Consider the following 121,247-nt stretch of genomic DNA (forward strand, 5'->3'; position numbering starts at 1 on the left):
CAACTTACCTCCCCATTGTCCGCCCCTCACCCGCTCAGATTCCCATGGCGGGCGGGACGGTACAATTCTGGCGACAAAGTGGGGAGGGGAGCACAGAATTCCATGAGCTGCTTCAGACTTCTGCTGCTAAAAAACAATGAGTTTTAACAACACCAGGTTTAGCTTTCGGAGCGCTGCTCCTTAATTTTTTGTTTGTTAAGTTTGTTAAGGAGCAGCGCTCCGAAAGTTAATGGTGTTTGCTACCAAATAAACCTGTTGGACTTTAACCTGGTGTTGTTAAAACTCTTACTCTGTTCACCCCAGTCCAACACCGGCATCTCCACATCATGACTAAAAAACAATACCAGACAGTACATTGCTTACAAAAGAATCTATCTTCGGAACACCCTAGGACTCTGATGTTGCCAGCTGACTTCTGTGCACTGTTGTAGCGATTGGCATTCATCAACACAATGGTGATGCATATAGAAAAATATTAAACAGATTTGCATATTTGAAACATAACCACAAACAAACTAAACACAATCACATAGTATTTAAGAGTTCCTTGCACAGAAGTTCAGGAAACTTTCCTGTTTGAACAGAATTGCTGACATTCAGTGAATAATTGTGCCATTATTATTCCAAACTGCCTTCAGCCTCCTTTGGATTAATCTGGTCCTATCTCTGTGTTACTTTTGATTTCAGCTGGATGGCAGCATTTCTCTCTATGCTGCAGAGTTTAGTAAATATAAATTACTTTGAATTAACTGAAAGGCAAGAAATGAGACCTGGCAAAACGGGTGAGCGTAACAAATGTCGTAACAATGTACACTTTAACAGATGTTTCAACTAGTCCTTGGATGAGCTTGCGGATTTCAGCCAGTATAGTGGTTGCGGCCTTCCCGTAACTGAGGAATTAGTATTGCTCCATTTTGAACACAAGTAAGGGCGGAAACTGCACTCTGGGTGGGATCTTCAATGCCGATCACCAAGCACAGTTCAATAACACCACTGCTGGCTGAGTTAGCTGAGAATTGAGGGATTTAACTACCAGACCAGGGGATACAGGAGGTGGTGAAAGAAACTAAGAAAGCAAAAACCTACTTGATCTCATCCATGCCAACTTACCTTCACAGAAGCATCTGTCCAGGCCAATATTGGTAGGAGTGACCAATGGCTCTTGTGGAGACAATCTTGTCTTCCATACTAAGGATACCTTCTGTTGTGTGGCACTACAACAAGAGTTAAATGGCATAGATTCAAAACATCTTGCAAGTCAAGGACATTCTGGAGGCACTGTGAACTTTTAGCAGCAGCAGAATTGTATTCTACCTGTAATCTTATCACCTGCCATGTTCCATACTCTACCATTACCATCAACCCATGGTTCAATGACAGGTGTAGAAGAACATATCAGGTGCAGCATGAGGGATGTCTAAAAATGAAATGACATCCTTGTGAAGCTACAAAATAAAACTACATTCATTCTAAAGATTGGAATCAACACGCTATTGATAAAGCTAAATGATCCCACTGAAATGGATTAGATGAAATTTGCAATCCTGATACATCCAGTCATAAATGGTGGTGGAAAATTAAACAACTAACAAGGAGAAGACACCATGAACGTCATCATTGAAAATGATGGGAGAGCCCAGTGCATAACTATAAAGTACAAGGCTGAAATGTTTGCAACCAGCTTCAACCAGAAGTATCTAGTGGATGATCTATCTCAAACTCTTCCTGAGATTCCCAGAATCATAGATGTGTGTCACTAGTCAATTTAATTCGCTTTGCTTGATATAAAAAAAAAGCTGAAAAAACTCAAGATGACAAAGGCTGCAAACCCTGACAAAATCCCTTCTCAATACCTTCTTCAGTACTGAAGATTTATGCTCCAAAGGTATTTACACTTTTAGGCATTATCCCAGCTGAGACAGGATCTTACCTCTCTGCCACCGCCCCCGCCCCCCCCCCCCCCCCCCCCAATACTACTCTGCAGCACTTATCATTTCTTTAATTTTAAAAAATGGATAATATTTACCCTGACCTAACCATGACTCAATTTCTAACCTTCAGCCAAACCATCAGAAACTCATTTGCCAGAATTCTACTGCCCCACCTGCCACGGAATCGGAGCGGACGAGATCTTGGGTGGGGTTTTTCGGTCTCAGGTCGAGTGAAATCCTGCCCATGATGTCCAAACAAAAAGGTGCTAATGCTGCTACCTGGAACTGCATAAAACATCTTTACATTTTTAAAAAAGAATTCTGGCCTAGACTCGTTGTGTCTCCAAGAACTAAAGGAATCCTGTCTCCTATTAAACACCTCAAGATTCCAGCCCTGGGAAAATACATCCTTTGTCCAGTCTTTAGGGGAGACTATTGGAGGTGTGCACTTTTGGGCACCACACTATAGAAAGGATGTGAACGCATTGGAGGGTGTGCAGAAGAGGTTTACATGAATGGATCCATGAATGAGAAACTTGAGTTATGAGGATAGATTGGAGAAGTTCAGAATGTTCTCCTTGGAGAGAGGAAGGCTGAGAGGAGTTTTGATAAAGATGTTCAAAATCACGAGGGGGCTGGACTGAGTGGAGAGGGAGAAGCTGTTCTCCCTCATAAAAGGAACAAGGATGAGAGGGCATAGGTTTCAGGTGATTTGCAAAAGAAGCAAATGTAATGTGAGAAAAAACTTCATGCAACAAGTGGTTTGGGTCTGGGATGCACTGCCTGGAAGTATGGTGGAGGCAGGTTCAATTGAGGTATTCAAGAGACAATCAGAAGGTTACTTGAATAGAAATGATAAATGGGGGAAAGGCAGGGGAATTCCTTTAAGCCATAATGCTCAGTTGGAGAGCTGGTGCAAACACGATGGGCCAAATGGCTCCTTCTGCGCCATAACAAATCTGTGTTTCTGTACGTCACATGACCTCCCCAAGCTGCCAGAACTTGTAATGTTGCCCTGTGGTCTTGAATCCAGGCAGTTACTGTTTGACCTCCAAAGAGAACAGGACTCCAGGCAGCAGCCTGTGACTGTCTACCATTTTTACTCTTGAACAGGTAAGTGCTCTGACGACGTATAATTAATTGCCTGGCCCTCATCTATACTGTGAACTCTGCAACATTGGAACAGACTCAAGTCGAATTCAATGCTTTGTGCCTTCTCCCCTTGTAGAAATCTCACTTCTCGAAAGATGGATCACCCTGCAACAGTCAACTGATCTACACGTGGAAGAAACCCTCCACAGACTTTTGATTCTGGATTCTACACCCACGTAAAACCATAACTTGTATTATTGTGTCTGGCCCTGTACAGCTTTCTTTCCCTTATCCCTTTTTTACTGTCAGAGTACAAAAAGTCGCAGACATTGCAAGTGAAATAAACCAACCCTTTTGTTTTAATTTATCTTGCGTTTGCTGTGTGAATTAGAAGATTTGAAACATTCCAAATCTAACGGTTGGGGAAAATACACCGCCAGTTATAAAGAGGGAAAGCAAAAATCAAAAAATACCTTTCTGTTTATGTGAGAGGAGAAATCAAGACTGTTTAAATTAATTCCCTACCTGTCCATAACACCATGTTGCTCTACTACAGCTACAACTCTGGCGTCCAACCAACAAAGTGGAAAATTGTCCAGGTATGAAAAAATCAGGATAAATCCATTCCGCCAATTAACTGCCCTATCAGTCTAATCTTAAACTTTGACAAAATTATGGGAGAGGTCTTCGATAGTGCTATCAAGTGCCAATAACTCAGCAATAACCTACTTGCTGATGCCTGGACTACTCGGTTTCACACCTTATTATAGCTCTGGTTTAAATGTAGACAGAAGAGCTAAACTCCATACATGGAGTGAGAGGGATGGTACTTGACATCAGCGCAGCATTTAACAAAGCGTGGCATCAAGGAATCCTTGTAAAATTGAAGTCGATGGGAATCAGGGGAAAAGCTGTCCACTAGCTGAAATCATACTACACATAAAAGGAAGATGGTTGTGGTTGTTGGAGGCTCCAGACTTGGCTGCAATAGTTCATCAGGGCAGTAGCCTAACTCCAGTTAGGTTTCTAGTCATGGTGATTCCCTTTGATGTTGACAGTGGAGGATTCAATTTTGATAATGCACTTGAATGTCAAGAGGAGGTGGTTAGACTCTCTTGTCAGAATTGGTCATTGCTTGGGACTTGTGTGGCTTGTGTGTTTCTTGTCATTTATCAGCCCATGCATGAAAGTGTTTCAAATCTGTCTGCATGTGAGCATGTACTGCTTCATTACTGAGTATCTTCAGTTGTTTCATCAATGACCTTCCATCCATCAAATGGTCAGAAATGAGGATGTTTGCTTTTGATTACACTGTGTTCAGATACATTCACAATTTCTCAGGTAATGAAGCAATCTGTGCTCACAAGCAGCTAGAACTGGAGAACATTCAGGCTTGGCTGATAAGTGGCAAGGAACATTCACACCACACCAGTGCCAAACAATGGCCATTTCTAACAAGTGAGAGTATGACAATCTCACCTTGACATTCAATGGCATTACCATTATCTATTTCTCTGCCTTTAACATCCTGAGTTACCATTGACCAGTGACATATCCCTCTATACCCATCTTACCCATGTAATTAGAGCGTAGTCATAGAATTGTCCAAACACTTTTTAAAAAACAAAACTGTACCCGTCTCTACAATCTCTGGGAGCTTGTTCCAGACACACACCTCCCTCTGTGTGAAACAATTGCCCCTCTGGACCCTTTTGTATCTCTCCCCTCTCACCTTAAACCTATGCCCTCTAGTTTTAGACTTCCTTACCTTTGGGAAAATATATTGCCTATCTAGCTGATCTATGCCCCTCATTATTTTATAGACCTCTATAAGACCACCCCTAAGCTTCCTACGCCCCAGAGAAAAAAGTTCCAGTCTATCCAGCCTCTAAGCCTTTTCACCATAGCAGTCAAAAATGTGATGGAATATTTTCTATTTTCCTTGTTGAACACTGTCCAGGATAAAGCTTGATTTACACCCCATCTTTCTCCTTAAACAGTCATTCCCTCCACCACTAGTCGTCATGGTTGCAGTGTGTACCATCTACAAGATGCATTGCAACAAGGCTTCTATTAAAGCAGCCACCCCCAAAACCACAACTTCTACTGACAAGGACAGCAGGCACATGGGAACACTGCCACCTTCAGTTTCTTCCAAGATATGTTGCATCCTGACTTGCTGTTCCTTCTTTTCACAGGGTTAAGATCCTCGAACCCCCCTAACTAACAATACTGTGGGACTACCTTCATCCCACAGGCTGCAGAAGTTAAAGAAGGTTGTTCAAGATTACCTTCTCAAGGACAATTAGAAATTTTTCATTAATTGCTGGCCTTTCCAACAATGCTCGTTTCCCATTAATGGAGAAGAACAAATGACAGTTGGCCTTATCACTCCTGTGGTGAAGAGGACAAAATCAACCCAGTCCCACTCCTGATCACTCTCCAGTGACTTCTGGAATATATCCAGATGTTGATTAAAGTTGTGAAAAGCTTAGTTGTGTTGCTGTCTTTTGTTAAATTTGAAATTTAGACTCACTACACGTGTCTATGTAGCGGGAAAGCTGACTGAAGTGGAGCGCTGGCATTTATGAAATTATAATCCTGTTTTTTGAGTAAGTAGTGAGTGGAGGGAGATTATGGGGAGGGAATGACGTTTGACAGTTTTGATGAGCAACAAATATTTGACCCTTCTACAATATAAACAGACATTTAAATGTAAGTCATTTACTGGGTTCAGTAGCTATAATATTGCATCTTAGCTGCTAAAGATCCTGCTTCATGTACCCATGTGTCTTGTATGATATTAATATTCTGTAGTGATGACATCACAGTAACCTTTTGGAACCTTCAAACATTTTTATTCTGACTGTTTTAACTATCATTAGCATTGTTTTTCTTTTACTTTTGCATATGTAACAACATGTTACATTTGGTAAAATTAATGTACAGTTAGTATTGAGCAATAAGGCTATATAGAGTTAGTGACATCTATCGGGCATTTCAGCTTTGGTGTTGTGGTTTATGGTACCATATGAATCTCTGATGAAATTATACCCTATTTTATTCCAACGTCTGCAATTCTGCATATCTGCTCACACTAAGGAATGGAGAACAAACAAAGGGTTAAAAAATGTGAAAAGTCCAGAATTAATATCTGCAAATTCAATCTAGAATCAATAAACTTTTTAAACTTATTTGTAGATTGGAGACACACATGGACAATTCACTATATCTTACTTGCTTGCTTCAAGATCATTTTATGCAAGAAAATTATAACCTACTGGATTCTCGCTGTTATACAATGGAACCAAGAAGTTGATGTGACTTATTTTGCATATACATATGATGTTCTTTCCATTGATCAGAACACTATAATTCACATCTACAAAAGAAATAAATAAATTAGAAATATACATGCTCTTTGACATTGTTCTGTCCGAGAGGCACTTTTTGCTGAGAACACTTTCACAGGTGTCTGTAACCCTTCAATACTATAAGGAGAGAGTTCATGGATTGGCTACCAGTTCAGAACAGTGTTTGTTATGTCTAAACTGGGTGGGTACAATATTTGCTAATTACATCAAAACTTGTCAGTTCTAGTGACACTGCTGAGTTGGGTAGAACAATTTGAATTGAATAGAGCTGTTAATCTCAGCAGGCAAGTAATCACAGCGAGACAAGAAGTCTTTATATGGCTAAGCCAAAGGAAGACAACTTGGGAATGCGCTAACCAACCAATAGTCATACATAGTCATACGGTTCATACTTATGCGACTCAGCCAATGTTGTCTACCTCATACGCTGCAGGAGAGGATGTCCCAAGGCGTGGTACATTGGCGAGACCACGCAGACACTACGACAATGGATGAACAGACACTGCGCGACAATCGCCAGACAGGAGTCTTCCCTTCCAGATGGGGAACACTTCAGTGGTCAAGGGCATTCAGCCTCCGATCTTCAGGTAAGTGTTCTCCAAGGTGACCTTCAAGACACACGACAATGCAGAATCGGCGAGCAGAAACTGATAGCCAAGTTCTGCACACATGAGGACAGCCTCAACCGGGATTTTGGGTTCATGTCACACTACATGTGAACCCCACCATTTGGCTTGGGCTTGCAAAATCCTTCTAACTGTCCTGGCTTGAGACAATTCATACCTCTTTAACCTGTGATTATCCCTCTCTCCACTCCCATTGTCTGTACCTGTAAAGACTTGATTACCTGAAAAGACTCGCATTCCAACCATTATCTTGCAATTGTGTCTTTATCTATATATGCCATGTTTGTGAAACCTACCTCTCCATTCACCTGATGAAGGAGCAGCACTCCAAAAGCTTGTGATTCCAAATAAACCTGTTGGACTTTAACCTGGTGTTGTGAGACTTCTTACTGTGTCCACCCCAGTCCAATGCCAACATCTCCACATAATTGTCAACCATGCAGCCAACTAATCAATTTGCATGCAGAAGAGGATTGTGTATGTGTTATTTCAAAAACTGTTCTGTATGTAAACCCTTGAAAAAAGCCTCAAGAGAAATGACAGAAGATATGTATTTATGGGGAGAGCATGAAGAAAGAAGACAGAAGATCATAGAAATCATAGAAATCCTACAGTGCAGAAGGAGGCCATTTGACCCATCGAGTCTGCACCGACCACAATCCCACCCAGGCCCTACCCCCACATATTTACCCGCTAATTCCTCTAACCTACGCATCTCAGGACTCTAAGGGGCAATTTTTAAACCTGGCCAATCAACCTAACCCACACATCTTTGAATAAATATCAATGGAAGAGTACTGGTGAACCAAGTAGGAAAATCTCAGTCAGAGATCACTCCAAGTGACCTACAGTAATCTCAGATTGACCACCTGAAGGGTAACTGTATGGTTTTATAGGGGGCAGCTTTGTGGCACAGTGGTTAGCATTGCTGCCTCACAGTGCCAGGGACCCAGGTTCAATGCCAGCCTCGGGTCACTGCCTGTGCGGAGTTTGCACATTCTCCCTGTGTCTGCGTGGGTTTCCTCCGGGTGCGCTGGTTTCCTCCCACAATCCAAAAGATGGTTCGGGTTAGGTTGATTGGCCATGCTAAATTAACCCTAGTGTCTGGGGGGATTAGCAGGGTAAATATGTGGGGTTATGAGAATAGGGCCTGGGTAGGATTGTGGCTGGTACAGACTCAATGGGCTGAATGACCTCCTTCTGTACTGTGGGATTCTATGATAATTGAAACTTTTTGGTTCAAAATTCTCAAAAGATGTTGGATTTAGTGCAAGATTATATCAATTGTAATTCCTAATCTCTGAATCTAAGAAATAGGTAAAATCACCGCCAATATTTATTCCAATTAAAGTTTTAAAGTGTATTAATTTATTAGTGTCACAAGTAGGCTTACATTAACACTGCAATGAAGTTACCATGAAAATCCCCTAGTCGTCACACTCCGGCACCGTTCGGGTACACTGAGGGAGAATTTAGCATGGCCAATGCACCTAACCAGCACGACTTTCAGACTTGGGAGGAAACCGGAGCACCCGGAGGAAACCCACACAGACACAGGGAGAACTGGCAGACTCTGCACAGACAGTGACTCAAGTTGGGAATCAAACCTAGGTCCCTGGTGCAGTGAGGCAGCAGTGCTAACCACTGAGTCACCGTGCCACCAATTGGCCATTCTGTGAAACAAAACCCATACAAGAGCACTCAAGAAAGAAAGCAGAAAATATGTATTGATGGGGAGCGCTCTGAAGAAAGAAAACTGAAGATATGGATTGATGGGAAGAGTCCTGGTGAACAAAGTAGGAAGATCTTTGTCAAAGATCCTTCCGAAGCAAATATTGGAAGACTATTGTTCTTTGGGAGTCAACCCTAGTTCTGTCTTAACATGCACACTGACAAATCGAAGTAAACATGTAATTAGTAGGAACCCTGATTGTTTACCCTCTAACCACCCAGAAAGATGGGTCCCAAATATAACATCCAGTTCTATGGGCCAGGTGCTGGAAAATGGGATTAATGTAGTCAATCTTTGTTGACCAATGTGGACACAATGAGCCGAATGTCCTCCTTTTGTGCTGTAAATGTCTATAAATTGATGAATCTAAGATTCCTGAATGTAAAGTCTAGTATCAGTCAACTCAACACAGACTTTGAAAGGAACTTGAGTCGACTGAAAAAGTTTCACACAATTAACAATTATTTCTACATTGGACTACTACAGTCTGTCTGGTGATGGTGCTTTCACAATGGTGTTAAGTAGAGAATTCAATTCTTTTGCAACCAGCAATGATGAAGGAACAACAATATATGTCCATTCAGAACGTTGTGTCATTTGGAAATGATGGTGTTCCTGTGATATTGCTAATTTTATCCTCAAGGTTATGGAGACCACCTGGTGAGCAGCAAATGCGAATCATAATTTCATCTGGAAGTAGTGTTTGGGATCGCATTTCATGTGTTTGCGTGGGAAAGTGCAAGGGAAGTGGAAGAGGATATTAGAAGTTATTGAGGAGTGGACTGAGGTGTTGACAATGAAACAGTGTCTTTGGAATACTGAAAAGGAAGAACAGAGGAAGGTGTGATTGATGGTGGCTTCATGCTGGAGATGCGAAATAGCAGAGGGTTCCTCTACGTTTGGGTGGCCAAATGCAGATTGAGCTTCTGGTTTGTCCACTGGATCCATTAAATTTGCAAGAGTGACTCTGAGCTTCCAGTTAACTGACATTGTCATTCTCTGCTCTACTCTGCTCTACTCTCTTTGTGACCTCCCTGTCCTCAGCTGTCTACATTGTAACAATGAAGCTCAATATTAGCTCAAGCAACATTGTCTCATATTTTAGTTAGGCACTTTCTGGATTTAACATTGAGCTCAACAATATCAGATCATCATTCCGGCTCTCATTTTTTTCAGATGGTGATGGCTGTGTTATTCCCATTTAGAGCTAATCTAGGTATGTCTTGTGTTTATTTTCTGGTCCCTTTTGCCTTGCATCATCATCCCTTTTGTAATTTAATCTCTCCTGTGTTCCGCCCTAACACAGATCCTTTATTACCCTTTGTTCTCCTCATTTCTTTCCCTGGCTCTGTAAATGCTTAAAACCTGTTACATTTCCATCTCTAATGAAAGGTCATCAACCTGAAACGTTAACTCTGTTCCTCTCTCCATGGAAACTGCCTGGTCTGCTGAGTATTTCCAACAGTTTCTGTCTTTGATTCAGATTTCCACACCACAGTATTTTGCCTTTGTATTTGTCCAATTGTTGATTGTACTTGCTGTAAAGAATCTTCTGATATGAGTCCCAAATTTGTTTTTTATTCATTTGAATCTGTAGTTTTAAATCCTAATCTGGTGGTTTAATTTCAAATAATTGCTTAAATTTGTCTAATCTATCCTGGTTACTGCCTTGCATAGCTCTATAGCAGAACCGCCATTTAGACATCTCCTTTGAAGATTGAAAAATCAAAGTCTCTGCGAAGTTTCTTCTTAATCCAGACTTTTAATATTAGGGGTCAGCCTCATGACTCTTATCTGCCTCCAATGTTTGAACCCTGTGTCACGGTGACCAGAATTGGATACAGTATTCAAGGAGAGGTCTGACCACAGTACAGTTAGATTGTGACCGATAGTTCATCCACATACCAGAAAACTTATTTTGCTTTTCACTTTTACTCTACTTCATAGTAAAGTTAGATTGAGGCTGGCACCATTTTTAGAACAGTCAAGTTTTTAAAAAAATGTGAGTTGTTAAATGTTATCTCTTGTCAAGAGTCTTGTAGTCAAGAAATGAACCATTAAAAATGAGTTGTTATTGATCAGTCAGGTTTTTTTTTCTGTTTTGAAAACTTTAGTAGTCCAGATTTTGCTTTATGAGAACAACTAATGGCACCAGGTGTTTGTTAGACTTGCTCGTCCACCTTCAGGTTTTTACATTTGAAAAACATGAGCTGATACGGTCAGTGAGGAAAACAGGGCATCTGGGATCTGAATGCTCAGGGCAAACAACTGTCTATCTTCTTAACTAATCGGATTGAATGATTGTAAAATAAACAGAGGATGGAGAAGGAAATGTAAATTCAAGAGGTGAATTAAATGTCAAATCAGGTACAGAAAGAAATAAAGACAATACAAAAGATTGGATTAACAGAACGAAAATGAATAGAAAGAAAAAGTAATTTAAAATGTAAAATTTATTTATTAGTCACAAGTAAGGCTTACATTAACACTGTAATGAAGTTACTGAGAAATTCCCCTGGTGGCCACAGTCCGGCACCTGTTCGGGTCAATGCACCCAACCAGCACGTCTTTCAGAATCTGTGAGGAAACCCACGCAAACATGGGGAGAATGTGCAAACTCCACACAGACAGTGACCCCAAGCTGGGAATCCAACCCTGGTCCCTGATGCTGTGAGGCAGCAGTACTAACCACAGTGCCACTGTGCCACCCATAAGTGACTTTCTTTAATCGTCAACATTAATATTAGACTGCACAATTTTAATAGTTAATTTCAGTGCTGAGAGATGATTGGCAACAATTTACAATATCGTGTTATTTAACAAGATACTTGAGTTTATAATGACAGGACCCAGCTTTTTGTGCTGAGTTTATTAAAATCTTCATGCCATTCAATGTATTTCAATAGTCGTGGAGACAGTTCAGCCCAATAGTGTAACCAGGGCAGTAACTTTTGGGTATTAGGTTTTCACCATCTGGTCCTCGCCGAAACTTGTTGTACCATTTAGATTTAGTAGAGAGTGCCACTAGCTCCATCATTATTTTGACAACAAAACCAGGGCCAATATTAAACTTTAATGCAGTTCAATAAATTGCCTAAAACGTTTCACAGTTCTGTAACTGATGTAAACGGAAGCAGCAAAAGCCAAAGCTTAGTAGCGCGCTACTGAGTCGCTTGAATGGCTTCATCCTCAGTGAAGCAGAATAGTGTTGTACCACCACTTCTCTGAGGGTTACATTGAGGTTAGTGACAAAGGAGCTGTGCTTGGATGCACAAATAGAGCCCTGTCCCTGGATGGTTAATTTTTAATATTGGGAGCCTACAGGCGACTTACAGCCTTTACTTGGGCTAGGACAAATTTATAAAGTTCCCAGCAGATTCACTATTGTCCAGGGACTTTTAGAATATGAATTCTTACCAGGCTAGAGTCAGGCTGCCTTCTTCCTGTGATCTTCGATTGCTTCAGAAGCTCATGCACATTGCAGTCTCTCGGGTAGGGGAATAGGAATATAGATTTCACCAATGATTTTTTTCCTCTAATTTAAATAATTTGCCACCAATGAGAACCAGATTTTTGTGCCTCTATAATCCCAGTTTTTGACACAATCTAGCTCGGAATAAAAACGTTTAGGCCCGAGTTTTAAGAAAATATCCTGCTTCTCAGAGCAGAGCAGCGAATGGATGGATTGTAGACACCGGCGCAACAGGGCTGCAAGACGTTCTGCACTCCGTACAACCACCCCGCAAATAATCCGAAATACTCAAAGGAGAATTACAATTTAGAGTCTAATTTAAATCTAACTTCAAGAATTTGTGGCGAGGTGGCGTTCCTTTTGTCCTCCTGGGTTTCCATGGAAGACCCGTCAGTGCATTGGATTATTATATTTCCTAGTGAGGTATGTCATTTGGGAGGTGGCAGTGGCCTGATGTGGATAAAAGCGTTTTAAATTGCATTATGCTATAGGCGTGAACCTAAAGTTTCAAGCAGCTGGGAAACGGCTGCGGTATGTGTGCCACTGGGTGTCGCTGTGATACCGATGCACGGTGCTGCTAAGGCGGAGCATGTTAAATGGAACCTGCTTTGTATCCAGCACACACTCACTAATGGACCGCAAAGGGGAACTGTGAACTTCATACAGCAAAGAGGCTCGACCCATGGAAAATAAACATGCACGCCAGTGTGTTTTTTTTAAGTAATGTTAACTGCTGCAAAGCGAACCTGTCAGATCTTGGTAGCTCGGATGAGCCTTATAAATGAATGCCTCAATTGGAATCTCATTTTAGAATTTTTAGTTTGCAAAGAGTCAAACCGTGCTTGGGATAACTCATCAATCAGTTGCTTTTTGAAAAAAAACAAGTAGATTTATCCTTTGCCATTTGCATCATATGCATGTGCAACGGTGTGTCCTCGCATATTGGGGATGGAGCGATTATTTAGTTCACCGAGATGCGCCGTTCTGGAAAATAATTCGTTTTTTCCGACGGGAAAATTTAAAATCTGTCTCTCGCCAGGCAGACTTGAGATTTCTTCATAAAAAATCGACCAGATGGGAAAGTAAATGCATTAGTAGATGTTTTGGCAGGAAAACATGGGATTTGTAAAAAACCAGAACCATCTAATAGTGGGTTTAATCAACGGTGAGGTTAAACTGTTTAAAGAATGACTTAAGGTCGCTCCAAAGACGTTAAGGATTTACCTCGCCCGTTTCTCTCTCCTTCTGCCCAACAACAAAAAGCCGGGAATTGCTGCAGGCGGCAGGGGGAAGAATTCAATTGATTTTCATGTGAGATCTTCAATCTATGAATGTCCCTCAAAGCTAACACCCGAAAACCAGGGCTAAATTTCCCAACAACACGCGAAGTGCACAAAGACACGGCAGAGAAAATCAAATCACACGCACACTTACAACAGAAAGCACAGCAGCAATCGCTGATGTAGATTACATTAAGAAAACAGTCTGCCATCATAAACAGTTAAAGGGTGGCAATAAAATGTATTGAATAACACGCGAGATCACAGCTCGTTTAGAGAGTAATTAATGCCATTAACTTGATAATTCAACATCGAGCCGCAAAAAAAAGACCAAAGTAAAATAGTTTACAAATAAGCACCGTTTACAAAACTTACATTATTTGCACAAGGTGGGGATATTTAAAATCTACGAGAAATTGGTTTTCGATATGATGTAATCGAAAGAAACGGAAAAGTCAGTTGTGGGGATGTACCCGTTTCAGAGCTGCTGAAGCATTTCTGCACTGAAATATATGCCATATAGTTATTAGCGGATTTTAAAAATACTGAGAGCCAAGCGCCACTGCTTCTCCCAAATGATTTCGGCATTATCATTTCCTGGCGTTCACCGCTAGGAAATCGCGCAGATGTTGTACGTCGAGTGACTTGTGTAGTTTTGAAAACTGGAAGAGGCACCTTCGCCGGATTAATAATCTGGGAAGAGGCACATCTCTCCAGTTTGAGTTGATGAATTGTGTTGACGCCAATAAGGCACAGCCGGGTCCCCCCCCCCCCCCCCTTCTGTTTAAAATATCTTATCAATAGCTGGTGTCTTCATTCAAACAAAAAAAAACATTTAAAAGTTAATTAATTTCTTCTTTTGCACTGCACAAATAACCAATGCACTCCTCTCCCCGACCCCCCGAAAGCACTAAACCTGACGGGGAGAAAACAAATCGTGTTTATTTTTCCAGTATCGGAGTTTCTCGAGGTCTGACTAAAGCCCCTGTTTTCCTTCTCCTTCATGAATAACTTTTTCAGACTACGACACATTATCGAGGACAAAACATTCTTATTCCCTGCTCAGTAATTATAAAACCCGCTAATCTATTTCTCTCCTCACAAGGAACGCCGACTTTATCTCTACTGCCAAAAAAGTATGAAACTTATTTGGAAGGAACATGATAAACTGATCGAATCCTTGATGAGACCTCAGTGAAGCTGTAAACCATCCTTCCCAAATACATATTCACATGTATGCATATTTGCATATATGTATGGACATGGATATAAACTTTTTATTGGTTGACTATCCTGAGATCCGTTTCAGGTAAATGTCCTCGCAGATATCCCGGGATTGTGTGTGTCCTTGAAAAAAGAGGGAAGGATGTCCCAGAATATATTCTTTGAAAACCTAGTTTTTGACCATCCAGTAAAACGTTCTCAAAATAATGGGAAGGAAAATGAGTGTTTCCCCCCCTTTAGTTTCAGCTATTAGTCCATAACAAATTAATCAGGAAATAAGTCCTGCGCTGAACGTCATTCAAATGATATATTTGTTTAGCTGTGTGAGAAATTAAATGGTAATGCACCGAGCAACAACATTCAGAGAGTGTGCAAAATGCGCTCAGAACCCGTTCTTCCAGTTATGTGGGTTTCCCGACTTGCTGCAGCCTGACAAATTATAAATGCTTTGGAATATTTTGAACGTTCTAGATGAAATGTATAACTATTAGCGATCCTGAGCTGCATCGGGAAATCCATTGAGCCAGAGATCAAAAACTTTTGATTTTTCAAGGTGCAATGCCTGACACAAAGTTACTCGGGACGAGGCAGTGCAATTGGATTGAACGGAAGAAAGCTCCTGTGTGTGTGGAGATTGTGCACTAGTATTACCGCCAGTGAGACACTCCGTATCAGCACAGCTACACATTCGGAGCCACCTAGACCCTTTCTCACACACACACACGCAATGTTTCTTCCAGACACAGTTTTTTTGTGTAAAAAAAATGAACACACAAATCTTTCTCTCTCACACACCCAAATACACTTACTTTATTCAATCTCTATTCCCACAACAGAATTGTATTCACTCAATAATCTGTTACTAATGACCGGAACATATATTGCTTCTGGTGGAAGTGGAGGGAGCTCTCGGCTTTTGCGAAAGATTGAAATGCCATTCGGTTAAAATTGACGACATCTCGCGCGCGGACTCACTTACAAAAAAACCATATTTTCTTGTAGTTATACATAGGGTCTGAATCATATCCTCACTGCAACAAGGATCATTCAAAATTATTTGTGTATTTTGACCCATTAATATTTATTGTGGACAGTTCTGAACTTCCAGGTAATTTGGAAGTTTGCTTAATATCGTTTTATTTCTTGAACATTTCCCTGCATGGAAATTGAATTGTTAATGTTCGGTTTAAATGTATTCTGCAACCACATTACATATAACCGACACATTGGGGATTTAAAATGTAAATCAGCCCCATCCCCCGTGGCAGTGCCGCCACGAAAATGGTCATTACAACTGACCCACACTTTATTGTATTATTAACATTGCGGATATTCATACGTTGGAGTGCGGACTGGGATATTTCTCAACTCAGCCTGCCTTACAGGTAACGATAACGTTTAATTATTGTTCTGAGATTTAAATATCGTATTGATCCCCCTTCACGTTGATTAAATTGGAGACCCTTCCACCTTCCCACCCCGCTCCACGCAGCCCCTTTTCGGCTGTACAATGTTCAGTCTCTATGTGTATGTTAGCGGCCATTTATACACTTTCCCATTCATAAATTCTAACTGAAAAAATAACTGGGACAAAAATGCACAGCCGATACCACAAACCAAGGGTTCTACAGCCGAATGAACGAGGAAATAAAAGCATAAACACAGTTCCAGTGTTAATTACTGAGTCCAGTAATTAATTCATTGGTTACACCTGTTAATCATTTGTTTCAATATCAATTCTTTGGAAATGTAAGAAAGATTTTGTCTGCGCACTTTTAACATTACAACGTGAATGCTGCCCATCTACCCCAAAGCAGTCGCAGTCTGAAACTTTTTTGCAGAACGCAATCCTTTGGACTTGGCTTGGAGAAAGAGTCTCTTGTCACCGCATGAGTTAAGCGAAAATGAATAGTCTGGGAGGGTAGGAAAGGTAGAAAGAAAACAGCGAGTACCAGAAAGGAAGCTGACAAAAACTGTGCAAATACTTCAAATTAGTACATGGCTAGACCGTGTGGGCCTTGATGTTTACTCTTGAAAGTAATTTGTTAAGTGTCTTTATTATATTAAAAATAGAAAGATTTCACCATTAAGTCTAAAATTTTGGCATGTCGACCGACAGAAGCCCCCAGTTACCTGTACCAGCGCACACTGTGCAGAGGGGAGTTTATGAATATTTCATAACTGCGCTCTGAATAATGTTTAATTTCATTTAATTTCCACATATGCATCGAGCATCACAAGAGAACACCGAACAAAGATTGACTGCAACATTTTGTTCTCTTTTTTTTTTGGGGGGGGGGGGGGAGGCGACGCTGGGGACGGAGCTGGGAATTCGGAAGCCGGGCAGCTCTTTAAGACTGAAGCAGCGAAGCCGCCGCAAGCGACGCCAACTGCTCCCTGCATTCAAATTTAAAACAGGCCCTCGGGCAACTTCCCTGGACGGTAGAAAAGGTAGAAAAAGCCTATCGCCGCGGCGACTGCCGCCTTCCATCTTCGCTCAAACTTTTAGCAAGTTGTCTCCACGAAAGGTTGGAGCTGGAGTCCCGGACAGCAGTTGGTGCCGTTCCGTGTCTTTCTTTTTAAATACAAAAAGGCAGCCTTTTATGTTGTTTAAAAGTGTTTGTTTTGTATAAAATATCAGCGATCTATTTGCTTTTCCAGTGGGCTGCTTCTCTCTTGCCCCGCTGTCCTTGGACTCTGGACGATTTGCTCCCCCCAACCCCCTCCCCCCGTCTCCAGTCACTTTGTGCCCGGCATGTGAGAGGCTAGGAGAGTACTGATGGGCAGAACGGACGTACAGACAAGATTTAATTAAAACAAAATGTTGCAAAACCTATTATATCGTCTCTGGCTTTTCTTTGTAAATGTCTCGTTTTGGTCCCTTCGCTATTTCTCTCCCCCCCCCCCCCCCCGCCTGCCTCCCTCACAGATCAGGAGTTGTTCAATTTGACACAGGAAGTGCGCGTCCCCGGAGCCGAGCGTCGGGGACGCGCGGCGCTCGTTCACGCTCGGCTGATTAAAGATTTGCTGATATTTAATAGCAGAGAAAACCCGGGACTCAGTGAGAGAGACACACAGGGGGAGAGAGAGAGAGAGAGACTCGGAGCCGTTCCGAGCCGTCAAACTCCTTTAGTTCGACTTCCTCATCCAAACACACGGATCTTTATGGATTTTGGGCTCGTTTCCTCCTAAGTCCTTGGAATTTGTCCGATCGCAGCAAAAAATAGAAACAAGAAACTGGGATTGTTTGGGATCTGCTGCCCTCAGATCGCACAGATGTTGGTACACACATATGCAGCAATGGTGAGTACGGCAGAGAGGGGGGGAAAGGGGGGCCGTGTACATGGAACTGAAAGTACATGAATGCAATCGTGTGGGAAAGGCGATGATTTTCTGACCAAATACATAATCTAGGCAGATGCATCACCTGGCTCGCGTTGGGGATATTTTTCAACCGTAGCTTTCGTTATTTTGGCCAACTTTTCGCATTTCACCATGGAGCTATGAACTGAAACTCCTACAACTTTAATATATTGGCACCCCAGGAAAATCCAAAGGGGGAACTGTGTGTGTGTGTAGGGTGTTGGGGGGGGGGGGTTATTTTCTCCTCTGGGCTGTGGGGTGGGGGTGGGTTGATTTTATTTCCAGATATGTAGTTGATATATTCGCTCGCAGCAACTTATGGGGGTTGGGTGGGGGACACAGTTTTAGACTGAGGCAGAACAAATACAATTAAAACAATGGCACACACGACTAGAAACGAAAGTAAGAAGCAACAAGGAATAAAACGAAATTTTTTAAAAGGATGGATTATACAAATAAAAAGTGGAGTCGGATAATAAAATGGGCAGCGAATGGTTGTGCTGTTTGGCCTCACTCCGTGGATTATTAGTGAGTTTCCGCTCCTATAAAAGCCTCTCTTGATTGTCTTTTCCAGGATCGGATCGATGGAATGAACGGGAGTCACAGCGCCCGCCTCGCCCAACTGGGCTCCATGAGCCAGGCGCCCTACTCCACGGCTCCGCCGCTCTCGCATACCCCTTCCTCGGATTTCCAGCCGCCTTACTTCCCGCCGCCCTACCAGCCTCTGCCCTACCCCCAGAGCCAGGAGCCGTACGCTCACGTCAACGACCCTTACTCCCTGGCCAGCCCCCTGCACCAGCCCCAGCAGCACCCGTGGCAGCAGAGGCAGCGCCAGGATGTGGCGGCTGAGCAAGGCATCCTGCACCAACCGCGGGGTCTGTCCCAGTTGTCAAGCCTCGACCACCGCCGGGATTACCATGGGATCCGGCGGCCTGATGTGCTGCTCCACTCCGGCCACGGCCTCGACTCTAACCATGGACTGGTGGACACACTGGCTCTCCATGCCCTCAGCCATCACGGACTGGACGATGTGCAGGTACGGAGTTGACACTCGACAATAATTACACACACCAAGAAAGGAAACAATTATTTCAGGAGAATTTAGTGGCGTTCAAAAAAAAACCGGCCCTAAGACATTGTGGAACATTAAACTTTAAAGTTAGCCCTGACACTGTGTTACACACGACAATTTGTACAAATGAAAACAAACAAATAAATAAATCATAGCACACATTCTTGCTAAGTTTACAATGAATTGACTGGCTGTGTGCTCGCCCACGTTATCCCTGCCTTGTCCTTACACGGGAGAAGTATTGTTTGCAAACGCTGGCAATTTACCGTCACTCAGAAAAGATGACCTGTTTTAACACAGTCGATTCCCCTCAATTTCTACCATATAAACATATTGAGGGGAAAAGAACCACATTTCGCTTAATTTTTTTAAATTAGGGCGCCCTGCTCGAATCGGAACATGTTAGGAGTTTTAGTTTCATTTCGCAAATGTATATTCCAATTGATTTCCAAATACCCGATTTGGCTAAAGGTAAATTGACACACATACTAATTTCATTGTTAAACGATAAATATTTTCCGATTTAAGTCTGCACAATTGAAGAATAATAGCAGGAGCATGGAACATATGATGACGGGTCCTCGACCCAAGAATCATTCTGACCTACATGCAGCTCTCCTGACAACAACAGTCGGGTTTTTGGAAAGAAAAGCGAAGTAAAGAGGCATCTTGAACCAAGGGAAAGTGCCAATTTATTGATAATACAGAGGGTTCATTATTGTCATTTGGATTGTGAGTTTAGTCCGGCTGCTTTATTTCCCTCTCGGTCAGTGTGAAGGATTTGTAGGTCCACTGGTTTGTGTTTAAACTATGGCTGGGTGATCATAACACAATCTGACAGGTTTCACTGAACAGAGCTGGATTTGGAAGCGGCATCAGGGTGAATCCCCCCCCCCCCCCCCAACAGAATAAACACTGACCACTGGCTATTCATCTGGACGGGGCAAATGTGAGAACCTCGTGCTGCAGAGTTTGAGATCTCTGCGTTGTTTATTATTGTGATCCCTCTTTCCTGATAGATCGAGGGGTGCCGAGATATTCAATATGCAAGTGACAACCGCTTGACGCGTTGTATCTTTTTTTTGTATTGAAACATAAAGAACGTGAATGGTTCCTGATAATTGCAGTGTGGTGGGGATATTTTGCAACCTCGCTGATAAAAAGCCGTCATTCCCACAAATAAAAAAAATAAAGCCGAGTGCCACGTTCATTTCCAACATTCGGTTTCGGTCTCTGCTCAAGTTAATCGTAGTCACAAAAACAATAGAAGTTCATTATTTTACATAAAAAAACTGGGTCGTTTCAGCTCTTCGTTCGAATCCATTCTCGAGTGGTGAGATGCCCCGAATCAAATAAAGCACGATTGGAGTTGAGCATATCACTGGGTGTTGTACGGTCGCTCCCTGTACTCCAAGCAGTGGCGGGATTTGTTAATCCTGGTCCCGGTGGATTACTCCACTGAAAGCTTTTTCTAATTATAGGCTTTGTAAACACTGCTCGCCTTATTAACTCTGCGCTTTAGCGCTGCACCTAGCGTTTGGCAGCAAAAAAAAATGATTTCAAATTTACAGTGGCAGAACAAAATAAAACGGGAGAATTCGTCGGCGATCGGTAAACTCGATCTCGTCCTGAAATGATAAGAGAGTCAGTCTCAAAGTGACCGCTTTGCCGGGATTGTGACTCTAAAGGAAACACTATCCACTGGCAGCGAGGGCCCTTCCCCGGCTGTAGATGCAATAATTCTCTGTAATAATTTTATAACCAGGTGCAAAGTGATATATGATAGGATTTTCCCTGGTGGATCCGATCAGCTTTTCCATCCCATTGTAAACCGTGCGCGGAGGTGATAGATTTTCCCACTGTTAATTGCAGGGTTTTGATTCTCTGTTCTTTGATTTTTCCGTCCCGCGCGCCAGAGTTTGGCTTTTGTAACTCTGGTAGATAATCAAAGCGATGCCGAGGAAAAGAAAAGAGACTTTTAAAAGTTTCAGAATCGGCGAACGTTGTGAATACCAAACGCTGCACCCCCCCCCCCAAAAAAAAGAAATAAACCGTGCATTTATTTTTAATTGCGTTTAGTGTTTTCTCAAAGACTACTTTAAACCTCACCCCGCCCCTGTCGCTCAATCCACCGCTCCCAGCAAAATCCTGGTGTACTTAACTAAATTATATTGCTTTTCCCACAACATGGACCAGGTAGCAAGCCTGTGGAATTCTAATTAATAGGAGGTGGGGTAGAATTAATAATCTACAGATATACAATGTGAATACATTCGTCCGTTTTGTGCGATTGAACACGTTTATTTCAGAATATCAGTTTAACATGCATTGGTTTTTTTTTAAACGAATCTAAATTTTGGTTGGATTCAAATAAACACTTGCTTGTTTAATTTAAAATCGCCTTTCAGTTAGCTGGAAGGTTGGCCGATGAATTTATGTCCTAAAAAGTGATGTTTTCTATTGAGAAAGATTCTGTCCTCACTATAACCCGATAGTTATCTGGCAATAGGACTTTTATAGTTTTAATCACTGTACCAGTTAGCCTAGATTAAAGATGTTTGCCACCAGAAGTATTATATCCGCAGGGTGAATTAGTATGCAATTCACATTGCGTGAGTTTCGATGTAAGTTATAAACCAGGTGCACGATTTAAAGTGATTTAACACGGTTCCCCCAATCCAAGAGTCAACTTAATGAGAATCGAGCTGTCTCCTGCGCACAGTACATGACCCTGGTAAATAATTGTTAAAAAATAACTCTTACTGTTGTCATTGCTTTCACCTCTTTAAAACTGAAATTCCCGCAGAATGTGGACAAATTTAGAGCTTATTTCCATTGTACAATTACCATTTCTCATCTGACCATCACCCTGATCCCAGCATAACATGTAATGACGGGTTAATGATGCTTTAATCAGGATTTGGATGTAGTGTAACACGCGGTGCGGGTTATAGTCCAAATATTTGTGTAATAACTCCATTAAAGTAAGTTCCTAAATATTCTCCAATTTCCGAGGTGAAAATCGACTGAAAGTTTCCACTTCTGGCGACCGAAATATAGCCACGTAGAATGGGAGTGAAAACACTCTGTAAACTCGTCAGATACAATGTATTTTGGGTAATAAAGGAAGTTTGATGACTTCCTGCTTTATGAACATTAGCCCTTAAAGAACTCGGGAACCCCGGGACGTCTTGTAAATTATCAGAACAGATACAGCACAAACCACAAGCACCTGGAAAGTAAAGTTAATTGCAAAGAATCCGCGGAATGTTCGAACTTGCTTGGCTTTTACTAGTTAGCTACACGAAGGTGCTGCCTGTACAAGCTGAGAGACATGTTTGCAAACGGCATGGGGCAACATTTTCATCTTGTTGAACTTCGATTCAATGCCACTGTCTCCCCCCCCCCCCCCCCACCACAATGCTACACTTTTCCCAAATTCCTCCTTATGTCACCACTCCCCCAATCTCACATTACCTCCAAAGTCACATTCCTTCAACATCACTTCCCCCTAATGTCACATCCTCCCCAGTATCACATTGTCCCTAATGTCACAGCTCCCTGTTGTCACGCATCCCCCCTTATTACCATATCCCCAGAATGTGACATATGCCCCCGATGTCACATCTCCCCCATGTCATCTTCTCTCTACTATCATATCCCCTAAAGTTCCCCTAAAATGTTTCACCGTCCCCAATATTACCCGATAGTATCGCACCCCCCATCACATTCTCTCAATACCACATTGCTCCAATATCACATTCCCATTAATGCCACAACTTCCCTGATGCCACGTTCCCCGAATGTCACAATCGCCCTAGTGCCACATTTTCCCTAATACCGCTTCTACTAAGTAAAGTTCACGGGCAATAAACTGGGGAAATAGCGGAGAGGAGAACTTTGCCTTTGTCCTCGAAAGACGATGGATGGAAATCAATATTTAAAGTTTGTTGCTGCATTATTTTCAATCATAGGAATGATTGAGACCTTGCTCGCTTATGTTAGACAGTGCAGAAGGGGGGTGGGGGGTGAGGGGGGGGGGGGGGGTGGAATGGAGTGCATAATCCAGGCAGTTAAATCAGATAGAGACCGAAGGAACAGCGGAAAGAAAATCTTGTCCATCAATGGATGCACCGATGTAGCAGCTTATTTAACGGGAATATGTACCAAACCAACCAGGCCTACATAGGCGCATTATGTTCTTGTTTGTTTGGAATTATTATGATATGCAAAATCAGTGAAGCAGATTTAATGTGCGGGGCTGGTATAACCGGATCGTCCGTCACTCTTAGGACAGCAAGCTCGCCTTCAGTAAAAGTTCCGTCTGACACTCTTATCCTTATGGTAACGCGCGAATTATTTTGATCTGAAACGGTGATTAAATCATAGAGGAGTTCTTTTCGACTCTTTTTATTCATTTTTGGGCACTAGAAAACTGACACAATTCTTCGAGGACCTCAGTAACCTCCAGCTTAGTGTGAATCGTAACTCTCCCGAATTTATTGAGTAGTTAAAGACATAGTTCGCGCAGTGTAATTTATTCTTGTTAGCTTCTGTAATTATACTTGAAGATTAATTCAAATGCGTTACGTTCTCTAAAGACAGAAGGCAATCTAATTTATTTTACACCTCCGGGATAAAAGTTAATTTTACAAGTTGTATTTTTTTAAAAGTTGAAGTTCAGTTTGATTTTTAATTATCTTATTATATTGGCACGAAGCAAGATAATGGCCCATGTATAATAAATGCAAATTGTAGTTTTTTAAAAGATACAAATTGGTAGATTAACTTTTATCTGAGAAATATATTTTGTCTCCTGTCTGTTGAGGACCTAACACATATGGATTCGTTCTGAGCCTTGTATTCCGTACACTAAAAGAATTGCAAAGAGGAAAATATATTTGATATAGGCCAGATGCAGATATCATTTGGAGCGTCCCCTCTATTAATGGCCTATATATTAACTTGGTCCAAGTCCATATTTTGTCTTGTATCAAGAGATCCACGCATGAAATGCCTGTTTTTATAATGCGGTGCAAATAGCAAAGGAGAACTAGCCCGAATGTTAGGGGCTCAACTCCATCTTGTGTAGCATGTAAACTAAGGATGAAATTACTTGGGATTTGCACACGTAAGCACCAATGTAGAAGATGGAGCCTTTGGAATAGACGAAAACGCCAAGGGAAGTACATTGACAGAACAGCTCGGGTTCCCCTTATTTCCAAGACAGATCGGTACCGAACACGAAACGCCAATTTTCACTCCAATTTGTTCATGCCTATAGCTATCAAAACTCATGAGATTTGTAGTTCCTATATTGCATATTCTCCTTCTGTGGTGTGGTGGCGCTCCCAAACAAAATAATTGATATTAGTACTGAAGAATGATCCAAATTGCATGCAAGACAATCAGAATGGTGAGCATTTCCCACGGTAAGTATTAAAGTGATGTGTTTGTATACACCAGGCTCACCCCTTCTCCTGTAAAAGAGAGCCTAATAGACCCAGTGTCTGTCTAGCTATTTCATCAGAGGCCAACGCAGCAAACTGCAGTCGGATCTCTTCTGTCAACGTGTTTAGATGTAAATAGGATTTCCTGTTGATGATTATTGTCGTATCACAGATGCTGTAGTTTAAATCCCAAAGTGACCGTAAACAAACAGGACATATGGAGCTGATTCTGCCGCCTTATAACCCGAATCTGTCTGCATGTCTTTAATGTGGGCACTGTGTGCGACAACTGCTTTAACCCTCTAAGATTCCCACTGCCCTTTGTAGCTTTTAAACAATATCCAGCAGAAGGTCTGAAAAGTGAACCGCGACTTACTGCGGCGGGACTGGGCATTATTTACATTTAAGAGCACGGGTTTGAGATTTGCACTTAGAAAATGAAATTTGGTTTAAACCCACACCTGAACAAGCGCTCAATCCGAACAAGTGATGAATTAGAACGCACACTGTTGGATCGAACTTTTATATGTAATGAAGTAAAAGGGACCCAAACCCTGACTCTGAACAAGTCTAACATTCCGATATTTTAAAATATCGACGGATTCCATACAGCAATAAAATGCAAGAGTTTGGGAAGGAAAGTGTTGTATATGTTTTATTCAGTACAGCTTGGACAGGGCGTTTTGGTTTGACCTAAAAAGAGGGCTTGGACAGGGCGTTGCAGTCATTGACCTATCAAACAAGCGAGTTCAGCCTGGTTCTTTACAAGTCGATTCAGACATGTAGCGGGATGAAATATCAAACAGTACAAAAAGCAGCGGGATTTAAATTCTGTTCACTTTCCCCTTTATAAGTTGCGCTTTCCAACTTCCGTCGCTCGCCTTTTCTTCTGAGGCAACGAGTCGGTCAGATTTTCCATATTGGTAGCTGAGGGGGGTAAACAGATTAAAAACGTTGTTTATGATGAGCGTGTACAGTTTAATTTTGATGAATTAATCATTAAATTACATTTGACTCTTGGACCAGCCTGCTACGTAATTAGAGTAAATGGATGGACACATGGGAATGTTAGACTTGTTCAGAGTCAGGGTTTGGGTCCCTTTTACTTCATTACATATAAAAGTTCGATCCAACAGTGTGCGTTCTAATTCATCACTTGTTAGGATTGAGCGCTTGTTCAGGTGTGAGTTTAAACCAAATTTCATTTTCTAAGTGTAAATCTCAAACCCGTGCTCTTAAATGTAAATAATGCCCAGTCCTGCCGTAGTAAGTCGCGGCTCACTTTTCAGACCTTCTGCTGGATATTGTTTAAAAGTACAGATCACTTGTTTAAATCCATGGGATTCATTTCGTTCTTAATACTTTCTTTTCAGTTTTGTTGAAACCATGCCTATGGTAATTAATTTGAACCCGATCCGGCCCTCGAATCATTTCTCTCTTGCATTTACAATCATAAACTTTGCTGAATTTAAGAAGCCAAGAAAGAACCCAGTGGAAGCTAGAAACAAAGTCCAGGCGAATTAGAGATTCGCGAGTTGTAACATTTCGGACCATGACTGACTGCATCAGTCATTGACTTGATCTATGAAAAAATCTATGGCAGGACACACGGAAATCAGTCAAATTCCCTTCTCAGTAACACCAGCTTTAACATTGCTTTAACGTTGCCTATCCGGAGTACCTTGTCCTCTCATTATTTTGATTTTCTATCTATATGCAGATAAATGCACTCATACACGCACCTCCACCTTTCAACAATTACATTAATTTAAGTGTGAAATGGTGACACTTCCATTAGCGCTATACTGGCAAAACCGGACTATCCATTTATTTTACAGTCAGTTTTCACTATGAACCCTAGTGTTGGGTAAGTGATACTATTTTTTTCGCCGGCTCCATATATTAGGAAAAATAAATAAACAATTTGTTAAGTTGAGTAGTGTTATTGAAGGGAATGGGTCTGTCAAAATATTTTAATTATTTTCTCCAAACCCATGAAGGAAGTTCACCATCGGGATTGGATAGCTGAAAGACAAGAGTCCCAATGAGGAGAAATATCTGGGGCGCTTTTATCAGACTTGTTAAAAGTTCCGTTCCAGAATGTGTCCCTTGTTTTCTTTGTATATATTGAAGAATTGCAGAATAATACTTTTATTTAATCCTTGCGTTTAAAATAACCGTTGCGTGAAGCTTTGATTTGATAGTACTTTATCCTGAAACGAAATTACACGTTTGTGTGTCAACCCTAACTTAGTCGATAGTGGCCTCTCCGACAGAACGTTGTGAGGTCAAGACCCACTCCAGGGACCTGAACACAAAAAAATCAAGGCTGACATTCCAGTGCAATACCGAGGGAGTGCCGCACTGTTGGAAATGCCCTCTTTCCGATGAGGTGTTACATCGTGGCCCTTGTCTGCCCTCTCGTGTGTGAATAAAAGATCCCGTGGCACTATTCCAAAGAAGAGAGATACCCTAGTCTCCTGGTCAATACGTAACCTTCAAAACAACAACACAACAAATCAGATTGGTCATGATCACATTGTTGTTGGTGGGATGTTGCTGTTCGCAAATTGATTGTCCTGTTTCCCACATTACACCATGGCTGCCAAAATACTTAATTGGCGGTGGAAGACTTTGAGATATCTGGTCCGCTGGTGAAAGGTGTTGTAGGAACGCAAGTTATTTTTCTCACTTTGGCGTGAACTTTTTTAGGTTTGTTTTATTGTCCGTTCTGGTCTCTGTAAGACACACGATATAAAAAAAATAGGCGGCGCATTGGTATTGGAAAATATTAACAGGCTTGGAGAAAAGTTATCAAAGAAACCGAGATGTAAGTGGATAATCTCTCGGGGCAACTAGAACGTTAGGCGCCGGTGACAGGAGGCAGCAACAAAGATGAGAGCATGTGGTTCCATTGCTTTAAATGCTCCTTGCTCCTGACTTTACAATGTATTAAAAGCAAAGTTACTTTGGCATCAACTGGGAGGCAAAGGAACCAAGTGAATTATAGTGCGCTGCACTATGGTCAGCAGATGAGAGGCGGACTGTTGTTTCTGTATTCAAAAGCTGTTGAATAAACGATCTCATCGTATCCTTTTATTCTTCCTCCCCTTCAGGCCGTGGATGATAACGGCAGCCCTGGGATGAATATATTGGACCAGTCTGTAATTAAAAAAGGTAAACGACCCCTCCTGCTCGCATTCAGCTGTAATAACTGGAACTGATTGCGCGCGCATTTGACTTATCTTTTTTATGTTGTTAATACATTGTGATAAACTTGAGTTTGGTTCCGCCAAAAAAAAATGTAATCGCATATCCACAGCATCACTGGCTAGGAATTCACATTCAACCATCTACTGATAATCAGAAGTCCATTTGCAACTACTTAGTGTCAACTAGTTAACTGTTTGCTATCTCAGTATTATCTGTACTGGCTATTTTATGGTAAAATGATAATAGGGATATGATAATGTGAAGTTTTAAGCAGGATCGGGTGAAAATACAATTGACAGAATGCATCACAACATACCCAGTAATCAGGGATCCGTTGAATAACATTTCTATTTTCCCTGTCAGTAGTTTATTAAAAGTCAAGAACAAGCATGTTGATTTTTTAATGTTTTGGAAATGGAGGAGACACATAAATACTCCGGCTACAGTCGAAGCCTTGTTAAACATGAGCAATCAATCACATTCCTCGACCCCAGTTAGTTTTTTTGGTAACAAACTTATAAACTGATCAGAACTGATTTGCTACGCCGACAATTACTCGCTAATAACGGACTTGAACTACTTGCTGCCCTGTTACTGAAAGTATTTGTGGGTATCTAGGTTTCCTGAATCCTAACTAAAACTGTCGCAGAACACAGTGGAGGATCCAAGCATGTTTTAAAAAGTAACTTGAGTCAGTTGGGTGGTTGGAGAGTGAGACTGGGACGATGCCTGTACTTGGAATGTAACAATTGTCCAAGGCATTGGATAGTCTGCCGAACATAATTAAATTAAAACATCAAATGTCAACACCACCATTTATGTTAAACAACTGGAACTCGGTGAGAAAGTTGGGAGAGGTTTGGATGATAGGCTGTTGTGAATATGGGGGAGAGGTGCTAACACAGACCAACCGTGCATATCATCGACGTTTCGGGAATAGGTCGAGGGGTGGGGGTAGATCAAATGAGTGATCCTGCTATGGAGTGAAATCGGAATAGTTACCCCAATAGCAGACTTCGAAACTACCCCTTCCTGGGTGATGGCCTGAGAGATGTGATAAAGGAGCTAAATTATAGAATCATAGAATCCCTACAGTACAGAAGGAGGCCACCGACAACAATACCTTTCCCCAACCCTAACCCCTCATATTTACCCTCCTAATGCCCCCCACATTAAGGGGCAATTTAGCATGGCCAATCAATTTCACCCGCACATCTTTGGACTGTGGGAGGAAACCGGAACATCCGGAGGCAACCCATGCAGACACGGGGAGAACGTGCAAACTCCACACAGTCACCCAAGGCCGGCTTTGAACCCGGGTCCCTGTGAGGCAGCAGTGCTAACCACTATGCCACTATGCCGCCCCATACTGTCCCTGCTTCGCTCAGCTAAAATAAAGGAGAGAGATACGTTATATTTAGTAAAACTGATTCAATCAACTTCTGCCTTCAATTTTGTTTAAAAAGCGTGAGCCAAACTTATTTATTCTTCCCAAAGATGTCCCGACACTCCAGAATGTGTTTCTTACGCACGGGGCAGTGGCGAGCTGATTGAATTCGTCTGTTCTACATGTAACATGTAAACAAACGGCTTCGTAATGTGAATGATTAAATAAAGATAGTGTAAAAAATACAACCCAGCGTAATTTACTGAGAGCCTGCATTAAAAGGATGAAACTCATTTTTAAATAAGAGTAAGGAGTTCAGTATTGCAGTAGGATTGAGGGCTCAGTATGAACCAATACTACACCGAGTGTTGGTGACTCTGCGAATCCCAAGCACCTAACTGCCAACTTCTGTACCCAGACATAACCAGACCGACAGTGAATTTAACTGGGAGAGTGACGTGCGTGTCTCTGGTGTCCCCCCCCCCCCCCCCCCCCAACCACTTTATTTTAAGTATCCCACAACACAACTGAAGCAAAAGTAAACACCAGATGCAAAGACAGATCAGCGCACTGGTCCAAATCTACAGTCAAACAATAACCCATCACTTCAGCGGTACCTAAACACTGTCTGAGCCAACATTCTGATCGACTTTGAAAGCAATAATAACATCAATGTAATTGCAATTTTTTGTGTGTAAACTGTTTGCTTAAAAGCCAACTTAAATCATCTCCAAACTTTGTCTTGTCAAATCTACTTAACAGCAGATTAACATTTCTACAGGGACGGGTTGCGTGCAAGGCTTTCCACAGTTTGCATTGGCTCTCAAGTATATTAGCCCCTGTTTGTCCTCGCATTTTGTCTCATGTCACACGGTTTTCTTTAGTGTATATGTTACATACGTTTTAAAAATACATTTCGAAAGTTTAGACACATTGAGCACATGTTTGAGCACTTTAAACAAAACCATATAAGTAAATATTAAACGAATATTGCAAAGCTACCAATCTGAACTATTACAAGTTTACATGAAATGCCGCTGGCGCCCTGCATTTTCCACTTCGAGTTTGGAAAGGCACTACAGCAAAGTACCTGGTTCACCCGCGCTCATGAAGCAATCTCTTGTTAAGTTCCCCTTGGATCTCACTGGCTGTGGACAGGCAGCCGGGAAACAACACACCCCAATAAGGGACACAAGCAGAAAGTAAAGAGAGGGGGAGATGAAACTGAAACATAAAGTAAATCAATGGAAAGCCGCAAAGGGTCAACCATAGAAGAAGCGGCCATAGAAATAGACGGAGGGGGGGGGGGGGGGGCAGTAAACTCTCTCAAAATAAAACAAAATGCAAAGCAGCACATTTCAACTGAAAAAGGCAGCGATTCGTGTGGGGGTGGGGGGTGATAGATAGGAGTTCATTAACCCTCTCCGGGGCTCGTTTTAGCTCTCATGTTCACGATTGGCCCCTGTTGAGGCTATTACAGCGCAAGGCAGCCGTCAGCCACACACGGGGCCGAGGAATCTCAGCTGAGGGAGCAGCCTGGAACATTGCAACCATTTAAATACTGTGCTCTGAGCGCTCCCCGGGTGTCTCTTTAATTCTCTTCCCTCCCTTTCTATTCGCTACTATTGCCCTTAGTAAGCTCACCGTAGAATTGACTTCCTTTACCTTTCACACTTGTCTCTCGGTGGAAATATAAACATTTAGATAAATATATGTATAATATATAATAGAAGAGCTTGTTCTACCCCCATAGGCGCTACACCATTATCTGAGTGACATTTTATGCTTTCATCACGAGTTTCTGGCGAACACTTTATCACAATATTTGCAGTTTATAACATGGGTTTAAAGACACGATAGCGATATAGAAGGGAGGCTCTGTGAGTGCATTGTAAGGACTATTCTAACTGCAAGGGTCATTCTTTTACAAGGTTTGCTTATTTAAACATTACTCCGATCTGGATACAAAGAGAATCGCAAATAAATATTCATTATGCCCCTTTAAGCTTTACTTGATGTTTTATAGCACAGATAAACTGTCAGGAGCAGGGGTTATTTTTGTAGTTAACTCTTATGAATGGAAACAGACTGTAACTCAACCGGGATCTAGTATCTTTGCTTATGATTGGAATCATTTACTTTAAACAGTAACCGGGAGACTATTCCAACACGTGAGGTTCACAAAATAAAACTTAGGAAGACGCGACCATCTACTTAATCTACTCCGATTTACTAAATATAGTTTTTAAAAATACTAATCAAAGCATTGTGCTGCACTTTGCGAAATGTTTTATTTTTTAAAAAGTAGTTTATTTATTCGTCACAAGTAGGTTTACATTCACACTGCAATGAAGTTACTGTGCAAACAGTTAAATAATTGCACGAGGACGGAAAATTCTTAACGAATGTTTCACTTCAGAGCGTGTGATCCTGAGAAAAGGGTGAGTTTATTTCAGTTGCAGAGGGTCGTATTTCCCAGATTTTCGAAGATAGGGTTCATGGCTCTGAAGTTCTGCTGTAAGACACACATGTCTCAATGCTTAGCGCGCATGTTATTCTCAAAACTTCGCTATCATGGAGAGGGCGCTACAACCGACACCAAAACAGTGAGGGAGAAGGTTTCTTATTCACAGCTAAGTTCAGACTCTGATACCGAAAATGGATGGCGGCTGAGCGCGAATAGTGAACACACACACACTGTTATTGAGAACATTAGGAAACCCGGATTGGGAAACTGCCACAACGATGCTCACTTTCAGACTTTTCAAACAGGCGTTTGCTACTTGGATGTAGAAAAGTGGAGTGTGCATTTTTCAATTTAATCGCCTCGCACAAATTAAAAAAACACCCTCCTCGACGTTCCCTTCTTGATCACAAATAGCTTTTATATCACTACAATTTAACAATGCTAAAATGGCGGAGTACATTTCAGTGTGAATTTCTAGTAGAATTGAACAACGACATCTGATTTAACAACATTTGTACAGACCTTACATTTACATTTTAAAAATTCATTCATGGGACACATCACACAAACATACCCGTCACCTGTGTTCATTTGGACCAGAATTAGCAAGACTGTACCACACGCAAGAGAGGGTAGGAGGTATCAATGTATTGCCCTTATGACCATTGCTGTCACTCACTTTTCTACAGTACCCATACATTAGTGTCTGTTTAGCAAATGGGAGCAGACGTCTGGCTGTGAAAGAGTAGGTAAAGCACCTCCATGTCACGAGTTCCTTGAGGAAGGCAATATTGAATGGCTGGCAAAAGCATGTAAATTACACATTGCAAAATCAAAATCAAACAAGCGATTTTGGCCTGAAAAGGCAAATCTGTAAGTCATCAATAGATTATAAAGATACATCAAAAAAGGATGCTAGAAAATAACAAGAAGAAAACGACAAGCAAAAAAGTCTTGACTTTTAAACCTAAGAAAACACAAGGAGAAGAAATGGGGCAGCACGGTGCCATATTCACAGTCCCAGCTAAATGCAATCTTCCATCAATTCTTACTCTTGTTCCTTTTCCTTCTTGAACTGATAGTTGAATTGGAATGTACAGTTCCTTATTTAAAAAGAGAGATGTTGATACGGACCAGTTCCTATGTGAATAGTCTTGGGTAGCTTTTGTATGGGGATTTACTGTGCACGGTTATCTTCAAACTAAAAATATGAATTTACAATTAAGAGGTTCAAAATTGAAAAACAGTTAAGTATTTATACAAATTCATTTATCTAATGCATTTCAAATATTGGAATAGACTGTATAACTAGTAATTTGTCTGAAATGCAATGGGAAATATAAGATACCTGAATGAAGAATACAAAGAAGCATGTAAAACTACTATCTATAAAAGTGGTGAAAGCCACCATGTTCAAATTATAGTGGCAGTCAATAATGGATTAACTTAATGGGCATGTGAAGTCTTTCTTTAGTCTTAAGATACAAGCAATCTATAAAATGGTCTATCTAAAATATTGTGAGCCCTGCCATATCAAACATGTCTTTTTAGTGTCAGTTATCAAGTTATCATTTGGAATTCGTACTGCCCTCACAAAACTTCAAAATCTATGTTAGATGACCATTTCACATTTCTTCAAATGATTATGGCTGCTTTTCAGAGATTGTGTGAGAAATAAAGACTTTTGAAACATTTAGAAACTCAACACATTTGGTGAATCCAATCAATTGTTCAATGACATTTATCATTAGGGTGTTACAATGTTGCAATGGATTCAATTACACTTCGCCCAAACAAACAATAGTTGAACTTTTTCAATGCATCAAACATAAAAACTGCTTGCATGTTTAATAAAATATTGTCATTAAATTGCTTTGATTATATAATATCACTTTCATAAAATGCATCTGAATATGCTGTATTCTTTCTGAGAAACACCATACCATTTAAATAACGATTTAACAATAAGTACTTGAAATATTGCCTTTATTTCCTTTCACAAACATCAGTCCTCAATGTGAGTTCAGGATTCAGTCATTTACATCTCTGTGTATTTTTTCAGGTGAGACCTTTAACAAGCTTTTAGCAATGCTTGGAAGGAGTTTTTTTAACATTACTATTTTCCTTCCACTCGTTTAGAATAAGAGCAAAGCTCAGAAAAATAGTATCAATGAAACAAAAATCATTAACTACATTTTGTTGAAATTATGGTGGCATCGCCAACTGCGAGTTCCCCTCCAAGACACATGCCACCCTGACTTGGAAGTATATTACCATTCCTTCATTACCACTGGGACAAAATCCTGGAACCCTGCCAAACAGCATTGTGGGTGTACTCACACCACACGGACTGCCATGATTCAAGAAGGTGGCTCACCACTACCTTCCCAAGGGCAATTAGGGATGGGCAATAAAAATGCCAGCCTAGCTATGTCTCATGAAATAATAAAAAATAGTAATTTAAATCAAACATTCGGAGGAGAATCTGGCACAGAATATCATTCATTTATCAGACCTTTACATATAACAAGAAATTAGTAATTGTGTGGTATAGATTTAAATGAAGCAAAATTAAAATTGAAAACCATTCACCTTTACCTGCATTTCTACATCTTTTAAATGTACAATATTCCTTTTACTTGTCCCTCTGGGAAATTCCAAGCAATGAAACCAAATCCAGTGACAAAACTGGACCAAGAAAATGGCATTCATTCTTTCAAATAATTTTACGCACACTGAGCCTTCCATCAAATGAAAATAACCTGGCAACTATAATCGAACAGTACGAGGTAATCACTCAACAAGTAGTTGAATAAGATTGCATCAAAATGTTACCTGTGCCCAGCCAGATCAGTATTTTTCTTTGAGAGAAATTTGACATAGGTTGTTAACCTATGGAAGTTGGTAGAACCGAGGGAATATTCAGATGCACAGGAAGTTTTTCACTCTTTGAAAAGTGATGTCCGCATCTGGTAATAAATGAAGCTCATCAGGCTGAATTTGATCTGTAATGAAAAGACTACAAAACAAAATTTATTAGAATTCAACATCCTTAACTCTGACCACATCTGTTTTGCTTGTCAGTCAGAAATCCAGCCGAACTGATGATACTACATCTGCAAATGTACCATTTGACTTAGCACATTGCTCTCTGACGAGTATTCATTGAATCCGAATGAGGAATTGATGGTCAAATGACGCAGCAAGCGAGGAACTTTGTGAAATAGGATTTTTGCCCTGGCTATCTTTGAGATCTATGATCTCTTTCTTCCATCTGGTTTGTTGCCAGTTGTGATGCAGACCTATATAAGCTTTATGTTTTGAATTGCCTTCAGTGGTAGCTCTCAAGATTCATGTAAATGTTGTGTGCTATTGGAAATGAATTCTATATTTTGGAATGTCGTTGGTGCCACAGACCCACTTACAATTCATTGCCAAGTAAAGTAAAAGAACCAAAGTGAACTCCATTCTGGTATTATCTGATAAATTACAGCCCTGCAGCTAGACCACATAGAGCAGTGGGAAGTGGCAGAAATGCCACAAGTTTTGTTTGGACTAAAGCACATACAGAGAAACACACAAACATGAACGTTAAAACACAAAACAATTTCTGTAGGACACCATCCTGGATTGCCTGAGAAAATGTCCAAAACACCCACAAGTATTTGCTATAAATCTTCAAGTGTAATGTGCATCTGTATTCTGCATTTCAGGGCATGATATTTAGGAAGGTTTCAGATTTTAGATGCATTTTAATGTCTGGGTATAATGTGCTGAACCCACTTTTTAATTTATTTTGGGAAAAAGAATCTGGAATGCACTGCCTGGGAAGGTAGTCAAAGTCGGAAACCTCACAACTTTTAAAAAATATTTGGATGGACATTTGAAATATTATAATATTCAAGGATATGGGACGAGTGCAGGAAAATGGGATTAGCGCACCTCTAGTGGTAGATATTGTTGGTGCAGACTCAATGGGCTGAAGGACCTTTTCTGTACTGTATGACTCTATGGGTGAGATTTTACAGCCTTGCTCGTCCCAAAACCATAAAATCCCGCCCAAGATCAGCAGACCGTCCCATTGTCTACCCCTTGCTTGCTCCGATTCCCATGGCAGGCAGGGCGGTAAAATTCTGGCCTGTGACTCTAACCATACTTGGAGATTTATAGTCGACTATAAAAATATGCAAAAACTTCGTGTTTCTTCCTCTATTTCCTATTATGCAATAAAATACAAACAAATAAAAGTTGCTCTTGGTCACCGTGGACCATTTAAAAATCTACTTCTAAAAATAACTTAGATTATGACCAATCACTCTGCCTGAGTGTGGAAATTGTCATGTTTTTCTCATTCATTGGAAATCAAATGTTGGCCCTGGTATAGCTAATTTCAGTCAAGGCAATGGTAGGGAGTTATATTTGGCTGTAATGTCCTTCAGTTAAAGAGAAGATAATTGATCAGTGATCCTAGATTTGACTCCTAAACTAGTGACCCCAGATGAAAGCACTATGTGGATGTTGGGTGAGGTCACGAATAGGTTTGACCATGACATCCCCCGCAATAGCCTTCCAAAACCCACCATTAAGACTCATAAGACTATTAAGGCCACTTTGAAGTATTGGAGGATGCATGGCTGCCATGAATCTGCACTGCAACAAGGACTCGACTCTCCTGGGAGAGGGGATGATGGCAGCAAATTATTGAGAAGCGAGGAAACAAACACATTTAAAAGAAGGGCAAATGCATGTATATTGAGTAATAATTAAATTGCTGAATGAATCTTTGTGTAAAATATTGACAAAGGAAAGACAAATGGGTTGACGAGAGGGAGATGGTTGAAAATAAGTTAGCTACAACATTTAGCCTAGGCTTTCCAATATGAATAAAATGTAGAGCTAAATACAGCTATAGAAAGACTCAACTAAAAGTGTTCACCTAATTCACTAATGTTTTCATAGCATCAGCTGCAGATTTTGACAGATTTAGGGAGCATATTATTGATGCGAATGTACAACTGCATTTAAGTGAAATCTAAAGAGAAGGAGGCAATTAAAGAGGAGTGTTAAATCAAGTTTGCAGAAATTCCAACAGCCTTTGGAAAAGATCAGGAGGTATCTTAACATGTATGGCAAGGCTGAAGGGACAGGTGACTGACAAGTGACTGGCAAAGTGGAAGGAAAATTAAACTGAAGGTGCAGGACAAGTTTACAGGCAGCCCTCAGGATAGCCTACCACTTGACCTGATTTGAAGGACCTTAAGATGGATGGACGTGGTGCTGCAAAAAGCACTTGTGGGGAGGGTAGTCTTCTGTGTCATTCCAAAGACCAAACCAATTGATCAGCATGACTTTAGGCCTGTAAGGAGATCAGAGCCAACTTACATGCTACAGCGGACATTCACTGTGTCACTGCATATTAACTGAAGGTGCTCTTGCAGCAGATGGCACAGAACTCCATCTGGTTATTTTTTGACTCAGACGTTGTGAAGACAGGTTTGTACCCATCATTGTCATATAGGGGCAACAGGACCAAATATGTTGCTAGCATCTTGGTAGGTGAGATCAGTTAGGCATTGCTGCCAGTTGATTCACCCTATCATGCCTTACTTAATGCAATCTTACTGAAAGCATGACATAATGTGGTTGGGGTACTTGTGCGGAAGTATCAACATTATAGTCAGTCATATATTCACATAACTTAATAGTACCATAGGACCTGCTCTGCCAGTCTCTTTTGGGAAGAGGAGCTTCTCCATATACTAGCCATCTGCCGAAATGGGATTTGGTGATTTTTGTCTGCAGAAACAAATCGATGTGTACCAGTGAGTGGGGATAGAGCAAACCTCATGCAGTTGACTTGCATTGTATTCTACTAAAGTCCTTCTGTTCTTCTTTCAAACACAGGCCATAGTTGTGTTCCCATTGGGAACTTCAGGACAAAATAAAATTGAACAGTTGACATGAAGGTCCAGCATCAAAAGCAAAAATTAAAATTGGCAAAAAAATGACTGAAATATTACAACTTCAACTTACCTGTAGCCTTTAAATTAGCAACTAGTGTAATTGGCTCTAACACGGAGAACTTTCTTCACCTGGAGAGATTTTAGGGGTGATTTTCTGCATATTTGAATGCTGGGAAACATTGGGAAGCACAATTCCATGTCCAAATGAATGTTTCAATGAATTGCCCATTAGTTTGAGACAGGTGTTTCCTGTGTTGCTAATCACAACCCAAATAAATTATGCTGTGGTGCAAAGCTGGCAGACTTCTGGTGAGGTAGAACTCCCACCCATCTTTTGCAACTAATTTCTGGATTTATGCCATTGCAATAGACAGGCAGCAGTAGAAAATGTCAACTCCCGTCTCCAACCTCCCATCAGCAAGTCAATATATATATGGAAATCAGAAGGAGGTTAATAGTTAGTCTGAATTTACTTGAATTAGCTTTGATTATGAGTTTGGGTACAAGTAGTCCTTTGTCAATTATTTATCTTCAATAAATCTATTTGCTCATATTTAGCCCCATGCAGAATTATTGCACTAGCTGCTGAAAATAATCTTAAATAAATCACATTACTATGTCTGGTTTCACCTTCACTGAGCTACACACTTGTGCGCTCCAACTTTCAGATGCAATGGTAACCTTCAGTGTAGAATTAACCTCTTCCCCGGTTTCTATTTTATTGTTTGAATAAACTTGACTCAAACCGGAATATCTAAGTTGGAAGATAAAATTAATGCCACGTCATCAGCGACTTGTCCCCACATCAGTCACAGTGTGTGTGGTTCATAGGAATGATGGCAACTTTGATTAGATGTACCTATTCCACAGGACCCTGGTGAGCTTGGCTGATCCCAACGGCCTCTTCCCAGGTGGTAAAGTACTTACTGAGCAACTGTCATTATTGCAGGCACTCCATCAATGTAAGAGAGAGAAGTCTGGAAAAGCTGCTGTGAACTCTTAAAATATTATTCTGGTAAAGAGTAGTCACAGTAACAACTAGAAGAATCAAATCTTTTGAGGCAAATTCCCAGTACATATAAATAATAGACTCTCCAACTGCTTCGGATAATAATTTCCAAAGCACCGTTCATCTGTTATACCCACATGGTACTGTCAGCTCTACTTAAGGGACTATCCAATATTGTGTTAAGGGACTGTGGAACAAAAAAAAGGCCTTTTGTGAAAATCTACAATCATTGCATTGAATCCTGACAACTTCAAATGAAAGCTCATATTTACTAAACATAGATGACACATTTTCTGTTATGTTTACAGCTCTACTGACACAATCACCTTTGAAACAGCTTCCCAGGTGGTTACTGCATTCCCACTTACACATAACCAGTTTGAATTAAAATGATACACCTAGTTCACTTCTAAAAATGCAATTGCAATTAAAAATGTAGTAAAACCACTGGTACAGAATGTAGAAATTAGTATTTAAATGCAAATTCTTGTTACGTGAATATTCCTGGTAACAAGGAAAAATACCTACCTTTATTTGGGATCTTAGGTTCTTCAATATTCTAACATATTTTGACTTGTTTGATTCCCACTATGATAGCGATGGCCTGGAGTTTCTGCTTGATTGATTGCACTCTGTTTACCGATGCAATCCACTTGTAGTTTGCGTTACCAATGCAAAAGGTCACAAGAGTTTTAAGTGCAAATTACATTCATCACAATTTTTGTGTTCTTCTTGCTCTGGTTTTAAAAATATCGTGCAATATGCAGACTGAACATCGAAACCTGACCGGGTAAATTAATCAGCCCTGGAAACTTTGGCTAATGGCTCTTATTTGCAGGCCTTCGAGGAGGCTCCAAATATTAAACTGGATGTTTTGCAAGGCGGGTATATTTTAAAAGATTCTGAATGTCTTTTTTTAAATCAACAAAGAATTGACTCTGCACCCCAAACTAAACCAAAAAATACTTTTGCACATCTTTTAAGATTCATTTTTGGTAATTGGATCACTTGCAGCTGATGGATTGACACTGTCATTTAAAATGCTTCTGCGTTTATCTTTCCATGAAGAATGATCTTTCCAAGATCAACTGCATTAATTAAACTTTACCATTCTTAAATATATTAACAAAAAAATTAGAAGCTCTGTTTTGAAACCAAGCTGGATTGTACTGGTTCATGTTAGATTTTACATTTAGCAATATGCAAAAGAATTTGAATGGAAATTTGGGGGGTAAAACACTTTGCAAAATAAGCACAATTTTGGGCAGAATCCTCACTGGAAGCATCATTGTTCCCAAAGTGAAATCTTACCTCATATGTTCAATAGCATTAGCAGCATATGTATTTTTATTGGAATGTCATATTCATAAATAAGTACTACTTTGACAAATATTATCTAGTACTTTCCAACTGGTTAACAAGTACTAATTATGGTGTTAACCATTTTTAGGAGATATTCATGATCTGAATTCATCTCACATGATGTATACTTTTCTTAAACATTTATGGTCTTGTAGAACTATTAATCCATCCACATATGTTTAATTAAAGAGCTGTACTTTGTGCAAATTCCCTTAAACTCTTAGTTACACTATGAATTGTTTTACTTAATTACTTTTTTGGATTATTGTTAAGATAACTCAAAGATACAGTGTCACATAGGACTGGCAAAATTAATGATCAATGCTCAAGGCTAATAGCTTCTATAAAAGCAATGAAGGAAATACTAAAATCCAGCAAGGGAGAACAGTTAAGACGTGGAAAGCTTGTTTAACCATTTTGCCATGAATATGAATATCATATTCATTTAAAATATTATATGATATTAATAGAACAATATTAAAAATAACAATAAAAGAGTCAACTTAATCCATAAAGGAGGACTGATTTATTGCGATTTGGTGATCAGTAACTTTGTGTGGGATGCAGGGGAGTAATCAACATTTCAATAGTATGAGATACAAAAAATCCTCACACAAAATGAATTCCACTCATTTTAACAAAGAAAAATGATATGTGAACTTCAGTATTAACCATTTTAAAAGTATGGTTGCAGTTATATTAAACCAAGAGCTGTTAGAAACTGGTTAAATTGTGTGGAGTAAAATCATTCCAAATATTACTTTATGTATTGAGCTGAAGACTGAGGAGAGATGATATATCATTAGAATCTATATTAATGGAATAAACCAATGAAGTTAAGTATTTTTAAAAGAATATATATTGTGCTTCATGGAATGGCAGATTGTGTGCTAACACCCACTGTGGCCCCTCAGGTAGACCATCTACACATTGAGGTTCGCTGCTTTCTGAGTGATAGAAAGAGAGATGAAGAGGGGGCAAGTTCCCCTGAGTCCTTCTTAAAATATACTGTGACACATGCGTGCAGTGTGCTGCAAAAAACTATATTATCATAGCTCTGGAATCAGATAGATTGAATTGCTTCCATGCTGGATAATGCTGTGTGTTGGAGAAAAAAGACTTGTAAACATAATGAAAATATTTTTTGGAAACACATGATTAAACATAAAAGTATAATTGGGACAAAATGGTGAATCATTCTGAATTGTTTTAAGTGTTTTCAAAGTCTTCAATTTCAACATGCCTGCCAGAATTAATTTTAATTCAAGAGAAAGAATGAACTACGTGTAATTTTACATTTTAATGTGAGCAAAGCATTTTAGTATGGTTCTACATTACAAGCTTTTGATATTGAAGCTTAGAGTTTGCATAATCAAAGCGAAAAAAGCAGCATAAAAAAATTGAGACAGCCATGTAACCTTGGATCTGAATGTCTTCCACATAGTTTGCCTAACAGTAAAATGATGGAAGTCATTATACAGTTGGTTTCTGTTCAGTGTATAAGTTGTTTGCCACAAATAACATAAATATCATACAGATGTTAACAATAGTCATCAGGGAATTTACACTGCAATATGGTAATGTTTATTCCATAATAAATCTTCAGGTTTAGTTTCAATCCCTATTTACTTAATGAGAGTGTACAGCTAAAGGCATTCAGTGAACTGGAAGGAACAGTAGGTACATCTTTGGATTATCCATTTCTACCCAATCGAATGAATTGCAAATATAACAGCTGGACAAATGTTTTGTTGCCCAATTTCTATTCATCTAACAGAAATGTTCATCATTTAGTAGCACTGCTCATAAGGTTTTCTTTTAGGAACAATACCCGTTTCTCCCTTAACTTAATAATATTGAATTTTCCTGACCTTTTATATTTTAATTGATGCAAGAAATGTTCATTTTCCCCATGAAATTAGTAACATCTGTAAATCAATGTATTTGTTTGGTTTTACAGATTTAAGATGTTTAAAGTATCTGATTTTGATCAGTGCACTGTTCGCAGTGCTAAATGGATATTGCACAGTATATTGGGGATCTGTACAGTTTGTAATAATTACTGAGTCGTGACAAACAGCAGCAGATGGCTTTTATTTTCGTTAAGAAAATAAGCAACATTTCTGTTCAAAGTTATTCTAGCACTTGCTTTGCTGCGAAAATAGTGCATGCATAAATGTGATTGATTGTGCAAAATATATATATTTAAAAATCATCTTAATAAAGGATTGTGCCAATTTTGTTTCAGTTTCCTTGTTTGACAGTGAAACATTTCTTCTAACTTGAGACATTAAAGAAGCAGCATTAATGTCTGGGTCTCTGAGGCAGATATTTCTCTTCTTGACAGAGATTGTAATTGTAGCTGTTCAAGGTGGCCTCCTGTTCCCTGTGAGCATATTACATACCTGAGCACTCCAGTAAACCTCAATGCAATTGCACTTACAAACCTGTTTAATAGCCACTCGCTGTCACGTTATGACTACTGCAGCCAGGGAATAAGCAGCAAGGAAGTACTGAGTTCCAGAGAGGAAAACATGTTAGATTATGTTATATATTTTGTTCATGCCCTCATCGGAAGCAATCATGATAATAAGACTTCTACAACTTCATAATCACCAAGAAATCACCAAGATTTTCATTAAACAATATATAAGTGAATATTAAGAGTAAATAAAGACAATGCAATATGCTAAGTTAATGATTATTGCTACTCTATTTTATATGTCACAGTGCATTCACTGTCCCTAAATAAACAGAAGCAGACAAATCATACAAATTGTCAGAACAATGTAGCTGAATCCATTAAAGAATGTCTTCATATTGGGTCAAGTTTCAAAAGACGTCCCAACTTATTATTTTTAATATGACTTCAACACTGACTACCTCTCTGTTCTTTAAGTTCAGCTTGAAAAGATGTCCCATGCTATCAACTTTGATGCAATGTTAAAGAAGAAAGATTATTTTTTATCTGAAAGCAAATTGCTTAGACATTTTCTCTTCTGTTAATAACATTTTATTGGAGATATTCAAGGTTTTGGACACAGGAGGTGGCTTCCCATGTAAACTAGATTGACATTTCACATAGGACAGCATAATGGTGTCACCCTCCATCAGATCACTGTCCTTTAAGGGCAAGCCTTTTCTTTAGTGTAACCAAATTATACTTGTCAGGGTTTAAGAGTAACTTTGGCTGCATGTCCTATTTAAGAGAACAAAACTTAATTATTCTGAGGTATTACTTTGTTTAAATAATGGATTTGAACTCTTCCAATTGAGCTATTTTCTCTTAAGACTAAAACATGCAAGCAATTTTCTGTTATAGACAGTCAGGTTTTTATGTAACTGTTTTTGACAAACACTGTGGTATGAGTGATATCGTCAGGATCTCTCACCTTATAATAAAATGAAACAGCAGTCACTATGTATTGTAGGTATTAGATATTACAATCCAATTTTTAACAATAAAAAAGTATTGTCAAAGGACTCAACAGTACTTAGCACTTTCAGGAATAAGACTTGTAGGAGCTCTTGTTTTCAGACTCACGTTCCTTCATTTTCTATAATAATTTCTAATGGTTTTGATTCTGATAAATTAAACACTTCATTTAGAACTCAACATTTCACTGATCAGATGTGGATAAAGTTGGCTCATTTAGCCCCCATTGTCCCTTTACAGATGCTCCTAAACAATGTCAGTACGCAGGTATTGCAGGGAAATACAACAATGATTTTTTTTTTATTACTTGTGCAGGAGCTGCCATTTGCAGTTACTTAAGATTTTCTTTTTTTTGAATGACAGCAAGGGTTTTATCTATGTCTAATGTTACATCATAACACATACATATAGGATAACAGATGGCTGGCAGTCAGTTACAAAAGCAGTAATTCAATAAAGTGGTTCTGATGACGCCATTAATGGCAAGACTGAAGCTCAAGCAGACTTGTAAACGTCAACAGAACGCCAAGCTTAAATTACTGCCTAAAACTCACTGCCAGCTGCTTGTTATTCTTTATAATGTGAAACCTATAATTTTATATTCACAAATTTTGGCATTTTTAACCCTGTATGCGGTGAAAGGGTTCTGCGCAGTAGAGAGTACTTGAAGAAACAAAAAGAAAATGATTGTGATAGTGGCATAGAACGTAAAAGTATATCACATCACATGACTGGCACTGATATATGGTATCGCATGTTGTTTCAGCATTAGATTATTGGGAAATAACTTCCACACCATAGCCTGTAAATTTGAGTGACATACTTTTGGCTATTGCCCAATCAATACATTAATGTTTTGCAGTGGCAGGCACACAAACAGCCTGAAAATCAGGTTTTATTTTTCTCTTTGGCTTACAAAGCAGTTTGAGAAAATTTACAAATGCCCAGGGCATAAAAGAGATATCAGCCTTTAAAATAATAGCAACAGATTTGAAATTGCCTCAGATCACATCTGTCTAAAATATTAGATGAAGTATTGTATTTATTTTTGCCAAAACCATTTTTTACAGGATAAGTACAAATGAGTGTCCCATCAACATAACTCAATATAAAGTCCTGGTTTACAGGAGGCCCCTGCAAATAGGTACAGAGCAAATATGTTTAAAACATCCTTAGAAGATATTACATAAAAATAAAGAAATGACTGTGTCAAATTTATGTCAGAGGATTGTAAACATTAACAAATACAATTGTGTTTCATGGATTTTGTCTGGGTTAGGTTTAGAGCAAGTTTCAGTTTTCATTTGATAGCTGTTTGCATGCCTTGTATGTTACATTTTTTCCTGTGTTTTTTTTTGTCGATGAAATTTTACAATTAAAATTATGGCTTAAGCTTGTTTGATTCTTTGATGTTTTTGCTAATTGGGAAGCCCGTTAAGCCAATTTACAGTAGCTTGAATGTTCAAATTTTTCAAAGTATTACTTAGATTCTAACTAAAGGCATTCATGGTGCAGCATCTCCAGGCTCTAAAGTACACCATTACCGAGTGATAGGGATGTGGTCTCATTTGGTGAATTAATTCTCTCCAGCAGGCTAGGGGAATGTTGCAGGTGGAGCTGGGAGAAGGCAAATTGTAGAATGAATTGAAAAGCAATGTTGATGCCTGGAGTTACAGATGAAAAGGTTATATTGGCAGACTTTTGGGAAAAGTTGATTGTCTATCCTTTGATAGTGTAGTTTATATTATACTACTTCCTCCACAGTGAAATGCTTTCAGTGGCGACCATTATTGTCTGCCACTTGTGCTGCCTGCCATTATGTTCTGGCCAACAGGTAGTCTGAGTTCCTCTGTATGAGATAATAGTACAATCTTGCTGGCCTTTGTGACTTCCTCTGATGTTGGGAAAATCTGTAGACAGAATCACAAGGCTGTGAACATGATTTTGTTGAGGCCCCAAATGCACTGTCAATCTGGTGTTGTTGCCATTGTCCAAATTGATCCTTAGTAGAAACAGAAAGTGGGCCATAGTATAGGAATAGAAAGTTACTTATACGAAGTTGCGGATGTAACAAAGATGAGTGATATTGTCAGCAATGTAGATGGAAACATAAAATTATTAAGAGATAGAGGATTTTACAGCCTCGCTCGACCCAAGACTGGAAAATCCCACCCGAGGTCAACGGACCTTCCCATTGTCCACCCCGCGCCTGCTCTGATTCCTGTGGCGGGTGGGACAATAGAATTCCAGCGAATAAGTTAAACTATGGCTAATGGGTTCCAATGTATACAAATGGAAGTTCATCAGTTTTGGACCTAAAAAGATTAGAACAGTGGACTTTCTAAATGATGATAAGAAATAAATAGTGGAGTTCCGAAGAGACTTGGGGGTCGAAATTCTTCACTCATTAAAATATCATAAACAGGTTAAAAAAATCAAAAAGGCTAATGGAATGCTGGCCTTTATAATTAGAAGTCTAGAATATAAGGGAATAGAAGTGATGCTTCAGCCATAAAGCATTGGCTGGACCATACCTGGATAACAGTGAGCAAGGCCCGGGAAGATGCATTAACCTTGGAGTGAGTGCAGCCTTGGTTTACCAGAGTGAAACCTGGACCCCAAGGGTTAAGTTATGAGGAGAAATTACACAAACTAGGGTTATATTCCCTGGAATTTAGAATGTGGAAGAGTGAGTTGATTGAAGCTTTCAACGGAAACAGGTAGGGTAGATGGAAAGAAACTATTTCCATTGACTGGGGAGTCTCGGAGTAAGGGGCATATTTTAAAAATTAAAGTCAATCATTTCAAGAATAAAATTAGAAACTATTTCTGTATGCAGAGGGTAATAGAATTTTGGAACTCTCTTCTGCTAATGGGAATTGATGCTGGATCATTAGTTAGTTTCAAACCTGAGATTGACAATTTTTTGTTAACTAAAAGTAATAAGGGATGTGGGATAAAGGTGGATATATGGATATATGGAATTGGGAATGCCTGATCAGCCATGATCTCAATAAATGGATTCGAGGGGGCTACTCCTGTTCCTATGTTCCTAACTGTGTCCAACGGATGGATACCTGTTGTCAGTGGTCCATTTTAGAACCTGGCAGTTTTGCAAAGGGAAAGACTTACATTGAGCAACAAGTGATGTTGGCTGAGAAATACAGAGTTAAAATAATCAAAGCAAATCTACCAGCCATTACCCAAATGCATGTCTATAGGACTGAATCAAGGCTTGAACTGAATCTTGGTTTGTTTGAGTTGCTGTGCTCTGCTTGAATACAGCAATGTTGTTCATCCGGTTACATAAAGAGAGTAGGAATTGCCTGCAGTAAGTCATTTTTTTAGTCCTGGGAACTCATTCCACTAGTTTGTTAATTAGTGCACAAACTCATAACAGTGTGTGCACTCTAATCTGGAAACAACACCCGTGTCTATGCTGTTAGAGAGCACCAGCTGATTTTTTTTTCCAATACAGCACAGGGCGTGTTAAGCTACTACCAGTTGAAATTGATGTCACGAAGGCTTGTCTGCCTTTCTAAATTCATTAAGATAAAGCACCTCCAAAAACAAATTAGAATCCCTACAGTACAGAAAGAGGCCATTCGGCCCATCGAGTCTGCACCGACCACAATCCCACCCAGGCCCTACCCCCATATCCCTACATATTTTACCCATTAATCCCTCTAACCTACGCATCTCAGGACACTAAGGGGCAATTTTAGCGTGGTCAATCAACCTAACCCGCACATCTTTGGACTGTGGGAGGAAACCGGAGCACCCGGAGGAAACCCACGCAGACACGAGGAGAATGTGCAAACTCCACACAGACAGTGACCCAAGCTGGGAATCGAACCCAGGTCCCTGGAGCTGTGAAGCAGCAGTGCTAACCACTGTGCTACCGTGCCGCCCATATCTACAGTGGAAAGTGGCCAAATTAAAAGAAGACAGTAAACTGGGTCCATATAGGGGGCTTGGGTGTGGTTAGGAGGGATTGAATCAGAATAGCTTCCAGAGGAAGCAGTTACAATATGGAAATTACAAATATGTGTGAGATACTGCACATCCAAGAGGGCAATAGATGTCACTCATACACTCTGGACCATGTAGGAAGAGCTAATGATAGAATGAGAAAAAATTGAAGCCAAGGTGACAGTTCAGTGTCTGATCACTGATATCATTAAAGTGCCAAGGAGATTGGAAAAACACCAACTCTTTTGAAAAGAGTTATAGAAGTAAAAATGATATTAATTGGAAATGCAAAGCAAATTTGGAGGGCAGTCTCAATTTAAACTGAGATGTTAGGATAAGGAGATAAAAGTTTAATAGAAAGACAGTTGAGGTCAGAGTCATGGAAAACATTTTTATTCAACCTTTAGACAGGGTTGTGTTTGAGTACTCCACCTATCTTCCTTCCACTATTTCTCTTTCTCTTCCAGCCTCCCCACCATTCCTTCATAGTCCTCATCATCTGCAACCTTTCTGGTTTAACAGCCTCAGCACTAAACCTTCCTTTTTTCCCAAAACCAATGCTCTGATCATCTTTTCCTCATTGATTATTTCAACCCCCCCCCCCCCCCCCCCCCGCCCCCCCCTCTATCCCAACCCACCTTTGGTCTCACTCCACCACTATGCCTTCCTGTCTCATATCATAACATCACAGAAGGAATCTATTCAGCCCATTGTGTCCATGCTACCTCATTGCACTTCCTGTCTTTCTCTGCAATTCTTTTTTCTTTTCAGAGAATTATCACATTCTCTTTTGAAAGCTGCAGTTGAATCTGCTTCCACCACAACCATGGCTGTCCCACTGAGAATCCGATTTCACATGGCTTTTCCACCTTTTTGGTCTTAGTCACCAGTTAGGCTATCACCCAACACTTTCTTCTTTGTCTTACTATCGACACCTCCTTGCATTCCTACAACCCATTTCTCTGGGGGAAAAAGCCACCTAGTCCTCTATCAACTTGATTTCAAACTTCCCACTCCCTCTACCCTGATCCTCAACATGACACAATACCACTGATTATGTTAATTGCTAAGCAGTTTCTTCCCTTCTGCCTTTGATGTCCTCATTTCCAACTGCCACTCATTATTGCCTACCCCGTTGTTTTCCTAGCACGGTCTGCTTCAATCCTGAAGTCCAAAGGTTGTAGACATGAATGAATTTGGCACAATATGGATTACTAGATCTGGTTTGATCATGTCTAGCTTTATGAAAATCACCTACCCTTCATCTCCAACACCACCAGATGTAGGAGCTCATGGAATGTTATCTAAAATTGCGACTATCTATATGCAGCTACCTGTTTCTCCTCTTCCCATGTGTCTGATCACCCAGTTGCCCCATGTACTACTCTGCCAGTTTGCAGTTGTCTACATAATTTGTCTTCTTCAAGCTCAGCCCTTCCATGGGACCTATCTCCTGCTCCCTCTCCATTTGGCCCCCAAGTTTCCAAATCTTTGTCTTAGTATTGTCCCTCTCAAGCTGGTATTAGCTTTTCCACCTTTGTCCCATTTGTTTCTTTTGTTATTGTTTCTTGGAATGTAACAATGGCATATCCAGCATTTGTTGCCCATCTCTAATTCCCCTTAAACTAAGTGGCCTTCTAGGCCATTTCAGAGGGCAATTAAGAATCAGCTACATTTCTGTGGGTCTAGAATCACATGTAGGCCAGACAGGGTAAGGACAATAGATTCCTTTCATAGAATCATAGAATCCCTACCATGCAGAAGGATGCCATTTGACCCATCAAGTCTGCACCGACTCTCTGATGGGGTATCTTACACAGGCTCTACCTCTGTAACCCCACATATTTATCCTGCTAATCCCCGTAATGTACATATCTTGGGACACTAAGGGGCAATTTTAGCATGGCCAAACCACCTAACCTGCGGATCTTTGGAATATGGAAAGAAACCGGAGCAACTGGAGGAAATCCATGCAGACATAGGGAGAATGTGCAAGCTGCATTCAGTCATTCAAGGTTGGAATCAAACCCGGGTCCCCGGTGCTTTGAGGCAGCAGGGTTAACCATTATGCCATCATGCCGCCCCTAAAGGGCATTAGTGAACCAGGTGGGTTTTTACAATGATCAATGATAATTGTCATGGCCACCATTACTGAGAATAGCCGTATATTCCAGGTTAATTAAGTGAACGCCACCAGTTGCCATGATGGGATTTGAATTCACCTTCCCACAGAATTAGTGTGGGCCTCTAGATCACTAGTCCCATGACACTACCATTATGCAAACAGCTACCCATTTGTCTTTTCCAATTACTGTCCTGTTGGAATTCATTTAGTTTCCGGCACCAACCCCCACCCACCCCTGATCAACATCAGCTATTTTATACACTGTAACTGCAACTGTGTGGTGTATCCTCCCTCCTTGATCTCCTCAACTCTTCATGGCCTTTGTCATGGTTGACTATACCATTTTCCTCCACCATCTTTCCTTCATGGTTCAGCTCCATAGCAGAGTTGATGAGTTTCCACTCCTTTGTGCTTTGATGAAATCAGTACATCACCAGAAATGGCTCTCTTCTCATCAATGCTTAGTCACCTCTGGTGTTCCCAATGATCCCTCGTTGACCTTTTCTTCTTCCTAGTCTTCATACGCTAGCATTTCATGGCGTAATTTCAGAACCCCAGTGAGGTGAAAGAAAATAATCTAATAAATGCAAAGACAAAAAGTTAAAGCCGTAAGATTCTTGCTGGCAGAACCATGGTGTACCATGTCTATGCAGGAGTTTTGTTTGGTATTAAGATCTACCAACAGATCTGAAAATTAATTCTCACTGCGAATAATGCTGCCAGTAGTGACTTAACACCAAGCACGTGGAAGTGACTAATTGAATGATTTGACAGAGTTTATCGCTCACGGCTGATTTTTCTGTTTTTCAAAAGTCAGCAGGAATGCAGGTAATAGCCCTCATTTCCAGAATAGTTTAGAAGAAATTCTCTCCTCTTTACTTGGGAAAAGCTAAAATCCTGTCTACAGCACAGCAGTGCTCCTGACAACAGCAATTCATTGGGTGAAGGTGATCAGCAAACAGATTTTCATTGCTGAAGTCCAAGCTCGCCAGGACTTGCCTTCTCTGTTACCATGCCAATAACTTCATTTCCATCCTGAACAGCAGTAGAACATCAACTGCCAGAAATTGGAATAATTGAATTTTACAGCTGTCGAAATCTTGTCATATATTGACGAGGGAGATCCACTAATCAGCAACATTAACTGCAGCCTGAGTAAAGAATCCACTGTTATGGCCTTCAAGAACATTAGTGGAGCTCCTCTACATGGTTCAGTGGACTTGGTGTTACATTGAACCCGATAGACCAGCAAATTCATAGGTTTGATCTCTGCTTTGCACAGAGTCATCCAATCTCAGTTTAGGCCGTAATAGGAGACTTGGTGCCCCTGGGCTAGTGAATGAAAAATTGGTTGAGCTCTTTGTCTACTCTTCTTTATGGAATCATACCACAAAAATGCATCAGCATCATCAAGACAAGAGGGAAGAAAAGGAAGAATTGTGAAAAAACAGCTTTAAGATCATTTTTTTGATTGCAGATAATTAGGGTTTTGACTTTGTCAGATATATTACAAAACCTGACCATTATTCTTTTAAAATGGATTGGCTTGTGATGAAATTAGTTATGTAAGGAAGAAAAAGGAAATGAATAAAGAAAGAACTTGCACTTATATTTCTGCACAAGGTCCCAGAGTATTTATAAAGTGTACTCACTGTAGACTGGCAAACCTGGCAGCCATTCACTCACCCACAAATAACAATGCAATGAATCCCCAGTTAACCTGGTGATGTTGGTGAGATGGATGTGAGCTAGGACACAGAGAGGACACCTTGCTTTGTATCAAAACAATGGCATTCTGTCTACTTACATCGGCAGACAGTCCAAGGCATCCCCAGTAACATAGTGTTCAATGGGTTTTACATTGAAGTGTAGGTTGAGCTTACAAGTCATTTAAGTTACACGAAGGGCCTGATTTTACCATCAAATTGCGCCTGTTTTCGGGAGCAAAAACTTGGTAAAGTCTGGCGTGAGGCGAGTAGCGCGATCCGTGCCTGCCTCCCCACTGGTTCCTCCTTTACTAAGGCCCAAAAATGGCAGCGATTGGGACCACGCCCGAGACGGGCGCAACGGCCGATCGGAGCTGCAGGGTTTCGGGTGTGTTAAGCCCCGCCCACAGGCTTGTGCAGCGCGATTCGGACTCGCTGATATTTTTGCAGGCAGAGTGCGTATGGGGCGCCTGAGAATGGGTCTAAAAGTTGGATCTGGAACACTCCCAGATTCAAGTCCGCCCAGCATTTAGAATCAAAATGGTAAAATAGGGCCTGAAGAGTCAGAAGTAAATTTACAATTACCCAAATATTGAAATGAGTCTATCAGTTAGTAAAATATATGCCAGTTGGACTGAATCATCAAGAGCTGAAGATATCTGAAGTGCTTCTGAGCCACATGTGTCTTGAACACAGAGATGTTGTTCTTCCGGTTACATAAAGAGAGTAGGAATCGCCTGCAGTAAGTCATTTTCAGGCCTAGGGACTCATCCTGGTACAATGTGCAAATGAGCAGAATTCATTAATTAGTGCACTCGATCTGCAGAGTAGGTGCACTCTGTTCTGGTAACCATGCCGGTGCAGGGTTTTCAGGTGTGTGCTGTTAGAGTGAGCAGCAGCTGTTTTTTGTTCCCAATACAACACAGGGTGTGTTAAGCTATAACAGGTTGGAGCTGATGCTGCTGAATAGCTGTTTTCTTCTAAGATGAATTTAGTAAAATTGTAATGAAGAAGCAAGCTGGCTCGCACGAGAATGCAGCAGAGCAAATTGTGGTGGGAGCAGCTTTAGTGAAACACTTTACGTAGCTCATCATCAAAGTAGCACAATCCAAGAATGTTTGTCATTTAGTTACTATTACTGAATGGGTCACAGTATTTGGGGGAAAAATAATAAAATATTAGAGATTACAGGACGACCACCTGGCTGTTTTCGTGGCTATTTGTTTTCTTTATTTGCAATTTTTCTTGAGGACAATCATGTGAAGTACAGTTGCACAATAGCAGGCAGCTTTCTAACATCTCATCCAGATGTGAACCACATTAGTGAGGGGTTAGAATTCTTTTTGAGTGGCAGCACAAATAGAAGGGTATTGTCCAGATGTCCAGTTTATACCCTGCACGATGTTCAGTCCCACTGACATCTATAAGTCTGATTACCGTGTGGTCTATACCAGGCGGCCGACCTGTTACCACCCATCTTGTGCAATAGTCCAAGATGAATTTGTACCCCATGAGCATCTGCAGACTACTTGTAAACTGGGCCAGGGGGAATCACATTCAAGTTTGATCCTGCCTTCACCTGATACCTGCACTCATGTATTTTCTAACTGTAACATTTCATCTCTGCTGTCATCGGCATGAAATTTTGTTGTACCCTTAAGGAACTTAGGAAAAGGAGGAGGCCATTCAGCCCCACAAGCCTGTTCTGCCATTCAATTAGATTTGGCTGAACTGTATCTTAATTCCATCAACCCACCTCAGTTGCATAATCCTTAATGCCTTAGTGCAACGAAGATTTCCAAGGCTCTTAACATATTTTCTATATTAGGATACACAGAAGTGAATGCAACTTGTGAACTAACTAATGCATTCTTCGAATTCATATTGCTTTGCATTCCAGATCCTATACATAAAACCCAGAATAGCCTTTTCTAAATGCACTCCCACCTTTAAGGGTTTATGCATTTGTACCCTGATCATCTTTCTATGAAAAATCTTTCCATTTGAGGTATATTTTGTTCTACTGTTTCCTTTTTCTAAAAGAATCCACATTAACAGGGTCACTGTGCACACAGCATTATTATTGAAACAATTCCCAAGGCAGAATTTGTAACCAGACTAACATGCAAAGAGTGAATATGTCAGACAGTACAAAGCAATTATTTAGGATTATGTTTGCAGACTTGTTCATTGAATAAGTTCATAAAAATTCTGTGCTCAAGAAATTAATTTGAAATGTTTGAGATTTCAAAGGAAATTTCCCACTGAAAAGCATGCAGATGCATGTAAAATAATTTGCCAAAGGTAATGATTAACTGTGGACATCTGCTTTGTAAAGCTTCAATTTTATTTCTGTTCCTGCTTTGATGCAATCCGGCTTTCACTTTGCAATGACATGTGAAGAAACTGTGTTGCTCTTTCATCACATTAAAGTAGGAGACGTGTACACACACTGGCTTTCCAGTACACAGGTGGCAGTATAACCCAGTCCTAGCAGAGTTTGAATGCAAAAATATTGGATAATTGAAGACTAGAATTAACTGGCATATTGTAACATAACTAAAGCACCAAATCTGCAGGCTTTTTTGCCAAAATGGTGAGCAATAGATTGGATATTTAAAACCTGTAATGTCATAGTTGATAGGCAGTGGATATTACAAGAGGTGAAACACACTGCAGATGGAGTAACAACGACAATTGACATTGGGGCTCAGGTGGCGTGCATAACCTGATCAGTCACATCCTGTGATTCCTGTATCAATTATCTCGTGTGCTACATTTTGGAGTTTAACCCTTTGAGCAAACAAATTTCATTTGCATTTAAAAGTGGCGGGACTAAAAGATTGCAGCAGTTTCCTTGCATTTTCCAGGGATGTGTCTTTGAACTGTGGGCGGAATTTTCCCAAAATTTGGCTAATGTGCCAATTACAGTTCGAAAACCGGTGCGAATCCCGCCGGCCCAGGTGGTGCAATCTGGATCATAATTTTTAGGTCTGAAAAAAAAGTTTCCCACGGAAGGGAAATCGTGCTTGACAAATCTTCTGGAATTTTTTGAGGATGTGGCCGGTAGAGTGGACAAGGGTGAATCAGTGGATGTTGTGTATCTGGACTTTCAAAAGGCTTTTGACAAGGTCCCACACAAGAGATTAGTGAGCAAAATTAAAGCTCATGGTATTGGGGGTAATGTATTGATGTGGATGAAGAACTGGTTAGCAGACAGGAAGCAGAGAATGGGGATAAACGTGTCCTTTTCAGAGTGGCAGGCAGTGACTTGTGGGGAACCACAGGGTTCAATGCTGAGATCCCAGCTATTCACAATATACATTAATGATTTGGATGAAGGAATTGAATGCAATATCTCCAAATTTACAGATGACACTAAGCTGGGTGGCAATGTGTGCTGTGAGGAGGATGCTAAGCGGCTGTTGGGTGACTTGGACAGGCTGGCTGAATGGGCAAATTCTTGGCAAATGCAATATAATGTGGATAAATGTGAGGTTATCCACTTTGGTGGCAAAAACAGGAAGGAAGATTATTACCTGAATGGTGGCAGTTTAGGAAAAGGGACAGTGCAATGTGACCTGGGTCTCATGGTGGAACAGTCGCTGAATGTTGGCATGCAGGTACAGCAGGCGGTGAGGAAAGCTAATGGCATGCTGGCCTTCATAGCAAGAGGATTTGAGTACAGGAGTAAGGATGTCTTGTTGCAGTTATACAGGGCCTTGGTGAGGTCACACCTTGAATATTGTGTGCAGTTTTGGTCTCCTAGTCTGAGGAAGGACATTCTTGCTATTGAGGGAACCCAGCGTGGGTTCACCAGACTGATTCCTGGAACGGCAGGACTGACATATGAAGAGAGACTGGATCGACTGAGCTTGTACTTACTGGAATTTAGAAGAATGAGAGGGGATCTCATAGAAACATATAAAATCCTGATGGGACTGCACAGGCTAGATGTGGGAAGAACTAGCGGTCACAGTCTAAGAATAAGGGGTAAGCCATTCAGGACTGAGAATAGGAAGAACTTCTTCACTCAGAGAGTTGTGAATCTGTGGAATTCTCTACCACAGAAAGCTGTTGGGACAGTTTGTTAGATATGTTCAAGAGGGAGCTGGACGTGGCCCTTGTGGCTAAAGGGATCAAGGGGTATGGAGAGAAAGCGGGAGTGGGATACTGAAAGTGCATGATCAGCCATGGTCATATTGAATGGTGGTGCAGATTTGAAGGGCTGAATGGCCTACTCCTGCACCTATTTTCTATGTTTCTATGTTTGAAAAGCACTGTGCTTGTGGCGCAAAGCTTCTGATTCACCCACCCTGGGGGTGATCTGGGGAGGGAGGAATGTAGCGCAGAACCTCGCTCAGACCTGAGACGGGGAGTCAGCAATCTCTAAGGAGCATCACAGAACATTCCTCACTGCAAGTCGTCATTACTCTCCTACATTGACTGGCACTCATGGACTCCCCAGCCCCAGAACACTCATGATTGAGATCTCGGCCACCTTCATGACCTGGTTGGGGGGAGGAGCAGGTTCCGCTACAGGCCAGCAAGCTAGTCTTCATCCATGAAGCAGAAGGCGATGAAGGCATCTTCAGCCTTCCTGCCCATGTGTACATTTACCCCTGCCTGGTCTCCACCCTCAGGCTCCTCAGTGGGCTCTTCCTCAGCATCCTCTGGCACGTCCCTCTTTGTCCGAGGACATGTGCTGTTCCTCAAGATTGTCCTCAGGAAGCTCCTTGCTCCATTGCAGAGCCAGGTTGTGGACAGCAGCACAGCAGACTACAACAATGCGGGGGACACTCTGAGGACTCTACTGAAGGGCCCCACCAGACCTGTCAAGGCAACAGAACTGCATTTTTAACAGGCCGATGCACCACGCGATGACGGATCAGCTCACACTGTGAGCCTCATTGTACCTGGTCTCTACAGTGGTTTGTGGCCTCCACACTGGCGTCATTAGTCATGGCCTGAGGGCATATCCCTTGTCCTCAGGAAGCCATCGTTGCAGTCTGGAATAGTCCCTCGCAGATTCCAGGGGTCTGCAACTGGCCGAGGATGAAGCTGTTATCCATGTTCCCTGGTAAATGGACACACATATGCATGACCCACATGTGGGCATTGCACACCAACTGGACATTGAGGGAGTGGAACTCCCTTCGGTTGATGAAAAGGACTCCCTGGTGCCATGGGGGTGTGGAGAACCTGTGACAGACCAGCTAAATGCCCAAATCATGTAGTCCTCTTATCCTGCCAGGCATGGTCCAGGTCAAAGTGGATGTAGTCGACAGCCCTTGCATACAGTGCATTATCAGCTCACAGATGTACTTATGGGCAGATGCCTGTTCAATACCGCAGAGGTCCACGACGGATCCCTGGGTGGGCCCCATGGTGAAGATGTTCAGGGCTGCTGTGACCTTGACAGCGACAGAGTGGAAGCTGGATCAGTATGTTAGAGAAAAATGAATAAAAGGATATGGTGATAGGGTGAGATGAGGTAGGGTGGGAGGAGGCTTGTGTGGAGCATAATCATTAACATAGACATATTGGGCTGAATCGATTATTTCTGTGCTATAAAATTTGATGTAATAAATGTGTGGTACAAGGTACTTTTTCATAGATGGCAGAAATTAATGGATGAAATGGGCAACTTATTTAAAGATTATGTATTGAATATATACCATACTTCATATCTATTTAATGAAATGATTTTTAATCGATTTCAGGGGGTTATTTTAGTCATAGTTATTCCTACTCTGTATTTCGCTCTCACATTCTTTTTCCTGAGAGTATATTATGCAATAATTTTCCACCCCTGTTTTTCCCAATTTACTCCTACAACAGTTCTCAAACCAACACCATGGCCTGAGATTTTTTGCCCATTGGGTGCGCGCATGCGATAGGCCTGGAAGTGGATGTGAAACGCATTCCGGGCCACAGTCTGCTCCAGAGCGCAATTTCACACTGATTGGCCAGTTAACGGCCCTCCAGCATGAAACACACTCTATGAAAGATTCAGCACTGCCAGGAAGGATAGGTAGAGGGCCGGAAAGGCATGGTGTGGGCTGGCGTTTCTAATGTGCTTCCTCAGGGGGAATAGCCGTTGCGGAGCTGTCTCAGGGAGCTGCTGCCCTGTGAAAAATAAATATTGATGTTAAAACTATGCCACAAGTGTCTAGGCAGCACAATCAAGCATAGACCTCAGTCCCCAGACACTTTTGTTAATTTTATTTCAGCCCTGACAGTTCATCCCACCCTGGATTGAGGTTACAGCTAAAATGTAAAGGTCACCTAGCTAATTGGCCTGTCCACCAACTGTAAAGGCAGACGGGCCACGTAAAAATTGCATTCAATTGGCCCCTTAATGGGCTAAATGCCTACTTGATTTTTGGTGGGCACATGCAAGAGTCGAAATATTGCGCAAGTGTGCGATGACATCAGGACATGCACCCAAAGTCTTCTTCCATAGTTTCACGTGCTTCTGGGTCATGCGCATGCCCGCTTGCTCAACATAAAATTTTGACCCATCAGTTTCTTACGAAAGGCTGTTGTTAACACTTCACAATTAATCTATGTCATTGTGCCTGACTCCCCATTTTGCCCCCTTGCAGCAATGCAGCTGAGATTCAGTGACAAAAGGACTGAAATCTTATCATACCTGAGTGTAGCACATGCTATATTGTCCATACAACCATTTTTTGTTTGTCCCTTCACTTGAAAATTGATGCCATGACATTGGTATTTAGACACGCAGTGAAATTTTCTTAATGGATTAGGGCAAGCAAAGCAATACTTCTAATCAACTTTGTGTTCACTCAGACTGGATATACCAGTGCTAAGTATTATCTTGTTTGTACAATGGGGAGAGCTTACATCAATGTATGAATTGAAAATATGCCACTTAAACAGTACAAAAAGAAAAGGCAGAAAAGTACAGGGAATGAGGGCAAGAAAACAAAAAGTGCAAACTGAATTAACCTTGAGCAAAATGCCTCAAGCTTAAGGTTTCAAGTTTTAACAACTGTAGAACAGTATTGTCAAATATTTTCTGTCAAAATACTTTTCTTTTTTCCCCCTTATTTTTCTTTTAAAATACGGAATGCTTTGTTTGTACCACATGCAAGAAACAATACTTTTCACTGTATACGAACACATGTGACAATAATAAATCAAATCAAAATCAAATCAAATCAAAATCAAATCAATGTTAATAGACCTCATTGCCTTTATCCAATAATCCTTACCCAAAGGAAATAATGGGAGATGAGTTTCCAAATAAACTACTGGGAAATAGTTTGGTTCCGTATTGGGCTTGTCACATGATCCACTGACTATTTTGATCGATGGAAGAACAACCCTCCGTCTGTGATAACTCTGCAATGGGAAAAATTGTCATGTCGTACATCCATAATTAATGACCCCCTCCCCCCGACCACACTGTACCTACCCCCACCACACACACACACACACGGACAAAAGAACCAATCAGTGGCTCAGTGATTGTACCCAATAAGTAGGTGCACCATACCGATCATGAAGGTGCCAGGCCAGATCTTATTTGTGTTGTGTTAGCTGGGCTAGTTATTGTGACTCTGGGTGGGATTTTCCAGCTCTTCCCACTGTGGTGGGTTCTTCCAGTCTTGCCAATGGTCACCTCCGGCAGCAGGTTCCCTGGCAGCGGGACAAGCAAGTCACACAAAGTCGTAAACATTGGTGGTCGATGGCAAGGTGCCTCCATCACTGGGAAGCATGGGGAGAGAGAGTGCTGGAAAGTCCCGCCCACTATATTTGACCTCAATTGCTCCTGGGAAGGGGAAGTTAACTGTGAACTTAGAAAACAACCAAAAGCTGAAACACAGTTTGAATAAATCTTCTAGAGCAAAACAATCCTGAATTTTAAAAAAATGACATATGAAGACAAGAACATGCACTGAAAGTGCAATGGGTTTGCTGCTCCCTCCCTTTCCCCATGACTGCGGTTTATTTTCCTTTCTGCTGGTGCTTCTCCTGTAGACCGTTAATGGGGATTCCTGATCCAATGAAAATTCATACCCATAGTACATAGGCTAGAATTTTCAGGAAGCCCATGTAATCCGGAGAGGCTGGCTGGCTTTGTTCTTTTCCCCTCCCCAGATTTAAAAAAAAGCGTCACCAGTTTCAGAGAAGGCAGGTTGTTGGTGTCCTGCTCCCTTGAAGTCAATAACCATTCCCGAGAAATTTTAGTTTTTTTTGAAAAGAGAAATGCATCATACCTCGGGACAGTGTTCAGGACCGGAGCAAGTTGGTTTGATTCTATCTGCGCACTTTCCAATTGTGGTCACTGGAGCAGAAATCCTGGCCACATTTCCTTCTCATTCATCCAAAGGCCCTGGGGAAAATCACAGTGCCCTGACTGATTTAAAGCATTCTAGTTAAAGGTTCTGATAAGCAATGTGTTTGCTGGTATGTATATGAAGGGATGACTGGGATTGGTAAGCAAGAAACACTGGGACTGTACAATAGTTTTGGACTTGTTACATGCGTTTGTGGCTTTTGATGTGATGCACAAATATAGATTGAATGTAGATCGTCAGTAACATCCCTGGCCACCCATTGTCCCATATGTGCTTTCAGTAGAGAATAATAATTTAACTGCAAATGACCCATATCATTTTACTATTTGATGGATACTTGATGGATTCTTCACATTGTGGAATGTCTCAGCAGATCTATGCTCCCTATTATTTCTGTATTGAACACATTTAAAATATTCTATAATGAGTCTCTTCATCTTTGCTTTATTTCAGTTCCAATGCCAATTAAAGCCAATGGTAGTTCATTTTCATCAAGCATGCACAAGGATGGCTTGATTGGAGGGGTGACGAACCCAAATGAAGTGTTCTGCTCCGTCCCAGGCCGCCTGTCACTGCTCAGCTCCACGTCCAAGTACAAAGTGACTGTGGGGGAGGTTCAGAGGCGCCTGTCACCGCCAGAGTGTCTGAACGCATCATTACTCGGAGGAGTGCTCAGGAGGTGAGTGAAGGAGAAGAATAAGTAACAGATGGGGGAGGAACTGCTGAGAGAAAATGGGTGTTGGGATCAAAGAGGAGTGAGGAGTAATGAAAACATTGTATTGAACAGTGAGGTAAAAGTAAAGTAGTATTGAGGGTAAAAGTGTGGAAAAGGGATGAATAAAGAGCATAACTGAGGAAGAAAAAATATTTTTGTTATTTGTTCATGGGATGTGAGCATCACTGGCTGGGCCAGCATTTATTGCCCATCCCTGAGGCAATTAAAAGTCAACCACATTAGTGTAGATCTGGAGTCACCTGGTCAGACCAGGTAAGGATAATAGATTGCCTTCCCTAAAGGACCTATCCCCCAGTTAGGTTTTTATGACAACCAATTCATGACCATCGTTAGATTTTTACTGTTTTCAAATTTCACCACCTGCCATGGCAGGATTTGAACTCAGGTCCACAGAGCATTACCCTGGATCTCTGGTCCAGCAACAATACCACTACAGCACTGCCTCCCCCTAACCAGCCATTTTAAAAGTGCAAACCAAGTAGTAGAATAAAAGGACAGAGACAATGCAAAATACATTGAAATTAAATTTATTTCAAGTAAGAATAAGCTTGGATAATACGTTTTATATTTTGACAAAATATAGCTCAGCTTATAAGTATCTCAAACAGACAGACCAGAAGTTCATGAGTTGTTACTTTTCCAGCTGTGCACAGGTTTGAAACAAGTGTCTATCTTTCTTAGGGCAAAATCGAAAAACGGAGGCAGGTCTTTGAGGGAAAAGTTGGAAAAGATTGGATTGAATTTGCCTGCAGGAAGACGCAAAGCAGCCAATGTTACCTTACTCACCTCACTTGTCGAAGGTAAGGCACTTTTCAACAACCACTCAAGGGCATCAGTATTATACATTCATCCTTAAACCTTTTGGTCCTGCATGCTGATGAATGCACATAGAGCTTAGGAAGTACTTATGCCCTTGTGAATTCATCAATTGCACATAAAAAGTCAAGCAATTAGTTTTCAGTCTCAAACTCAGGAATTTGATTCTGCAAAATCCTACGGCAATTTCCCTGGTATGCACCAAACATGTACTCAGCATATCACAAACTGTTTTATATTAATAATGGATGACAACACACAAGTACATGAAGATCCACAGCATGTCGACTGAACTCATTGACCAAGCAAATGAGGTAAGGAGCTCAACTTCATTCTGTTGCCTACCAACTTTGTGACTGTATCCTTAAATATAATCTGTTCCTGATAGTCAAAAATTACTTGATGTAGTAAAAAAAATTCAAATGATCTAATCATTCAAATCATGCATGTGAAAGCACAGTAAAGTTGGAATTCAGTGTTACAAACAGAATTATCAGACAATTTAAAATAAGCAACTATGAATTAGAAAGAGTTGACGTAAATATACAGATAGAACGCAGAAAGTTTTACATATTCAGGATAACATAGGAATAGGAGTAGGCCATTCAGCCCCTCAAGCCTGCTCTGCCATTCAGCTAGATGGTGGCTGATCTTCTACTTCAACACCATTTTCCCGCACTAACCCCATATCCCTTGATATCATTAGTACCTCAAAATCTACCAATCTCTTTCTTGAATGTACTCCATGACTGACATTCCACATAGAAATCATAGAAACCATAGAAACCCTACAGTGCAGAAGGAGGCCATTCGGCCCATCGATTCTGCACCAACAACAATCCCACCCCAGGCCCTATCCCCACAACCCCACACATTTACCCTGCTGATCCTTCTAACCTACACATCCCGGAACACTAAGGGGCAATTTAGCATAGCCAATCAACCTAACCCGCATGAAATGGGGTAGAGAATTCTAAAGATTCATTGTCCTCTGTGTGAAGAAATTCCTGATAGCCAAGTTCCGCACACACGAGGACGGCCTCAACCGGGATATTGGGTTCATGTCCCACTATTTGTAACCCCCACAGAGTTTCACTGGCTGTCTTGTCTGGAGACAATACACATCTTTTTAGCCTGTCTTGATGCTCTCTCCACTCATGTTGTTTTGTTTCTTAAAGACTTGATTAGTTGTAAGTATTCGCATTCCAACCATTATTCATGTAAATTGAGTCTGTGTCTTTATATGCTCTGTTTGTGAACAGAATTCCCACTCACATGAAGAAGGGGCTTGCAGCTCCGAAAGCTTGTGTGGCTTTTGCTACCAAATAAACCTGTTGGACTTTAACCTGGTGTTGTTAAACTTCTTACTATACTTAGTGAACAAACAGGGTCTTGATCTGGAACTCTCGATGGCATTTCAGCCGATGACTGCTAATATTATTAAGGTCATTGATGAGGAACTCAGTTTAGTAGTGCAGAATATCAGTGCTCCTTCTATAGAACTGTAGAATACTGGCAAAAGTCTTGATGAAGCAGAAAGGCGAACTGTTGCTGTTAAAAATGCAACTTCTTTGGTTGAGGCTCACTTAAAGTTCTTGGAAGTGCAGCTGCTTGGTTAGTTAGAATTCCTTGACAAGCTAGAAAACCGAGGCTGGAGGAAAATGTCTGGATTAAGAGTAAGTTCCCAGTTAAATTCTTTGAGAGCTGTCTACCACTTTTCCTTAATTTAGAAATGAAAGCAGGGTGCATTAAGTTAAAAAGGACACATCATATCCTGTCTCTGAGGCCTAGGGACATTCAATGACCTTGGCTCATGATTATGCAATTTCATAACTTCAAGGATCACCAAAGAGTATTGGAGGCAGCTAGATGTAATGGGATCTTGCTCTATGATGGAGCGAAGTTCTCTTTCTTTCCAGATCTCAGCGGTGATACAACAGAGGCGTGAGGGATTCGATGAAGTTAGAAGACGACGAAGGCCGTTGGAGTGCAATATGCCCTACTGTTTCCTGCTACACTCAGTGCGACATTCAACAACTCCATAAAGACAATCCGCCTAAAGACATGGCTTTTGTGAACTCCTTGGAAGACAATAATTTGGAATAGCAGACTGCAGTTCACTGTAAAATCCAAACTCTATCCCTTGTCATTATAATTCCTTCCTGATTCTGTGTTGGTGTTTATCATTCTGATAGCAGCGAGCTAGTGATTGAGCACTACAGTGAGTTTTTATCCTTAAGATTAGCAGGGACTTCCATTTGTCCTTAATGGAAAACATTCCTCAGCATGCTCCTTCCAGTTAAGGAATATGCTATGCAACACTAGGACTATGTAAAAATATCCTTCTTCCTTTCTTTCCTTCTGAACGCTTATAATGATGGTGTATGCTTTATGGCCTTCTTTACACTGATCATAATAAACATGAGTAGCACCACTGCTGGAGGTGGGTGAGTGTCTTAAGTCATAATAGGAGGGGTTATAATACAGAAAGGGCATTCTGTTCTTGTTTTTTTTGTGGCATATCCTGCCTCCTCTTTCTTGATGAGAAAGACTCCTTGGTGTAATTCTGGAAGGTTTGTAGGCGTAACCCTACAGGGCTTCACATTTGGTGAGGAAAACCCCATTAGAATTAATGATTTCTTGTTTTTTATTATTATTGTGGGGTTAAAGAATCATTAATTGGTTCTTGCAAAGGTACAGACAATTTTCATGTTCTAGAAAAAGATTTTATAATGTATCACTGGCACTGCTGGTATAGCTGGAGATGGGGCAAGTGTGTTTAGGTGCACACATGAGCGGGCAAGAAAATCTTTGATGGGTAAGCCATTTTCTTTGTGTCAATATCCGATACTCTATTGCGGAATAAGCAATGGCAAAAGCTACTTTGAAACTTTGCCCCTGGAATGTACGGGGGATACATCATCCTATTGAAAGAAAAAAGATTTTGTCTTTCCTTAAAAAGGAGAAAGTTGATATAGCTTCGCTGCAGGAAACTCATCTGGATGCAAGGAGCAACTGAAATTTAAGTGGGATTGGGTGGGGCAGGTGATTTTTGCCTCCTCGACTAGTAGCTGTGGGGTTGCGGTTTTAGTTAATAAGAATGTGCCTTTTAGAGTGGAGAACTGTGTGAAGGATAAAGGGGGGAAGGTATGTGATTGTTAAGGGGCTGCTGCATGGGGAAAGCATTTTGATAATGAATGTCTTGTTGCTAAAATCTTTATGGATTTTGCTGAATTAACATCCACAAATTTCTTCATAGTTGAGACTTCAAATGTCATCTTAATCCTTTGATGGATAAACTTCCTATAACTAGGAATCCTCCCACTCCAACAGGCAAAGGCATTAGCATCGGTATGCGAGGAAGTGGGGTACTTGGACGTTTGGAGGACACTGAATCATAAAGATAAATAGTTCACCTTCTGCTCCGCTCCCCATAAATGTAACACTAAAGTTGATTATTTTTTCATGCCAAAAATAACATTACACTCAGTGGTCTCCTGCTCCATAGGTAGTATTGTGAACTCTGATCATGTTGCCATTTTCCTGTCATTTCTATTCAAGGGGATTCATCCTTGTTCTAGATCTCAGAGATTTAATGTTTTTCCGCTTATGGATTATAACCTTAACTCATATTTTAAGGCTGAATTTTATCTCTACTACTACTCAGTCAATTCTTTATCTGAAGTAAGCCCCCCAATCCTGTGGGAAACCTGAAGGCTTTTGCAAAGAGTTTGGTCATTTCATTTATGGCCAACAAAAAGTGTAAAATGCTGGAGCAACATATCAGTTTGAAGTTAAATTGGCTGAAACAGAAAGAGAGTATGGTAAGAATCCTAGCCAGTCAATGCTGAAAGAAATTAATGCAATCCAAATGGCACTGGAACCCTTGCTGACTTGATGTGCTGAGAGGAGTATAAAGTTTGCCAAACAAAAACTATGTGAGTTTGGAAATAAATTGAGTAGATATTTGGCTCTTCTTACTGAGAAGAAGGTAGACTGTAAGGCTATTTCACCTGTGCTAGATTCCAAGGGTAATAGAATGATTAGGACAGAGTATATTAATAAAGCATTTAAAAACTTCTATGCCAATTTATACAAAACAGTACAGTCCGGAGATGCACTAGGAGATGTGGAGTGCTTTTATTATTCCTTTAAATTCCCAACAATTTCTAAAGACCAAAGGCCAACCTTAAATGCTCCCATTTCTAAGGGGAAAGTGTTTTTTGCCTAGACGGACCTTCAAGGTCTGGCAAGGCTCCGGGGCCTGATGACTTGGGAGTGAATTTTATCAGGAATTTAAAGATTTACTAATAGATCTTCTAATTGGTATGTGTAACCATTCATTTGAAGCAGGGCGACTGCCTCAGTTGCTTCAAGAAATGAATATCTCTTTTATTTTGAAGGCAGGCGAGAGTCCTGAGGAATGTACATCCTACAGACCAATTTCACTCTTGAATGTAGATTTGAAATCGTCTAAAATACTGGTGTTGCATCTGGAAAAAACCCTCCCCTTGCTTATCCAGGATGATCAGAGTGGGTTCATAAAGGGCCAGAATCATATAATAATGTTACAACAATAATTAAACATTATTCAAGTCTTCCAAAAGTAGGTGATAGATAACTTAGTGATCTTATTAGATACAGAGAAAGCTTTTGCCCTGGTGGAGTAGAATTAATTATTTTACAGGCTGCAGAAATTTGGGCTCTGGGAGGAGTTTGTTAAGTGAGTACAAGTGCTTTATAAAAATCCACTGGCGGCAGTTCTTACTGTAGGAAGTCTCACAACGCCAGGTTAAAGTCCAACAAGTTTATTTGGTAGCAAAAGCCACTAGCTTTCGGAGCGCTGCTCCTTCGTCAGGTAAGTGGGAGTTCTGTTCACAAACAGGGCATATAAAGACACAAACTCAATTTACAAAATAATGATTGGAATGCGAGTCTTTACAGGTAATCAAGTCTTAAAGGTACAGACAATGTGAGTGGAGAGAGCGTTAAGCACAGGTTAAAGAGATGTGTATTGTCTCCAGACAAGACAGTCAGTGAGATTTTGCAAGCCCTGGCAAGTCGTGGGGGTTACAGATAGTGTGACATGAACTCAAGATCCCGGTTGAGGCTGTCCTCATGTGTGCGGAACTCAGCTATCAATCTCTGCTCAGCAACTCTGCGTTGTCATGTGTCGTGAAGGCCGCCTTGGCGAACGCTTGCCGGAAGATCAGAGGTCGAATGCCCGTGACCGCTGAAGTGTTCCCCAACAGGAAGAGAACACTCTTGCCTGGTGATTGTCGAGCGGTGTTCATTCATCTGTTGTCATAGCGTCTCCCCAATGTACCATGCCTCGGGACATCCTTTCCTGCAGCGTATCAGGTAGACAATGTTGGCCGAGTTGCAAGAGTATGTACCGTGTACCTGGTGGATGGTATTCTGATGGCATCCGTGTCGATGATCTGGCACGTCTTGCAGAGGTTGCTGTAGCAGGGTTGTGTGGTGTCGTGGTCACTGTTCTCCTGAAGGCTGGGTAGTTTGCTGCGGATAATGGTCTGTTTGAGGTTGTGCGGTTGTTTGAAGGCAAGAAGTGGGGGTGTGGGGATGGCCTTGGCGAGATGTTCGTCTTCATCAATGACATGTTGAAGGCTCCAGAGAAGATGTCGTAGCTTCTCCGCTCCGGGGAAGAACTGGACGACGAAGGGTACTCTATCTGCCGTGTCCCATGTTTGTCTTCTGAGGAGGTCGGTGTGGTTTTTTGCTGTGGCGCGACAGTCTTGTCTGGAGACAATACACATCTCTTTAACCTGTGCTTAACGCTCTCTCCACTCACATTGTCTGTACCTTTAAGACTTGATTACCTGTAAAGACTCGCATTCCAATCATTATTTTGTAAATTGAGTTTGTGTCTTTATATGCCCTGTTTGTGAACAGAACTCCTACTTACCTGACGAAGGAGCAGCGCTCCGAAAGCTAGTGGCTTTTTCTACCAAATAAACCTGTTGGACTTTAACTTGGTGTTGTGAGACTTCTTACTGTGTTTACCCCAGTCCAATACGGCATCTCCACATCATGGCAGTTCTTACTAACAGTTATAGAGCTGCTAATTTTACTCTTCAGCAAGCAACTAGGCAGTTACGCATTAGCCCTGTTATTGTTTGCAGTAGCTATTGAGCCCCTAGTGGAGGCAATTAGACATAATCCTTCTGCTATTTGGGTTGTCCAGTGGTGGAAACATGTAACGTTTTGTACGGTAGAAAAATATCCCAAGGTGATTCATCGTGGCAAAAGGCAATACAGCCACTGAGCCAAAGAAAGAAAGATTGGGACTGAGTGATCAGATTGGCTGAAGAGGCATTTTGCAAGGAGGGGGAAGGGGGAAGCAGACAGGAGGAAATTCTGGAGCTTGGGGCTTTGGTGGCTGAAAGTGTACCTGCCAAATGTGGGGCAAAAGGACAGGGAGTCGGGGAACAGAAAGTTTGGGGGGAAGGTTTAGCGCTGAAGGAAGTTACAGAGATAGGGATGGTCAGGCCTTGAAGGTCATTAACAATAATACATTTCAAAATCTTAGTTAATTACAAGTGAACAAAATGGGCACGAGTTTTCTAGCTGTAAGTTCTGTCTCTGGTAAACTCCATTAATAAGTTTGGGATAAAGGAAATAGAAACTTTTAGGTCTGGAGGCTAAAAATGCATTGATGAATCTTTCCCATTATGATAAGCAGCATCATTATAATCTTTACAGTTTGAAAGATTGCCAGAAACAAATTATTCATGCTGCCTCTCTTCCATTTCAGCAAACAAATAGTGTCCTGACTCTTTGGAAACAATGAAGGATTTAACAAACATTCTTTTGTTTGAATACTTAGAGGGTGAACTCCACCTTTGTACTGTCTTTTGAAAAGTCAAACTGTTACAATGATTAATAATAACATCCTTTTGGCCTGACTGGTTCAGTGTTTAGATTTGTCTTACTTAAACAGTAAATGGTGACAACGATACTTTTTGGAGAACTGATCTGGGAAAGCTACAAAAGCCCAGTCGTGTGAGTGAGCAAGACTGATGTCAATCAAATCCTGCCACGGTTGTTTGTTAATTTAGAGGCATCGTACTGGTGGACTTAGTGATTGCTCCAAGTCTGCACTTATGACAACCAGCCGTCACTCACTGTCTGGATTTTGTGGTCAATAGCAAAGTATCTGGTATTGGCCACTGACCTCAAAAGAAGCTGCCCGTGAAGGTCCAATGATGTCTGTGAGGTGGAGTTTCTATTTGATTCCGGCATCAGTTCAAGGGGATCTCTAGCAGGCAGCAACAGTGATGCCAGGAAGCAGGCTAATCACATTGAAGAATTCTCACAGGCAGCCAACCAGGAAGTGAAAAGCCCTGATTGCCTTTCATAGAATCCCGACAGTGCAGAAGGAGGCCATTTGGCCCATCGAGTCTGCACTGACCACAATCCCACCCAGGCCCTATTCCACTATTCCACTAACCCCACACATTTACCCTGCTAATCCCCCTGATGCTAGGGTCAATTTAGCATGGCCAATTAACCTAACCCGCACATCTTTGGACTGTGGGAGGGAACTGGAGCACCTGGAGGAAACCCACGCAGACACGAGAAGAATGTGCAAACTCCACACAGACAGTGACCCGAGGCCGGAATTGAACCTGGGTCCCTGGCGCTGTGAAGCAGCAGTGCTAACCACTGTGCCACCGTGCCGCCCACTTCTTAATCATTTTCCAGACAGCAAAATAAAGATTGGGACATACAGATGGGGATAAGATAGAAACTTAGCTATCATACACAAACTTTAAAGCAAATAATTTTATTATTTTAAAAATCAATGGAATTTTTTTAAACCATAATTGAAAAAATTGACATTTCACAAATATCAGATTAATTTTTTCAGGGTTAGATTTGTTGTTTTTCAGTAGTTTTGAAGTTAGTGACCTCATTCAACAAGGCACAACTTTTTCAATGATTTTTACAGTGAGAATAATAGAACAGGATTTTCCGGCCACGCTCAGTCCAAGACCAGAAAATCCCACCTGAGGTCAATGGACCGTTGCATGGTCCTGTCCTGCTGCTACGTTTCCCGTGGCGGGCGGGATGGAAAATTTCCATGGTGGGTGAGACAGAAAATTCCACCCATAGTGTAAAAATGAAAATTCATATCGATACAAGTAATTTCAGAAAAGTTTCATCTGTGGAATCTTCAGTGGTGCACTCTCTGGAGGATCAGGGAATCACCAGCAGAACCTTCTGGACTTCTGCATTCGACCATATCTGTGCAATTCCAGAAGGTGTCACTTAGACAAAGAATAGAGTGTTCATTACGTTGGTTCATTTTGTCACATCCATCCATTTTTTCAGGACACTCTTGATAAATGTTTCTATTTAATGATGAGACAAGTCAGTATAAAGCTAGTGCTTTATACTGTTGGGTAAAATCACTGGGTGACAACATGGTTATCAGTTAATAAGCACCTTCTGCACAGAACTAATCGCTGCTGAACAGACACTTGTTCAGTATCAGCTGGGAAGGGCTCTGCCCACTGTAAGGATGAGCTATGCAGGCCAGGGGTTGGATTGCCCCTGCAGGCTTTTACCAGTCCATCAGGCTGAAAAGTGAGTCAAAAGCCTGCACTTTAGGAAACAGCCACAAATTGTGATCCCCCCAGAGTAAGGCAGTGGGTGGACTTGCAGTCCAATTGAGGATGATGGGCAGGCCAGTCAGAAATGTTTCAGCTGGAAAGAAGCAGCAGGTGGTTATGGAATTTAAATAAGGGAAACTAGGGCCTGTCGAATTGGAGGACCCACCCTCTTTCCAACATCCCCAATCAACTCTTAACTAGGACGCCACCTCCAGGTAGTTAAACTGGTCCAGGAGCAGAATGGAGCTGGGGAACAGGTTACAGGCCAATAATGTTTTTTTTAGTGCTCACTTTGCCCTCCATCCTTGCTCTAGAGGGATTTAAAATCAATTCCTTGGAGTCTGGGTGGGTATTAGTTCTGCAGTACTAGGGGTACTTTTTTAACCTACCTGCTGGGCAGGAAAGCAGCTGATTTGACTGAGCACTCTCAGTTGCAGTCAAGGGAGAGTAAACTAGGTGGGCAATTTGAATAGATGGTCAACTTGAACCTTGCCCATTTCCTGTTAGGCGACTTAGATTAAAAGTAAAATTAGTGCTGGGGAAACTCACTCCCAGCGTCCTTAGAGTTCACAAAACTGGGAGGTCAAATGCAGAGAAATGAGTTAAATTTCTCCTCCCATAAACGTAGGCTTATTTCTAGTCAACATTGAATCCAGCTTTCACTACTGGATCTGGAACTACGTTGAAGTAATTGTTTCTGCTCCTAAAGCCATTTTGCAGGCACCAAAGTAATACTAAACCTAAAACAACACAGGGTGTTATGACTGGCGTGATTTGAAAGTAATGTGAACACTACAATCCAGGAGGAGAAATCAGGTCATTTTGGAGGCAAATCTAATTATCTGCCTGATTAGCCAGAGTGTGTACAAGGAAATGAAGAACTGTTTCTAAAAGGAAATTGCTAACATTTGATAAATAATAAACAATTGATTTATAGATGATCTGTTTGTTTTCTCAATCTTAGACTTTGAAGAGGGCTAATCTACTTGGTATTTTTATGTTGTATTGAAGTTTCTGAATTGTAATCCATGTGATTCCAAACAATATGGCTAAAAACTCTCCACCTTCACATGCAACACACACACATTCACACACACACACATACACACACTCACACACACCTCACACACACATACACCCCACGCACGCACACCGACACTCATGCACGCACACACACAGTTATAGACAGTTATGCATGTATCCCTATACAGTCTTGGGCTGTTTATTTTTTACTCACTTATTCTCATTCTGTGTAATACTGGCATTGTTTGACATTAGAAACCATCATAGAAACCCTACAGTACAGAAGGAGGCCATTCGGCCCATCAAGTCTGCACCAACAACAATCCCACCCAGGCTCTATCCCTGCAACCCCAGATACTTACCCCACTAATCCCTCTAACCTACACATCCCAAGACACTAAGGGGCGATTTAGCATGGCCAATGCGCCTAACTTACACGTCTTTGGACTGTGGGAGGAAACTGGAGCACCCGGAGGAAACCCACGCAGACAGGGGGAGAACATGCAAACTCCACACAGACAGTGACCCAAGCTGGGAATTGATCCCAGGTCTCTGATGCTGTGAGGCAACAGTGCTAACCACTGTGCCACTGTGCCGCCCACCTTTGATACCTATCCATCATCCCCAGAGTAAAACCTTAATCTTTGTTTACAATTTCCCTTTTATGTCATCCCACAGCCCCCAGTATCCCACTGTTAAACCTTCTGCCGCCTGATCTCCCGATGTGCTCACCGCTTTTCCAACCTTGACCTGTGCATCCCCCCCTTCCTCTAATTCACCGTCACTGACAACCTTTTGTCACCATGATCCTGTGTGCTCTGTAGCCTCTCCCTGCTACTTCTTACCCGGCTTTCAAAAATCTCTTCAAAACTTACTTCATCAACCATTCATATTGTCACCTTCACTAAATGGTCATTGTTGCTCTGCATCATTTAGAAAACTTTATCAGACATTATTTAGACTGCTACTTGAGTATTGTGTTCAGTTCTGGTCACCTCAAGGGCGTAATTGCATTCGAAAGAGTACAGAGGAAATTTACAAGGATGTTGCCAGGATTGGAAAATTGCCCCTATAAGGAAAGATTGGATAGGTTGGGATTGTTCTTCTGGGAACAGACAAGAATGAGGGGACTTGAATAAAATGATGAAGAACTTGGATAGAGTTGATGGGAAGGACCTATTCACTTTAGCCGAGAGGTCAGTGACTAGAGGACGTTTAAAGTGATTGGGAGAAAGATTAGAGGCGAGATAAGAGGAAAGGTCTTTTCACCCAGAGAGAGATCTGGAATTCACTACCTCAAGTGCGGTAATGTGAAGGGCTACCGACCAAATGCTGGAAAGTGGGATTAGGCCGGTTGGCTTGTTTCTCGGCCAGTACAGACATGATGGGCCAAGTGGCCTCTTTCTTTGCTGTAAACATTCTACTCTATTAAGCAGCTTGAAATTGTTTACTTTTTAATCGTATAATTGCAAAATGATTTTCTCCTTGTCTTCTTGCTCAATGTTTGTTACAGAGTTCCCTGTTTCTTTGTTCATTATTGCTCTCTTCAACAAGCATCTGTCTATCATTATTTACACTCTGTTATCATTTTCTCTCATTGTTACCTTCTTCCTGGTGCCCCTTCTTGTTTCTCCATTCTGTCATCACTGTCTCTCTCTATTCCCGTGTCTCTTAATCATTCTCTTTATCATTTCAACACAGCCTCAGTTCTTTAAAAGGATGAGTCCTTGTGCCTTCTTTTGTAACTCATTCATGGGATGTGAGCATTGCTAATTGCCCTTGAGAAGGTGGTGGTTCACTACGTTTTGAACTGCTGCAATCCATGTGGTGAAGGAATAGTGATATAGTCCCAAATCAGGATGAGTGACTTGGAGGGGAGCTTACAGATGGTGGTGCTCCCATTCATTTGGTGACCTTGTTCTACTAGTTGGAAAAGGCTGCGGTTCAGAATTTTCTGTTGGAGTGGCTTTGGTGAATTCCTTATTTGTTGGTTACTTGTTTATATTTATTCTCTCATTTTTTGATAAGAAATTGTATTTATAATTAATCTTCTATCATTTATATCTGCAGCAGAGTCCTCCTGTCCTGTTTTGGTTCACCTCAAATAAACCTCTGGACAAACCATTACATTCAGTTAGTCCTTTTTTGGCATTCGCCATGCAAACATTTTCTCATTGTCAGTGTAATGTGAGTGTCACTGTGCCCTATTTGGTAGCACTCTTACCCCTGAGTCATAGAATTGTGGGACTTGCAGCAAACAAAATCAGGGCTAACACTCTGAGATCAAGTGCAGAATCAAGCCCGAGATCAGGTATAGAATCATAGAATCCCTACAATGCAGAAGTGGGCCATTTTGGCCCATTTAGTCAGCACTGACTTTCTGACAGAGCAGCCCCCCCCTCCCCCCATCCTATCCCTGTAACCCAGCATTTACCCCATTAATTTCCTTAACCTATATATCTTGGGACACTGCGGGACAATTTAGCATGGCCAATCCACCTAACCTGCACATCTTTGGACTATAATGCCTGTTCTTGTCAGCTTGCATCCAGTATATCTCTCTTATGGGGACCATGACTTGGATTCACTTTAAATTTGATTTGGCTTTTGGAGCAAGCAAGGAGATGGTTTAAGGGCTTGCCCCGTCTACTCTGTGCATTGGCTTTGTAATATCGAGAAAGAAATAACAATTATATAAAAAATACTCCGATATCTGCTCTTTCAAGTGGATGTAAAAGATCACATGGTACTATTCTGAGGAAGAGCAGTAGCGTCATTCCTGATGTCCTGGCCAATATTTTTCCCTCAATCCATACCACAAAAACTTGTCATTATCACTTTACTGCTTGTGTGAGCTTGCTGTGTACAAGTTGATTGCTGCATTTCCCATATTATAATTGTGACTGCACTTGTAAAAAAAGAGTACACTGTTGGTTGTAAAGCACTTTGGGATGTCCCATGGTTGTGAAACCCAATATATAAATGCAAATCCTTTTTTTTATTGAGTTAATTTTATATTTGAATGGCTGAGGAATGGTAATTCAGTAATTCCTGATACCTTCTGTTTAGTCATTGGTCATATTAAGTGCTGTAAGTTCCAGTTTACATTTTTTCCAATACAGGTAATTTCCTTTGCTGAATATTTATTGTTGAGCCATCGGTAAGATGGGGCAATGTGACCAACTACTTTATCACAAAGCAGTGAAATATATTTGTAATAATGTGCAGAAGTCAGGTGGATGATTTTAATGTATTTTTCTATGCATCTTCAGTGTTTTTCTTCAGCGGTTGATCTTCTTTAGCCCAGGAGAGAAACTCCGACATGGGATTTGCGTTACTGGACATTTTGACTTTGTATAAATCAGAGATATTCTGATCCAGAGCGAAGAATACTTTGAAAGATTTATCATGAAACAAGAATCTGAAAAATGACAGATTAGGAAACAGATGATATTAATGGTACAGCGACTGGTGGGATTGCTCACAGCTAAAACTTAATAGAAATGTAGAAACAATTTGGGGGCACTGAACCCTTTCATGTGTGTCTTCACCATTGGAATTTATTTTCAATTCATAATTAAAAGACAATAGACATATGTAAATAGTTCTGGGGGATAGCAACTGAAGGATGTAAGAAGGGAAATGAGAGAGAGATAAATCTCATCACTGAAGTGCAGCAGCAGAAAACAAAATAGCAAAACATAAGTCCTGGAGTTTTTAATTTTTTCCTCGAGATGTTTTTGATTTCTACATTTCGAAGATGTGCAGGTGGATTGTTAGGTTAGGTGGATTGTCCATGCTAAATTGCCCTTCCATGTCCCAAGATGTGTGGGTTAGTGGGATTAGCGGGGTAAATATGTGGGGTTACGGGGACAGGGCAGGGTGGTGGACCTGGGTAAAATGCTCTGTTGGATGTTGGTGCAGACTTGATGGGCTGAATGGCCTCTTTCTGCACTGTAGGGATTCTATGATTCTACACTATGTAAATGAGCTCCAGCTCCTGATGTCCTAATGCTTTCACTTGACCAGAGATCAAGATAAATTTGTTGGCCGCCCGGATGATGAACTATGAACCTTTTCCATTTCATTTCAGTTACTGGTTGTATCACATGTTACACAAGATCATTTTTTTCTTCAGAAGATCACAGAATCAGACTGCTAGACTTTGACAGGCGCTAATGGCCAAACAAATTTATTAAGCAGCGAAACAAACAGTATCAGTAGAACAATATATATTTTTATAGCAGTTGTTAAGCCTGGCAAGCACCTCATGTATCAGAAATAATAAAGTGTTTATAACTACTGTGCATAACTACGATATACAAAGTATTCTAACATATATAGTTCTTCTCCTTTCCTCACCAGACAGAAGGTATGGCTTCATGATCTCTCTTTGGCAGATTTGAAAAGAAAGCCTGATTAATTCCTCTGCAAATTTAAATAAATGCTTGTTACTTTTTTAATGGTTGCGAATCAAGCCCATATTCGAACAAACCCCTGAAGTAATGATGTTTAAATTGAATGGCTTGCATAGATATTTGCTTCGACAAATTAATTGCAGCAGTTGCATCAGGTTAAGTTTGAACATGATTTCTCTGAGTTAAGCTGACTTTTAGCCTTTTCTATCGCTTAGGCAGAATTACAGAATTTTGCCAAGCTAAATCTTAAGCCAAAACAAAGAACAAAGAACAACAAACTGTACAGCACAGGAACAGGCCCTTCGGCCCTCCAAGCCTGCGCCGATCATGATGCCTGCCTAAACTAAAACCGTATGCACTTATGGAGTCCGTATCCTACCATTCCCATCCTGTTCAGGTATTTTTCTAGATGCCCCATAAATGCCTCTATCATACCTGCCCCCACCACCTCCCCGGGGAACGCGTTCCAGACATTCTCCACCCTCTGTGTAAAAAACGTGCCTCGCACATCTCCTCTAAACTTTTCCCCACGTACCTTAAACCCATGTCCCCTAGAATTTGACTTTTCTACCCTAGGAAAGAGCATCTGACTATCCACTCTGTCCATGCCACTCATAATCTTGTAAACCTCTATCAAGTCACCCCTCAACCTCCGTCGTTCCAGTGACAACAAACCGAGTTTATCCAACCTCTCCTCATAGCTAATACCCTCCAGACCAGGCAACATCCTGGTAAACCTCTTCTGTACCCTCTCCAGAGGGTATAGAAGAGGTTTACACCTTTCAATCAGTTCTTTCTGCCAAAAGAGATATCTCCTCTGTGAATTTGCCAACATTATCTGTTTTCATTTTCTCTGTGGGTATTCTATTCTACACATTCATCAACCTCCGTGTGAAGTTGTTAATCTAAACATTCTGTTCACCTTCCTTGTTTTGAGCTTAAGCTTGTGCTCTGATCACAGAATTTTTAATTATGTCAGGCAACAACGCATTTGCATTCAATTTATTTGTATGTCTTGGTATCTTGAAACTTCAACAAGGCTCTCTCAATTCTTCTGTTCTTTGGTTGAAATTTTGCAGTTTCCTAAGTCTCAGTTTCATTATCACCTGTGTGCCTTCTCCCAAAAATGAAGCTGTTCCACTTGCTGTACAGTGACCAGAATGATATATACTGCTGCATATAGGTTGAACCAGTACTCCACAAAAGCTTGCTATTGTCTCCTTGGCTGAGGTTCTGTTTCAGTAGCTATGCATAATGCATCCAAAACTTGCAGAGGCTGAATATTTCTATATTTCAAGGATGAACAAAGTATGCCTAGGGAGGAAAAATAGTCAAATGTCTTTTGTATCGTAAGATTTAAATTGTGCAACAGCACTTTTTGAGTTATGATTTGACATCGCGGTATTGCAGTCCTTGGGATGTCAGCTCCAGAATGTAAAAAGCCAAAATAGTCAACAATACCATGCAAAGTTACCAGCATGAACATAATTATAAAAATTATTTTAAATAGGTCCTGCTTCAAAAATATGCAATGATAATATAAGCCTTTAGTATTTCTAAATTTGTAATTTTAAAAAAACGTTCTGGCAGCGCAGCTGAGGGATAACGTATAGAATGATTCAGCAATTCATGTTTTAATGAGGCCTTTTTAGTTTATAAATTTGTTGAGAATAAACTGTTGTCACTCATTGAAAGGCATTGAAAGCTCAACATTCTTACTCCTTATTGTCTCGCACAGGAGACTGAATTTTCACTGGAAGACACTCAGCTGTTAACTCACTGAGTACAAAACCGTTTTTATCCAACTTTCAAATTCCATAAGTGACTTTTAGCTGGATTGATTAAAGGAAATACTCTCAGCAGCTCAGGATGTGTAAGATGAACAAGAGCTGTTGTACAGCCTCAGTGCTACCTGGAAGTACCATTGTTTCTTTCTTAATAATAACTATCATTGTAGGGCGGAATCTTGTGAAGGTCACGGGGTCTCCACTGCCAGCTGGAGAGCTGGTGAGAGTCCCGCGTCACCTCTTTTTGAGAAGGCCTGCAACATCTAGTGCCAGTCATGCACTTAACAGGCCAGAGTAAGGCCTTCCCCAAGGATTAAGGACTCTGGGAGTGGAGGTTCCACCCATCTAAGATTGGCCAGCGCCCCGCCCCCCTGGGGAGACAGTGGTTGCTGCCGATACCACATCCACCCAAGGCCTTGGATCACAGAGGATTCCAGACAAACATTGATGGCAGGAAGCTGAGTGTCGGGGAGGGGGGAGTTGGGGGTATGGGTGGTGAAGGGGGGTCAGCAGCAAGGGCAGCAGAGTTGTCTCTCTCAGCGCCCCTCCTCCCCCTCCCTTCCTGATGCTGTGTTCCTCAATCAGGCACTGAGTGGCATTGAATGAGGGAACCCCACCACCCCAATCTTGAACCAGCAAGCTGACACATCAGGGTTTGCTATTGTGTTCCGTGCATGATGGATCCCCCACTGGTCACTGGGTTAATACAAATAGCAGGTTGAGCTCTTAAGTGGGCATTAGCCACCTGCTTAAGGGCCCCAACTGGTGGTGAGGCAGAAAGGCCGTCAACAGACCACCCCGCCACAGATTTAATCCAGATGGTGGAAAGATGGGGGGTCTACAACTGCCCCCACTGCCACCTAACACACCAAGGAGGAGGGAACAAGATTAAGCCCATTATTTTTTCTTTTGTTCCCTGTGTAGTTGAATTAGTTTCATACATTCTTGACATGGGCCTAAAGTTACCCTTGGTCAACTGTGTGGAAATGTTTTTGCACAATGCAGTAAGTAGTGATCACTGCTTATCTAAGGAAACCTGGTGATTAACATCAAATGCATCTTCAAGAGAAAACCCACACCTGGGATTCAAGCACTGGCTCTCCCATCTGATAATCCAACAAGCAGCATTGTAACTAAAAGGCTCTGTTGAAGTTTCTTGTTCATAATGAAAATGAAAATATACAGAGCTCTGGAGAGTGGTGGCTCGCATGTCTACTATCCATGTAGAAGAACAGTGGAACAAGCTGAGCATAATCCAAAGTGCAGGAAGTATGAGTTGGAGGATTTGCGGAAGTGTGGAATAAGGCCATTGAGGAATTTGTAAACAAGCAAGAGAATTTTGAAACAAGTGTATTAGAAGATGAGGGGCATGTGTAAGTTAACTAAAGCAGAGCAATGGCTGTGTGGGACATAACACATGATAGAATGTAGCTGCAGATATTTGAAAGGATTGGAGTATATGGTGGTGATCCATACACTGGTTAGGAGAAGGTTGGAGAAGTTTAGCCTGGAGGTGTCAAAGGCTTGAATTAGAGGTTAGGAGCAGTGGCTGCCTTAATATTGTAAAAGGTAAAGTCACCATTGTCCCAGATGACCATAGGCTTATATCCCCCTTGAAGAGGAGAGCTGACTGGTGGCAATTTAACCTGAGCATCACCACACCTCAGGCAAGGTTGAGAAGGTGGGCCTTCATGAATAACCTCAGCCAGCACAGGACTTGAACCCACGCTGTTGGTGTCACTCTGTATCATGAGCTGGCTGGCTGACCAAATGAGCTAAACCGATTCTCCATCTGAATGTTGTACAGACTGTATGGCTTGAAATTCAGCTTAACGCCATACCAAGTGAATGGCCAGTGCGAGCAATTAACTGTTACATTTCCCTGATTTCATGCTCAATAAATTTTGTTCATTCCCTCTGATGCTAAATGACCTGATTGACTTTCTTTTCTGCTTTGCTTCCTGTAGGAGAGGCTGTGCACTTGGCCCGGGATTTTGGGTACGTTTGTGAGACCGAATTCCCTGCAAAGGCAACGGCAGAGTTCCTGACCCGACAACATTCAGACCCAACTGAGCTCCATGCTCGAAAAAATATGCTACTTGCCACCAAGTGAGTACAGCACGAGAATTGTAGCACATACCTTTCTCCAGCCAAAAGTAAATTAACGTACATTTAACTTTGGCAGCTTTGGTTGTTCAAACAGGAGACTTTTGAACATTTGGAATTGTCAGAATACAGCAAGAACATTAAAAAAAGAGGAGGAATAAGCCATATCGTCCCTTGAGCTCCACCATTCACTAAACTCATGGCTGATCTCCCCGCTCAACTTCACTTTCCCCCTGTATCCCCATATTCAGTGATTTTCACCTTCAAGTCAAAATTCTATGAATGCCTAAAGCCAAAGTTCCAAGACTGAATTATGGAAATGGAATTCTTGATTTCCGTCTTTAAGACCAATGTCCAATAAATGTCTGAGGCCAACAGTCATTGAATCATAGAGGTTTACAGCTTGGAAACAGGCCCTTCAACCCAACTTGTCCATGCCACCCAGTTCTTACGACTAAGCTAGTCTCAATTGCCCACATTTGGCCCATATCCCTCCATACCCATCTTGTCCATGTAACCGTCTAAATGCTTTTTAAAAGACAAAATTGTACCTGCCTCTACTACTGCCTCTGGAAGCTTGTTCCAGACACTCACTACCCTCTGAGTGAAAAAATTGCCCCTCTGGATGCTTTTGTATCTCTCCTCTCTCACCTTAACCCTATGCCCTATAGTTTTAGACTCCCCTACCTTTGGGAAAAGATGTTGACTATCTAGCTGATCTGAGCCCCTCATTATTTTATAGACCTCTCTTAGATCACCCCTCCACCTACTACGCCCCAGGAAAAATTGTCCCAGTCTATCCAGCCTCTCCTTATAACTCAAACCATCAAATCTCATGGATGAATTACAGAAAAGGAAGGTATTCCAATACATATACTTATATTCGTGGCCCCCAGATTAACTGAGAAATAATAAGATTCTTGCCCCTATATAGAAATATAATTGGTAGACTTAAATGTAGTCAATCTCAAGGTCTCTGCTGGATACAGTTTATGTTGAAACGGTGATATTGAGTTTGAGTTTCATCCCAGGATTTGTGCAACACCACTAGAGTCAGAATTGTATCCAGGCTGTTTGGTTGGAATTGTAGCTCCCAGTCTGACAGGATCCTACTATTCCAATCAATACTCTTTACATTTAATAGCAATAAGCTTGCGCAGTCTGCAGATACTTCCACAATGGAATACGGTACTTTGAGCTGATTGAAGCACTTAGTTACCAGCTCCTTCAGCCTCTTATTCCAGTACATAATTAACTGGAGGATGCGGGGCAACTGCAATGCTGATAAAGGTCTCTCAGCTGTCAGACAAGGCAACTGTAAAAGACAAAAATATGGTTTTTGTTTAGCTGGACCACACTAATTTAAAATGATCTGGAAAATCAAATGTGCAAAACTTGACTTCCAAGAAGCAATGCATCCAAACTGAAATAAATAACATAGGACCATAAATTACCACTTTGAAGAGTTAGATTGTCTAGAATCATGGGGCGGGATTTTCCAGCTACGTTCACCCGAAAGCTGGAAAATCCCACCCGAGGTCAACGGACCTTTGCATAGTCCGTGTCCCGCCCGCTGCGATTTCCATGGCGGACAGGGTGGGAAAATTCCAACCTTGGAGTCATTCATGGCACAGAGGAATGCCATTTAGCTCATTGAATCTTTGCCAGCTCTCCATGGAGCATTCCAATCCATTCCAATCCACTGCGCCATCCTTGTAGATCTGAAGGTTTATTTCCTTCAAGTGCCCATCCAATTTCCTTTTGAAATCATTGAACTTCTCTGCTTCCGCCACCCTCAAGGGCAGCGAGTTCCAGGTGTGTAAAAACATTCTTTCTCACATCCTTTGAAAATTTAATTAAGAGAAGAATGTGTGGGAGTTTTCTCATTGTCTATATTAAATACCACTAAATAACATTGAGATTAAAATGTAGCAGCCTTAAATACGCTTCTGATTGTATGGCACAACAGTGGCTTCTGACATGTGCAGGCATGTTGTCAGCTTTTCACTGAGTCTTGCTTAAATTTGGCAGTCAGAATTTGCCATTGCTGCAAAAATACACTGCTCACCATTTATGTGGTGACTTCTTAGCTGTTTTTGAAAATGCAGTATGGTTGCTATTTCTTTCTCATTGCTACTATCAACATCTCACTCTCAAAAACCACATGTTTGTGCAAGCTCGTCAGATCACAAATTACAGTTAAAAAAAAGGGGACAATATAGCCCTTAAATGGACATTGCTTTTGGCTTCTTGAAACTAATTTTAAAGGTTCCCGGCTGCTCAAAAACCAGATAGCCATGGATTGTGACCTTCATGCTTATTTAAAGGTATGGTTCCCCGTGAATGCATTTGTGTTGCTGCATGGGATAGTAGCAGCTCCCCAAGCAGTGGAGTTGGCACTAATGCAATTTATTTGAGAGGAATTGGGAAGAGGGAAACCCAGCGGTGCCAGATAATAGGCAGAGATCACATGAATTGCAGAAATGAAGAGTGTTGGGTGAGAAGAGGGGGAGGGTGCAGGCTTGACTATGAAGCTTCTTTTTTTAATCCAGGTAACCTGGAGTGGGTGTACAGTGTGGAGAGAAGGAATGTCTACGTCTGGTAGGCAGACAATTGTCAGTGTCTCAAAAGAGGTTGATGTGAATGAATTCAACAGTGGAGCTTGTGGTTGCTTCCCTCAACTGCATCCAAAGAATACATTTGCACAAAGGGATGGAGCTAGATAGTCTTATCGCTGACAAAGGCCTCCATTACTAAGTGTATAGGAATAACAGCCATTTTCAACAAGTCTTAAAGCAATGTCTCTATTTTTGCTCAAAAGGCAGTAAGTAAATGCCTTTCTTGACAATCCCAGCCTGTCCCTTGAGACAGTTATCACCGGAACAGCAGCTTTCGAATCAGTAGCAACAGGTTTGTTTGGGACAAATTGCCCCTGAATTGCACTCAGCACAGTTGGAGGAAATCTGAGTGCAGAGGTCCCTGACATTCATCTGTATCAAATTAACATTGTTGTAACCTTTGCAGGCACAGTTAGAAGCAGTCATCAAATTAAATTCTTGTGCAGTCTATTCAGGGGTAGAATGGATTATTGCCCATTGCATCTTGCATTGTGCCTATATTTTGGATGCTATTTGGGAGCAAGCCAAATCACTCCCTCAGAAGTGATTTTTTTTGTGGGGAGGGAAGTGATTAATTGCACTATCAGCCTTGAGGTGGTGAAGATTGCGGTTAGACGTTTTTTACAGGATTAAAATTTAAAAAAGTAAAAGGTGGGAGATCTTCATAACAGTTGTTAGTTAAACCCCTCAATCTCAACTACAATGGCAATGATTGCGCTACAATTGACTTTGGTGTTGTTCTTAAGCACATTTAAAAAACAGATGTAGGCAGTAGGGAATCTTCATTTGTGCAGCATCTTTTCATGCAGTGTTCGCTGTTGATATAATTAAATAAATGGCCTGTGGGCCATACAAATACTTAGGGCCCGATTTTACCATTGCGTTGCGCCCATTTTCGGGCGTGAAAATGTGGTAAAGTCGGGTGTGAGGTCATTAATGCGATCCGCGCCCACGTCAATGCACATGCATTTAAATTGAATTAATGAACTGCCCGCCCAACTTTATCAGCATTTCCCCCTTTACCATCACGTTCATGCGTCCAGATTCGGCACGAAACAGACATGCTCGGCAAAGGTCTGTTTCGGGCATCCAGCTTCTGAAGAGGTAAGTTCAGAGCTTCCAACGGCTCTCTGACTCAGATCAGTGGTAGGGGGGTAGGGAGGTGGGTGAGATCATTCTCTGGTGAGGGGGGGGGGTGGGAGAAGGGAGGCCCAATCATTTTCTGGTGGGGGGGAGGCGGGTCAGATGTATCTCTGGTGGATAGGGGTGAGGGAGGAGGGAGGCCAGATCGTTGTCTGGTTGGTGGGGGGAGGGAGGGGGGGGGGGGGTAGGGAGGGGGGGGGAAGGGAGGGGAGGAGGGCAGAGTGTTGTCTGGTGAGGAGGTGGGGCAGGCCCGATCGTTGTCTGGTGGGGGGCAGGGAGGAGGAAGTGGGTCAGATGTATCTCTGGGGGGGGGGGGGGGGGGGGGGAGGCCAGATCGTGGTCTGGGGGTGGGGGGGAGGCCCGACCATTCTCTGGTTGGTGGGGGGGGCGGGGGGTGTGGAGGCCCGATCATTCTCTGGCTGGGGGGGCTATGAAGGCCCGATCATTCTCTGGTGGGGGGGGGGGAGGTATGGAGGCCCGATCATTCTCTGGTGGGGGGTGGGGGAGTTAATTCTATCCCATCACATTTCTAATTCTGATCACTCCTGTTATAAATGCTACTTTGATTATATTTCACTTGCCATGAATGTTGTTTCTTTTCCCCTACACCAGCAAGTTCAGGAGAAGTAGAAATGATCTTATTACCATTTCCCAAATTATCTTCCAAACTTGGAAATGCAGCTCTTAGAATTTACTGCAAGTTGGCTATTGCTAAACACAATTGCAAAGGTTATTGAATCAAGCAGCGGTTATTTGTACACGCATCTATCAGTTTCATTACACAACTTCAATAAAGGCCTGGATATGTACCTCAGTGGACTTTGAAAATACAGGCAGCAGAGAGAAGGGATTCCACAGCTATAATAGTGCGCATGCACTTAATTAATGAAACTGTCAAAGTACTCGGCTGTGAGTTTGTGAAATATACTGGGAGGGAGGACAGATGGATCTCTGGTGGGTGGGGGTGGCAGGGGGCAGGGGCGTCTGCTGCCACTCTTCGGGTGATCGGTGGAGGGGAGGGGGGTGGATGGTCGCGATTGGTCTGGGTAGCAGGGGGGTGGGTGGATAAGGGGGAAAGTTATGTTGTAAGGGTGGGGGTGATGTCTGTGGGGACCATCACTCCCGTGCCGCTTTATCCGCTTTTTGTGGCGCGGGAGCGATGCGACAGTGGCGCGATTTTCAAATTTTTTTTCTAACGGCGCATGTGCAGTTCAGAGCTCCAATCGTTTCAGGTGCGCTAAGCCCCACCCACAGCTCAATTCAGACCCACAATTTTGTTTTTCAGGCTAAGTGTGTATGGGGGCACCTGAGAACAGGTTTACAAGTCAGATCTGAATTGCGCCCAGATTCAGCACTTAGAATGAAAATGGTAAAATCGGGCCCTTAGAGTCATAGAATCATAGAAGTTTACAGCATGGAAACAGGCCCTTCGGCCCAACTTGTCCATGCCACCCTTTTTCTTACCACTAAGCTAGTCTCAATTGCCTGTGTTTGCCCCATATCCCTCTATACCCATCTTACCAATGTAACTCTCTAAATGCTTTTTAAAAGACAAAATTGTACTCGCTTCTACCACTATCTCTGGCAGCTCGTTCCAGACACTCACCAGCCTCTGTATGAAAGAAATTGCCCCTCTGGACCCTTTTGTATCTCTCCCCTCTCACCTTAAACCTATGCCCTCTAGTTTTAGATTCCCCTACCTTTGGGACAAGATATTGACTATCTCGCTGATCTATGCCCCTCATTATTTTATAGACCTCTACAAGATCACCTCTAAGCCTCCTATGCTCGAGGAAAAAAAGTCTCGGTCTATCCAGCCTCTCTTATAACTCAAACCATCAAATCCTGGTAGCATCCTTGTAAATCCTTTCTGCACTCTTTCTAGTTTAGTAATATCCTTTTTATAATAAGGTGACCAGAACAGTACACAGTATTCCAAGAACTAAAAGAGAAAATGCTGGAGGATCTCAGCAGGTCTGGCAGCATCTGTAGGAGAGAAAAGAACTGACATTTCGAGTCCAGATGACCCTTTGTCAAAGCTAGCCCGCTTTGACAAAGGGTCATCGGAACTCAAAACGTCTTTTCTCTCCTTACAGGTGCTGCCAGACCTGCTGAGATTTTCCTGCATTTTCTCTTTTAGTTTCAGATTCTGCATCCGCAGTAATTTGCTTTTATACAGTACTCCAAGTGTAGCCTTACTAATGTCTTGTACAACTTTAACAAGATGTCCCAACTTCAATCTTCTGACCAATGAAACCAAGCATGCCGAATACTTTCTTCACCACTCTGTCCACCTGTGACCCCACTTCCAAGGAGCTATGAACCTGTACCCCTAGACCTCTTTGTTCTATAACTCTTCCCAACGGCCTACCGTTAATTGAGTAAGTCCTGCCCTGGTTCGGTCTACCAAAATGCATCACCTTGCATTTGTCTAAATTAAATTCCATCTGCCATTCATCAACCTACTGGCCCAATTGATTAAGATCCCGTTGCAATTCGAGATAACCTTCTTCACTGACAATTATGTCATCAAACTTGGTGTCATCTGCAAACTTACTAACCATGCCTCCTAAATTCTCATCCAAATCATTAATACAAATGACAAATAACAGTGGACTCAGCCTGCCAGGGAATCGAAGTGGTCTGCTTAGAGATGTTACACAAATCAATTTTCTCCCTGGTTTCTATTGTTATGTTTTCAATAGAGACCAGTAAGATGTTTAATTTTTCATTTAAAATGCAAAAGTCAAGGTATTTCATGATATGAAGCTGTAAGATGCAGTTTGAAACAAGAGAATTTTACTACACCAAAATAAAACGGACATAAATACTAACAACTACACTCTATCTTAAATAATTATCTAGATTAAGACACTAAAAGTACAAGGAACACAGTTACTTATAAACTTCTTATATCAAGTTTCCTTCTACATTCATTTGTTTTATACCCCCAATAACTCAAGTCAGATAATTCTCATAAATTGAAAGATTAACCACTTTGTCTGAGGATTGTTTTGAAGATCAGTATCAATGTTGAAATTTCTTGGGACTTCTGCTTACTTCTGGCAAGATTATCCCTTCAAATCTCCTCAAACCTTTCCACAGTTGTAGACCCCCTTATCAACACAGGCATCACGAGCATCTTAAGTGTAGTCACCTCAGGTGAGAACTCTCCTGGTTCTCCTATTCTTTAACTCTGAGGTTTTGTATCTAAAACTCTGTGTCTTCTCAGTTTGGCTATCTCAAAAGTTCAACTCACTGCTAACCATCAGTTAACAAGAGCTGTTAGGAACAAGTATAACTTTCAGTTTAATTCATATTTACATGAATGTGGCACAGTGGTTAGCACTGCAGCCTCACAGTGCCAAGGACCCAGGTTCAATTCCCGGCTTGGTTACTGTCTAGTGTGGAGTTTTGCACATTCTCCTCGTATCTGTGTGGGTTTCCTCTGGGTGTTCTGGTTTCCTCCCACAGTCCAAAGATGTGTGGGTTAGGTGGATTGGCCATGCTAAATTGCCCCTTAGTGCCAGGGGGATTAGCTAGGGTAAATGCATGGGGTTTTGGGGATAGGGCCTGGGTGGGATTGTGCCCCGAATGGCCTCCTTTTGCATTGTAGGATTATATGATTCTATATTTGTGTGTTAGAAAGGGTAGATCATGGTTTCAGTGTCTTTTATATTTTTTTGTGAACTTGGTGCCTGGAAATCTGGAGGCCTCCTAGCAAAGAGGTCTGGTTTTCTGGATTGTTTGTATATGTGCACTTCTAATGAGATTTTACAATTCTTGACGTCAAGAGATGAGTTATAGAGAGCTTAGCAGGTAAGTGATTTTGGGAAAAAATAGAAAAAAATATGCTGTGCATAGTGACAGGTCCAGTGACACACGGAGACATAGGGAAAGAGAGAAAAGTAGTTCAGAGTGGGTACATCAGCAGCAAGGCTGCTGGGGCTAAGTTGAGGGAGCTCATGTTTGCTCTGTAGTATAGGTAATAGTGAGCTTAAAGTGCAATTTTGAGTGAGATAACAGCTGGGGAAAAGAACATCTAGTGAATGCTCAGAGATCCACCAGAAGAAACCCGTTTGCAACTGGGTCAGTTCAAGCCTTAGTGTTAACATAATGGTAAATCGTCACTGGGCATTGCTGGGATGAAAAGGAATGGTGTGAGTTTGAATCACTTTCTTGTGTTTGTTTTGAGATCTTTCCAACCTTTTTATTCTCGAACTAACAGTTAAAACCCTGCTTGAGACCAGAGCCACACCCACAATCTACTCACCCTTATGGTTAACTTCTGGTCCACCTTTTTCTATTCTGTTGTTTATCTCCCAGGCAACCTGGTCAGATGATCAATTACTGGAAGCAATATGTTTTCCCAGAACTCATCTCCTGGAGAAATTTAGTTCTCAAAGGGACCATCATTCCAACATAAAATACCAGTTTTTCCAAAATGGACATGTGATGATACATGTATATGAGTCAATAATATGTTCCTTCTGAAAAAAAGAAACTTTTCACAAAATGTGAAAGGGTTTTTCACAACCCTTAAAAAAATTACATATTTTAACATTATAATCACTTCAGCAACTATCTTATTACATACAATACACGCAATAAACCACATCCGCTCAAAACTCAGTCAAAACTCAATTGTCCAACAGTTTATGATCCCAGGTCCTTGAATCAAAGAGGATAGCATTTAAAAAGATTGAGAGATTAGGTCCAAAGTGTTTTCTATATAAACAAAATTTAGAAGTCTCCTCCATGTAATTAGGAGGTACTTAAATGAATAGTTAAACCCTGGATAAAGTGTCCACATTATGTTATTCCTTCCTGCAACATGACCAATGTTTCAAGTCAATGGTGGCAGCAACAGATCCAATGAAGCAAATGCAGATTCTTGGTTCAGAATTTCTCCCACAATGCTGGTAGATTATGGTCCTGATTAAGATGCTCTGTTGGAGAGTTGGTGCAGGCTCAATGGGCCGAATGGCCTCCTTCTGCACTGTAGGGATTATATAGCCACTTAAAATTTAGCTGCTTTGGGCAAAACTACTAATTCACTGTGCAGAAGATCTTTGAGTATACACCGTCATTCGTTCAATGAATGTAGCTGAGCCAGCACACACTTTGTTTACTTTATACTAAGTGTATGCTGGTATAGCGCACTCCAGGAGCTCTTGTTCAGTTAAGAGATGCTGAGGATACATCTGAGACAGGAAAGGTGGAAACTGTTCAGCTATTTCTCCTGCCTAGCGTATGTTGTCCAGGCCTTACTATTGCAGAGGAGTGCACTGAGGAAGCAGACTTCATAGATTTGCAGTGTTCTCAGTCAGGTTGTGATTGTTCCATGCTCTCTTACTAAGCTTGGATATAACTGCTGCAGCTTTTGCACTGCACATATCAATTTCAGCATCAAGTGGCAGATTGCTGGTGATTGTGGAGGCTAGATATGTGAAGCTATCAACGACCTCCAATGACACATTGTCAATTCTGATGATGGCATTGGAAAAGATGAGGAGGATGAGAGTCCAGAGAAGCCAGGAGCCAGAAAACCCTGCACTTTGCCAGCCCACTTGCTTCACCTGCAGCAAATATGGCAGACTGCCATGCCAGAGTGGGGCTCCTGAGCCACACCAAGCAATGTTTAATACAGGGCTAACCAACAAGGTGCAAAACATCATCTCATTAGACAGAAGTTGCCAAAGACTGTTTCTATTCAAGAGTTCAAGAGTGCAATCCAGTGAGAAATGCGTGTGTGTAAGAGAGATTGGGTTTGACTGTGGTGACATGTACAAAGAGCCAATGTCATTATCTAAGCTCGAGACCACACATTATCTAGCCTGTTGTGTGGTATTGGAGAACGGTCAGTACCCATGGAAATAAGTTGGTGCCTACAGAAATGAAGTGGAAAAAATACAAAGAAAATCAGGCCCATTAATATGTCACTCTTGACACAAAGATGTTTCTAAAGTTGAAAAGTGATGAAGGAGAATGCACTTGTTTGTTATTGTTCAGGCTATATCAGAGATAGTCTTAACACAGAGTAATCACCTATGGCTCTCATTGGAATTGAGATAGCGGGTGAAATACGTCACCCAGTGGTGTTGGAGCTCACTTTCTTTCCTTGCTGGAATCCCCTGCAGATTACTTCGGAATTTCCTGGGCAGTTTTTATTGTTGTCTTTTATCGAGTGAAAATGGTTGAATTTGTGCAAAAGACAGGATCAGCATCCTGTTAAAGAGAAGAGGTGTTTTATATGCCCACAGGCTGGGCTCTATCTCAGTAAGGTTTTGGCCTGTTGATATATCAGTGCAGTATCTGATGTCTGTGTGTCTGTGGGGGAATAACTGGCAAATTTCCCTGTCTGGTATTAATTAATAGGTCATGATGTAATGTTTTTCAAGCATTGCCGTCAGGGTGCATTTTGTTTGAACTGGAATTTGTACACCTGCCAACAACCTTGGACCCACAGGGCTTAACACTGTGATATCATTAAATTTTCTTGGAAGAATAACCTTCACAACATTTCATGCAATTGGTGTTGTATTGGATCCCTGTTACTGTCACCATCAATTTGCCAGCTCCGCTAGTAAGTGACACCAGGCAAGAAGTGACAGTATTAGGGTTTCATTTGAGTGTGATATTTTCCCCTGTGAAGCTTTCTAGTTGAACTGTTATTTAGCACGACCCACATCAACTGAGACTGTCATCCCAGGCAGCGGTGGGTATTACAGTCCTGCCAGGATTCCATTGCCTGTTTCGATGGAGCCAAGAACGTGTAGAAGTTCGAACTGGTGTCTGTACATGCAGTAATATTGCATTTAGAAAGACTGACTGAAAGTGAGAATCAGGAATTAATTCTCTGGTGACATTTCCAGACAAGTGAACAATGAAAAGAATAAAGATGTCAGAAAGATAACAATAAATAAGGCAGCGAGTGGTATCTAATATAATTTATGCATATGCATCTCATAATATATTACATTAGCACAAAATAAATGTAGTCAGTTGTTATAAATTCTATTTTTCTTGTATTATTTCCTTTGACTTTTCCTGTCCTGTGCATTTCCTTGCAAATGAAGACAATGTTCAAATCTGCCACCGACATGTGTTCAATGTTGCTTTAGTGCTGATAGCAGAGAAATTGTCTAATTTTCCTGTAAGGAAGGGCCAGAATTGTTATTAGCACTGCCCACATTGAGATGATTGCGGTCAGAAGCTTATATATGATAGGGGAGACCCACGATGGAAACACTCTTTCTACCTTTCTAGTTCACAGGATGGTCAGAACATTGTACACGCCATGGATATTGTAAAATATATATCACAATGTATAAATTAAATTGTATAGTATATCAAAACAAATCATGTGTGGTATAATCATCACAGAGTGAGTTATATGTCAAATTGTACCCATCTATCAAATTATAAAACCAGTGTCTCTGCATTCTCCCTGTCTTGACACACTTCAGAACATTCTACTTTCATAGTTTGATGATTCAGTCAAGCAACAAGGGACAAATCCAAACTGAGGAATCTAGAAACTGTACGAATCAAATGTAAGAGAAGTGGCTGGAAATTTACCACTGAGAAACCACAAACATTTAAGAAAACAGTCAGGCTTAAATGGTCAGTCAGAAGATGCTACCAGCTGAGTCCGAAAAAAGAATCAGATCTCTCGGAATACTGAGTGCACATTCCGCGGTCCACCATTTGTCTCCACCTGACTGTGGGCTCAAAATGCAAATTCTGCTATTATAGAAACAGTGTAAAAATTACACATTCCCCAATAATATTATTACATTGTCTTTGATGTACCGGATTTAATATTTTTACTTAGGCACGTCAGCCTCTCTCAAAAGCCTGCTTGTGCGATTGGTATTTTTCCCAGAGCTCTCCCTCTGTCAGCTGAAGAGAGTTAATCAGCTACACCTGTGTCTGTGAGTCCCATGATGCTACAATCTGAGCACGCAGTGTGAAGAATTTCCCAACATTAAGATGATTTTCTCAGTGCAAGTGGAAGTATGCTTTTCCTCATACTGTACTGGGATTTCTGAGTTTCTCCAGTTTTTTTTCTGAATGATGGAGATGAAAGCCGGAGAAGGCATTTGAAAAGCTTTTAATGTACTTCAATTCAGGAGTAGTGTGAAAAGTAGTGAATACACCACCTGTGCCTTACTCGGTTCCCAGTGAGCAATCCTAAACCAATGCTGTTCACACTCAATGTATTTATTTTCATCAATACCAAAGTCAAGTTGTATCTTTACTTGTGCTATAACCCGCTTGTTTTTCCAAATGATTTCAAGACAAGCCAGAAGATGATTTTAATACGAGCTACACATGAATGGGCAGCACAGTGGCACAGTGGTTAGCACTGCTGCCTCACAGCACTAGGGTCCCAGGTTCAATTCCGGCCTCCGATCACTGTCTCTGTGTGGAGTTTGCACGTTCTTCCCATGTCTGCGTGGGTTTCCTCTGGGTGTTCTGGTTTCCTTGCATAGTCCAAAGATGTGTGGGTTAGGTTGACTGGCCATGCTAAATTGGCCCTAGTGTCAGGGGGATTAGTGGGGTAAATGTGTGCGGTTATGGGAATAGGGCAGTGCCGGATTTAGACTTGGTGAGGCCCTAAGCTATATAAAGCTTGGAGGCCCCTTGTTAAAAAGTTACACCAAAAGGTCTCACAAAGGTGCGTACCAAAACAGGACCTTGGGTCGCCACATTTGCATCACTTCCACATTTGCAACGCTCACATTTGCATCACTTCCAGTGTAGGGAACCTTTCCCAGTATTTAGATTCTAGAATTATCACTTTGCTCTCGGAGTTACCTGAACAGTGGTCTTAAAGAGACAGGCTGGATTAAGGATGATTTTCCTCAGCTGAGATTCCAGACTCTGTTGTCTCAGTAGCAGAGGCACTAGACTGTGGTTGTTTTGGACTTTGCTGATCACCTTGGGTTTGTGGATCCTTATCTGTTTCTGGAGTAAAGTAACTGTCAACTTTTGGTCTTTTTTTGAGTTGCTCTTCAAGCTGGTGCTTTCTTTTTCTTTTCTGGTATCCGCTCTTAAATGTTCTCTTCGTTGTAAACCTTCTGAAATTTTGTGAGGCCCCTGCGGATTGTGAGGCCCTAAGCTGTAGCTTGTTTAGCTTATGCCTAAATCCGGCACTGGAATAGGGTCTGGGTGGGATTGTGGTTGATTCGGTCGATGGGCCGAATGGCCTCCTTCTGTACTGTAGGGATTTTATGATTCTATCAAAGTTATATTCAATACCTTGTTTTTACTTCAAAGAGTTTAGCTCTGAAAGAACGAGAAAGATGATGATAAGAACCAGTGCTTCATTTTGTTTACATGTAGAATTCCAAAACAATTGCTGCTATGAGGCTTTGTATTCCAATATGAAATGCTTCCTAACCAAGCAACAAATATTTTCAGGCATTGTATTATGCTGTATTCCCTGACCAGGTAGTAATTAAACCGTGATTGATCTGAGGCTTTGTTTACTTAACAATTAGACTTTGTATTCTTAAAGTCTATTTTATTAATGGAATAGCAGGTTATACATTACTTGTTCTAGCATTCTGTCTTTATGAAACAATGTATCAAATACAATTGATGAGAGATCTATTAGGTATATAAAAGTCTAGTACATTTCTATCATTCTTTAAACTGTCCGAATTATTAAAATAAAATGATCTATTTCCTGCTGATCTCATGTAGCACGGTGGTTAGCACTGCTGCTTCACAGTACCAGGGACCCGGGTTCGATTCCCAGCTTGGGTCACTGTCTGTGTGGGGTTTGCACGTTCTCCCTGTGTCTGCGTGGGTTTCCTCCGAGTGCTCCGGTTTCCTGCCATATTCTGAAAGTCATGCTGGTTAGATGCATTGACCCGAACAGGTGCCAAACTGTGGCGACTAGGGGAATTTCACAGTAACTTCATTGCAATGTTAATGTAAACTTTACTTGTGACTAATAAATAAGCTTTAACTTTAAGATTCAAGCTTTAACTTTAACTTTGATCTCGACTCTCTTCTATAGCAGGAGTCAGGAAATTCTAAGTAACAGCCAATCTAGAGAACCTTTCCCAGCATTTAGATTCTAGAATTATCACTTTGCTCTCGGAGTTACCTGAACAGTGGTCTTAAAGAGACAGGCTGGATTAAGGATGATTCATTTCGTCAGAATATTTCACTAAGATTGCCCATAAATAACCATATGAGATCAATGTGCAAATTATACATTGTATTGTCAATCCTGACAATATATCACAGTATGTATAACAGTGTCTATGTGTTGCCTGCAAGTTGCTGCTGTACAGTGGGTAGTACTGTGAAGTTGGAATGAACTGTGCAGCGGACACATATCAGCATATGCCTTCAGGTCTTGAATTCTTCTCCATATTCATCACTTTCTCATCTACACTGCATCACCTTTACTGAGCCCTCCGCAGAATTTTGAACGCGAAATAATTATAAACTTCATCTTATAAATGATAACAAATGTCTGGTAGTAAATTTAACACGGTAGTTCAATCTTGTGGTTCTGCTGAGGTTCGTAAGCCACTTTGGTCTCGTGGTTTATGGTGACATCAGGCGCCTTAATTGAATTACTGCTTGGCAACTTACTGCCAGACATTTGTATCCCTTTTAATATATGACCGATAATTATTTCACATTTTGTTTCCATATCTTATGGGCATTGTGAACGGAGTCAGTCTTTTTTGAAAAACAGGTTGCACACACGGTCTGTGTACTTGACATTCAACAGCATTCTCCAAATCCAGCCTTAGCTTACCTCAATTTTTTCTGGCGTTTTCTTTTCACTGCTTTTAATGGTTTTTCTCTCCCCACAATTTTTCGTCATTTTACCTTGACACACACATGCTACCTCCAGGTTGAGAGGTTTCCAGGCCTATGATCTAGCTCAACTGGCTGCAGGGAGGTACACAAGAGCCTACTTCCAATCCCATCCCTTGGCAAGGAAATGCTCCAGCTCTTTGCTTGGTGCATGATCTGGACTCATGTCTGGCTTTCGGTATTCCACAAGTGGGGGGCGGAAAGTGGCCCTATAGATGGTGGTGTGCTTGTCCAATTGGACTGAGGTCAACATAAATGCTGTCAGTTTGTTACAGAGGGTTGCATGTCGAATTGCAAGCATCCTCCTTGAAATGAAAACCTTTCTGATAGTAAACAGGAACAGACCTGTCTACAGAGCCATCTATTGTTCTGTGTTACCTCCAGCAAACTGAATGGAAAGATTGACTACTGGAGCTGTTGTACCTGATTTTTATTTTATTCATTTGTGGGGCATGGGCATTGCTGGATGGGCCAGCATTTATTGCCCATCCCTAGTTGCCTTTGAGAAGGTGGTGGTGAGCTGCCTTCTTGAATCGCTGCAGTCCATGTGCTGCGGGTTGACCAACAATGCCGTTAGAGAGGGAATTCCAGGATTTTGACCCAACGATTGCGAATTCTGCAATTTCCAGTACAGCAAGTGGGGACAAATCTGCAAACTTGCTTTTCTACAAGAGTACATTTTTGATGTTAATTATGATGCTTTCTGGAGTGTGCCATTGCTATAAATACAGCTGGAACTTTAATCAGAATCAATAATAAAATGGAAACAAATAAAACTGATAAAATGTTTCAGTTTTGCCATAAAAAATTAAAAGATGACATTGTTTCCGTGTAAAAGGTTCTGGAGAAGTGTGATCCACCTTAATACAATTCTCCATTTTTGTTGAATTTTTTATATTTTTAAGAGTGCCAATAACATCGCTGTGGCTGTCATTAGGGAGTTACCAGGGTTGGTTTACATAATTCTGCTACGTGTAAGCTGATGTGTTTTTCACAAATGTGAGGCCACCTTGGCTGAGCTTGGCTATTCTTCTGAGTTCAGTTCACTTTAATGCTCTGAGCTCATGAGAAATTGGGACCATAGGGAAGTGCAGTTATTCCCTGCATCAGCTCTTAAAGGCAGTGTAAATTTCCAGTGGTTTGATTTTGATCTGATGACATTTGTGAGGATGCCAATCCTTCAGTGCAGCCCTGCTGCAGCATAGACATGATGTGGAGATGCCGGCGCTGGACTGGGGCAAACACAGTAAGAGGTTTAACAACACCAGGTTAAAGTCCAACAGGTTTATTTGGTAGCAAAAGCCACACAAGCTTTCGGAGCTCCAAGCCCCTTCTCACCTGAAGAAGGGGCTTGGAGCTCCGAAAGCTTGTGTGGCTTTTGCTACCAAATAAACCTGTTGGACTTTAACCTGGTGTTGTTAAACTTCTTGCAGCATAGACATACAGAGAAGGTCAGGGCTTTTGCTGCCTCTTCTACATCATGGATATGTGGTCTATGGGAGGACCAGGTGTCCGCTCAGTGAAATTCCTGAAAAGGACACAGGGAGCATTATGAAATCACTTCTTTAACATTTACAAACAATTTCAGTCAGAAATCACTCAGGATTCGTCAGGAAGTGGCCAGGAGACCTGACCTAGTGGGTCGAGTTCCTAACACTTTGGGAACTGGTGTATGTGGAGAAAATCTGTCCCATTGAGACCTTCACTGGGAGGAGAAAAAATCCACTCTTGGAACTAAATTGTTTTTTAATAGACTCTGGATTTAGTTAATGCCAAGAACTCAGTTCCTTCAGATCGTCAGGGTAATATCACTAGACATTTCTGCTTTAGTGTAATCTGTCATCACTATTTAATCTAACTTCAAAAAAAAGGACACTAAAGTCATTCAGAATTATTTATAACAATTTTAAAGGTGAAACTCTTTCGATAAAAGCCAGAGAGGGAAAAATGGCTGTCCTAAGAGGCCTTACGATATTTCATGCGGCAGTAATCCAAAATAGTAAACACAGTGGTTAGCATTGCTGCCTCACAGCGTCAGGGACCTGGGTTAAATTCCGGCCTCAGATCACTGTCACTTAGTGTGGAGTTTGCACTTTCTCCCTGTTTCTGCATGGATTTCCTCCGGGTGCTCCGATTTACTCCCACAGTCCAAAGATGTGCGGGTTAGGTTGATTGGCCATGCTAAGTTGACCCTAGTGTCAGGGGGATTAGCAGGGTAAATGCGTAGGGTTACGGGAAAAGGGTCTGGGTGGGATTGTGGTCGGTACAGACTCGATGGGTCGAATAGCCTCCTTCTGCATTGAAGGGATTCTATGATTCTATGAATATGATCATATCAAATTGTTTTCACTGCTATTCGGATAATCTGTTAATCTGTTCAAAATAAATACATTAATTCCTGATTTAAAATAGCAAAGTAATTTATTTAAAAAAGCTTGGAAACTCTTCTTGCTATTGCACAATGTGATTTCAATCCATATATTCCTTTAATGCTAATATTTATTGTTCCCTTTCCCTTTCTCTTTTAGGCAGATCTGTAAAGAGTTCACAGATTTGTTGGCTCAGGATCGCTCTCCCTTGGGAAACAGCCGACCCTCAGCGATCCTTGAAGACGGAGTCCAGAGCTGCCTGACTCACTTCAGCCTGATTACACATGGCTTCGGGAGTCCTGCCATCATTGCTGCGTTAACCGCCTTCCAGAATTACCTGGTGGAGGCTCTAAAGGGGCTGGATAAGATGTTCCTGAGCTCATCCAACAGCCATCCCTCGGGGGAATCTGGGACTAAAAGCACAGACAAAGAGGCCAAACATCGGAAATAACTGGGGACAGATGGCATGGACCAAACTGTTCTAATTATTAAAGAGATTAAACAGTCATTCAACGTGCAATTAAAAAAAAAGGACAAAAAAAATCATCAGGAGGATTGTGTGGAGGTGGCTGCGCAGTGACAACTTTCTAATTGAGACGAGGAAGAAGCAGGAGAAAAGAGTTAGCCTGGTATTGTCGGGACCAAATCAGGCCTGGGCCTGGGCTTATCTCAGTCAATGATATGCACATTGAATTACCTTGGGACAATTGATCCAGAATTTTGGAACATTAATATGGCAAGACATTAATAAAGCACAAGCTTGGAGCATCAGCCTCAGCAGAGCAAGCAAATAGTGTTCCATATGTATATATTTATTTATGTGTAATTAAATGGGAACTTTAAATAGCCCCGTGCAAGCTATTTATCTGCTGACCTGGTTTTCTGCTGTGAGTGATAGGAGATGAAGACTTGGTTTTAGATTTTTTTTTAACTTGAGGGTTCAGGCACAGGATAAGGACAGACTGGCAGTATCTGTGTATAGGTTATTGTATTTTCTTGTGGAAGTGATGCACAGAGGAATATTTGTGAATGTGTTCCTGAACCATATTTTGAAAAGGTGGCGTATGAGGTACGAGGTTATAAATCTCTTAATTTGTTTGTCTAGCGTGTTTCATAAATTGTTGAATAAATTGTGCTGCTATACAGAACATTTCTATTATATATTTCTTTCATGTAATGAAAACACGGTTGTCAGGACTTTGCAAAGAGAAAGGTTTAAGCTGCACCAATGTTTGAGTTTTAAACCCATGGGGCAGCTTGCCTTCTTAATAAAATAATTTAAACAGTGCTAAATTTTAAATGTTCACTTTGGTTGAATTTTTCTTTTAAAGAAAGGAAAATATAGGACCTGATGAAACTTAAACCATCCAATTTTTAATTTTAACCTAGCAATAGCAACAATGACTTGAATAAACGTGGTTCTGTTTGACACCCTAACTAGGAAATCTTCTTTACTGTTGGTGTAGTCAATATGGTATAACCAGCATAATTATCCATCCCGTACCTGATGTTCCACTGTTTAAAGAACAATGGTGATTACAGCAAATAGGGAAGGTTACCATCATCAGATCAACAGTAGAAACATTGGGCTACATATCAGACACAACAGAGGAATCCCCTTGACAGAAGTGCTCTTGTGTGCTTTTCCTAGTGATCTGCTCTGCAGTTTTGGGCAGAAGATACCCCTGCGCCCTCATTCCATTCCTGTGATGGTAGAAAGGAATACCCACTTGTAACACACCAAAATACTGCTAGTTAATTCTGCAAATATTCAAATCAGATAATTATGGCAAAATATGGAATACCTCCATGGACAGTAAAACCTCCCTGGTATCCCTCTAGGAAAATGCAGCCCTTTGTGCTGTGTAAGAGAGTGCATTCAAACATTCTACTAGTGTCTGTATATCTCGAGGAGCAATTAATCAAGTGCCCCATTAAGTTACAAACATGTTCCACATTATAAAATCAAAACTCTGCCTTCGAGAATATATGGTAAAAATGAAGCACAGTTACAGTCCAGCAAAGCAAAAATACATTCACAGTAAGAATGAATATTGGTTCCAGTTTGCAGCTTTCGAATCAAGACTGTAGAATTAACCCTGCACAGTCTCATCTGTATTAACATTGAGACTCTTCTGATATTTAAGAACAAATAATATTGAAAGACTCCAGCTCAGGTATCTGAACCATTTTCTATCAGCAGGATAATAAGTTAGGCCTAGGAATTGGTGGCGTGGTGAATCAGTGGAAGTCTGTGCTAAGCTTTAACAAAATAATTATGAATCATTTTTCCTGTCCCAATCCAAACGAGAAGCCAATTAAAACCACTTTAGCCAGAAGGAAGTATTTGCAGTTTAAAGAGTCCTGATTAGTTTTCCTCCGTGATTACTAATGTTGCAAACTGTTTTGCTGATTTTGTGCGAGAGCGAGTAATTCCGCCGTTAATCTGCTCAGCACATTGTGGAGCTGGCTGAACCAAGTTAAACTGTGAACTGTACAAGACAAAATGAAGAACGATTTAGTGGGACTGCCAGCTTCCTGCTAATATTGGAAAGATTAAAGATGATCTTTCGTAGAATTTAGAATCCCCCGCATTCAATTTGGATGACTTAACATTTGAGTTTCATTGTACATTTTGCATTGATATGAAGTGAGAACCTCTTTGCAGTAACACAATGTGTGAAAAGTAACTGAGTGACAGAACATTTCTGCTCTGGCAGGCATTATTTTTTACAAACTGGATATCAAGCAATTTAATGTGCCTCTGTGACTGAACAATAGAGGAATGAGTCTCATGAGGTGGATGCCAGTAAAGTTAATAGTCATCTCGAAGTTGCAAATACGTATTGTTCTTGGTATGTTTTATCAGATGATTTTGAAATTGTAAGTAATTAGTTGTGAGCTACAGCGCATTTAAGGACATGGCTTCTTCTGCCTTTCTGTAGATAAAGGCTCGAAATAGAGCCATGGGAATAAATGGCATTATTGCCTTTGCCAAATTGGCAGCGATGGTAATGAATCATTTATGCACTGGTATCTCATGGCATTGTTTCAGTGTCTAATAGAAGGGAAGCCTATAATTTTCAAAAAAAGGAGACAAAAGGGAATTTTCCAGAGCTGGTTCAGGGTGTTTAGTGTGAATAGTTAAACAACTGATGCCCTCATCTAAATGCAGGAAAATGCTTACTGCTAAGGGAAAGATATGGTGGGAAGTGGCTTAATATGAGCTGGAAGTAAGGAAGGAAACAAGTGTGGTCACTGTTGTAATGTAGAGAAATGCAGCAATCAATTTGCACACACCAAAGTCACACAAACAGCAATGAAATAAAACTACAACTAATTCCATTGCGCCCACAGCTGCCATTGGAACACATGATTGGAGTACTACTTCCACAGGGACAAAAGTGCTCTCATCTGTAAGGTTAAAACCTCTATTTTTGCAACAATCAATCATGTCTTAGGGTTTATGGCACACTCATATCTTGGAAAGGCAAAAGGGGTATCTTCAGATAGTGATTCTGTTGTACCCCTCCTCCCCTTCTCCTATTAGACTATTCTGACTCCATGGCAAGCATCAACACCAGTAGGAAAATGATTCGACTTGAAGATTATGATTTGAAGAGTACGTGAAGCTGACTGAGGATAACCGGACTGAAGAATTAATGTTCAACAGAAAGTGTTGCCCACTGTGGTGGAAGGCAGTGAAACAGTATGGTGGCTATACTCCAGAAATAAGCTGCAATATTTGCTTCGAGATCCACTAGTGACAGAAACTCTTATTGCAGCACTGACCTCTGGTGATGTGACGATTCTCAATTATGTTAGGTATGTTTCAAAATTATAAATAACTTTTAATATTAAATTCTTATTAATTCAGATCTGTAGGGCTGGGCAGTAGTCTAACTTTTAAAATAATGACAGTGAATAATCATGTGAAAATAAAGAGGTAATTTGTGCAAATTATGGATCTCACAACTTGACAAGAATAAAACTTGCATTAGTGATAATGTCTTTCATACCCACAGGACATTACAATGTGCCACGCAGTAAATTAATTGTTTCTGAAATGTAGCCTTCTGTAGGCAAATGAAGCTGCCAAGGTTCGTGCAGAATGATTTTACAAGCAGTAAATGACTAGTTGATCTTTTTATTTTGTTTCTTCATGGCACGTGGGCATTTCTTGTAGAATCAATATTTATTACCCATCTCTCGCTATCCTTGGTGGTGCGTCACTTCCTTAAATCGCTACAGTCCGTGTGTCACGGGTGTGCCCACAGTGCTGTAAGGTAGGGAGTTCCAGGGTTCTGACCCAAGTGACAATGAGGAAATGACGATACACGTGCAAGTCAGGATGGTGTGTGACTCAGAGGAAAACTTGTGGATTTCCCATGCACCTGCTGCCCTTGTTCTTCGTGCTGGAGGCCATGAGTTGCAAGTTGCTGCCAAAGATGCAGGGTAAGTTGTGATGGAGGCTTAAGGGTGAATATTAGTCAGACGTTCATAGAATCATAGAATCATACAGTACAGAAGCAGGCCATTTGGCCCATCGAGCCTGCACATTGGGAGAATTCCCTGCATTCCTTTGAATAACGCCATTGAACTTTCTACATTCACCTGAACAGGGAGACAAAATCCCAATTAACATCTGAAAGACAGTACCTCCAACATTGAAGAATTTAGAAATTCTGAAATAAATATAATTAAAGGACAATTAATAACCTTCAAACTCACAAACTACAACCGTAAATGCTTTTTTCCATTAGAATATTTGGCAGCGAATTTAATCAGTTCCTGATTTGTCAGCAAGTAAAGAAATATGTGCTTGGAGCTGCAAAAGTAATGAAAACAGTCAGATTGGAATCTGAAACAAAGTCTGTGCAATGGGATGAGCTGGGAGTGGGGTAGGGAAGGAAGTAACTCACAGTCTCCTTTGTACTCTTAAGTGCACATATTCAGCAATTTATTCATAGTATGTGACCCTGAAGAAAAACATTATAAAAAACACATGGTGCAACTGAGTGTATAAGTTCATGTTGGGCTCAAAAGAAAAGCGCGAGGACTGTAACTCTAAAAGCAAGGAGATGCTGAAAGACGTGCTGGTTAGGTGCATTGACCATGCTGAATTCTCCTTCAGTGTACCCCAACAGGTGCTGGAATGTGGCAACTAGGGGATTTTCACAGTAACTTCATTGCAGTGTTAATGTAAGCCTACTTGTGATTAATAAATAAACTTTAAAACTTTAAATGTACAGCAGGGTGATCAGCATTGGAAATAGAAAAAGAGTTTATGATTTTGGTGAGATTCTTAATCAGAGCCATGAACTAAATACTTTCTTGTCAATTTCAACTACTTAGCCTGGAAATTATGCATTGACATGTTGTGGTACAATGGCGCTTTGTTATGGATTTATTTTTACTGTTATGTAAAGGAATCTATACCCCATCTATTTTAAACATCTTGATCATTATAATGGACAATAGGAATTTGGTGCATTAAGCTCAGGATTTTAGTTAATGCTGTTTGGGGGCTGTTTTGTCCAAGGCCCAAGCATGGCAGCGAATGGGTTAAGGTTGAACTGCAGCATTTAAAAAAAAGATGAAAAAGAACAATAGCCAACATATGGAATGCTTCGAGGAGGTCGATTCATTTTCTGAAGAGTTCGGAGCCGCAGCTGTAGGTGACACAGAGAGAACTCTGCCTCTTCGGGTTAATTCACAGAGACAGACCTGGAGTCTCAGGAAGAACACATACTTAACAATCAATGATGTCAGTGAGGGAGAGCATTGAGGGTAGTCTTAAAAGTGTTACCTTAACATGAATCCAGCAACAGAGTGGAGTCATCACACGGGGGCATCCCTGGAAACACCCTGATGTCAAATACCACGTTTGCCACGAATCCACCGCACAGAAGTCTATTGTCAATTCTAATGACAATTCGTAATTCCAATGTGCATTTTACACCGTGAACTGAGGATAAGAAAATGAACCGTGAAGTCTATCCTTATCGGAAAGAAACATCTTAAATCGTGGAAAGATTCAGTTTCAATTTCAAAGAAAGTGAAGGGGACAAATCAATGGAATGATATTCGGCCACAGAGGAAATCTCACAAACATCCTACACAGTAAATGTATTCTTTCTTCCTCGGAGGTCAGCTCAATTTACCTGCCATGAAGTCTTCAAGTCCTCTAAAACAATCTCTTTGTCTAAAAATGCCAGCAGGACTGTGTAATAGTTTCCTCCTCCCTCCAATCATTTTGGTTTCCTTTTTATTATTGAGCCAGCAATCGAAATAATATGATTCCCCTTCGATGTTTTGGAACACGTGCCCCCACCCCCAGCACTGTGATGTTACAAATTGTTCTGCTGTATAAGATTTTTATGATGTGGAGATGCCGGTTTAATAAACCTGTTGGACTTTAACCTGGTGTCGTAAGACTTCTTACTAAGATTTTTATACCAGGTAAGAAGAGAACGACGTTTCCATTTTATTTATTTTTTAGTTTGAGAGCGTTCCTTTTCCGAATCTCCCCAACAAGTTAGCTGCCCACTACTACACAGTTCTTGGTTGCCCGAACTGCAAACTGAAAGCATCTCTCTCTGCACTATTTGGTTGCATTGTTTTGAATGGTTCCTTAGGCTGATAGTTTCCCATCCTCCAGCAACCGACCCAGAGAACCGAGCCAAGACTGGTCAACGATGTGCTACCAAATAAACCTGTTGGACTTTAACCTGGTGTTGTGAGACTTCTTACTATTTCCAAAGTGGCCAGTGACACCCGAGAGACTAGAATGTTGCACTGGGATCTCACTTAGAGAAGCCGAACCTCTTGGAGCACTGTAATTACTCACTGCCCTGTAATTTTCCATTATCTTCCGGGGACTGTCAGCTCACCTCTCTTGTGTTTGTGTCTGCTCGTGGGGATGAGCTTTGAAGTTGTCCCACAACACAAATTAGTCTGAAGGCGTGCACTTTGCCTGAGTTCACAGTGCAGACTATCTGCAGGTGGAGATAGCCGCAAGCATTCGCACCCAAGTGCCAGAGTTTAAACACATTCCGTTGCCATGCGAGGAGCGGTGTAGGAATCTGAGGTCCACTTTCAGGGATCTAACAAACACGTTTCAAAATGTCCCCGTTCCTCCAGCCTGTACCTGGATATTGTGCCCATCAGCAAAGATAGATCCATCATGTTTAACTCTAAAACAAGCATTTCCGTTGTAGGATAAGCTGCAATTAGCTTTGCTGAAAAAAATGACCAAATGACAAAACAAATCCCTGCACAACAACAAGTCTCTGAATAATAGAGACCCAAAGTGAGTTGGACTTGCTTTTTCTCTGAAAGAAAAAGCTTTAGAACTTTAGATTTTAATCAGTGTAACTCTTCCTCAGTCATCAATGAAAGCAAAGTTACCATTCAACCTGCAATCAATGTAAAATATTATTAAATTACTATTACGACTTTTGTTTAAAACCTAAAATAATCCTAATTTTTCAGCCAAAAATAAATAATAAATCTTCAAGAAATATGTATTGACTCTGGTTTCCTCCCACACTCCAAAGACATGCTGGTTAGGTGTATTGGCCAAGCTAAATTCTCCCTCAGTGTGCTCGAACAGGTGCCGAAGTGTGGCGATTTTCACAGTAACTGCATTGCAGTGTTAATGTAAGTCTACTTGTGACACGAATAAATAAATAATAAAATAAAATGACTGTAATAAGCTTGTAACTTTAGTCTCAATGTAGTTTTCAAAACCATGGCATCAATGGGATTAGTATATTATCCGTAGATGTATAGTAGAAACATTGGGCCCTATTTTACCATTTTGATTCTAAGTGCTGGGTAGACTTGAAACTGGGAGTGTTTCAGATCCGACTTTCAGACCTGTTCTCAGGCGCCCCCATACGCACTCTGCCTGAATAAAACTCAGCGATTCTGAATCACACTGCACAAGCCTATGGGCGGGAGTTAATGCACCCAAAATCCTGCAGCTCCGATCAGCACCTCCAACTGCGCATGCGCAGGGAAAAAAAATGATAGAATGTGGCTCCCTTGCCACATCGCTCCTGGGCTGGATAATGCCCCCTGGCCCCCACAGACATTGCCCCACCCCCCACAACATTACTGACCCCCTTATCCCCCCATTCCCCACCACCCAGAGTGATCGCGGGCCCTTCCTCCCCACCGATCTTAGGCAGAGTGGCAGCAGACCCCCCTTGCTCCCCCACTGATCTCAGGCAGAGTGGCAGTGGACCCCTCTTTCCTCCATTGATCTCAGACAGAGTGGCAGTGGACCCCCTCTTCCTCCCCACTGATCTCAGGCAGTGGACCCACCTTCCCCCCCACCACCCACCTTCCCCCCCCCCCCCCCCCCCCCCCCACCCACCCCCACAACCGATCTCAAGCAGAGGGCTGTTGGATGCTCCTCACTAACTGGAGCACTTGAATCGGACTTTTATGGAGCATGTCTGTTTCGTGCCGATTCTGGATGGGCGAAAGCGGTAGTAAAGGGGGAAGTGCCGATAAGGTTGGGCGTGCAGCCCATCAAGTCAATTTAAATGCATGCAAATGCATTTAAATGGCCGTCGCGCCCGTCTCAGGCGCGGTCCTGATGGCGGCCATTTTCAGGCCTTGGTAAAGATGGAACCGGCGTGGAGGCGGGCGCGAATCACACTACTTGCCTCACGCCCGACTTTACCAAGATTTTGCGCCTGAAAACAGGCGCAACTCGATGGTAAAATTGGACCCTGTGTATAATTGAAAAGGAGTCAGGTTCAAATTGGTGATAATGATGCTCGGAGAAATTGAGTGAATGATCAGGTTTAATGATAAATCCCGTTGTTCCAAAATCATCTTTCTGCATAAAGAATGGTTTCTAAATTCATAAAAGTGACATCAACACAGGTTACCATCAATGTCAGAGTAGATTATTACATGAAAGATAAGACAACAATCACTAAATCTGAAGTGTACATAATTCATCTTGATCTCCCACTTGAAGTGACCTTTAATTGTTAATTCTCACAATAGTCTTGTAATAGGTAATGAAGCAGAAACAAGAAGTAATCATCCCTAGAATTCTGCAACCATTTGATACATCACTTGGGCCAAAGCACTGAGGGCAGATGACCTTTTTAAATTGCATTCATTCACGGGATGTGGACTTCATTGGCGAGGCCAGCATTTTTTGCCTATCCCTAATTGCCATTGAGAAGGTGGTGGTGAGTTATTGCAGTCCATGTGGAATAGATACACCCAGAGCACAATTAGGAAGAGAGTTCCAGGATTTTGACCCAGCAATATTGAATGAATGGCAATATATTTCCAAGTCAGGATGGTGAGTGGCTAGGAGGGGAACTTGCAGGTGGTGGTGTTCTCATTCTTCTCCAAAGATGTGTGGGTTAGGTTTAGTATGCTAAATTGCCCCTTAGTTTCAGGGGGACTAGCAGGGTAAAGGTGGGGTTATGGGGATAGGGCCTTGGTGGGATTGTTGTCAGTGCAGGCTCGATGGGTCGAAAGGCCTCCTTCTGAACTGTAGAGATTCTAAGATCTAAGATCTGTTGTCCTTGTCCTTCTAGGTGGTAGAGGCTGTGTGTTTGGAAGTTGCTGTCGAAGGTCGGTTGCTTCAGTGTATCTTCTATATGGTAGACACTGCTGCCACTGTGTGTCGATGGTGGACGGAGTGGATGTTTAAGTGGTGAATGGGGTGACAATCAGGCGACTGTTTTGCCCTGGGTGTTGAGCTTCTTGAGTGTTGTTGGAGTTGCACTCTCCCAGGGAAGTGGAGAGTATTCCATTACATTCCTGACTTGTGTCTTGTAGATGATGGACAGGCTTTGGTGAGTTAGGAGGTGGGTAACTTGTTGAAGAAATCCTAGCCTCTGACCTCCGCCAGTTCAGTTTCTGGCCAATGGTAATCCCCAGGCTGTTGATAGTGGGGTTTCAGTGATGGTAATGCCATTGAATGTCAAAGGAAGATGGTTAGATTCTCTCTTATTGGACGTGAGCATGTCTGGCTCTTGTTGGGCATGAGCATGCCTGGCACTTGTGTGGTGAAAATCTTTTGATGGAAGGAAGGTCATGGCTGAAGCTGCTGAGGATGGTTGGGCCTAGGATACTACCCTGAGGAACTCCTGCTGCAATGTCCCAGGACTGAGGTGATCGATCCCCAACAACCATAACCATCTTCTTTGTGCTCGGTATGGTTGCACACAGAGGAGAGTTTTCCCCCTGATTGCTATCAACTTCAGTTTTACTGAGGCTCTTTGAAGCAGCCTTGATGACAAGACATTGTCAGGGCTCATATCTCATGTGGGAAGTTAAGTTTTGTGGGCTTATCTACTTAGCATGAATTTAAGTATGAGGAAGAAGCTTGAATCAGAATGGGCTCATTTGTGTCTGGAAGGAGAGCTCAGTCCAGCCCTGACTGGAGGTTGCTACTATCTGCTGACTCTAATGGTTCCATTCACGAAAAATAGTACGTGAGGAAACGGAAAATATAAAAGTGGTGGAGCATTGCTGAGCTGTTCTATCTCTTGCCTCCATGGAGTCTCAGATGCCATTAATAAAGTTGAAATTCCGAAATGGTAAGTTACTTGTCTTGTTTTCCTGATTCGAATTTATTCATCAGGATTTGTTCCAAATCATCAAACCCCCAAAGATTTAACAAGGCAAACTGAAGAATGAAAAATATTTTGACCAAAACAGGACTGAGCTGCATGGACTTCAAGAATGATTAGCTGGGGTGAGGGTCACAGAGTAGGGGTGTATTCCATTACATTGACTAAGGCATGTCTTTGGTAGAATCAAAACCTTTGGAATGAAATTCATTATGTACAGTTGGGTGATGGTGAGTCAGCAACCTGTTTCACACATCTTCACATTTCCTTCCCCACTGGAGTTGGAACCCTCTAAAAAAGTCTACAGTTCAGATGAACAGGCTTCTCCAGAACCCTGCATACCAAATAGGAATTCCGGGATAATCTAGGAGAATGCCAGACAATTGGCATAAACTCAATTAGCTGGTTGAGTACCAAGTTTCTAGCTCATTCCTTCCTTGAGAAGAATATTCCCTCTAGATTCCCTGCTATGTGAGCGGAACCAGATATCTTCCAAAAGGCTTGGCAGGACCCTACATGAAAATCATTGTATAAAATGAGAATGTAACTCATGTGGCCATTGTACACATCTTTAATTCTTTACATAGATTTGCCATCCATATCAGTCATGATGCTTTGGCAATGCACTAACATATGCCTGGTTGCAATGCAGGGAGGCTGCATTGATAAAGCTGTCTTCTTCCATGAGGAAACTCGTTAGATTTCCTAATCATAGGTGGGTGTTGTAGCTTTGATTCTTGTACTGTTAAACTCCAGCAAGCAAACAGCAGCAGGGCTGTCACTGCGGAACATATGGAGCATTTTTCAACTCCAGTGTGGTTTAAATGTCAAATGCTCCAACAAATTTGCGCCAGTTTTAAAGTTGGCTCATTCTGAAAAATAATTAAGCTGAGAGCAGAAGGCCTTTCTGTGGTGACACAAATAAAACTCAACACTCCTGACGTGGTATGACAGGCGTTTAATGAAGTACACAACACTGTTGGCATTTCCAGAGATGCCAAGTTGAAAAGATGGATTTCAGTCAGACTGAACACAATAGCTGCCAAAGTCTTGCCTCCGCTCTGTTTTATTGTTAAATTTAAAAGTTGTAAATGTATTTATCGGTGTCACAAGTAGGCTCACATTAACACTGCAATGAAGTAACTGTGAAAATCCCCAAGTCGCCACACTCCGGCGCCTGTTCGGGTACACTGAGGGGGAATTTAGCATGGCCAATGCACCTAACCAGCATGTCTTTCGGACTGTGGGAGGAAACCAGAGCACCCGGAGGAAACCCACGCAGACACTGGGAGAACGTGAAGACTCTGCACAAACAGTGAGTGACCTAAGCTGGGAACTGAACCCAGGTCCCTGACGCTGTGAGGTAGCAGTGCTAATCACAGTGCCTCCGTGCCGCACTTACTGGCTATTATACAATTGCTGACTATTGTACAATGAAATGTGTTACTTTTGTATCAGCAATGTAACAAGACTGTATTTCCTGCAAAGAGACAATGGACCAGATGTGTAAAACGTTAGAGGGCGAGAAATACATTTCAGTGTGGCACAGTGGCACAGTGGTTAGCACTGCTGCCTCACAGTGCCAGGGACCCGGGTTTGATTCCAGCCTTGCGTGACTGTCCGTGTGGAGTTTGCACATTCTCACTGTGTCTGCGTGGGTTTCTGCCGGGTACTCCGGTTTTGCTCCTAAAGTCCAAAGATGTGCAGGTTAGTTAGATTGGTCATGCCTAATTGCCCCTTAGTATCCAAACATGTGTAAATTAGGTGAATTAGCTACGGTAAAGACATGGGGTTATAGGGGTGGGGTGAGGGGAGGGGATTGAGCCCAGGTACGATGCTCTTGTGGGGAGTCAATGGTGCAAACTCAATGGGTCGAATGATCTTTTTCTGCACTGTAGGGATTCTATGATTCTATGATAATACAAACCTAATCTCCCATATATACCCTATCTGGTATTCACTTCCATTGACTTCAATAGGAGTGGACGCAGGATGAGGATAAGGTATATAATAGGTGGCCTGAAAGAAAATGACCATTTTACATCATTGCTGCTGAAGATGGACTTCTCACTGGCGAGATTTAAAAGATGTGGGTACAACCTCAGAGTTGAAATTCTTCCAAAAAATTATTTCTGAAATTTGGCCTGCATTTCAACCTGTTAGCACAATATCACATGTTAGGATGTAGGAGATTTAATGCATCCTTGTATATCCTTATTAGTAGCTGGGGCAGTAACAACATTCAGAACTTTGGAGGTCAAAGAACTGTGTGGACAAAATTACTGTATGTCTAAGGTTCAGATTGCCATTGTTTAACAAAGAACAAACAAAGAACAAAGAACAATACAGCACAGGAACAGGCCCTTCGGCCCTCCAAGCCCACGCCGCTCCCCGGTCCAGGATTGAATCCTGAATCCAGGATCCCCGCCCAATTTTCCAGCCTATCTACATCCTAATATCCTATCCACCGAGCTGTCCCTCACAGCTACGATGCTTTGTTCATCACAACCTATTAACTCACCCCCACCCCCCCATTCCAGACCATGTGATCTCCAGGGAGAGGCGAAAACCCAGAGTGAAAAACCCCAGGGCCAATATGGGGAAAAAAAAAATCTGGGAAATTCCTCTCCGACCCCCTGAGGCGATCGAAACGAGTCCAGGAGATCACACTGGCCCTGATCAGAAAATGCTTCCCAACCCTATTCATTTCCACTTCTGCTTTACGAACACCATCTGAATTCCCTGCCCCCGAGACAGGTTCCCAACTATCCGTAGTCTCGCTCTGTACTGGCACCAGCAAGATGATCATAGAATGAAGCCTTGAAACGAGAAACAAAGAACAATTAGCCCGCGCCGCTCCCTGGTCCAAACTAGACCACTCTTTTGTATCCCTCCATTCCCACTCCGTTCATATAGCTGTCTAGATAAGTCTTAAACGTTCCCAGTGTGTCCGCCTCCACCACCTTGCCCGGCAACACATTCCAGGCCCCCACGACCCTCTGTGTAAAATATGTCCTTCTGATATCTGTGTTAAACCTCCCCCCCTTCACCTTGAACCTATGACCCCTCGTGAACGTCACCACCGACCCGGGGAAAAGCTTCCCACCGTTCACCCTATCTATGCCTTTCATAATTTTATACACCTCTATTAAGTCTCCCCTCATCCTCCGTCTTTCCAAGGAGAACAACCCCAGTTTCCCCAATCTCTCCTCATAACCAAGCCCCTCCATACCAGGCAACATCCTGGTAAACCTCCTCTGTACTCTCTCCAAAGCCTCCACGTCCTTCTGGTAGTGTGGCGACCAGAACTGGACGCAGTATTCCAAATGCGGCCGAACCAACGTTCTATACATCTGCAACATCAGACCCCAACTTTTATACTCTATGCCTCGTCCTATAAAGGCAAGCATGCCATATGCCTTCTTCACCACCTTCTCCACCTGTGACGTCACCTTCAAAGATCTGTGGACTTGCACACCCAGGTCCCTCTGCGTCTCTACACCCTTTATGGTTCTTCCATTTATCGTGTAGCTCCTCCCTACATTATTCCCACCAAAATGCATCACTTCGCATTTATCAGGATTGAACTCCATCTGCCATTTCTTTGCCCAAATTTCCAGCCTATCTATATCCTTCTGTAGCCTCTGACAATGTTCCTCACTATCTGCAAGTCCTGCCAGTTTTGTGTCGTCCGCAAACTTACTGATCACCCCAGTTACTCCTTCTTCCAGATCATTTATATAAATCACAAACAGCAGAGGTCCCAATACAGAGCCCTGCGGAACACCACTAGTCACAGGCCTCCAGCCGGAAAAAGACCCTTCCACTACCACCCTCTGTCTTCTATGACCTTTGCTTTCACTTTCCACCCACCTTCCCCAGCCAAGGTGGAGACAAATGATCACTTTTGCTCTGGTCCTCAGTCAATGCTGCTCTTTAATTGACCATTGGGTAGGATATCAGTGTGAGCTTTCTGTTAATATTTGCTTCCTCTCTCTTTGAGAAAAAGGTCAATCTTTATTATTGACTCCACCAGAGGGGCGGCACGGTGGCACAGTGGTTAGCACTGCTGCCTCACAGCATGAGGGACCCGGGTTCAATTCCGGCCTCACGTGACTATGTGTGTGGAGTTTGCACGTTCTCCCTGTATCTGTGGGTCTCCTCCGGGTGCTCTGGTTTCCTCCCACAAAGATGTGCAGATTAGGTTGATTGACCATGCAAAATTGCCCCTTAGTGTCAGAGGGATTAGTAGGGTAAATAGTTGAGGTCACGGGAATAGAGCTTGGCTGGGATTGTTATCAGTAGAGGCTTGATGGACTGAATGGCTTTCTTCTGCACTGTAGGGATTCTATGATTCTATGATACACTTAAGATGGTAATTTGTTGAGTGGGAATTGCTTCAGACTGGGGGGAGGTGGTAAATATTGACACTTGGTCGTGCTAGGCCAACCATGGCTTGCCTCTCCGCTTGACGCATGACATTCTCCAGCTGATGGTATGAGCAGGCAACATCTACCACTTTCAGTCTTCACTCTTTCTCTAAGAGATATACAGGAGCAGCCTCGAAATGACTAACCCCATTTCTCTTTCCTATGGAGCAGTGTCACATCTCCACTTTACTCTTGAACCTTCCTCTAACAACATAGCCATGAACAGGATCACACCATGCAGGAATTACAAGTATAGATTTCTAATCCACCAGATTTCACCTTCTTAAAACAAAATCTACATAATGGCCTAAAAGATGAGTGAATTTATCTTCTTGACAACATTATGATTACGAGGAAATATTTGTCCCAGTCCTTTGTAAATTGCAGTGATGCTTAAGAAACCACTTGAAGTTTGAATGGAATATTATAGCACTCATTTGATATGGAGATTTGGGTAATTACAATTTATAAGACAGAGATGATTCATGAGGAAATAATTCAAGCAGTGACAAATCACTTACACCAGGGGTGGTTAATCAAGTTAAACTGATTCGCCCCATGAAATTCAGATGTGTGTATTTTCACACCTGCACGAAAATAACATGACCATCAGAACACAGTCCTATCCCCACCATCCCCTGAACCTAAGGTTAAACAGGCTGCCTCAGCCCAGATTTATCTTGCTCCCTGTACAAGTACACTTGCGCGTAGATCCCCATCACTGTGAGAGGGATCCTTTGTATCCCTCTCACAGGATGTTCAGTAATGTCATAAAATACATATGGGATTGTACATCGAACTTTATGATTGCTTCATCAAATACATATGTGTAAATATACATACATGTATAGTGGCTGAATAAACTGGAAGTATTTAATGTAATATTAAGGAAATAAAAATTGATCTGCAAAGTGATAGAGCGGAAAAGTCACCACCAACTGAAGGTTTGCAATAAAAAAAAACACAGCACACCAATTGGTATCTACAAAGATATGTGACATGTTCAGTCAGATTACAAAAAAAATATGCTTAGTTTCACACAAAGCATGGATGTGAAAGATAAATAAGTCTATACGACATACTCCAACTCCGCTTGGCATCTCTAGAGGTTGAATGCTTATTGTTTAGCATTGGATTGATGAGTCAAAGCTTGGCTGGTTTTATTGAGATGCTACTTAGCCCATCATTATTAGAAGCTACTTCAGTCAACTGCTAACTGCTTCATTTGCTGCACACTCACCGGTTCCAAAAGCCTCCTCATATTCTGAAGTGAGAGAGGAACAAGCAGCAGGCATCGCCTAAAGAGTCACTGAATCCTATTGCATAATTGACCCGACCCAAGTTGCAAGGTGTCACCAAATGCCTGGATGTTGGATGAGAACCAAGCAGGAGTTTTTACTCTTCTTTCTTTGTGTCACATCCGAGAAGGTTGAGCTATCTTGCGCTGCAGATTTTATTTACACTTCGAAGCATTTTAATTAGATCTTTAATTGCAGTTATCTCTCTTGGTTGGGTGCCACCAACAAGCCATAATTTGAGAGCTATCAGCTCTCACTCATTTTGGCTCAGAAAATGGAACCTGTTTCTGGGACCGAGCCAACGATACATTTCAGGAACTGTAAAGAACCTGTCAGGACAAAATGGATGAGTTATGGCCTTAAGTTTACATATAATGTAAATATTAAACACTGGAATCAAGATATATTTCAAAATGGGGAGATGGGTGGTGGGTGGTGTGGGGTCGCCCATTGTTTGAACACAGCAAGTGAAGCCAAACAAACTGCTGGCCAACCTCCTTTAGCCCTTCTAGCCCTTTTCAAACCATACTAAAATATATTTTCATTGCCTATTCATTCTCACTTCCAAAAGCCATCAATGCATATTCTTCATTTTTGAACTCGGCCTGCTAGACTTTGTTCTGTAATCCTTTATCATCTCCGTCATCATTTTCATACCGTGATGTAATCAGCAAATTGTGATACTGTTCTCTACACTTCTGAATCTAGATCATTTACTTATCAAGTAGGTAAGAGTGATCCTAACACAGATTCCTGTGGAACACGACTATGTTGCACAGGTCTGAGAAAGTTGCTTTTATCCAGCCCTTTGTTTTCTTCTCTCCAACCATCTCCCTGGACATGTGGCACCAATAATCTTAAACCAGCGATTTTCCTAACAGAGGATTTTGGAATAATTGTCTTATCTCCATCTGTTTTATTTGATGCTACCCTCCAGTTCCCTGGTAGGGTTTTCCTTTCCAATTAATTTTGAATACATTAGTCAAAGCCATCGCTATTTATTTCAATACCATAAAAAATCCATATGAAGTCCATCGACTGCATTTTCTTTATGCATCATCTCTATTACTTCTTCAAAGGTTGATTAAGCACGACCCGCCTGTTGAAAACCTGTGCTGACTACCCCTAAATAAATCATGTTACTCCGAGTGTTTAGGATTTTCAGTCCTACATCAGATTCAAAATGCGTTCTCCTGTTTGCTCACTGCAACTTTCAAGAACATCTGCAGAAGGCCTGGAAAATCCCCTCTGAGGTTTCTGTGCACCTTCCGCCAGATTTATGCTGGATGATGATCAGGATGCATGTGGAAATTAATGACTTTTGAGCTCCTGGTTTATCGCTCTGTCTTTTGTGGAGTATCACATTTTCTACTCCCTTGCTCTCTTGTACAGTTGTCAATTCCACAGCATGTTGGAAAATTATAGCTGAAGTCTTGTTTTTTTTAAATTCATTTGCGGGGCATGGACATCACTGGCTGGCCAGCATTTGTTGCACATTCCTAATTGCCCTTGAGAAGGTGGTGGTGAGCTGCCTTCCTGAAATGCAACAGTCCATGTGCTTTGGGTTGATCCACAATGCCGTTAGGGCAGGGAATTCCAGGATTTTGACCCAGTGACCGCGAAGGAATGGCGATATATTTCCAAGTCAAGATGGTGTGTGGCTTGAAAGGGAACTTGTAGGTGGTGGTGTTCCCATGTATCTGCTGCCCTTGTCCTTCTAGATGGAAGTTCCCACAGGATGGTCTGATGCTGAACATTAGCTCTCAGTGATTTAAGGTTAAGTTCTGTGGTACCAATTCTCTTTGAATAATCAACTGCATTAACTTCTGTCTATCCACCTCTGAAGCTTCTATACCTTCAAAATCCTTCTCCCCTCTGAAAATTGAGACAAATTACATATTTCTGCTTTTTTTTTACCAGAAGCTTGCTCCTCCATCTCTTTGAGACCCACCTTCCCTTAGTAACCCTCTCACTATTAATGTGCCTATAGGAAGGCTATTATTACCATAAGATGTAGGAGTAGAAGTAGGCCATTTGGCCCATCGAGTCTGCTCTGTCATTCAATGAGTTCATGGCTGATCTGATATGATAATCCTTAACTCCACTTTTCTGCCTTATCCTCATAACTCTTGATTCCCTTACTGATTAAAAATCTGTTTATCTCAGCCTTGAACATACTGAACAATCCAGCCTCCTCAGCCCTCTGCAGTAAAAAATTCCACAGATTCATTACCCTCTGAGGGAAGAAATTCCTCCTTAAGTGGGTTGCCCCTTAATCTGAGGTTATGCCTTCTGGTGCTAGGCTGTCCCCCAAGGAGAAACAACTCTCAGCATCTACCCTACCAATCCCCCTGAGAATCCAATATGTCTCAGTAAGCCTGCTCTCATTCTTCTAAACTCCAGTGAGTACAGGCCCAACCTACTCAACCTCTCCTCATAAGAAAATCCCTCCATATCCAGGATCAACCTAGTGAACCTTCTCAGGACTGCTTCCAGTGCCGGTATATCTTTCCTTTGATAAGGTGACCAAAACTGTCCACAGTATTGCAGGTTTTGGCTAATTAGTGTCTTGTATAGTTTTGGCAAGGCTTCTCTAATCTTATACGCCAATTCTTTAGAATTAAAGGCCAACATTCACTTTGCCTTCCCTATTATCTGCTGAACTTGGATGCTAGCCTTTTGTGATTGATGCACGAGGACAAATCTCTCTGTGCTGCAGTTTTCGGCAATCTCCATTTAAATAACATTCAGCTCCTTTATTCTTCCTACAAAAGTGCATAACTTCAAATTTTCCTACATTATATTTCATCTGCCAAGTTTTTGCCCACTCACTTAAGCTGTCTATATCCCTTTGTAGATATGTGTCACCCTCGCCACTTGCCTTCTCACCTATCTTTGTGCCATCCACAAACTTGGCAATAGTACATTACCCCATGAAACAAATAAAAGCAGAGTAATAACACTGCAGGCTTACTCTCTGGAAATACATTACCCTTATTTCTAATATAAAACTGCAACATTATTAGGCAGAGTCACAGATTGCTGAATAATCATCTTATCAGAGGACCATGTTTCTTTGTTCTATTATGTACAAAATTGATCATTCTCTTTGCTATCTCTCCTTCCAAGATTATCTCTAGGTTGGCTTGTAATATGATGGGATTTACATTACAGGAAAGAATCTGTGTTGCAATATAAGTAAGTCCACTTATTTTACATTGTTTATCAGTGAGGATTGATGGGACTAACTTGTCTCTGTCTATCCATCTGTCTCCGCGCCATGTTATCTCGGGTTCTTTCAGATAACGTATCCACCAAAATAAAGTGGGCAAAATACTGCGGATGCTGCAATCTGAAACAAGAACAGAGGATGCTGGAAAAACTCAGCAGGCCTGGCAGCGTCCATCAGGGGAGAAACAGAATCAACATTCCGACTCATTGACCCTTTAACTTTACCAAAAATAAAGAATAAAGGTTTGGAATGTTGTTGATGTATCCATTTGAGGAGGATATAAGGTGAAGTGCATCTAATATGCTGTAGGGATCTACATGATATAAACTGTGAAAGCAAGAGTTAATCGGTCTTTGGGAGTTGTGCAAGCCTTGTGTAGTGTCACTTCATTTAATCCCTTTGTCAGCCCATTACTTTTGGTCTTGCAGTTCTAGCAACCACTGCAAGCTGTGATGAAAAACATTAAGCTGCACAAATTACTGCTGTCCAGGCTGCAACTTGCTCAATGTTTATGCGGTTAACCTTTCCTACTTAATTTTTTTCTGTTAGCGAAGGCTGACAGGGCCAATGTGTACCTGTTTATTAATCTAACCGTCTGTCTACCTTGCTGTCTGTGTGCTACTGAATTCACATAAACGGCTTACTAAGTAAAGGATCAGTTTGACATTTTAACTCGATCTGCGCAGCGTTAGTTTTGGGGTTCACTCATTTCTAATATAGTTTAATTGGGTGTAAATTAGAATTTTCATAACATGTAGGAGTAGAACACCTATTGTTGTGATACCACAAAAGTGATAACAATATCCAGACGTGTGTGGGTGAGAGAGCAGACATGCAGAAATAATGAGAAAATGAACAAGAGGAAAAAATGTTATTTTATATTAAAGGAAGATTTAGTTAATATTTTCACCGCAAAGGAAAATGGTGTAAGGAAGACACATATGCAAAAACTGACAGTGATCTAGAGGAAGGATATCACTCACACAGAACACAGGCATAGACATGTTGGGTATGAAAGATGGAGAAAGAGACAAAAACTGACAGACAGAAACAAGGCACAGGAAGAAATAAGGATAGATGTCAGTTCAAATCAGTTCAAAGGTGCAAGACATTGAGAGAAAGAGGGAGACACACGAGGAGAATTTGAAGGAATAGAAGCCATCTGACTGGAATGCTCCTTCAGATCATTGAACATTGTACATCATCTGACTTTTGTAAAGTTTATTATAATGTGAGCAACATAAAGTTTATTTATTAGTGTCACAAGTAGGCTTACATTAACACTGCAATGAAGTTACTGTGAAAATCCCTTAGTCGCCACACTCTGATGCCTGTTCGGGTACACTGAGGTAGATTTCAGCATGGCCATTGCACCTAACCAGCACGTCTTTTGGACTGTGGGAGGAAACCAGAGCACCCAGAGGAAACCCATGCAGACACGGGGAGAATGTGCAAACTCCACACAGACAGTGACCCCAGCCGGGAATCGAACCCGGGTCCCTGGCGCTGTGAGGCAGCAGTGCTAATCACTGTGCCACCGTGCCACCCTTCAGGGTGGTGTTTAACAACTAGATTAAATATATAATCTGCTCTTCAGTTTTACAGGTAGCTTTCCTTCCATTTTCAAAATTGTCAAAGCTCTTTTGTTTATTGTTTACCTGTCTCTAGTAGGCAGAACCAAAGTCAGAATTTACATTGGACCTTTCCTATCCTTCTTTTTGCTGATGTATTTCCACGAGTGGAAGTTAACTGGGCTCACATTTGCTCCACATTATGATTAAATGCAAACTATGAGATTACCTAATGACTGAATTGGTAAAGCTGGCATGTAATGAAGCCATACAGATCACAAAGTCTCAAGTTCAATTTCAGGTCATTGCTGATATAATATTGAATTTACAATAAGGATGTGGAATTCACCCCCCTGGGTCACTCAGAGGGAAGTCAGCCAGAGTTCCTATTTCCCACCCTGGGAAAGAATGTTTTCCCTGAGTACATTGTGTAGCTAAATTGTTCATTTCAATACATTCACAATTTTGTTATCCAAAGCACTCTGAACCCTTCTCACCCGAATACAACAGGTATTTGTAAGAAAAAAGTGTGATAATTGATTGAGAATAGAATTCGCTCAGTTATGATACTTCCATGGTTGACCAACCCAGTGTCTGAGCTCTCACATCAACAATGGTCTCTGGTGTCTGTTGAAATTTGGTGATGAAGAAGGGAATGCCACAAAAAAAATCAATAAACTATACTCTGATAATATATATATAAAATTGGAACAGGAGATTATTAGCATGCTCCCAGAGAACAGAAACATATCAATTATTGCCATTTGAAAAATGCTGATCAATTGATCAATCATTTTTATTAATTCACAGGATGTGGCTAGTAGGACCAACATTTATTACCCATTCCTAATTGCCTAATTCCTAATTTCAGATTTTATTTAATCAATTGAATTTAAGTTCACCAGCCACAATGGAGGGATTTGAACTGATGAGTCTGGATCATTAGGCTGGTAGCATAACAATTAGACTACTGGACCTCTGACCAATTCTTCTTCAATTCAATCTGTTAGGATTTCCTTATCTTCTGTGCCTCTGTCCACAAAACAAGACAGTATATTTGACCTTGGATCCTGAGATGAGCTTCCGACCTCTTATTTGTGCCATCTCTAAGATTGCCTATTTCTATCTCAATAACATTGCTCAACTTCACCCCATCTCAGCTCATCTGCCACTGAAACCCTCATCCATGCCTTTGTTACCTTGGGACTTGACTACTTCTATGTATCTTTGGCTGGTCTCCTACGTTAAACCCTCCAGAAATGTGACATCATTCAAAACATTGCTGCCCATGCTATAACTTGCAAGTCTCATTCCCCTTAAGATTCATAGGCGAGGCAGTTCTTATCAAAGAGACCTTGGTAAGTGGTTGTAGTGCATTCTGCAGATTGTAATTACTGCAAGCAGAGAGCACTAGTGATGGATTGGCTGGATATTGCCTCCAAAGACACGGGTCCCTGTTCAGCGAAGTGTGGAGTTTCTTGAATGTTGTTGCAGTTGCATCCATTCAGCTGAGTGGAGAGTATGCCGTCACATTCCTCAATAGTGCCTTGTGGATGAGGGAGAGTGTCTGAGTCAATAGCTGAGCAGATTACACAGTCCTGCCCTGGTCTTGTAGCCATCCTGTTGATATAGGTAGTTCTGTTAAACTTCTGGTCAGGATTCACATTTAAATATGTTAATATTGGAGACTCAGAAATCACAGATGCAGGAGAGAAGACTGGGATTTATTTTATTCCAAAGGGTCATTAGTTGACACCAAAATGGTGTGAGGATAAGACCATAAGACGTAGGAGCAGAAGAAGGCCATTCGGCCCATTATGTCTGCTTTGCCATTGAATGAGATCATGACTGATCTGATAATCCTCAACTCCCCTTTCCTGCCTTTCCCCTTAACTCTCTTATGAGTAAAAATATATCTATCGCAGTTTTCAACACACTTAACCCAACCTCTACAACCCTCTGCAATAAAGAATTCCACAGATTCACCACTCTCTGATCTTAGACTCTCCTACAAAGGGAAAACAACTTCTTAGCATCTACCCTGTCAAGGCCCATGAGAATTCTATATGTCACAATAAGGTCACCTCTCATTCTTCTAAACTCCAATGAGAACAAGCCCAACCTACTCAACCTCTCATAAGAAAATCCCTCCCTATCCGGGATCAATCTAATGAACCTTCTCTGGACTTTCTCTAATACGAGTATATCTTTCCTCAGGTATGGGGGCCAAAAATGTTCTCAGTACTCCTGGTGTGGTCTAACAAATGCCTTATATTGTTTTAGCAACACTTCCCTATTTTTATCCTCCATCCCCTTTGAAATAAAGGCCAACATTCCATTTGCCTTCTCTATTACCTGCTGAACTTGCACGCTAGTCTTTTGTGATTTATGGATACTGCCTCCCAAATCCCTCTGTGCTGAATAAGACAACATTTTGGCCTCAACTATATTCTGTGGTAATGAATTCCACACATTCACCACCCTCTGGGTGAAGACATTTCTCCTCACCTCAGTTCTAAAAAGTTTACCCCTTATCCACAAATTATGACTTCTAGTTCTGGACTCCCCCCACCATTGGGAACATTCTTTCTGAATCTACCCTGTCTAACCCTGTTAGAATTTTATAAGTTTCTCTGAGATTCCCTCTCACTCTTTTAAATTCCAGTGAATATAATCCATCTCCTTTATTCTTCCTAATGAGAAAGGTTTCAGGAAAACAACCAGAATCATATGACAAGTTAGCTCCTAAGTTATCTCATCAATGCTTACTTTAATGTGGAAGATAATTTGCATTTCCACAGCTAGCTTACTACCAGTTTTGCGAATACAATAGAAGATGGACACTAGGACCCAGGTGCATCCAAAAGACAAAACCCATTCACATATTGTCTTGATAAATGTTAATATATTGTTATAATGCCAGGAAAATGCATTAATTACTCAGAATCAACTTAGCACACAGCCGTCAATCATTTCTCACCAGTCCGGGGCTGAGAGGTTGGGGGCATTGACCTGCTTTCCTCCATAAGTGCTCCAGTAACCATCTCTAAACTTGATGTTATGTAGAATGATTAAAATATGTAACAAAGGGATGACAGAAAAAAATGTTCCTGGTTATTGAGACCTTTCAGTGGCTCAAACTCTAAACATATGAACCCTTTATGCCATGGGGGGTGTCATCTCCACGACATTTTGTAAAAGGAAGCTTTCTGTTTTCTTTCCTTTTTTGATAGTTGTCAGAAGAGGTGGCAATTGTTAAAATTAAGACGTCACCATTTTACCAATCATTTCTGCGCTTAAAAAATAAACTTAGCTCAAGGATTGAAGCACAGATGTAACACACACTACCATGCTTTCCTGGGCAGAGCTGTGCCCATGGCTGGTGTGGCAGCTTTGATGCCCCATTTACAGGGCAAGTGACTCTTGGGTGCTCCAAGTGCTGTTCTTACCTGCAATTCCATGTTAGAGCTATTCTGATAACAGTAAATGTTGTGACCAGTATGGAGCTTCCCCATTAAAATCGCCGCTGTAGCATTGTATTTCTGGTGATGTTGAACAGTTCCTGTTTGATGCTGCTGTTTCCTAATGCTGTAACACAGTGTGGGACGGATGAACACTTGGACATACCTGGCTTGTGCCCAGGGGCCCCAGGCAAAAAATGCAACCCCTGGTAAAAGTCCCTTGATGCAAACAAAACTACATACTGGATCAGTTCCATTTAAGTGAAGTGTATGCTGATTTACTCCACTGTATTATTATACCTATGCGTAAACATTTTATGGGCCCGTTTGTTCATACATTTTACCATGTGTGTTTTGTGTTTCAGTGGGTTGAAGTGGTGGTGGGGGAGGAGGGGGCAGTGTTCGAGGGGGATTGCATGAGGGAGGATTGTGGAGGGAAAGGTGGGGATTGTGCATGTGGGGGTCTTGTGAAGCAGGATTGTGTGGGGGAAGGAGCGCTATACAATCAGGGCAATTGTGCAGGGAGGCTGGCTGGGGACGGTGGGGGCAG

General features: G+C 41.4%; 1 protein-coding gene across 1 annotated transcript; it reads left to right on the forward strand.

The window, feature by feature from the left end:
- Positions 1 to 17,656: 17,656 nt before the first annotated feature.
- LOC144486173 (transcription factor AP-2-beta-like) lies at positions 17,657 to 97,393 on the forward strand. Its single transcript, XM_078204264.1, has 7 exons — positions 17,657 to 18,034; positions 18,669 to 19,130; positions 27,733 to 27,793; positions 60,040 to 60,265; positions 61,004 to 61,122; positions 78,970 to 79,111; positions 96,249 to 97,393. Exons 1-7 carry the CDS (start codon positions 18,008 to 18,010, stop codon positions 96,538 to 96,540), a joined length of 1,329 nt encoding a protein of 442 aa, XP_078060390.1. The 5' UTR covers positions 17,657 to 18,007; the 3' UTR covers positions 96,541 to 97,393.
- The last annotated feature ends 23,854 nt before the right edge of the window (positions 97,394 to 121,247 follow it).

The sequence above is a fragment of the Mustelus asterias genome, unplaced genomic scaffold (assembly GCF_964213995.1).
Source record: "Mustelus asterias unplaced genomic scaffold, sMusAst1.hap1.1 HAP1_SCAFFOLD_293, whole genome shotgun sequence".
In the NCBI taxonomy this organism is placed as follows: Eukaryota; Metazoa; Chordata; class Chondrichthyes; order Carcharhiniformes; family Triakidae; genus Mustelus; species Mustelus asterias.

What these genes read in the sequence shown, in the direction of transcription:
- LOC144486173 (XM_078204264.1), top strand. Translation starts at nt 18,008, where the DNA reads ATGTTGGTACACACATATGCAGCAATG. An exon ending in ACTCACCTCACTTGTCGAAG is followed by an intron (nt 61,123 to 78,969) that starts GTAAGGCACTTT and finishes TGCTTCCTGTAG; the next exon opens with GAGAGGCTGTGCACTTGGCC. An exon ending in AATATGCTACTTGCCACCAA is followed by an intron (nt 79,112 to 96,248) that starts GTGAGTACAGCA and finishes TTTCTCTTTTAG; the next exon opens with GCAGATCTGTAAAGAGTTCA.